The 132195-nt window shown below is 38.7% G+C and overlaps 1 protein-coding gene and 1 long non-coding RNA gene across 3 annotated transcripts; one reads left to right on the top strand and one right to left on the bottom strand.

Annotated features, from left to right (window-relative positions):
• Positions 1–29609: 29609 nt before the first annotated feature.
• Positions 29610–51347, bottom strand: LOC310919698. The gene is made up of 4 exons (XR_014591842.1): positions 51232–51347; positions 43349–43482; positions 34141–34289; positions 29610–29986 (listed from the first exon to the last, which is right to left on the bottom strand). It is a non-coding gene; the product is annotated as an uncharacterized lncRNA (long non-coding RNA).
• Positions 51348–60013: 8666 nt separating this feature from the next.
• CA8 (carbonic anhydrase 8) lies at positions 60014–109641 on the top strand. 2 transcript variants are annotated; one of them, XM_083855868.1, is made up of 9 exons: positions 60014–60113; positions 60486–60677; positions 64332–64456; positions 82604–82699; positions 85094–85156; positions 86482–86530; positions 89183–89295; positions 95803–95972; positions 107246–109640. In XM_083855868.1, exons 1-8 carry the CDS (start codon positions 60053–60055, stop codon positions 95935–95937), a joined length of 834 nt encoding a protein of 277 aa, XP_083711994.1. In that variant the 5' UTR covers positions 60014–60052; the 3' UTR covers positions 95938–95972; positions 107246–109640. The 2 variants fall into 2 exon arrangements, with proteins under 2 accessions (XP_083711994.1, XP_083711995.1); XM_083855869.1 differs by lacking the exons at positions 60014–60113; positions 60486–60677 and adding an exon at positions 60695–61040 and having other exon boundaries at positions 107246–109641.
• The last annotated feature ends 22554 nt before the right edge of the window (positions 109642–132195 follow it).

The raw sequence follows: 132195 nt of genomic DNA, 5'->3' as shown, positions 1-132195 counted from the left end.
TTCCCTTACCCGGAACGGGACCCCAACACCGCCCTGGCCACCTATCCCTATGCCTGAGCGCCCTTTCCGTGAACAAGTTCTTCCTAATCTCCAAACTAAATCTCCCCTGGCACAGCTTGGGGCTCTGTGCTGTCACACTGTCGCTGGTTGCCTGGGAGAAGCAGAGGAGCCTCGCCTGGTTATAACCTCTCTTTCAGGAGCTGTGGAGGGATAAGGCCAACCCCGAGCCCCCCTCTGTCCAGGCCGAGCCCCGGCTCCCTCAGCTCCTCCTCACGGGATTGGTACTCCAGAACCTTCTTTGGACCAGCTCCAGCACCTCAATGTCCCTCCTAAACTGAGGGGCCCAAAGCATAAGCCCTCTGAGAACAGCCAGCAATGAGCTGTTTGGTACCAGTTTATCTTCATCACACGAGTTCTGGCCTGAAAGGGGTTTTTCGCTTTCTGTTTCCGTCTTTCCTCACTGAACTGAAAGCAATGAGCCAGGAGAGTAACCTAAATTCACAGCTGGTGTTTAGGACTTGGAGTTCACATGGGAATGGTGAGCTGGAAGAGGCTTCAAGGCCTTCCATAGTCTGAGCTGCTTTGGGAAGTGTCTGGTGCACCCTGACCTTTGGACCTGGAGCACCAAAGGCAGCCTGGCTCACGTATCTCATCCACACTGAGGCCACATCAGATCCCTGGCAAGGGTAAAGGTGGCAGGACACTCCAGTCACATCATACTGATGATGCTTTGGGATTCCCTTCAGCTCAGACTGTTCAAGAGCCATTGGCACATTCTTCATAGAAACTCACATTTTACTCCCATCCTGGCTGTCTGGTAGAATGGGAGTAAAAAGGTTTCTGTCTTTTAACTTTATTATAGAGGTTTTTATTTGTCGTTAACAGCTTGGACAACATTGACCTACAAGGCTTCTAGCAGGTGTGCATCCAATTTAATTGTAAAAATAAATAAAGCTGATAAATATAAAGCTGATTGTGCCAAATTTTGTTGTCATATTTCATGACTTGAAACCCAAAATGAAGCTTTTTATATATATAAAAAAATCCTTCTACTGTGGATTGCAAAAAACCCCACACAACAACACTATAAAGTGGAAGGTGTTCCTTTTTCTATTATAAACATATCTACCTTTTCTACATAAAAAATTCACATTTTCAATGATCACTTGTCAGATGTTTGCCTCCTGTTTTTTATTTTTTCTCCTCTGTACTTCTCCTAATTTCTCAACACAAAGTGTAGAGCCCAAAACCAGTTCTCACGTGCCTCAAACCAACCTTACCACCTCAAAACTGGCAGATGAGTATCTCTGAATGTGTTTGGTTTTTTTAAATCAACAACATCTGAATTTAATTTTTGATATTAGATCCCTATTCTAGACAATTACTACTCAAATGTATCCATGCATTTGGTAATTTCTTATTTGCAGTGTTTTTCCCCTTGCTAAATTTCAATAATTTTGATCATGGCCACTCTGTTTAGCAAAAATATTTGATTTTTTCTCTTTTCATATTATCTCTGCTGTTTTGTTACCCAGGCTGTTCATGACAATACTGAATTGGTCTTGCATGGACAGGACAGAGCATTGGAAAGTGGCATGTGAACTTTTCTCCTAGTTTCAAACCCCTCTCTGCACTGAAAAGAGCCTGTATTTCTGTATTATTTTGTTTGCAAGTAGTTTCAATATACATTTTTGTTGTTAAACAATTCCTAGCCAGAATGAGTTTTCTCAGAGAACCAGGTTTTTGCCTTGCTTCCCATGAAAGTTAGGCTTCTTTTTTCACCTATCCCAGTGTGTCTCTGTTTCCTGCCCTAATAATGAACATGAAATCTGGCATCTGGATGGAGCAGGGTACCTCAGCTGAAGGAAAGGCTGCAGCTGGGGTCAGCTGTCAAACCCAATCAAGAATTTGCACTAAAACAAGTCTTCTCAAGTGCTCCCTCAGCAGCTAAGCCCTTCAGCTGGCATTCATGCTGTTGGCATGGGTTTGTGTGACCTCAACCACTGGAGACAAAGCTGTCGGAGATCAGGCTGTAAGCAGATAAGATCTCATCCAGTATAAGTAAAGGTTGCTGCTGCTAGGGATGGGGCAGCTCTCCTCCTCCTAATCTGCTTGTGGACCCTCACTTGTTCTGGCACTGTCAGAGTCATCTGCTGAATAGGACAAGTGGCTAAGCTTTCATTTTTTCATATTAGCTTTTGGGCAAAATCATCCTGGGTCCCACAGCTACACCAACAATAATATCATCAGTTCAATCCCACCTCTGTCCAGCCATCCTCACTGCTCCCAAAGGGCCCTGTGGTTGTGAAGGCTAAAGCCCACTCTATGAGGTCAGTCATGCAGACAGGTATCAACTCTCCTTTAGCTGCCTCTCCTGTGACTGGCAGGATGTAAGAGAACTGTGTGGGCTTTCATGTCCTTTACCATTCCTCCAGAGCCCTGTTGTTCATGACATGCTCCAAGTCTCCATTAGTACTGTTAGGGATTCCTGCATGATTGAGAGCTGGTCAAGTCTTGACAATCTGTCCTCGACATCTCCGGGTGATAAGTTTCAAGTGTGTTTGATGGTGACAAACTTTTTAATAGGAACTCTAGCAAAAGGATAAGGGGTATTGGTTTTAAACTAAGAGAAGAGAGATTTAGATTAGCTATGTGGAAGAACTTTTTTTTAGTGAGATTGGCGAAGCAGTGAAAAAGGTTGCCCAGAGAGGTGGTAGATGTCCCATCCCTGAAAACATTCAAGAGGATCCTTATGACTAAAAATACTATTTAGGAAGGAGGTTTCACGTGATCCAAATCTCAACATACTCTCCACAGCAAAGCATTAGACTGGACATTTTCAATGGAAATTAAAATACAAAAGCAGAACTCTGTTGTAACATTTGAATACAACCACTTTAATTTATTTTGTACAGTACTATCATCAAACTGTTAGAAGTAAATCTCTACCCACATTTCAGTCTAGCTTAAAATTTTTAAATCATTCAGTTGTATGGTTAAATTTTCTATACAGATGCTGAGTAGGAAATGTTATTTTTCTAGTGTTTGTCATTTAATTTGTCTGCATGTGCTTCTTCTGAGCATTAAGTATATGCTATAATTTTTCTTATTTGTTAATTTAAAGATTTGATTTGTATTATACTTAAGAAACAAGGCAATATACAGCATATTTTATTTATTATAAATGTTGAGAATGGGACCCCACTTCATATAGGAATAAATATAGGGAGCAGATCCTGCAAGAAGACAGCCAAATATATTGAAATGTCAATGAAAGTCTGGCTCTGTAAAGAGTATTTCTAAATATGTGTTAACCCTATAAAGGTGAACTGGAGACAACTTCTGAGTTGAGTAGGTAGAAATCAATGTCTGTGAATGATGTGTGGTTTGGGCTTTGCTTGCAGGTCCTAGACCAGGCATTTTTGGCTGAGATTTCAGCTAACAAGCTGTTTGCACAGTTGACATTGTTGTTTTTGATCTGGTGAAAAAAGAGATTTGGAAATTAGTTTCTTATTTTTGAAACATTCCTTTAGAATAATGTAGCATTTGATTAACAGCTTAAATTAAATGCCCTTGACTAAACATTAAAAATAAAACACCACATTACTCCAGTCACTGTAATTATAGAATGTTTTATTACAATTCAATTACATTGATAAGTAATTTTTGGAAGTTAAAATTTCAGTTCTAATAGCATTTTTTGTTTTCAAAATATTATTTTGAGACTACATTTCTAAGGCAGCGCAACAAAGAGTAAAGTATAGTTCTAGAGTTTCCAGCTGTATTTATATTTTAGGTTCTTGCTCCCCTGGAAATATTTGCATGACCTCTGCTTTATCCTTGTTTATTTACTAATGGCCTTTGCCACAGTTATCATTTCACTCTGTTTTTCCTTGCAAATAACCTTGTTTTTCCTTGCCTTGATGTAATAATAAACAGTTTGATAAGACAGTGTGTGATAAATTTTAATAGACTTTTCCCATAAAAACAGAGAAAACAATAGGATCCTTGAAATCATCTTGAAATGCCTAAAAAACTAACTGAAAAGATATATTGAGGGTTTGAGGTTTTTTTCATTATTCTCAGGAGCATTAGAAAATATGTGCTTGTGTAACAACATTCACAAAAGCATGGAGCAGTAGTGCTAAAAAAAGTCAGAGATCCATGCAGAAGCTTACTTAAACTGACATCAAGGTAAATTTTCAGGGTTTTTTTACTTTAGAGACAATTTTTTTCTTAAGGTTTTTAGATGTCTTTTAAAAGTTGTTTTGGCAATGTTTTCAGAAAGAGAAAGTGGAAGCTAAAGTTACCACACAGGCTCACAGAAGTGAAAATAATTGTGAAGACTTCCTGTCTTCAGTAGGAACTGAGACAACTTTAAGGAAACTGGTTTGCTTGAAAAGGAATAGGAGTAGGCAAGCTTGGTCACTTTTTTTCTAGTTGGATGTATTTTATGGTTAAAAATAACATTTTAAATTTCTTCTTCTCTTCTAGTAGTAATGACTTTTTTTCTTCTTCATACACCCGTATTGATGTTTTTTGATGGCTGTAGGAAGTATGGAACTGTCTAATACTCCAGAGGTCAGCAGAGTTGCTAAAGGATCTGAGTTGAGAATATCTTAAAGACTGTGTCACAGAAATTATCTTTTTCCATCAAGATATTAGCAGATAACCTACCCTACATTTTCATCTAAAAGCTGTAATAGCAATTTCTGGTAATTCTAACAAAACCGTTTGTATCTAAAACATGTCTAAAATTATGTTAAAGGCTTTAAGTTTCTATTGAATTTACCTAAAGTTTAACAAAACACAATAGCATGAAGGCATCTTTTAAGTACTTCTTCATTATGCATTCCACTGAATAAGTTTCATCATAAATATTTTTAATCAGAGGATGTTTTACTTTAAAAATACATGTGTAGGCTCCTTTGATATTCAGCTATTGTTGATGTAGAGGGCAACCTGTGCTTCTGCATGTATTTTTCTTCATTTGATTGAGTGCTTTTCAAAACTCCAGCCATCTTAAGGTTATTTCAGCACAATTTCCCTCACTTGTCTTCAGGCTGTGAAGGTCATACCAAGGCTGTTATTTCCCACATGAGCTGTGCCATTGTAGTCTTCCATTGTAGGCTAGGGCATCTTTAATTCCACAGATCAGAAGGTGGGCAAGTATTATTATTTTTTTTTTTTTTAAATCAGATGCCTCTATCCATTCATACACTCTTTGAGAAAGGTAAACAGTACCTCCTAGAACGGAAAAAAAACCCCAAGAGAATGAATTGCAATGGAGCATACCTCCCCACTCCCCAGCCATCAGCTTCCATTCATTTTAGATGTCAAATGGGTGTAGGTGTTCATTCCTACATGTTTATTGAGAAGACCTTGTTGGTATGGTCATGAGATGTAAAGGAGTATGAAATTTTGGGTGTCAAGTATTCTGTCATGTTTCATGGCAAAAACTGCAAGAGAAAAGCTATTTTCCTGGTTTCAAGGCCCAGTTGATTTTCATCAGATTTCTCTTTGGCAGACAGTCTCTTTTATGGTTCTATACTTTACCACGTTAAAAGGGGTTTTCCATTCTTTTTTTCCAGTGCACAGTGGATAGAAGGGTTGTAGCACATCTTTACTTAAGGAAGCTCTTGTCTGCTAAAACTTAAACTCAGATTATGTCAATAACCATTGTAATTCCATCTTTTTTAACAGTGAAGCTTGTTTAGTTATCACAACCTTCATGTCATCATAACTACTTGGCATAGAAAATGGTTGAAGTTTGTGGCAGTGCGAAGCCCTCACCATGTCATAAATCTTGTCCTGTGGTATGTTGACAGTCCTCCAAAGCCCATCCCTATTTACCTTTTCTTTCTCGATTATATTTTCTTAATTTTCTTGAGAATGACTTTAATTTATGTTCCATAGTCAAAAATTACATGAAAATTGACAAAATGGCTTTCTGAGTAACAATTTCAGTCATGGTGTTTTCTTCCCGTGTTTTCAAAAGGTAAGATGACCAGTCTTTTACAGAAGTGTTTCTGTAAAAAACACAAGTGTTTCTTTCCTAGTGCTGTAGGAAAGAAATGCACAGTATATAGTACTTTAGGAAGTTTGAGCACAGAGTAGTCTACAGATTATGAAAAGTAATCTAGTGTTTTAGAAATAAACCCCAAACATCCTCCTTTTAGGAAATCAGCCATTTAACAACTGGCTAAGGCCAAAACCAATGAACTCAGCATGCTATCTTATGTCCTGTAGGGATTGGGAGCCTCCTCCTAGTAGTCCTTGTAGTGGTTTTCTTTGACAGAGACAATAGGGGCGTACAGGCAAGAGCCTAAATTAATTTTTCCATGAGCAGAAGTTATGTGGAAATTTTCCATAGTTCTTGCCATGCACATGAACCCAGCCACGTGAAGGGGAAAAGCAGAGTTGTCCCTGACAAAAAGAACGACCATGACCATACTTGATAAATTCTTTTGGCAGTAGCAGTCAGGCCATAGCCATCCTCTCATCCTCTCTCATGTGTATACTCTGTGTAACACAGAGTTAATTGGTCTTTATCTACTCAGTAAATGGGGTGCTGCCATGTTGCATCAGACTTACTATGATGAACAGATGCAATAAAATTCTGCCATGTTTTGGGAATGCAACTTGTCTTGGCACAGGAAGAGATCAAACAGCCAACCTCCCCAGAAAGGTATGGCAGTACTAATCTAATTCATTTAACTTAGACTAAGTAGAAATCAAAATATTTGTATCCTGATGACTCAAATCAAGGTATTAAAGCTGTTGCCTCAAATGAAAGCAATGAAAATGTATAGTTCCTCTAATATAATGTCAGGTGAAGCAGAGAAAACGCATGGAAAGGCTTAAGACAATTACAATATTTATAAATGTAAACGGAGAAAGTGATGCATTGCTCAATTTATGTAGTATAATGTAATGTATAAAATAAAAACAACTGTTTTGGAAAAATATGTTGATTAGCCTAGACATTGAAAGGAAGAGGAGAAGAAAAAGGAAAGATAAATACAGATCAATTACACAAATGGGCCAGTTTCCAAAACAAAGGGGCAACACGGAGATTCACAGTCTTATTAACATTTCCCAGTAAGTTATTCCCTAATTTGTCTGAATTAAACCTGCTTCTTGTTCCACTTTTATTGGGAATGCAAATGTAATTGGGATATTTTTGAACATTAACTGGATGGCTTACTGAATATTTCATTCATTCTGTGGCTCCTTGTTTCAGGTTTCATCTTTATAAGTTAATTTTTCTGTCAGTAATTTGCATTTAAATGATGAAAAAATAATGACGATTTTATCTGCATGTACTTTCTTAGATGAAAATTTTGCTGTAATAACAATGGGAAATATTTATTTTATATAAGTCAGTTTGGAACATGGATTTGTGTCATTGTTTGGAATAGTTCAGTAGTTCAGCTTTACAAGTGCTAAGTTTGTGAGTGTCTCTTAAAACAGGCAAACATTTTATCCTACACCTCAGATAAAGATCGAATAGGTTTAAATACCAGACTTGCAGTAGGCAGATATTTGACCATATGTTCTGAGGTGAGTAAATTCCATACATTTTTGTATAAATAAGTTGGGTTCTGCCTTTTCTGCAAAAGAGAATCACATGTCTAACGTGTGCTTAGTAATGTGTATGATCTAGCTGAGTTTTAGAGAAAAATAGACTTGAAGTGACAAACTGACCGGTAAGAAAGGGTACTTTGCTGAGCCTTATTTTAAAGTAATTACCCACAACTTCTCTGGGCAACCCGTTATATATATATACATATATATATATATATATATATATATGCAGCTGTTTGCAATAAAGTATCCATGACATAACTTTTTCATGTTGATTACCCTATTTACAGGAAAACCTTTTCTTCTGTCAGAAAAAAATATATATTCCTTATCTCACTCTTTTGAAAATATCCAGTTTTCTGTATTTCCATTCATCCTGAATCTAATTTTCAAACTATTTAATAACAGCTACTTTCAGTACTTTTCACAAACTGCTGCCTCGTGGAGGAAATAGTAGGTACTGTAATAAACTTAGCATTCCAGAGAGTATGTTGGGGAGACCAAGGTGCACATTGTGAATTAAATGCCTTAAAAAGTAACCAAGGGGCATCAGCCCAAGGACTTCGGATTTCAGTTACAGGTGATGAGCACGGCTCAGAGTGTATTTACTGTGTCTTGAACTTAGGCTACTGACTAAGCATCTAAATCTGTCAAAGTAAATCAGGTAAGCCCCTGGAAAATTTCCCCAGATGCTGAAGCAAGACCAGATTTTAGACTTGAGTAGAGCTGTTTAAATTCTTCACCAAACAATAATGGTCTTTACATCTGACTTTGACTAGGAATCCATTGCTGGAAGGAAGGAAGGAAGGAAGGAAGGAAGGAGGTACAAGGGCACACATAATCCTTTATCAGAGAAGGCTAATTTGTAGAAGTGCTGGATTAAAGGGGGAGTGAGTTCTCCAGAGTGCTCCTCCAGTGGTGGAACAAGGTCAGTGAAAGCTTCTCAGTCTTTTTTCCTCAACACAGATCTGTGGAAGGGGAATAGAAGCTTGGTACAATACTTTTTGTTATGACTGAGTAATGAAAAATAGGGAAGTAAGAAGACTGTAAGAATCACTTAAATTCATAAGAAATTGCAAATCTGAGAAGAGCCTTTTTCTAGAGAGTTGCTAGTAACCACAGGAAAGAGGAGCTGCTGGAACCAGAGTGCAAAGGTCTGTTTTAGAGAATCTGCTTCTTAAGTAGCAGGCTTTGACAAGATTTGAATATGGAAAAGATACTTCACTGAATAATTTAGCTCCTTTAACCACATGGATTATGGCAGCATGCAAACGTTTCCTAGAGCAGCAGTTACTCCAGGAAGGTTAAGAACAGGCTGTGGAGTAGTTTACATATAGCAGCCTCCATTGAGAAACACAGGAAAAAAACTGCTTAAAATTTACTAATAGCTCCTTTTTTTTAAATGGACTGAACATACCCTCAAGACTTCACTGATCCTGAAGGTTTACATGTCTTCTGTAATGACAGAACCATAAATTCTAAATGTTGGAACAGTCAACTGTTCAGGGCAGCATAACACCTCCCTGAAGACGCATTTTGGCTCATGTACTTTTCCTGGCGTGTTAAGTGATCCTAGAGCTGGGAAGGAGGAATTGCTGAGAGTTTAAATGGCAATAAACCTCTCTGGGAACATCAAGGGAAAAAACAGGCTTGTCTTTGCATGTACTAAAGAGTGATGTCTGTCTCCCAACTAACAGCTTGCTCTATGTATTGTTTTTTCAATTTGCAGTATCTTCTTTTTCAGGTAAATAATTTAAAAAATTTGTGGTATAGAAGCACACATATATTCCTATACTTGTCCTGCCAGGGATTTGAATTAAAAGAGACAAGAAATAGATAGTTTAGATTTATATAACCAGCTCAGGGATAAGGACTGCAAACTCCAACACCGTTCAGGAAGCCTGAATGTTTGAGAAGATTGTATATAAAATATTTTCAGACTTTGTCTCTGTAAATAACAACTATAATAACCCCTGTCATTTAGTCTTCTGTGGAGCTTATTCCTGCTTTACTGTAATTATTTTATTGCCAGTGAAAGTGATCTGAATAACACGATGGGCTTTTAAAACCTAACTTCACTGCAGTTGTTTCCTACAAGCTACCATTTCAGTCTTTGGATGCTCTTGCTAATGGCAAAAAGAAATTCTGAGATAACCATTAACAACCTCCCCAACACCACTACAGTTAAATAACTATGGTGATTTGGTACTTCAGAACACAGATCTGCTTTCCCCAAACCATGATTTACAGTTAATATTGACAGTACCTCAGATATGAAATCTTAAAACTGAAACGATTGATGTTTCATTTAACACAGTATTGGGTTTTCATTGCTTCCATGGACCAACACTGACTGCTGACCACTGATTTTAAGTAGCTGTATGTTTGTGTCTTCCTTCCCAAATCCATAGAAATTATCAAGGTTATTTTGGTGCAGTTCCCTCTATAAATACAAGGACTGTTATGCATTTCAGAACAATGTTGTTTAATCTTTGGTGCAGGTTAATTTAATTTAGTCATACATGTTGACAGTTATTCTGAAGAACACTGTTTTGACATTGCATTTCTTCTAGATATTTGGAGAATTTGCTTTGACTTATTTAGAAGAAACGTTGAGGAATGTCAGCAGTCATGGCTGAACCATCACTTTCTTGAGTGACTGTCAAAATAAACAATTTACTCTAGCATAGGTTATTGAAGTCAGTGTTTCTTTTACAATATTCTATGCTCATTGAGAGGCCTACATTACAAAATCTACTTTTATTATACAGAAAGAACTGTCAAGATCATTCTTACCATGCCCCCAGTCACACTTTTGGTTAAATAATGTGAAAACAGTAAAGAAGCTTATAACTGCCAGCTTCTCTCTCTCCAAAACTTCACTTAAAAGTGGACTTATATTTTTAGGATAGAGAGTTTAAATTCACTTAGGCCATACCATGGAAAGTTGTTTTAAGACCTGGAACATTAGCTTGTGACTTGAATTTACTGCTCTAAGAGATTTTTTGTTTCCTTGGTAAAAATTATGGTTAGCACCTTCTTGCATACTTTCTCAAATATTGTCAAGATTATGGAAAGCTGAGATAACAGGGGCAATGCAAGCATGGTAGCAACTTTAACCTCTTGCATCAGTATATGTCAATGAACCTCAAATCCCTTACATAAAGGTGGATTTCAGGCCAGTTTCTGTTAAGCAGAGATTTCTTTGAAGAGCCACCAAGTTCCAGATGTTCTCATGATGTCTGTAACATTTTTCTGACATGTACCACATAATCATCAGTAAGGATAAGGACAACAATAAAGCTGTTCCACACTGAAATACCTGAAATTTTGCATATTTTTACCCACTGTTAGAATCTTCATGTATATTTACTCAACCAAACAGGACTTTTGTGCCTAAAGGAGATGTTCGACTATTAACCCTTAATGGTAGGCTGGGTCTAAGGATAAGAAGCAAGTATTGCTGAAATGCCCAGATTTGAGACATCTGTTGCATACCATTATGTTTTTCTGCAGCTTCTCAGATTTTGGTATACTTTGTCATTCTTTTTTGTTTTCCCTGATAATTTCATATATTAAGTAAGACATTATTAAGTCTCCCCTATAAGGCTGCTGGTCACATTTCTCACATGCAGACTAGGGATCCATTTTAAACCTTCAAAGGCATTTGAATACTCCTCTTTGACAATTTTGTAAGCTGTTTTCCTGGACGTCTCCAATAAGTCTTCATCTTCAAAGCAGCTATTCTCTGTGTTGGTAATCCAAGACATAAATTCTTACTTTTTCCAGATACATTCAACCTATATATCCTGAGTGTCCAGTACAATTTAGTATCTGAAACTTACCAGCAGTATTGCCTTTTTAGAATAACAACCATATGATATTTAATATCTTTAGGTTACTGTGTTTAATTTTCTCATCCTGAGTCATGGAGCAGTAGAATTCCTCAAAAATATTGCTGTTAAATTTTCAATAACCATGTCCAGAGTCCCCTTCCACACTAGACACTTTTTCTGGGATGATGCTTCTCTTTCCTTTTCAGTCTGTTTAAATTATCAGAATGTAATGATGTCCACAATTGCTGGACTGATGAAGAACATATTCCACACTCTAGCAAACTCAATTTTGATACCACACTAATGAACTACAGTCGTAGTACTTGCTGTTCTTTACTGTACTGTGTTTATAATTTCAGCAACATTGTAGCTATTGATCTAGTGCCAAGCCCAGTTGGGAACAATTAGTTACTAGCACAGTAGCCATGGTGCTTAATTAAAATAAGATTTCCTTTTATACTTTTTGATATATTTATGTCCACTGACAGTCTGACACACTGTTTCTTTACTCTTCAAACTTTCTAAGCATATCCATATAAAATCATCTTCCCATGGGCTCCAGTATCCCACAAACCCTCATCTTTCCTCTTTTATTTCCAACTAGATTGGTAATCCTAATTTATTCACAGTATTTTATGTGTCAATGTTTTCTATTTTGTGTCTGTTCACATGTTATTCTTCTGCTTGGCATTTGAGATTATACTATCTGTAACTCTGTGTCTCAGTCACTGGTCCCAAATCTACCTTTCACAGAATTTACACTCCCATTTTTTGGTTATCAAGGATACCCTGGTCAAATCCAACCTTTACTATGATAAATCAAACTGATTTAAACTGACTTATCTGTCCATTTACAGGGAGCTGTAAATTTTAGTGGTTTATTTTATTTGATCTGGTTTTGGTTGCTGACAGGCTTTCTTGTAACAGTATGTCAATTTTAGTTTTTCATTATACTGTTTCTGAATTCCAACTTCTCTTTTTTTACTCATATTGTAGTTAATTCCATTTTCTAGTTCTTCTTTAAGTAATTTTATATTTGATCCTGTGAAAATGGATTTTTGTTGTAATTCTATGCCATTTCCTCTCAGACTTCTCTTAATATTTCTTTCTTTAGCTAATATAAGAGATCTCCTATCCCTATGCAAAAATCTTTCAAGTATTGATTAGATTATACTTGTGAGTAACTAAGTCTTCTGTAGTAACTTCTCCTGGAGCAATTTGCATTGGCTAAATGAGACTCTTAATAGTTCAGCTTCTCCTGTCAGGCCTTTTAAATGTTACAAGTGTCAACTTTAAAAATAGAAGTATAATAATTTGAGGTGTGTAAAAACCCTCATACCATTGCTTGCATGGAAACCTGCCTTGACTGTCACATTTCCAAAAAACAAATAAACCATGACTGCTTGCTCCCCTTTATTGCTTTCTTTCAGTTCAAATCCTGAATAAAATAGAATATTTGTAAATATAATTTAGTTTCCCCTTAGAAAAGATTAGACTGGACTACTTAGACTAGACTAGAAGAGACCTACAATGATCATCTAGTCCAAATGCCTGAATAATTCAGGGCTGACCAAAAATTAAAGCATATTGTTCAAATGCCTCTTACATGCTGACAGGCTGGGGGCATTGACCACCACTCTAGGAAGCCTCTTCTGGGGCTTGACCACCCTCTCAGTAAAGAAATGTCTCCTGTTGTTCAGTCTAAACTTCTCCCAGCACAGCTTTGAACCATTCTCACATGTCTTATCACTGGATACCAAAACTGGAGGAGCTCAGCACCTCTCTCTCCACTTCCCATCCTCAGGAAGCTGGAGAGAATAATGAGGTCACCCCTCAGCCTGCTCCTCTACAGACTGGAGAAGCTCTGAGTGCTCAGCTGCTCCTTACAGGAAGTGCCTTCCAACCCTCTCACCAACTTTGCTACCCTCCTCTGGATGCATCCAAAGACCTTCCACATCCTTCTTAATCTGTGAGGCTAAGCATTGCACACAGCACTCAAGTTGTAGCCACATCAACACTGAATACAGCAGAATAAGAGCCTCTTTTGACTGGCTGGTGATGCTGCTTTTGATGAATCCCAGAAGGGCTTGGCTGCCAGGGCACACACACTGCTGGCTCCTGGTGACCACCCTGTCGACCGGCACCCCCAGACCCCTTTCTGCAGAGCTGTTTCCAGCCACTCTTCTCTCAATTTATATTTGTGCCCAGTGTTACTCTTTTTTAGATGCAGAATCCAGCATTTCAACTTGTTAAATTTCATCCCAATTTAATCAGTGCCCAATGCTCTAATCTATCTGGATTCATCTGCAAGGCCTCTTGTTCCTCAACAGAGTCAGCAGATTGGTATCATCAGCAAACTTGCTAATGCTGCATTCAACTCCTGCCTCCAGACTGTTGGTAAGTGTATTGAACAGACCTGGCCCTAAAATTGAGTCCTGAGGAACACCACTGGTGAGCAGTCACCAGCCAGATGTAGCCCCATTCACTACACCTTGAGCTCTGCCTTTCAGCCATGAGTTTAATTCTTCACCTTGAGAACCTCTCATCCAACAGTTGAACAACTTGTCCAGAGGGATGTTGTGAAGGCCTGTAGCTATCCCACTAGCCTCTTGCAACATGGAACTTTTAAAATATATTTCCATACGAGTGACTGAGGGAGTTGGGGGTGTTTAGCCTGGAGAAAAGGAGACTCAGAGGTGACCTTATCACTCTCTACAACTTCCTGAAAGGTGATAGTATTTAGGTTGGTCTCTTTCTCCAGGCAGCAATTGACAGAATGAGAGGACACAGTCTTAAACTGGGCCAAGGGAAGTATAAAATTGGATGTTAGAAAAAAGTTTTTTACTGAAAGAGTGATAAAGTACTGGAATGGTCTACCTGGGGAGGTGGTGGAGTCACCATCCCTGGATGTGTTTAAAAAAGACTGGATGTAGCACTCAATGCCATGGTTTAGTTGAGGTGTTAGGGCACGGGTTGGACTTGATGATCTTAAAGGTCTCTTCCAACCAAGTGATTCTGTGATTCTGTGATATTGGCCTTTGAAAAATGCGTTTCTAAATTGGTCAGCACTTCACACTGAGTCTACTGGCCAGGGACTTGACCCCAAAAGATCAAATTAAGCACCAGTAGTTTGCTGCAATTGTAGTTCAAACATTGAAAATATAAATTAATTAGAAATTTCTCTCCAAATGACATTCTCCTTTCCTGCTTGCTATAATTCCATGTACTATAAAGGCCGTGTTTAAAAGGGAAGGACTGAATCAGGCTTTGTGCTAGTTTCTGGAAAGATACCCAGGACTGACTGAGTTATGTGGGGCAAAGTGACAGCAACAGTGACATCTGCAGAGCTAGTGCTGTCACTATCAGCAGCACAAATGTGTTCTTGCATCTTTTATGAGTTTAATTCATCAGAGGATAGAATGGATCTTTTGACAATTTCTATGCTACAATTACAAGTCTGTTGCTCAGAGAAAAGACTTTCTCAACTGAGAAATCAGAGACTTTGGTCATCTGTAGGCTGAATTGTTACAGTAATTCAACACAGCAGCAAGAAATGTATAATCCAATTATGGGGAGTAATATCTAAATCACTCCTATTTCTTTTTTTAATGGTTTGCTTTGGAATCCATTAGGACAAAAGGGTCTTTATGTATTTAAAATATTAATACAGTGAAAAATTGAAGTGATCATACTTAGTAGTAATCGAACAAGGGAATTCATTTGTGTTCCCTCTAAGTCCTGTCATTCTGCAGAATATGTTGTCATGGTATCCAATATGGCCACGTCAATAAGTAGTAATAACAAACGATGATGGTTAGTGACACGTGGCAGATTGCTTCTCCTGTTTGGTACCTAGTGTGGGATTGAATGGGCAAAGATAAAGGTCTGTTTCAGAATCAGAGGTAACACCATTCTGAGGCTAAACTTTGAAAAAGTGGGACTTGGCAATGTTGAACATACATGATGTTGAACAGATGTTAGAGGGGACTGGGAGTATTTTTTTGATAAATACAGAGGCTTTAACTTATTATTTAGCCTCCCCTGTATCTCAGCTTCTATAAACCAGGTTGGCATCTTTGAATTAATAACAGTTATTTAGTCAGATTATACAAGGCAAGATTCTGAGTCTCTCTCAATAAAGAAGGCTTTCAGATAAGACCTTCGTTGTGTTCGAGGTCAAAAGAAACACCTTTGCAGCCTCTTAACAGAAACAGGCCGCTGTCCCAAGTTTGCCAACATGCAAAAGTACACTGATTTATTTTCAAATGTTACGTTAAATTGGGTTAGTTAAGACTGTGATAAAGGAAATGTTTATCAGAGCCTCCCAGTCTTTGCCTGGCCTGAGACTCAAGACCAAATATTCTAGCCAATACTGAGGGTGTAGAATTGCTTTCATATAAATGACATGAATGGAGAGATTAGTTGTCTCGAAAGAATTATTTTTCTGTCCCAGACCTTTAGAAATGTTTTCTAGGGTGCTGGGAAATCAGTGGCTAGTCCAAAAGCAAGACAAAGGAACAGTTATAAATATTCCTCTCCTTCCAAATCTGGCAGAAAAGATGGCAAGATTAACATATATGTGGCTGCATAATTTTTTTCTGCTGTCAGTCATCCTTAATCCCTTCCTATCTTAGGGAGGCAGGAAAACACAAGGATTTGAAGGGCCAATTCAAAGGGCAGGATGGCAATCCATTTTGCTTAACTGTAAGACTGTGAATGTGAATGGAAAGAACATTCCAAAAATCTGCATATCACAATCTTAACATCATGCCAATAGCAACCACCCCCTTGCCCAACTAACTCCCTTACTGTTTTTGTAAGAAAGATAATCTCCACCTTGTATATAAAAAATATTTAGCAGTTGTTGCCCCAATAACAAACTTAAATTTTAACATAGTTACCTTGAGGCTATCCTAATTTACATAAGATTCTTCCCCAAAACATGGAACTTTTTGTTATGTAGGTTTAGCCACCAGCCCCTCTAACTTCTCTCTCTAGTCAAACAGACATCTTCAGAAAGCAAATCAGAGCTCCTTCACATAGCAGTTTGGCCTGTCATGTTCTGTAAACTGCATAGAAAGCCACGATTTTTAATTTGGGCAGTGTGAAATCAATGTCTTTGTGTCTTGGGCTTTACTTTAGCAGGTAATAAGCAAATAATGGGTCTGTGGTACTATCCAGTAAAAGCTGAAAGTTTTATTTAGAAAATACTTCTCCCTTAAATCTTCAATTATGGATTATGTTACAGATAAGAGGAAAGGGCCCAGTCATATACACATAAATAGGCTGCATGTCTCCAACAATATCCACAATCATAACTCTGAATATAATCCTTGCCAACAAACAACGTCTGTCTGTGAAAGGCATTTTAGAATTTCTGAAATAAATGGTCAATTCATAAAAGAACAATGTGATGGATTTTGTCCATGTACCCTAGATAAAAAAGGAACAACAGCTTCTTCAAATGTTTTGCATTTATCACTTTTAGGAAGAAAGAAAAATAATTTGGAGTCACTGTCCAATCCCAAAAGATACTTATTCTGTGTCTAGTATGACCCTAATTATAATTATAATATAATGAAGAAATGTCCCTTCTCTTCCTGTAGCTGCACAGTGGCAATCTGCAGAAAATTGCCTTCAGCTGTAGATATATGAATATACGTTTTCTAAGAGCAAGCTGTGTTCTGTGTTCTTGTAACAGAACTTGATTTTTTTAAGAGATCACCTCATGAGCTTTAATTAAGAAAGGAGAACCTGTCATATTATTAAAAAAGTACCAAGTAGCCCAAAGTCAAAACTAGATGGCAGCTTAATTTAATATAGCTGAATAAAAAAAACCAAACCAAAAAAACCCCACCAAATACAAGAGGGCACCAACATGGATAATAGTGTGAATTATAGATAGTTAGGAATTTATTCCAAAGTAAAATATATAGCAAGTTGGCATATGCCAGTACAGCAGTTGCAAGTCTGACTGACAATGCTTAATTATTTCCTTTGCTAGAAATATTTCCATGTATTAATCATTTCTAGAAACTTCCATTTGGCCCAGTTGAATTTTCTGATTCATAGTTTGTTTTTTTTTTTTGCACAAATTTCACAGAAGACTTCAGGGGGTTTCTTTTTGGTTTCTTGTTGTTTTTGTTGTGGTTTTTTGTTTTGTTTTATTTTGTCTTTTTTTTTTTTTTTTTTTTTTTAGTCATGACTAGTAGGAAAAGTTTCTTCTCATAATAATATACTGTAAGATAGGTAGTAAACAAGATGAAATTTGGCAGGGTAGGAGCTCTGTGCCCCCAAATGTCATTTTGATTCCTTTTGTTTGCCTGTCTGTATATTGAAAACATCACACAATTCCATAAGGGAATTTGAAAAAAAACCCCAAACAACTCAGAGGCATGCAATTATATTAGGTCTTACTCTTGAAGAAATGCTCTGTAGCTACAAACTTATAAATGACTAACTGCTCAGTCTGATGAGATTTCTTAGCAACCCTTGTGTGAACAAGTATAAAAAACAAGGCATGCTCCTCAATTAAAGGTATTTTTTCAAATGTTTGAGAATATATTTTTCTCTTTCTGATTATTCACATTCTAACAAAGAACATCAGGTCAGTTTTCATTCAGGTAACAAGCTCATTTTTTTTGGCATACAGAAGTTTAGGACCCAATTGAATATAAGCATATAGCACATGCAGTACCTCCTTTGTGGATAGCAGTCATGGGGGCCTGTTAGCTGCACTGTTAGCCTTTGCTGCATGCTTTTATTTCTTATGACTCCAGCTGGGGAGCTGTTGGTAGATTCTGCAATTTCCCAGATCCACTGAACGAGCCAGGTAGGAAGGGTACACATCTAGTCCAACCTTCCTCTTCAAGCAGGATTGTTCTAGAGCACATGGCAGAGAATTCTGTTCAGATGGTTCTTGAATATCTGCAGGGAGGGAGATTCCACAGCCTCTCTGGACAATCTGTTCCAGTGCTTGGTCACCAGCACTGTAAAGAAGTTTTTCCTCAAATTCCCACAGAACTTTCTGTGCACCATTTTTGCCCATTGCCTCTTGTCCTATTGCTTGGCACCACCAAGAAGAACCAGGATCCATCCTCTTGGCATCTTCCCTTCAAATACTTAGAGGTATTAGGAAGGTTCCCTTTCAGGCATCTTTTCTTGAGGCTGCAGATGCCTAACTCCCTCAGCCTTTCCTCGTAAGAGAGATGCTCCTGGCTTTAAATAATCTTTGTAGCCCTCTACTTGACTCAGTCCAGGAGCTCTATGTCTCTCTTGTCCTGAGGAGCTCAGAACTGCACACAGCACTCCATATGAAGCCTCACCAGGGCTGAGGAGAGGGGCAGGATCACCTCCCTCTGCCTGCTGGCAGTGCCCTTCCTAATGCAGCCCAGGACACCATTGGTCTTCTTGGCCACCAGGGCACTGCAGGCTCATGGACAGCTGTTGTCCACCAGCACCCCCAGGCCCTTCTCTGGAGAGCTGCTTCCTGCAGGTCAGCCCCCAGCCTGTGCTGGTGCATTCAATTGTTCCTCCACAGATGCAGGACCCTGCATTTGCCTTTTCTGAACTTCACACTGTTCTTTGCCCTTCTCTCCAAACGGTCAAGGTTCTTCTGAAGGGCTGGACAGCACCATGGAGTAATTTAACCCTTTTCTTTCCAGTCAGGAGCTGCTGTACTATAAAAGCCTGTATTTTCATCTCCAGAAATGAGGAAAAATGATTTGCTGTTGGTGATGGATCATAAACTAGAATCACAGTAATAAGTGTACTAAAGTTGCTGTGAATGTTCCATGATTCTGGCTGGCCAAAGTTTGATGGGAGTTCAGGGACATCAGTAATGTAAAAAGAAAATAATAATAGCTCTACAATTCCGTAAGTTATGTAATTTGCCTGTGTTTTAGCTTTTCCGCAAGGAAGAGGAAATACAGCAAAATTCATGTGCTAAGTTTTGTGCCACGGTTGAAACTCAGGCACTTTAGAAGACAGTGTTGCATATATATATTTATATGCATATATATATGTTCCATAATCACAAGGAAATTTTCTGGTCTTTTCTTGCCTTGTCTCTTACCCTGCAGGATACTGTGTTTAGGTTGCCTAATCTAGCATTAAGAAATCTTTTGTGCTGGATTAAGTACTATCTTTCTGCTTGGAAGTATAATGCACTGCTTTTGAGGCTGTATGTTATCAGCATAGAGGAAAAGATCTCAGTTAAGTCTCTTTCCTCCACTGCTGCTTGTTTGCGATCTGTTTAAGATAAGCCTTAGCCTCCTGCTGCTGTCTCAGTTTCCCCTGTGTGCAGTAGGGACATCTCCCTGCTGCTGCTGTGCAGGCAGCGCAGTGTGCACGTGAGATGGTGTGCTGACTCAGAGATAGGGTACCCAAGGAAGTCTACCTGCACCTGCAAGGCTGGGTGCTGTGGGGCACTCAGCTGGTACAGTGAGAAAATTACAGTGGGAAAATACTGGAACTTCATCAGCAAGAGGGAAAGTGATCTCCAATACTGGCAAATTGAGTTCTGGTAAGTGCACTGAACAAGTCAAGGCACTGTTTTGATGGTAATGTTATATGAGACCAAGTTTATAATGGTGATCTGTATCGAGTCAGGACGTGTGACCTCATTTTTTTGATGTGAGCTCTCAAGTATAATCTATACCTTCATTATCTCAAGTGCAGGATAACTGTAACCCACTCTGGCTGTCAAGTCACAACTAAAAACTACTGTGAACTGAAGGTGACTTGAAATGCAGACGTGCAATTATTAAGTAATGTGTCATGCAAGGAGCAGAGTGCATTATACCAATTGCTTTGGAAATGCACTTGTCGCCAGCAAGAATAGAGGTGAAATTCATACCCTCTGCTTTGACCTTTGCCTCCTGAAGTGGCTCAGGACCAGCATACCTGAAGGGACTTTAAATTCTCTGTGCTGTGTGCTACAGTTGTGATTACAGGTACTGGAGTTGCGGGCCAGAGCTGGTCTCAATAGGTCTGAGATGTGAACAGTATATTTTGTATAAGCACTTATTTTGTGGATTTTTAAGTTTTTTTTCTTCTAGGAGCCTGTTTTTTGTAAGCACAGGGAAGAGTATTATCGTGTTCCATGCATTTAAGCAGGCTGGATGATTATACTCATCTGTTTAGACTTTCTGCATAGCAATATTCCTTCTCCTTTCCCACAGAAATATTGCATGATGTATATACATGCACAAGTACATGGCAACACCAGAATATGTATTTTATAGTTTCATCCAGCTTCAAAACAAGAACTTTAGGAGATTTTGAATTTTCTGTGCCCCATGATAAGCTGTTAAAATTGCTATTATTTCTCTGGCACCTGGATGAGGTTGTTTTGTCAATGCCATATATTTGTCAATGAGCAGTTATGTTGCCTGCTCTAAAATTTTCTTTTAAATGTGGTTGTTGCTAATATTTGTGAAGGGCATAGGATTTTCTAAAAATAGAGGTTCACTCAGCTACCAACATCTAGATGAATAAAATATCTGGGGTTGTTTTGTTCAAATCATTTTGTGGGTAGAGGTTGATTATTGTAACTGGCTTTACTTCCATAGTTCTCTTGGTCTTGTTTTCCAAAGCTATTGTAAATATTTCAGTCACAGTGTGAAATGAAGTTTTATTTTGAAAAACCCCACCTTATTAGATAGCTTAAGTATTTATAAAATCTTATGTAAGGAATTGTTTCTATTACTTCTTAAATGAATCAGAAGTAAAAATGATGACATGAAAGGAATGATGATCCTTTGGAGCATTAAAAATAAATCCACTAGGTGGAGAACTTGCATCAAGTATGCAACTAAAAATGTTGGCACTAACTGAAACCATAGTGGTGCTGCAAAAATTAAACTCCTCATAACAGAATACTGTATGTATCATACTTCCTGTCTATCATTTCTGGTGAAGAATACTTCTAAATTTGTGGTGTAGAAATTCTGTGGGGTTGTAGAACACTATATAAATTTATGTTTACAAATTAATAAAAGGGTGAACATGTATTTTTTGGTATATTTGCTGAAGAAGTCGCTGTCCATAGTTATCAACTTCTCTTTGAAATGTACTAATTTGGAACATTTTTCTTCACCATTCAGCTCATTTTTATGACTTGCTGACAATGCAAACTGTCCAGAGATAGAAAAAATGAAAAAATCTGGCCAAAACCAGATACTTAATTTTTAAAAGTCCTATTTAACTGGATCCCAGCTAAAATTAAACTACGGAAATATTATATTTTATTAGTTTCCCTGGCTCTGTCAATATGATCAAGATTAAGATACTCAGAACTAGAAAGAGGACAAATGCTGACAAAAGGGAATATTTTATTGTGTAATTTTGTGTTGGCTGTAGGCCCCAGCCAGAATTAGGACTGGGGTTGTCTTTGAAATTTTTGCAGTTTCAGAATTCTGTAGCATTGCAGTAGGTCCTACATGGCTGGAAGGAGAATTAAGGGGACAGTTTTTCTTAATCTGTTGGGACTAATCTGTGGAGACAAATCTGCTGGGAATTTGCACATTTGTCTGGGAGTCTGCACATTTGTCTACTGAAAATAATTAAAAAGTAATAAACAAAGAAAAGTGGACAAAAAGTTGGTCTGCTCTGATTGTGCTGCTAGTCAGAGATTTCTTGTTGGTGGATCCACAGTGTTGGTGCAGAGAGAGCACCAAGGCTGCTGACCAAAGGCTTCACTTTTTCTAGAAAAAACAATCAAAACTGTGTAGATCAACAGGACTGATGCAAATGTAGATCTTGATGCATGTGCTGGACAGTGGTGTGACAGCCTTTTTTTTTTGACTTGATCTGCAATTCTCACAATATAAAAGATACTGCAAAAATTAGGGAGGGTGGCATCTGTCCTTTGTTACATATAAGAACGGGTATCTCCAGCCATTTATTACTGTTTTTAGTTTGTAAAAACCTTTAGTGATTTGTATTATTTTCAGTAATTATTTTCTCTCTTTTCCTTGAACAAGTTGAAAAATATTAACAGATTTTTATGGACAGAATCTGTCTGGTTTGTTGTTACGTTGGGAAAAGGTAAAAGGCTGACCTAGAAACAACTGTTGTGATGTGTGTTTTTTTTTGTTTCTCTAAGTAGCAAGTGATAGGACAAGAGGAAATGGCCTCAAATGATGCCAGAGGAGATTTAGATAGGCTATTAGAAAAATTTCTTCACTGAAATTGTTGTTAAGCACTGGAACAGGCTGCCCAGAGAGAAGTGGCAGAGTCATCATCCCTGGAAGTATTTACAAGATGTATAGGTGTGGCACTTAGGGACATGGTCTAGTGATGGACTTAGAAGTACTGGGTTCATAGTTGGATTAAGTTATCCTAAAAGTCTTTTCCTAACTAAATCATTTTATAATTTCATGGAATTCACAGGAGACTCTGCAGTTCTTTTCAGTTCTGAAGGCCACTGAGCTGGCTGTCACAAAGGCAGGACACAAAAAGACCCCTCTTAAGGTACAGAAGGCAAATGGAATATTTTATACTTCTTAGAATTTCCTTTTTGCCTGGTTGAATCAGTTTGAGTTTCCTGGTAATAAACCCAAAGGATTCCATTTTCTAAGGGAAGCTGACATCTTTGAATATAAAAGTGTTTTTGTTCTTTTGGAGAGGGGGATGTGTGTCATCACTACAGGAAAAAGATCTAGTTCAACCCATCGCTGTATCTGGTAAGTGCAGATTGCTTCTCAGAAACGTAGATCACAGCAACTCTTCTGACTTCTGCATTGTACCAGTTTTGCACCTTCTGGTTTGGTGATAATGAAATACAGTCTTTCAGCCTTTCCTTTTTGCTTTCTGAAAAAAAAAAAAATATATATCCTGTTTGTTTTCATATGTGCTTGAAAGTGTTCAGAAGTGTTTAAATTAGGCACATGCCAGCATACCAAATTGACATGTTAGCCAAAAGGAATGCTATTGTATTTGTATCTTACAAATCATCTCCATCCCTTTATTTGCTTTTGGAAGAGTAGTCTGTCCAAAGTTATAAATTAGTGAAATAGTAGCATTGAAAAGGATTATTTGATTAGGAGAGCAAAATATGGTATAATTTCAACACTGGTAGTGAGGGCTCGATGATGTATTTGCTATGTCCATGTTTGTGGTGCCTTGTTCATGACAATGTTTTAGCCCTGTTCCATGTCATAGAATCTTAGAATGGTTTAGGTTGGAAAGGACCTTAAAAATCATCTATTTCTAACCCCTGGCCAAAGACAGGGACACCTTCCACTAGACCAAGTTGCTCAGATCCCCCTCCAACCTGGCCTTTAACACTTCCAGGTATGGTGCATCCACAACTTCTCAGGGCAGCCTGTTCCAGTGCCTCACCACGCTCACAGTAAAGAATTTCTTCCTAATGTAGAATCTAAATCTATCCTCTTTGAGTTTAAAGCTACTCCTCCCTGTCCTTCCACCACATGCCCCTGTAAAATCTCCCTCTCCTGACTATTCTTCACTGTAAATTTTGCTCTGCCAGCTCTTGTAACCACTGAAACAGCCTATGTGTGCCAGCACAGTTAGGCTACAGGAGACTGACATACTCTCAAATATTATGTGATGGACAGAGAACAGAAAATAATTTATCTGTGTTGTACTTCAAGGCAAGAGAAGTGAGAGCCAGGCAGAGAAAAAACCCTTCTGTTTCCACATCTCTGTATGGAAACATTCCAGATTCCATTTAATTAAGGTAGAAATAAGAGATCAAGAGCCAAGATGTCCAGAGTCAGAGATAAAATCATGGGACATGAAGTTCAGGTGTGCTGATGGAGCTTTTTTTAAAAAAAGTGTGACATCTTTAGAAAAATTGAAAACTCACAAGGGTGAAGATTGGGAACTCCGTCCTTCCACCAGCAATAATGTACAACATTATGAAATGTGTAAGAAAAATTAGTATCTTTTGGAAAGTGAAAATTTTATTTTGTGTTCAGAAGACAGGAGATGCAAGTAACTTTTACCATAACCTGTCAATTCAAGTGTTTTCAAGCTGACATTTTTTGCTTACTTTGCGATTTTTAGGAGAGTCTGCATGACTTATCATTTGTAAGGGAAATACTGATTTTCAATCCAGAAGTGCTTCATCGACTCCATGTTTTCATGAATTAAAGAACATTTATACAAGTTCATTTACTTGTATAAAGAACATTTATACAAGTATTACTTCCCCAGGAAAATATTTTAACAGTCCAGTTTCACACTGGCATTTTTATATCCCTATTTTTTTTAATATCCCTATATATCCCTATATTAGTAACCTAGAGCTGCTTGGTGACAGAGAGGAATGCTGATTCCTCTTATTCTCTGTGTCTGTATTCTCTATCAGTTAAAGAATTTTCAGGGAACAGCTTTTTAGGGTGGAGAAATCAACCATTAAGAATTCATAATATATGTATGGAGAATGAGGTGTGCAAGAGTGGGGTCTATGGGAGCACAAAATCACAATTAAAAATCTCAAGCGAGCATGAGCCTTACTTCCTAAAAAAGTTAAGGCTCTCTATTTCCATCCTGACAAAATTGGATGCCCTTTCTCAGAAAACCCTAAAGCAGGAGTTCAACAGATCCAATACAATTTATTCAGTTTTGTGGAACACTGACCGTCACATTCAGACTCATTCTTCTGTCTTTGTAGGTGGCAATGCAGGGAGAGTTGAGTGTGGGTTTTATAAATTCTTCTGATAAAACTTTTTCATGGTTTGTGAAGTAATTGATGGACTTAGGCATTTTAAATCTCTACAGTCTCTGTACTCCTTTAGAATTGCTGTATGTAGTGTGAGACAGTTTAACAGGACTGAGATAATTTCACTCTAGCTTATTTGAGACACAGTGAGAATATACTCCTTTGGGAAGTGGGTGAGATAGTTCAAGTCCTCCTGAGAGTCAACCTGGAGTGTCATAGACATATGAGGAAAATAAAAGCTAAGAACAAAAGACACAGCACATTTTTTCCCTTAATTTTTTAGAAGAAAAAGTTTGAGGATTATTTTTGTCTATGAACATCAATCATGTATGGCCTTGCAGAGGAGAAAAAATGGTACTTCCATCATTTGGGAATTCCTTTGAGGACATAAGTATTCAGGGTATGCTCCAGACTGAAATTTTATTTCTTTTTTTTTTAGATAGCTGTAAACTTTAGACTTTTCTGGTGCAATGACCTGCTGAAAAGCTCCAGGTAGGTGACTTTTAGATTCAGTGTGTAGATCCTGGGCTCTAATCCCTTTGTGAATCTAGCCTTACATTCCTGTCCTTGCTCTCGAGCTTCTGATGGCTGAGTGAGAAAAGCCCTAAAGTAAGAAACTACCTTTTTATAATTGCAGGGTAAAATCCAAACAAATTTCACAGCACCCATTGACTTCAGGTCATGCCAGAAATTCACATGTGGTTTTGGTTTTATTGCATGTCTTTCTCCTTTGTTCATGAGCATTGGCAGTGAACCTAACATAATGAGACTTACAGAGCTTCCCTGGACAATATTTTTAAAGAGGAAAAAGGAAGCTGTCTAATGTATCTAATAATAACTAAATGATAGCAAACTATTCACATGGTTGTCTTTGCCAGCAGGGAATGTATTTAGAGACTACATGGGAGGGAGGACTTTCAATCTTGTATTCCTATGAAATATGCAAAGCACTGAGCAACAAAGGATGGCAGAAAACACGCATGTCCAAGTCAAACAACAAAAGTGACCTTTTCTTAAAAACATTTTGAAATAGCTAACTACAATTTGAAGTTATCACTTGGTAAGCAATTGATGATTTAGCATATGGACTTCTTTTCCAGCCATTACAAATCAGTCTGTATTTGCACACAAAAACCATGTTATGATAAAAACCATAAATCGGATGTTTTTATAGACTAAGAATATTGTATTTAATCCAGCTCAGTCTAAACTTTTTTATGTCCTTCTGTCTGCAAAGAGACTTGTGTTGCTTGATCAGAAAAAAACGTTTGTGCCATTACTCAGCTTTGTTCTCCTTCAAATATTTAAAAATTAATTGTTGTGGCTACTATCATTAATAGTTTTATGTTTTCTACTTATTCTTTCTCAGACTGTGGTGCCAGGACTTCTGTTCTTACTTGTTATTATGACTTTTACATTACCTCCTTGTTTTGCAATTAAATGTCTATTACTAAATATCATTAATAAAATGTAATTGTTATGACCAAATTGTTCCTGCCAGTTAGGACACAGAGCATAGAGAAAAAAATCTACCACCTACATGCCTCATGGGGTATTTTAAACTATAGTTTTACTTCAAATTAAATGATTATTAATTGGTTGTAGATTAACTCAATGTAGTTATTAATTTTGTTCAATTGTTGTACATATGGCCTGCATTTTTGTTTGCCTACAGGCACTTCTCTGCTTTTAAACTCAAATTAGTTGTTTTGAGCAAATGTTTGTGTAATGTCCAAAGTGTTCTTCATAATGATGTTAACAAGAAAGTAATTGATTTACAAATTACCCTAAAATCTGTCTACTTTGGATAGTTCTCAGAGTTTATAATGCAGAATAGTACAAATTAGGTCCTTTATTAGGCACTGCCTTAACTATGGAGTTGGACTCTGTTTTCTATTCTTTTTCTCTTGTTTATTCCCTCATTTAATAATACACATGCAGGAAATCTTAGAAAAAAGAAATTTTTGTTGGTGCTGTCGTAATGGCCAAGATTTGGTTGCTGGATTTAGTTATGTGCACTGGTTTATCATTATGGAATAGAGACACTTGCTTATAAAATTATCTTAAAAATATTTTTGCTTTTTGTTTGTTTGTTTTCAGTGAACACAGCATCTGCTCATATCTTCAACGACACTATTAAATATCTTTCTAGTTGCATCCCTCCATTGCTTTTAGTTGAATGTTCATGCCTCTCTAGTTTTGCTAGAGTAATGTGTTTCATTGACTGACACTTAACTTTCATGCTGCTTACATTTAACATTTCCTTTTCTCTTCAATTGCACATATTTCAGTTAGATATGTAAAAATCCCAATCTATTGCAAAGCACTCCAATTTATCCATGTGCTGATATATTTGGCAGGCACCACTTTTGGAATCCCATGTATTGTCCTTCTCCAATGGCATTTCAGCCATGAGCAGGGCTTTCCTGAGGTCAGGAGAGGAAAAGGGTGTGCTTCTACAGACCTTTCTGCCTTCCTGCAGAGGTCACCTCCTGGAAGGTGATAAGAGCTTCTGGCTCTTGCTATTGTTACACAAGACAATTCTGATTCTGAGCAGAAAAGTGTCTAGGCAAGACAGAGGATGTGGTGGGCTTTGTGCTGTTTGCCCTGCTCTGAGCCACTGTGTGCCAAAGCCTCTTCTCAGTACATGCTGGCATCTTTTGCACCATACAATTATATGTGAATGTCTGGGACTCTGTTTCATAAATTGGATTCCAAATTGCTACTAAAACCTTGCATGCTGAAATGTTAGTATTTCATAATTAAGAATATTACACAGAAATTATGTTTTTGCTATGTGCAGTTTTTCCCATTCATCAAATTTTAGATTGTATTTTACTTTATTGTTTTGATACATTTAAGCTTTTTGCATTCAACTTTGTTGAATAATAACTTATCTGTTAATGTCTGCTTGATAGCTAAACAGCCAAGTCCTGGCACCACAGCTTGAGATATTTGCTAGTTTAGTGCTGTTGCTTTGATATTCATTGTTTGTTCTGTAATGGCCCTTAAACATTTCCCATGGATATTTGAGCTAGAATGATTCTTTACATAATGCCGTAGAGGAAAATAAGGTTCTTCGAATAGCAATTAAAATTAGCAATGTTATTAGGCTAAGAATTTAAAATTACATATCACTTCTGTGCCAATTCCCCTTTATCGTTAAAAAAAAAAATCAATTTTCAACAATGTTGTATACCTCATGTATTATACACAACTTCAGTGATTTACTTCTTGTTTTGGCACAGGCTCAGTTGAATGATATAAGAGCTAATTTTGTTTTTCTGCTATAATAGCTTGTACTGTCTGCATAATGAATCCTTCCTGCGTTTCATCAGGAGAGGTATGATGTTCATACACTTCCGATAGCAAAAAATTTTGTGCTTGTTCTCCAAGAAGTTTATTTTCCCTGTAATCTGAAAGAACCATTCATGCAGGTATCAGCTATCACACACCATTCACAGCCATTTACTCAGGAAGAGACAAACCTAGAGAGGGGTTTTCTTGTCAGGATGGTGGATATTTCCAAGTGAATGCAGGAAACAAAAGTGTGGAAGAAAACACTGAAACAAGTTCCCAGCTATGCTACACATTTTTATAAATGACACTGTGATGTTTCCATTGAATCATATAAGAAATGATGTCATACTTGGAGAGATGGGCAAAGAAGAGGCTTTTTATAGTCAGAGAATGGCAAAGAAATAACACCAAGGACTAGCAGATTAAGAATTTGAGATATCTGGACTTTTACAGATTTAGAAATATTCCAGAAACTGAACTCCTTTCCTTTACCTCTGTAAACAGCTGAAATCAATGAATGAGAGGGGAAACTGGGAAAGAAGCTTTTAACTTACACTCTCAATGTTCATTATAAAGTAAATCAGGCAAATCAGAGTAAAGCAAGACTTACTAATAAAGGTAAAGGAGTACCAAAGATTATAGAAGAAAGAACAAATGCTAAAAGAGTAGGTGACAGTTGAAAGGCAGTAGAGCCACTGGAAGGCAGCAGAGGTAGGGAAAAGATCCTGTTGAGGATCAGGCACTAGGCAGTGAGGAATGAAGGAAGTGTTTGTGTGTTAACTCAGGCCAACATATGCTGATTTATTTTTATATTTCTGAGAGGGAGGCTAGCATGTTTTTCTTTGCAAGTTATCTTAAGCTGTTTAAGATTTATAATAAATGCTTATGATAAATCATTATATGTTAAGTGGATAAATCTAGAAATAAGTATCTTTTAATTTAGAATGTCTTTGTAAGAATATTAAGTGGATCAAGATGTAGAAAATTTTCATTTTTTCTGGGTAGTAATAAATATGTCTCTGTTCACCTGGATTTAAACTGTTTGACTCATATATTTACTGTGAAAGACAGTTACAGAAGATAAACAATGTCAACATTGAACATGAGCTTTGCTCCACTTATTTGAAATTTGCCATCTAGGCTATATGGGTAGAAAAAAAAAGTTGTAAGTCTCATTTCAGTCTTACAGATGAGATTCCTAGAAGCCAGATTGCAGCACATATCAACTGGAAATCAGTGGATAAAATAAGAAAAAGTGTTCTCTGGGTCCTGAGTTATGACACAGACACTCAAACAGTGCTTTACAAACACTGAAGCCCATCTTTAGTGCTGAGATAAAGCAAAGCTTCTACTCTTTTTGAAATACTTCAAGAGAATTGATATGGACTGTGATGCCGTACAATGTTTAGGCATTTTCTGTAAATCCCTAACAACTGTATCTCTCTAAGCAGATTCCAGCTATGAGACTTAGGAGAACAAAACAGCATGAGGTGAAAGGAAAACTGGCTGATGATATTCTTGATTTTCATGCTCTTCTGGTTAGAGTCATTCACAGGTCTCCATCTCAAACATTCTGTGAGAATAAACATTGACAGATATGCTTTGGAGAATTTTTGTAGGCACTGACAGTGTTGATGCTGGTTTCTGCAGAGATATCTTGATGAGAGGGTAGATGAAATACAGCAGGACTAAGTTCCAGCATGAAAAATCCAATAATCTAAGCCTGGTACCTTGCTATCAGCAGGTAATTTTTTCTATCTATTGTTGCATTGAGTGGCAACAGTGATCATTGTGTCCAGGGAGGTTACAGCCGCCGGCAGGGAAACAGATGAGACAAGTCTCTATTTTGTTAAGCTTGAGAATCCATTTTTATTTCCCCCAAGGCCAGGGAGGGAGGAGAAGATGAAGAGAACTCACAGGGGCAAGGTTATGGGGTTTTATAGGGTATTGCAGGGGAGGGGTCTTAGGGTTTGGGTCAAGAAAGGAGATAACACAAGGAGAGTAAGATCAGATTTCAGCCTCCTCAAAACAGGAGGACTCCACAATCTGTAATAGTTTTTCACTAATGTTCTGAGGGTATGTAGCAAAGATGGAGCAAGTTCAGGTTCAGAGGATGAAGACAAACCTGGGTGAACCAGAGGGATTTTGCTTGCATGAATACTATTTGAAAAGTACTTTTTGCATTAGCTGAAGATACAAAAACAACAAAAAACCATAAGGGTACAAACAAATAATGCAAGTAAGTAATAGTAAGGTTATGATAATTCTTCCTTTGGAGTTTGCATATTTCTTGGCTTGGTGAGGAATAGAAATATCACAGAAACTCAATTATTCAGATGACCTGGCCAATCTAAACAAACATGCCTCCTAAAGGAACATTTGGCATGAAAAAATAGATGGGCTGTTCTTTACTCAGCACTCAGAGCATTGTATCTCAGTGCCCACTGTGGAAGACTCGAAATTGCAGATATACATCTGTGAATTTTGGGGCTGAAGGAAAAAGGATTTTTGTGTGCCCTCAACCTTAGAAGTTACTTCTGGCCTCAGTCTAGCCTCATTTTCTCCCTTGGGGTGTGCTGGAAAATGTTTGTCCTTTACTCCTTTTGAGGAGTTGAAGGAAGTGATGGAAATCGGGAATGAAATGGTACACGTGTGGTGGTTACTGAGCATGGGATGAAGAAAATGTTAAGAAATACGTTGCATTGAATATATGACGTAATTGACTGGGTTCATATTAATTTATACAAATAAGAACAAAAAGTATACACTGAAATAAATATTTTAATGGAAATTAGAACACTTTGAATATATTTCCTTTACTAAAGTTTCAGTGAAGTAGTGGCAAATGCTGCTTCCTCACACTGAACTTTAGCATGGAAATATTTCCAGTGTAGAAACTTAATGACAAAAGAATCTCTTTTCCCAGATCTTGTCAAAATTGCATAGGAACAATGCAGTTTTCTCTGCTTTAGCAAGATAGAGCTTTTTTGCTATATTGTGTGAGCCTTTGAGGTACACTGGCCAAAGACAGTTCAGCAACTAAAACATGAGTCATAGCAGCCTGTGCTAATAAAATCATGGAATCATAGAACAGTTTGGGTAGGAACCTTAAAGGTCTTCTTGTTCCAATCCCTTCGCCATGGACAGGGACACCTTCCACTAGACCAGGTTGCTCAAAGCGCCATCCAGCCTGGCCTTGAACAACTCCAGAATGGGGCATCCACAACCTCTCCAGGCAACCTGCTCTGGTGCCTCACCATGCTCTAATCTAAACTCTCCTTAAGATTAAAATCATTACCCTTTGTCTTACCACAACATGCCCTTGTAAAAAATCCCTCTCCAGGTCCCTTGTAGGTCCCCTTTTGGCAGGAAACTATATGTGACTTTATGTCATGCTACTACTGGGTGATGTGGAAGAGAAGTGCTGAAATTGTGACTTCAGTTTTCTGCCTTAGTTGGCATGCAAAAGTGGTAGATCATAAAGCAAATTGCCACTCTTTGGTAGAAATACAATTAAGTTCTAATATTATATAGTTTTTGTCTCTCCATGCTTGCAAAAAACAAGCATTCTGTATTATTACTTGAATATATATTTGGGATATGTTGTATTCCTTTTTGTGATAGAATCACTATCATAGCTCTTGGAATGACTTAAGAAGGAAGTGTTCTCTTGATGTACAATTCCCCAGTATGATCGTTTAATAAGCAGGCTCTAAAAAAGTCTGTAAATATTCCTATTCATTTCATGAAAAAAAAACAACATATGGACAGAAAAGAAGAAAAGTATGTAAAGTATTGTGTTAGAAATTAGATGTATTTTTGAAAGTTGTTTAAGGGATTGTAATAAATCTAGGACCACTTTCAAACAGCTTAAATAAACTCCATTTAAATTTTTGAGCAATAGTGCTCCCTATTAACAAGGCATCTATGAAGGTCTAGGGCTGGCCAATATGAGACAACAGGCCCAGGGATTTTGGTAAAATTTATATCTATAAAGCAAATTTCAGAAAATGTTCTAAGAAGCAAATCTAATTGCAGTGTAAGCTACAACTCAACAGATTATATGCCCTATGCTTCACAGTAAGAAAGTTGTCTGAAGAGCAAATACTTCCGGTGAGAGCAGGAGTTAAATGAATGGGACATATATATACACATACATATACACACGTATATATACATATATATATATGTATATATGCTAAGGCTTTTGGGAAGCATTTTTTGGGTCGTTTTTGTTTTTTTTTCTTTAAAGATCAAGGGCTGTTTTAAGATCTTGGGATCTTAGGACTTCTTGATCATCTTATTTTAAAAAAAATAGTAATTAAAAGTGTTGTTTTAAAAAATTATGACAAATGTTTTGTTTGAAAGGTATCATAAAAAATATTCTGTGCCTTTAAATAAGGAATTTCATTAAACAAAGAAATATGAAACTAAAGTATTATGACCTTTTTATTCTCCCTAGCTAGTCCCCATTTCTGGCTGAATTTATTAGTTGATTTGATTCAAAGATCCCTCATTCCCCCATAGTTCATTTACTTTACACGAAAGCTTATTTGCCCAGTCCTGAAGCCAGCCTTAAATCTCACCTCTTTTGTAACTACTCCTTGGAAACAGACTAAATTGCTAAAAGTTCCAAGACTCAGAGAAGGTAGTAAAAGACTGTGTTCTCGAGACCTGTATTTTTCTTTTTAGAAGAAAAAATATTAATGTTATGATGCCTAGTCAGTCTTGTATAGGCAGTGGTAGTCAGTGGATACAGTCAATATGTTGCAATAACATAATATTTCATACCCTGACCTTTGAAAATTGCTGTCATTTTTATCTTACACATAGTAAATCAGTTCCACAAAGGTTGGAAGAATTTCTGAAACATTTTGTTCAATATTAATATGTGCTTAAGCAAAATGGAGGGAGAGATTTTACCGAAAATAATGAGTTTTCTAGGAACACTTAATAATCTTTTGGCTTTGATATTAAAAATAGAATGTTTAAAGGGGCTTAAGTTTTTTTCCATTCCAAGAAGTGAAAAGCATTAAGGGACTGGAGAATCTCTCTTGTGAAGAAAGGCTGAGGGAGTTGGGCTTGTTCAGCCTCAAGAAGAGAAAGCTGAGAGAAGACATGATCAATCTCTGTCAGAATCTGAAGGGAGGGTGCCAAGAGGATGGATCCAGCCCCTTCTCTGTGGTGCCAAGCAAAAGGACAAAAAGCAATGGGCAGAAACTGATGCACAGAAAGTCCCATCTGAGTACGAGGAAGAACTTTACTGTGCTGGTGACTGGAAAAGATTGCCCAGAGTGTTTGTGGAGTCTCCCTGACTGGAAATATTCAAGAACCATCTGGACACAATCCTGTGCCATGTGCTCTACGAATGACCCTACCTGAGCAGGGAGCTTGGACCAGACAACCCACTGTGGTCCCTTCTCTGGGAGTGGAGTATTACCCATTTTGTATGTCTGTGAATCATACAATTCACAAAATCTTTGAATCTACATCTCTTTGAAGTGTTTTCACACTGAGACTCAAAAAAAACAAAGCTAGATTTTACAAGATATTACAGACCATAATAACCCTAGACATAATTTCCCCACAATGTTGCAGCATTTGGGTTTGATTTAATCAAGTGCACAACATTTGTGACTCTTACAACCATCATCCCTTTCCTGCATGGCACCAAGCGTGGGTATTGTGCTTTACACACACATCAAGGTCCCTCTCTGTGACCTGTACCTCAGCCTGGAGTGGTTCAGTCCAGAAAGCCTCCCCTTGTGATAGGTAGGTCTTGACTCAGTTTCCCCATACACACCTGGTCATTTCTTTTCAGCTGATATATGCAGGGGAAGCCAGGTAGTCTTAATGCCATTCTTTCATTGTGATTCCTAAAAAAAGAGAGTAAGCAAAGCAAAAAGTGCTGTTGAAATGAGTTTTCAGAGATATTCTATCAGTTCATCCCTGAGGTGCCTCAGTCTCCCTCTGCTCCCTGCTCTCAACAAATGTAGCTGGATTATTTTTTGTATTAATTAATGACACTATTAATATTCATTATTATTTTGGCTGTATGTGCAGAATGTGTTACATTTGATGATTAAAAAAAGTCTTTTACCATCTTTTTCAGGCTGATAAATATAATGTTTTATTCCAAAATAACTGAAAGTGAGTTAGTGGCAGAGGTGGTTTTCTACATGGAAATGTCACTGCAACAATCCTCACAGAGGAGAAGTAATAATCAAATGCCTTTCAAATACTAAGATCCAAGACTCAGAGTTGCTTAGTTGAAATGCTGCACCTCCTGAATACTTCTACACTATGAAGTATTTATAGGATAGAGACTGAAAGGTAGTCAAACTAAGCACTGACAGTCTAAAGTAAATGAAAATAATTAAAGGAACAGTATAATGTATAGTACAATTTATAGAAACTCAGTTTAAAAATAGGTGAGGATCAATATATACACTAAATTACATACATTGGTGACTATTTAACATCTTGTGTCTGTCATGTATTTGCTTTATTTACTGTGAAAGCTAGAAAGAAAAATGATCACAAAATATTTAAGAGTCAATGTAAATGGAAAAAATGCTTTTCCAAGGTAATGGACTCCTCCAGCTATTAGGCAATGAAGCAAAGTAGAAACATTTATTTTCCAGGCAGAAGGCAGTGCCTCTGAGATAAATTTCTATGATAATGAACATAAGGCAGACATTCACTATAATGAATCCAGAGGTATCTGGTTTTACCCAGAGAGCTCTGAATGAGCAGGGATGGCTGTTGTGCACAGCCTGGCTGTGGTGGCCAAGCCCCATTTCCCACACCAGTCCTGCCAGGGCTCCATGTGCTCAGTGTCCATCTCCAGCAGTGTGCTGGCTCCTGGAGACTGGTGCTGGCTGAGAACATATGTTTCCTTTCTGACAGAAGTGATGTTTGTAGCATGAGGGACAGGCTCTGGCAGACTGCTTTTTACTGCACAAATGTCCTTTATTTGCTTCCTGTGAATGAAAACCTTTGCAATGGAAGAAACTCTAACCCTCTTTCTCAAGGATTTTTGTAGGTGACATTGCTTTTCTCTCAGTTATTTTTTTTTATGCAACTGCTGCCCACCTGCCCATTTGCTCCAGAACAGTGTTTCTCCTCAACCTTCCAAATATCCCTTCAGATAGGCTTTTAATTCCCTTCCTTGTGCTTTACTCTGGGCACAATCAGCACTTTGTCTTCCTGCTGACTCCTCAAAGTTTAATTCTCAGTATCTTGCAGTCTCAAATTTATTATATATTTGATGGTACGGAGCATTTGAAAAATTCCCTGACTTCCCTACCTTTTTTAGCACTTCCTCTTTTTTTGTAATGTTTGTTCAACATTTTAACATTTTTTTTTATGAATTATCTTATTTAAATATCATCTTTGGCTAGGTTTTAATTTTTTAAAACCTCTGAACATGTATTTCTTTATTACATTAAAAATATTTGCTTTTGCCTTAGTAGTAATTCCTTTCTAATCCTTCAGGCAAACAGTCACTAGCCTGAAAATGTAAATTGATATATGTGTTTTTGATTTTTTAAATAAATATTTCATTGGGATATTGTCACTAGAATGCATTAGAAGCCAAATAAATAAGGAAATGCAACCTGGTGATACTTTTAAAAATATGCAGGATAAACCTCAGAAAGTCAGAATTAGACAAAAGTCACTCTGAGCATTAGCTCAGATCAGGCTAGGCAGATCAGGCTCAACTTGTCAAAACTTCTCCTTGCAATCTGAAGTATGTGTACCTGATGATTAGACTGTTTGATCTTAGAATGTCACTGAGGCTATTTGTGCCAGGTCGTATCACTTCAAAGAAAGTATTTACACTCTTCTCCCTCCTTTCCTCCTATCTGATAGGTGGATAGCTCTACTAGTGCCTAATGTAAAACCATTAAATACCATTTTTTCTTTTATCTTAAATCACTAATTTCCTAAATTGGCACTACTATCTACTTTAAAAAATGGATATTGTGGATACATATATAATAATAGTAGTTATAAACACTGCTAGACTTCCTGAAAGTGCTGTTAACCTTAACATTTTCATTACCATTGCTCTATTTTATGGGCATGGTTAATAAATACAAAAATATCTGGGGACTCTCCCTAAGTCTGTGTTCCACTTCTGTGTTTGATAACTACCACTCAAATTATGTTAAAACATTTTGTGACAATAATAGGACTCGGGCATCAGCTTAGGCAACTTCAGGAGTCAACTTTTCAGTAGTGAGATTTGTTTGATTCAATCTTTTTGGCAATGTGAAGACTTATGAGTATTGACATGGAAGATAGAGGTACCTGACCTGGCTCTGCCTGCCCCAGGGTCAGATGTTGGAGCACTGGGCAGCAGGGATGCAGAAAGAGCTGCATACAAGCCAGGCAGTGACTTGGAGAAGTGTGTGGTAGCTGCAGCGAGGTGAGGTGAGTCTATGCTATTTGCAGGTACTGGATGAGAAACCTGTTCAGCACTGCTGGTCATGGCATGGGTTTACCACCTCAGATCTCAGTGAAGTTGGGGAGATAGTGCTGTTTGGTGATCTGCATTTGGTGCAGGCACTGAAACATGCAGAGGGGTTAAACCAAGACAACAATATCCCCATCCAGCTGAGGGCAATAAAAACAGTGCAGAAAGGTGAATGTTCTGGAAAACTAATGCAGTCTGTTATAAGGCATGTTACAATGGTAAAGTGCATGTTATGCTTTCCTTAAAAAGTGGGAATTTACATGTGATTGTCTAATTTGGACTTTTACTTTAAATTTCAACCTGTGTTTTTTGTACTTTTCCTCTCCCATCATTTATGACTCATCCCTTAAAAACACAGTAATGTGTCCTTAGCCCTTAAAGAAACCAACTTTCTTGACTTGCTGAAAATCAGAAGTATAATAAACCAAATAATTTCTTAGATTATTATTAATAGCTGTACAACAGAGAACTCAGTGAATTGAAGATCATCACACAAATAAGTAGAAAGAGAAGGTCTCCATATACATGCTATCTTCATTTAAGAAAAGGAAATCTAAACTACACTAGAGGTCACTGCAAGTGAACTTTAGAAATTCTGAACTTCTGAATTCATTTACAGGAAGTTCAGGAAAACAAATGTAGACTGCTGTAGTCACCATTACCTGTTATTTCAAATTTCCTCCAATTTAGGTAAGGGAAAAAAAAGGAAAAATCAGTTCAGCTCTTGTAGACATATGTCTGACAATATTTCAAAAGCTGTACAGGCTGCTAATATCTATATGAGGGAGACCAAAATTTAAAACCAGTCCTAGTCCCAGGCTAGAACTTCCTTCCCTAAGGGACACAAAGGATAGACAGCAAAGGGCCCCCCAGATGACTGAATAAACACTGCTCTGCAGCTCCTCACGACTGTAGGTCTTTTGTTTTTTATTACTGTGATCATGCTCATTATTTCCACGGTGCCCAGGAGGCCTAAACAAGGGTGAAAATCCTATTTTATACCTCTAAACAGCTACTTGGAAAGTCAACTCCAGTTCAGAGAACTTACTGAGAAGAGTTTGTGTTTATGAGTAAGGTTTAATAGTGATGGGTAAGCATACTCAAATATACCCACACAAATACACTACTATTCAACTCAGAAAGATGTTTTCCAGGTAAACAAACATGTATATTCATATCAATATTGGGAGCCATAAGTGTCTATCTCCTACTTCTGAAAATTCAACTCTATGTACATGGAAATGGAAATGGAAAACAACAGCTGGGAGGGAGGGAATTAGGAGTACAAATGAACACCAGACCCAGCTGTAGATTTGCATTCTTTGACATCTGGTGCTGAGTAGACACTGGGGAATTCTGTGACAACATGAGATTTTTTGCATCTGTCAGCTAAATCTAGCAATTCTCTTTGGGACAATTGCATGGATGAAGTTGATCTCAGAGAGCTGTTTTAAGCCAGAACAAAACAAAAGAAGAGGACTATATCTGATTCGGACCCTCAATTCACAGAGCTGGCAGGTTGCATGAATTGGAATCACACATCTGTTCTGCAAGAATTTGCAAGATAGCTTCCATAAAATACCAACATGTTTGATTTCAGGAGTGCTGGAACTTGGGGCCACTAAAGCCTTTTGGTGAATAATGAAAGGGGTTAAGAGTGTGTGCATGTGTGTGTGTGTGCACATGTATGTGGGTGATTCGATTAAAGGACAAAGACCTGTACAGTTTAAAAAACGGACTTTCAACACTTCTCTGAAGATTATTGGAAAATCATACTAAATCCAGATACTCAAGGAAAAGAAGGGTTGTGACCAAATGAAGTAATCCCCTGATCTGAAGTAATCCCGCCCTTACCTTAGTACTTTTACCTCATTCCAGTACAGTTGACTTTTTTTTTTTTTTTTTTTTTTTTTTTTTTTTTGAGATGAGAAAAAAATCTTGTGCCTTATGCCAAACCAGTTTGTGGTTTACATGCAAACAAAGGAGTGAGAGTTTGAGCACCAATGACATTTCACGTCATTATACATCGTAAATCCTCATGTGCTCTCTTTATCATTGACATTATATAGTGTTTGACACTACACATTGTAAAACATCACTGCCAAATGAAATCAGATCACTAAGTCATGGAATCTTACTTTGTGCTTCACGGTAATTGCCATTTTTAAGAAGGGAGCTACTTAATTTAATGGGATGCTTCTTTGTATGCCACCAGGATAAACACACACCTCATATGAAAGCATTTAACCTCTCTTCCTCATAACCCTGGATAACCAGGGGTGGGTGTAGACAGGCCAGGTGCTGTGAAGTCTGTGGCTGTGACCTTTCCACCTCAGACGTCTGAGAGCACACACGGCAGCAGGGCTAATGAAAGTGCCCTTTCTGGATGAACTCATGCTTCACAGTTCCTGCCATGGTATATTGCATAATCTGGGAAGATGTAAAAACGATACGCAGTGCAGAAGATGAAATAAGTCTCCTTCCTTCCTCATCTTCCTCTGAGATAGGCTGCTTGAATTGCTTTTGTTTTGGGATGACCCTTGTTCCAAGTGACTTCTGCACCAAAAGGGAAGCAAAGAGCTTTTTACAGCTGCTGCTTGTAGCTCATGTGTGTGGACTCTTCAGATCCAAATCAACAGGACCATTTCTATGCTGTTGTCTAATCCCCATTGTCTGCACACACTAATCAAATTTAAGCCATTTTCAGATGCAGTGATTGAACAAGTTATTGTGTTAGAATGTTGTTCTTTTAATGACAAGTGTCATTGTGCTATTGCCATGAATATATGAACAAATACTCTGAACTGCTTTGGCTCCCACTTGTCTCTTTGCAAAGTAATCTTTGTGCGACACATGCGGTGGAAAATGTTTCCATAATACAGCCCCTGACTCCTTTAATTACAGCTTATTACCCTGTGAAGGAAAAAAAGAGCAACGAAAGCACTTAAATACCATATTAATGACAGCTATAAATGTAGATATTACCTTAGCAATGCTGTAATGGAGTCTGGTATGCTGAATAAGAGTCCACAATTTTCTAAAAATATACTGCTGCAACTATGAAAGAGACACAGGTGGGAGCTTACCAGGAGAAAATAGGCTTGGATGACAACTTGTGGCTGACAAATTTTAAAACCCAATTCTGAGTAATTCTCAGTTGGTTATAAATCAGGCATGAGAGAAACTTTGCTCCCCTGAGACAACAGCCAAGTTTTTGCTCTAGATATAGATGCAGTTCCCTAAAAACAGAATGTATTTACAGCCTGTAAGATACCTGCTAATTTTAATAATGATTCTCAACAAGCTAACAAATATTTTTTGCTTACATTAGGAAGTGTTGGTATGCTTGTGTGGTTTTTTGTGTGTCACTGTATGTGAATGTAACCCTTGTACATTCTATGCAACCTGTGGGGACCTCAATAGGTGGTATTCAAGTCATGTAATTAATTAAGTCCAGGCCACCCAAAGTCCCAGGGTGTGTACACATCAACTTTTCTAAAACTGGATCACTAGTTTACAACACTGACACGCCCAAGCAAGGGACTGACATTAACCTCGTGATAGATTTAAATCATTCCAGGCAGTCTGTTTTGAATTTCCAAATGTGCCGTACTGTTCTAATGAGTTAATTCATTTGGTATCCATTTCCTCCTGTCAGCTGCTTTTGGAAAATAAATTGTGCATTGTTATCTTAGCCTTGTCTATCCTATTAATGGTTTAGGAAATGCAGCTGAAGATTATCTGGAGTTTTCTATGGCAGAGGTTGACCTGTGACAATGTAATGATCAATCACATCTTGAAGGAGTCAGAAACTGTGAAATCGTTATTCATTTTGTTTTCTGTCTGCTGTATACTTTTTTAAAAAAAAATGTTTTCCACCATTTGTGCACAGAGGTAAAAACAAAAGTGTTGTCCGGAATTTCTGAAAAACATCAATTTCAATGTTTAAATGTCATCCCCTAAATGAGGGTGGATATAGCAATATACTACGAATTCCACATTTCCCAGCAGTACATTAGAAGTATTCTCTGTTGCCTTCTTGTTTGGTGTTAGTGATTATATTGGCAATACCCAGATGGTTTCTGGGTATTTTTGGTTTCTGGGTTTCTGGTGTTTTGTGGTGCTGTGTTCAGCTGGGTGTGAGTGGGGATGGATGTACTGCTCCCACCCCACAGTATCTGACAGCACCAGACTCACAAAAGAGCATTGTCCAGAAGGACCCTAGTGCTCCCCAAATGCTCATCTCCTTCACCTCCATTGCTCAGCCTTCACCTGCTGAATCCTGTCCCCTGCTTCCCAACACACATTAAAGATGGCAGTATTTGTATCCTCTAATTCACTCTGGTGAGAAGCACTGCTTTAACTGGTCCTGCCTGAGTTTAGAAGACAAAGCTACCCAATTGATTCCTGTTGAAGAGCTGGAAAAACTTTCACAAGAGGCAATTCCTGTCTATTAATCTATTAGCTGGCAACAGCACCCTTCCCTGCTTTTTCCAATCCTGCCATGACTTCCAAAACCAGATTTTCTTTACACATCTTCCTCAGTTTCCTAGCAAGCATTTGGAACAGCATTTCTGCTATTCTATGATTATTCCAGCAACTAATTTGTAGAGATGCCTAGATATCTTTGCTCCCTGGTGCTCTGGCTGTGTTGCCCATGTCAGCTTTTTGCACTGCACTGTGTGCCAACCCCACTGTGGCACACAGAACACTGCTACTCGTGCCCACACTCTCCCTTTCTCCAACTACAATTAGATCATCTCAAAATATCTGTACTGCTCAGAGGCTCTAGATCTGATGTGAGGGTTCATAGATTAATTTAGCACAACTAGTTTACCTTGGGATTTAAACAAGCTCCTATTTTAACAGCCCTGAATCTTTTTGGCTGTCCCTGTGCTGAAGTCCTATGCTTCCCACAGGATCTGTGGGAATAAAAAGTGTATAAAAAGAAAAAAGAAGCACAAAATTCTTAGCCTTTCAGCCCTTCATTTCCCTGTGACTTTCAGACAGTTCTGACTTGCACACTGGAGAGACTCAAGAGTTATTTTTTATGAGAAACAGATTGAATGTACAGGTTTTCATTGATCTCAGTGCAAGTGAAGTTCACCTCTCTGAAGAATCCCCGAAGAGTCTAACACATGGTGCCAGGAATAGTCAGGACCTTGTACTTGAGTCTGTTTTCTCCTGCACTTCCCCTCTCCTCAGCAGGTGGTGGAAAGACCTCTTTATTTTCCCTCATTACGCTTTTCATTGTTGCAAATGGCTTTGACCATTTTAGCCTTACTTTAACTTCAGCCGCCAAAGCAGAGCCCTGAGTTGCCCTTTAATCCTGAACTGAGGGCTGAGTGGGAGCAGAAGCTGCTTACACAGTAGTGAGAAAATCCATTCTCTGAGAAGGAATTCTCTACAGCCTCACATGGCATTGCCTGAGCACAATCCTCACCAGCACTGATGTGATCTACAAATCTGAGCTGGGCCAAACAACTTGCACTCTGTGCTGATCTGAATTTCCATTTTCTCAGTGTTCCACAGTGAGCATAAAAAACCCCTCCCCTGGAGGTGCTGGTGACTCTTGGATGGCTCTGAGTACTTTGTGTGGCCTGCATGTGCCTGGTTTTTTACTGGTGTCTGTGGAAAGCTCATATTCCCCTGGTGTTTAAGAGCTGCAGCTGTGCAGCTGCACATCTGCATGATACTCCAGGGAGAAATGGACCACAGTTTTATGTTCATAAATAGCCTCTCAAATCCAGGATCTGTGAAAGAAAATGCTGCCAATGCTTCTATTTCAATTTTATCCTTATTTTTACAAAATTACAATGATAATAAAAAATGTCCAGTGTTCTCTGTAACAAAAATTGGTGAAGTCCCAGCAGAGTCTGTGCAATTGCATTGAATATGCCAGCAGAGAATTTGGCTCGTGAAGGGAAAAGAAGCCTCAATAATATTATACTGTCAACATGAATATTTATTATTCTTTTTCCTAGTACCAAAAGAGCATTTCATCTGTTCAGAACTCTGACTGTGATTTTTGTTATCAAGAATATAGGTTTTAAATAGAAAAATAAAGAGTAAACTATGATAATTTACAATAACGGTATTACTTTAGCCTTAATTTTCAAGTGAAAATATTACCAAACTAAATTTCAGATAGCGTTTTATTATGTGCAAACCACTGTTGATATAATAACTTCTATTTTAGGTTGCTAGCAAAGGAAAGAACAATGTGACCCATTTAAAAACTGGCTCACAGAAAAATATTAGCAAGCCGTTTATCATTTCTATTTAATTTTGGTGATAAGCACCTTTGAATGAAACATTTCTTTGTTACAAAACTAACAGTAGCATAGGATATATTTGACCATAACACATGCGCTTTGCAATGGTACTGAGAAATGGACTTTCTGTTTGTTGCCAATTGTTTGGAAAAGAAATTCAAAAAGGGAAAATTCTCACCTTTGAATTCTTCAGCAGAGGGAGCAGGATTTTTAAAATCTCTGATTAAAAGGTGAACCACACTCACACAGCTGGAGTGCTGCAATGGCGGGATATAGCCAGACAAAAGCAATCCAAGAGGTCTCCAGAGTACACTGAAGGACAATAATGCAAAAATAATTTTACAAAATGATAGTAATAATAATAATAATAATTCTGATACAGGTGACTAAGAAGGTGAAGAGAGGAGATGCTCTACAGGATCTGATTTTCACAAATGAAGACGAACTGATTGGGAATCACAGAATCACTTGGTTGGAAGAGACCTTCAATATCATTGAGTCCAACCCATGCCCTAACAGCTCAACTAAATCATGGCACCGAGTGCCACATCCAGTCCTTTTTTAAACACATCCAGGGATGGTGACTCCACCACCTCTCCAGGCAGGCCATTCCAGTACTTTATCATCCTTTCTGTAAAAAAGTTTTTCCCAATATCCACCTATATTTCCCTTGGTGCAGCTTAAGACTGTGTCCTCTTGTTGTGTCAGTTGCTGCCAGGAGAAAGAGACCAGCCCCCACCCGGCTACAGCCACCTTTCAGAGAATTGTAGAGAGTGATAAGGTCATCCCCGAGTCTCCATTTCTCCAGGCTGAACAACCCCAGCTCCCTCAGTCATTCCTCACAGGGTTTGTGTTCCACGCCCCTCACCAGCTTCATTGCCCTCCTCCTTCCTAAACTGAGGGCTCAGAACTGGACAGGTGTGCCCTCACCAGTGCTGAGTACAGAGGAAGAATGACCGCCCTGCTCCTGCTGGCCACACCATTCCTGATCCAGGCCAGGATACCACTGGCCCTCTTGGCCACCAGGGCACACTGCTGGCTCCTGTTCAGCTGCTGTCACCAGCACCCCCAGGTCCCTTTCTGCCTGGGCACTGTCCAGCCACACCAGCCCCAGCCTAAAACGTTACAGGGGGTTATTGTGGGTAAAATGCAGGACTCGGCACTTGGACTTGTTAAACTTCATCTTATTTGACTCTGCCCATCCATCCAACAGTTCCAGGTCTCTTTGCAGAGCCCTCCTACTCTCCAGCAGATTGACACACGCTCCCAGTTCAGTGTCATCTGCAAATTTACTAATGAAAGATTCAATACATCATCCATGTTGTCAATAAAAATATTGAACAGAACTGGCCTCAGCACAGACTCCTGAATGTGAATGCCAGGAGCAGATGGAATTCAGGATCCTGGGAGAAGACAGCAATTTAACAATACTGGACATCAGGAAAGCAAACAATGGGACATACTGGAAAAATCCCATGTGACATCCTCTTGCAGAAGAGAGGAGGAGTTCAGGAGGATTTTCAAGGATCACCTCTTTCAGACTCAAGAGTTGTCAATCCCCACCTGCAGGAAGTAAAACAAAGGTGGGAGGAGGCCTGCACAGATGACCAGTAAGCTGGTTACCATACTGGATTACCAGTAAGGTAAAAAAAGAAACATTCAAGAGGTGGAAGTAGAATTAGGTGATATGGGAGGAATATAGAGACCAAGCATGCAGGGATCAGGTTAGTAAAGTCATAGCCCACTTGGAGTTGGATTTAGCTAGAGATGTGAAGGGCAAAAGGGGAGGTTTCTACAGGTACATCAGAAGCAAAAGGCAGACTGGGCAAAATGTTGGCCAACTGCTGATCAGAGCAGGCAACCTGGTGACAGAGGTCACAGAAAAGTTCAGTTTACTCAGTGCTCTTTTCTCATTAGTCTCTTAGGGACACATGGTAAAATCAACCTTCAGGGATCTTAGGGATCCCTACGTGTCCCTAAGAGACAAGAAAACATCTGGAATAAGCAAGAATTGCCATTGTTGGAGAAAGACCAGATTAGGGGACACTTACACAGCTAGAATGAATACAAGTCAATCTGCTGGGATGCAACCATAAGTGCTGAGGGAGTTAATGTCACTGCAAGACCTTTCTTGAAATGCCATTCAAGAAAGGAATTTCTTCCATGCCTTCCTTGAATGGCATTTCAAGAAAGGCCATTCTTTATTGAATAAAAGAAGTGAAGGGTCCTGAGGACTGGAAGAAAGCCAATGTCACTCCTTTCTTCAAGAAGAAATTACAGATTGATTGGAGCAGTGTATGTTGTTACCTTGAGTTTAGCAAGGTTTTTGACACTGGAGGCTGTAACGTCCTTCCTGATGTACAGACTAGATAACAGGACTGAGTTGGACTGAAAATTGCCTGTACTGGTTGGCTGAAAGGACTGTGATTAGCCACACAAGTTCACCTGGAGGCCACTCACCAGAGGTGTACACTGGAGATTGATATTGGGGCCAAAAGTGTTTAACATCTTTATAAGATAGCTGGACAGTGGGACTAATGCTTCCTCAGCAAATTTACAGATTATAGGAAACTGGAATGAGTGACTGCTATACCAAGTGTTTGTCATTGGAGAAGCATGCTGACAAAACTCTTGAAGGTGAAAAAAGGGAAATGCCAAGTCAAAGGAACCCACAGAACTGCAGGTACCCCTAAAAGCTGTGGGGTCAACCACCTGAAAAGCAGTTTTAATACAAAGGACCTTCTGGGCTTCATTAGGAAGAGAGTTGCCAGCAGGTCAAGGAAGTCCTGTCCCTCTACTCAGTGCTGTGGAGTCCATACCTGGAGCTCTGGGTCCTGTTCTGGGCTGCTCAAGACAAGAGACATGTTGAGCTACTGGAGAGAGTCCAGTGCAGGGCCAAGAAAATGGTTAAGGAACTGGAGTGTCTCCCCTAACAGGAAAGGCTGATATAGTCAGATAATTGGGGTGATTGAGCCATGAGATAAGAAAGCTTAGGGGGATCTCTTCAATGTGAATAAATACCTGGAGGAGGTGATTGAAAAGGATGGAGTCAGGATCTTTTCAGGGATGCCTAATGACAGGACAAGAGTCAATGGGGCAAATGAAATACAGGAAATTCACTTAAACATAAGAAAAGCAGTAATTTCTGTTAGAGTGGTTAAACACTGGCACAGGTTTCCCAGAGAGGTGGTGGATTTTCCATCCTTGGAGATATTCAAAGACCAATGAGACGTGACCTTGAAAATCTGCTTTAAATTGGACTGCTTTGAGCAGGGGCTTTGGACTAGTTGGTTTCTAGAGGTACATTCCAACCTCAGCTATTCTGTGAAATTATTGGTATATAATAAACCAAAAAGTGTAGGCTCTGTAGGAAGCCCCATGTCACAGTCTGGATGCAATCATGCTCTTCTGCCGCTAATAAGTCCTGTTAGAAAGAATTCATGTATAAACCTGCAGGGTGTAAGTGCATGTAGGATCCTGATATCCAGGGACACAGCAGGGACCCTTTGGCACCTGATTCTGGGGTAAATGGGGGATACTTTGCTGCTCCTCACCAGCTGCATTCCTTAGAGGCTGGGCTTTCCCATCCCCAGGCAGGGATCACAGTCAGCATGATGACCTTGGTCCCTCAGTCTTCTGGAGAGCAGGAGTGTGCTGCTGGTGGGGAACAGCTGGCTCTGCTGGCATTGAGGCACCTGGGGAGCCCTTCTCTCAAGGAGAAGCTGCAGCTGATTTTGCCAGCCTACTTTCTAGACCTTTTGTGCTGATCTCACAAAGCACAAAGGGAATAGAGCAGGCCTGGGAATATGTGTGAAAAAATATCTCCCCCAGCCTTTTACATACTGAAGAGAAGGAGTATGTAACAGCATTACTTTTGTACCAGTCCTGTACAGATAAAACCACTTTGGAAAGCAGCTTTTTCATTGTATAGGAAAATAAATTTTCTCCCCAGGTTTGAATTAGACAAAGTCATTTTATTTTCTCTCCAAGTTCCTATTATTGTTATGACTATTATCAGCAATGAATTGTTTTGAACACCAACCATAAGAATATGGATTTTTTTTTTCACATCATCATTTTACTAGTAAATTTTGGTCTGGACCACTTACTCTGTTTAGGATTAGTACATTCATGAGTCTTATTTTCAGTAGCTATGAAGAAAAAACATTTTAAAACAAATTGAGGTAGGTGATATCTTCTCTAATGCATTTTTAATGTATGAGACATTGTAAGGACCAGAAAAGCATTCTTTGCTCTGCAATACAATTTGACAACTAAAAAAAAAAAAAAACAAACACCAAAAACCAACCCTATAAAAAGAAAAATAAAACCAAGAAAACAGAACATATGGGAGAGTGAAAGATAAAGCCATGATATTAGTGTCCAGTTAGCTAATTTTATTGGGATTTCCAGCACATGAAAGATGATCACTGGTGGGGGTATGAAGATGTAATTCCATAAGAAATTGTCTTGTGATTTATATCTAATAATATTACTGAAATGAGGCTAATGAAGGCAATCAATCCTATATAATACATTTTTGTAAATCTGATTCTCAAAGCATTTCTGATAGAAAGAGGATAGATTTGTCTTCTCCCAGCAGCCCCTGCTGACATGAGAACTCCCACTGAAATCAATTGACAAGCAGACAGGGGAGTAAATAAACCTCTGTGGATGCACTTGTGCTCTGCCTTGTTTCTGTAGTTCCTCTCTCATGACGATGTCCTTAGAGTCACATTTTCTGTAAGAAAACTACTTCAGTGCATCTGGAGAGCAGTCTCAGACCTTACTGCTCTACTAATGAACTCTGCCTGCTATGAAAGTTGCTTTTGCTCTTGCTGACTTGGGTATAGATCACAAAGTCCTTTGCTGTTCTTTACCAGTCTCTCCAAACCTTTGGGTATTAATGCAATTAGTTGGTCTACACTGCACCCCACTCTGCTTGGTTTCACTGGTATTACACTAAAGGAAGGCAAGCTTCATTCTATTTATCCATTCTGTATGAACATTGCAGACTGCAGTGCATGTTTTCCCACCTCAGCCTCCCTTTCTCTAAGTAACTGAAAATCAGCTTCATTTAGATTTAGAAGATTCCTGAAAACATAAAGACAGACACTAATTAATTTCCCTCTTTGTCCCCTTCCTTGTTCATTACCCATTTTCTTTGGAAAGGACAATGTGATTTATAATATGTATCTTTATAGCCTTTGGAAGAACACCTATTTCTTCAGAGAAATGTCATGGGATATATTTAAAAACAGAAATTTTAGAAATCTGGCACTAGTTTGCTTTGCTGGAAGTACAGAGTCACAGTTCTCCTTACGAGGGGATATCTATAATGAAATTACTAATCTTGTGAATAATTTTGTAGATGTTAAAGTATGACCTCTATTCTGGGTAGACTGTGAAGAGAAATTCCCACATGCACTTATCTACTCATATCCAACACCTTCTTCTTCAGGATCCTGGAAATGGATATTCTAGCAGAGGTTTCTTTCTCTGTAACCACATTTATTTAAGTCAATGGCAATAATTTTTTTGATGTCTATGAGGCAGGATAAAATCTTGTGTAAACAGCCAGCACTCACATCTTTCCTCATCTCAAGAACCTTGCTGACATCTAACTTAACACCTTACATATCTACCTCACTCAAACTCTTAAGTAAGCACAGATATGTGACAGCAAGGAGGTATAATGGTGAAGAAAATGATGTGAATATAAGGTTGGATTAAAGGTCTAGTGCTATAGACAAGATCGGACCATCTATTTTTCTGTGCAAGTCTTTTCTATATCTCAGTCCAAGCAGCTGTTGAGGCAAGCAGAGTGAAGCACAGGAGATTAGGGGCAAAAATATATTTGAACCATCAGATGCTTGGAAAAACTGCAGTCTTCTCTGAGCTTGTTGAGAAAAACCTGAGAAATCACACAGACTGGAGAAACACCAGTGACACAGCAAACAAGGGAATGGCTACTGGTTTCAAAAGAAAAATAGTTGATTATATTTTGTGAGAAAAGGAAAGATTTTAGTCCTGACTGTTTTTCTGTGTTTGAGGTTACTAATGAAAACCACTTAGCACAGAGCAGATTAGATCCTGGCACTGTTGTGCTGTCATCACTGTAAATTCATTAATGTTTCACTGAACTGTTCTAATGCCATTAGACTGCCCCATGTCACAGGTATTGTGTCTATGAATGCTCTCTTTGTCTCCCTGTGTAGCAAGGAAGGTGAAAGGCACTGGAATTGAACTGATTCTTCAAGCTGAGAATCTTTGCAATCATAAATAAAGTAAGTTGTTCCAGCTTAACATTCATTGCCTCTTTTTTCATTTAAAAACAGATGTCAGCACAAGGAGAAGGCAGGTGCAGAGTGCCTCTTTCAGCTGCTTTTGAAGGAAAGTAGGAAGTGAATAAGCCACAGGGAGCTGTGCTGTTTGGATTTTTAGAAAGCATTTTTCATTTCTGGATACATTCCTGCTAATGAGGGTGTGAGATGCCAGCTCTTTGGAAGTTAGAGCATGCACTGTTGCACTCTCATCAGTTCTGATGGATGCAGTTGTATGGGAATATAATTTAAACATGAGAATATGAGGAATGATTTATTAAGTTACCACAGAAAGTATTTAAGAAAAAAAAGTCCAATACTAGAAAAAATGTCTGGCATAGTTAAATGCTATATAAACTACAAAATCTGTTATAAATTGAAAACCCTCCAGTGGATGCTCTCTATACACTGCAGCACTGTCTGAAACTGCATATAAATACCCTGAATAGTAGCTGTAAAATATTACAATTCACAACAGCCAAACTCCTGAACCTAATAAAGGCCACAAACTGATTGTTGCCAATCGAATTATTGCTGTTAAAGCCAGCAGCAATGTTATCTGAGAGCATACTACGTTTGGGTGTGTGGTGAGAATCTGACTACTGCCATTTTCCCCCTTAGGCAATCCAATTTCCACACAAAATAGTGTCCTTTTTTAATGAGGGCGAGATCAGATACAATACAATCCACGGTCTCTACAAGATGCCAGGCTGAGGTGAGCAGAAAAGAATAAACAGCACTATAGCCTCTCTCTCCTCTCTTTCCACATCTATTGAGTTTGATGTGGGTGGAAATACACCATTCTTTGTCAAGAGCTGGCACAATTTGCCCTCATTAGCAAAGCATGCCCACTTCTTTTTGCCACTCTTGCTGTACCTCATTTGAAACACCACACTGCAGGGATTTTGCAGTCTCTGGGTTTTTAACTATGAAAGGACAAGTTTACAAGGAAAACGCCTGCAGCTTCCTGGGCTTGATGCACTGCATTGTCTGGCATGGATTTCACTTTCCCCGTGGCACTGAAAAAGCGCTGCACAAAACAACTTGCTTTGATGCCCCGTGCTAGCAAAGAAGTTCTGTGACAAACAAGCTTTTAATCCTGTATTTCCACACTTTTACTAAGCAAATTGCGACTTGACAAAGCTGTGTGTCAATGACTGTGCCAAAAGTTCAGCCCTGAACAGAGGTGGTAAAAGAGGGTAGAAGAGAAAGTGCTCACAGGAAGCACACAGAAGAATTGTACTTTAGAAGCTTTGTCAGTGCTTTGATTTAGTGCCATCAGTCCTACTGCAGCAGCCCTTCTACTGAGTGCTAGTGTAGACAGTCCAGGAAAACTCCCAAGAAGCTATAAATGATGCTTGCGACCTGAAAAGTATCTTCTGCCTCCCTGAATTCTAAGGAGGAATCTGCCAAAGCAAAAAACGTGCCTGGACTCATGAGGAGCCTGCCCTTTCATGTGATAAGGTCTCTGTGAAAAGAACTGTAGTGTAATCAAAGTACACAAGTAGCCAAATCTCAGCACTGGATTTTCAGGAAAAAGCCCTTCCGGCCCCTTCCATGTGACACCAGCCCACATGTGTCACAGGGAAGAGCTGGTGAAGAGCCATCTTCTGCATGAAGGGAATACCCAGCACTGAAATGTATGCTAACATACCAAAGACAGAGCTCTTCAGTGCCAAAATTAGCAGTTTGGGAAGCAGCACAGGAATGTAAGTAGCCGAGGACTTTTTCTGCTTACCTGAAAGTCGTCTTGTTGCCTGAAATCTTCACAATATCCTGAAGTACTGCACTGTCTCCTGGTGCTACTCCTCGGTTCCTTTTTCAGATGAAGAGAGGCTGAGCTTATCTGCTTTGCTGATGCAGATACAACAAAGCACAGTATGCTATGAACTAACTCCCTTCCTGTGGAACAAACATTAGGAAGCAGCTGAGGAGACATTCAAGACTCCCGTGTTTCAATGTAAACCAGAAAATGCCTGTTTTCAGATTATTAAACAGGAAGGTGCAGACTGTGTAATACAAAATCTAATCACAATAATAAAATGTCTGATATCAAACTCTTCTTTTTAGTGAAGAAATCTTTTCTGATGCTTTCCCCTCTGCCCTTTTTATACAAAACTGAAGTACACAGATGCATTGTAGGACATTGATAAAGTATTAGAGCCACTGCATGGCTCTAAATTATTGCACAGAAATTTGGAGGATTTTTGGAACATATTTCTTATTGAGTGTGGGAAAGTATTTTTTATTAAAAATAAAAAGCTGTTTGAAGTTGTTCAGTGACTTGGAAAGTTACCACTTCCTTTTCATTTCTGAATATGAACATTTCTGTGTTTGTGCAAGTTCTCAATTTTTTGAGGCTGTGGTTCTTTTTACCACTCATCTATTCTGACCCAAGTACTACATTGTTTTTTATGATATTATTGCACTGTAAGAATACTAATTCAGGAAATCAGTGCTCAATGTTCCTATACAAAACATTTAAATTAGAACAAAATCAGTTGCTTTTTCCCAGTTAGCTACATGACACATAATTAATGATTGGCAAAATACAAATCTGAATGGAAATACCTCCTCTTCCAAGGTTCCAGTTGATCAGTTTTGAATTGCCAGACGGAGGATGTGAGCTAAGAACCTCTCTAGCAGCATTACAGTGACACACTGCCTGTCATTTACTGCCTGTCCCCCTTTTAAGTACTTGTTCCTTCATAATTATTATCTGCAGTTGGCCACTGGACTTTGAAACTGCAAACTGCTTTCCATATCTTTTGTTTCCTGCTGTATATACATTGAAATCACACAGTTTGTTATCTGTCACTAAGATTACAAGCAGCATGACTTAAAAGGAAAAAGGTAGAAAAAGGTCAGTGAAAATAGGGAGCTCTTTAGTGACTATAAAATGTGACACATCTCTGCAACCAAAACTAGAGCAATAGTACTTGGAATCTGCTGCTGATTCAGTGGTGAAGAGAAAAAAAAAGAGTGGAAATAAGTAGAAAAAGATTAAACAGATATTGATATGTAGTAGAAATTTCAGGCTATAAAAATATTGATGTAGACTTCAGGAAAAATCAATAACCAGGTTTCATAAAAATTTGTAACAATTTTTAAACTACATTAATTAGAGAAGGAAATCAAAGTCATTACTGGCTGAGACTGCATTTTTTGATGGTGATAAAGAGATAAAATATTCATAAATATTTTAGGGATTTTATTTTTGGGGAGGAGTCTGATCTGCTTACATCACGAGTGGTTAAAGATTTTTTCATTTTATTAATAACTAAGTGGTATTGTGCAATAACATAAAGTTAAAATCTGATTTAAATGTATATACCTAGATAGGAACTTACCAGGTTCTCGCAGAACCCTGGAGTTTTACAAGAATTGACTCAACAGATCCTCAGTCTGTTCTGTAAATTTCTAACAAATACAGGAAAATCTTATAAGACATAAATGATGTTAGCATTATGTAAATATTAAAGAAAAAAGAGAGAAATCAGATAATTTAGGTAATTTGACAAAAGTAGCAGAAAAACTACAAAAAATATGGGACTACAGTCCCATTACAAAAACTTGATGTAGAGGACTAATGCTAGTGACAATAGTTTTACTAGAAGTGTGTCTTGTCAAAGAAACCTATAATGAGATTACAGATTTGTTGAGGCATACGATTTACTAGTGTAAAAAAAACTGATTAAAAAGGAACACTAGGAGTCATTCAAATGAATGGCATTTTAGGTCAACATAACACAAAATTACAATGCAGTCTGTCCACATTCTGTAGACTGGCTCCTGGATACCCTGACTCACAAGAGGATTTAATGTTTGTACTAAATTGCAGCAAACAAGAGAGCCAATATTTGATTCAACAGCAGAAAAAAGTCTAATGTGAATCCTGAATATGCAGATTAAAAAAAAAAAAATAAATGTGTACCTAGAGGTGAAACAAGAGCTAAAGAGAATTCCAGTGTCTCTATTTTAAATATGAGAAATGGGAAAATGTGCAGAAAAAATCTAAACCCAAGATATCTTGGTCTTAACCTTCTAGTAAGTGTTAATGAACTCTTTTGTTTAGCCCTCACAGAGCTGGCCAGACTAACATAGGTGAGTACATTAGAGAGAAAACACAAAGCAATAAAGGCTCTCCTGTCAAGGCAGACAAGCGTAACATGAACTGAAAGTTAAAACCAGAAAAATTCAAATTAGAATTGAATACCCATTAGTTAACACTGAAAGAGATTAACCATTGGAACAAGCTCTCAAAGTAATGAATTCTTCATATCTTGATGTCTTCAGGTCAGGCATTTCTGAAAAATGTGCTGTGGCTAAACACAAGTTATTATTTATTGATAGCCAAATAATTAACTTATTACATGAGCAATTGCATGAAATGTAGCAACTTGTGATATAGGAAGACAGATTGTGCTCTGAATGTACAATTTCATAGCTTTTCCAGAACAGGGCAGATGAGCACTTTGCCAGCTATGGATGTTGGCACATTGGTAAGTGAAACTTAGTAGAATGAATGATGAACTAACACCCCTTTCACCATCATTTTACAGACTCAAATAGGTTGTTATCTCCTTGCCACTTCATGCTGATCAGTGCTTCCTCTTTCTCTCAAGCTTCCCAGCTGAAAAGCCAACACCTGTAAGCCAACACCTGCTTGTGCTCTTCTGGTGAAAAAATGATCAGGCCCATTATTTAGCTCATCCTCTCCTTTTATTTTAAACTGTAGAAGGTATTCTATCTTTCCCTGATTCAGTGCTTCCCTTTGAAACGTTTAATTTGCAAGTGGTGGATTTAACATCTATCAGTTTCACTGACAAAAAGCCACTCCTTTTCAATAGCTATTAGATGAAATTCATAATCCTTCAAGAATCTCATCTAATGTTAAAGATCTGAAATTATTACAGCTAGGTAACTACATATTTATCATCTCCTTATTGCAGATTTCCTCCTTGAGCTTCCCATCTTCTTCCTTTAATTTGCATCTGGGTGTATCTTTAGTTTTGTCTCCCTCCTCAAGAAATAAAGAAATAGGAGTTTTGCCATGTCAGGGTCCTTGATTATCATTTGCATTCTGTGTTTCAGAGACATCTTATTTCATCCTGTAACTGCCTTTTCCTTTCAGCCTGGTAGCAAAAAAAAAAAAAAAACAAACCCTCACTTCCCTTCTAGTCTTTTGTTGTCTTCAGGAATTCGCTTTACTTTTGTGCTTATTTTACTTCATCAGCAATTCCTGTTGTCTCTACCATTTTTTGTAATCCTTTAAACATTTATTTTCCCAGGGCTAGGTCCTTTTAGGGAAAGGAAAAGTTTCAGGAGACTACATAGATTACTCCCTAAATGTTTTAGAGTGCCCTTAAATACACGGCACCTTAATATTATTTCTTCTGTTCCCTTTTTATGGTAGTTTTTTCAGTCTTTAAAAGTGACTTCCTATTACTTGTGTTTTCTTTAAAAAGCTTGACACTATCCTCCTATAGTTTTAGTGTCCTCAAGCTTTGTGTCTAAATTCTCAGCCATAATTGTCCTGTTTTACACATTTGAACACTGGGAGAATACACACCAATTATGCCCATAGGTTTGTGGCTTGTTCCCATTTTCCCCTTGTCTCTTGTGCATGTAAAATGTTAATAAAAACACTGTAGGAAAACATCTGTACACACTTGCAGATCAATATATTGATCTTTAAATTCCCCACCCAGACCGTGCATATTGTAAAATGAAACATGTGAAGTATGTTTAGGGCCAGGCTGCTGTCCAGCTGGCAAAACCAGGAAGCAGAAATTTACACTTACAGACCATAAAAACACTCAAGGCCATGGAAACCACTCTTTGGTGTAGATGTAAGGAGAAATTTGGATTCAACTGACAATTTTTGCAATGTTTGCAGGATGGTATTTGCCAATGTAAACCTGACTTGCAAAGATACAGTGTCTTTCACTGTGAATGGTTTATTTTTGCTGTAAATGGCCCCTTTATTGGAAATGGTCTTCCTTTACCTTTTCATCTTGGACTGTTTGAACTACTTAACCAAATTTTCCATTCTGTAATGCGTTACTACAGATGAAAAAAATAAAAATAGGCAAATATTATTATTCCAGGAATACTGAAATATTATTCCTTCTAACGAACTAGTTCCTTTTCAAACATGTGGAGAGATTTTCAATATTGGTACATGTAAGCTTGTGCTTTCAAGTTCCAATGCAGAAACTCTGTGCTTACACTTCTAAACCTGGAAAAAAATCAAACTTATTTGAGATCGTACTCTGGCAAGAAATAAAGATAGAAACAAGACCACGTGGGAGATGTTTGCTGGTCAACCTCATAGTCAACACAGGAAGAAAAATAGGAAGCCCTACGCACTGGAAAAACTAGATGCTCCAGGTCCCTTCAGTTGCCTGGCTTTCTGTATGAACATTGCCTTTTCTTTCAGGACAGCTTGGCAGGAACGGAGATCTGGCTTGCAGAAGCATAAATAGACTCTAAATTACCCCAAATGGAATGCTCTAATACTCCATCAAACAATTCCCTCCTTATCAAAATATTAAATCCTGCATGCCCTCCACTACTCTATGTTAGCAGCAAAGTAATAAAGAAAAAAGGTGGATAATACAGGAAATATGATCATCTCAGAGTCTGGATTTCTCATCTCTTGCACCAAGGAAAAAACTGTCAGTTCTGTGGCTGCAAAGAATTGTGCAGGTAGGAATGTATAGTCTAAAATAACTTGTATGTAATTCTGCTTTTCTTTTTTCCTACAGATTTCTTAGTAACCTGTACAGTTCTCTGCACTGGACTCTCCCTTTTCAGAGTGGTGAAAGCAGTAAGTGAAGTTGTGGATATGTAACCTCTTAAAAAAATATTGCTAGTCATTAATGACAATTGTCACATACAGATTTTTCAGTGTTCAGATGAAGAATATTGGTCCAGGCCCAGTTTTCCTAGTATATACTTTTTAAGGGGTTTGGGGAAGATATATTATCTTCTGGAAAAAAAAGGCCATGTAGGACAAAAAAGTATATCTAGACATAGAAAACAGAACAATAGTTGCTTGGGATCTCACTAGGATTAAGCATTATACTAATCATGTTCCAAAATGCCATTTCTTGTTTGACGAAGGGACCGTCAGAGACTACACTGCTTCTGAACCACTGTTGTGTGAGTTCAAAGAGGAACTATTAAGCCCTGGATCTGTGCCTGAGCTTTTTATTCCTGGTACTATCAAAGGGTGTGATCATTAATCCCAGTTAAACAAGAAGTCAGCATGTTCCACAGAATCAAAGGATTCAGGAGAGAGATGTCCTGCTCCTGCTTCTGTTGATGAGGTGTTATGTCACTTATGAAGGTTGTGTTGGCTGAGCTTCTCCTACTTTTTGCTCAATGATTTAATATTAGGTTGGGGACCACAACTTTACCTATCTATTGATTTTTCACTGTGTGGAGCCACTGTAGCAAACATCATGGGAAATGCATTTTTACAGAATAAAAAGTGCATTTACAAATATTATAGTTTTGTATTTAACATCTTTTCACTGTAAATTCAACACTTGGGAGCTTCTACACAAACTTAAACAATTTTATGTTTCCCTGCATCATTAAAGGAGATTAAATCCCACTGATCTTGAACAAATCTTAGATCATACCACTGTCTCCATCTGTTTGTCTCTGCCCTTTTACTTGAAGCTGGGTCCATAAATCAATGATTTGGTTTGTGCAGAGATAGGTAAGGTCAATATCTGCATTTGTGATTGGAGTTTAATGTGAGGGCTCAGTCCCATAGTCCATTTCCTTGTGGAGAAGTGAACTCCTTTGTTACTTACATACCTTACCATTAAAGAAGTCCCAGGAATCTTCAGTGGAATCTGATCTGTTGATTAGATCATGCTATGCCTGACAGATACTAAGGAAGAAACAGGATATTTGCACAAAAAATACTCAGCAGACATATGGGAATAAAGAAATGTCAATTATTCATTAAGGATTTACCTGCTATGCCTAATTTTGCAGAGGGATGTGGAAAGAATTGAAAGGTTAAAAGGAAGGGCAACAAATATATGGCAAAGCCATGAAAAGTACTTATTGCAAGACAGGAACTCACAGGTCTGATAAAGTTGCCCCTCATAAGCATGAAATTCTAGAACTGACATCCCACAGGAAGGTTACTGCAGGAAAGGACTTAATAGAGAGCATGAATGAATGAAATACTGTATTTCAAGACTAAAGGAATGAACCTCCTAGGAATGTTTGGCTCATTTCCAAAATATGAGACTCCTTTTGAAGAAGAAAATTAATTTCCAGTCAGATGGACCAGAACCGATGATGTTAGGGTAATGTTTGGTTTTTCCCTATGTGGTTGAACGATGATTCAAAGAAATCTACACTAATAGAAGCAGCTGGTGTGTGTTTTAGAAGTGAGTAGATGATAAAACTTAACAACTTAATAAAGCCAGTTAACTATGGGAGATAGGTATGCATATATATGCATATATATATGCATATACAACATGATATCTCATGGTGGCTAAAATGCATGTTAAAAATATCTGAGTTTTCTGTTTGTGCTGATGTCAGGTGCTCAATATATGAAAAATGGCTGCTTGGCTTTTTTTCCTCAATAAACTGCACCATCTTGTAATTTGGGTACTATGATACTGCAGAAGGAAATCTGTGTTTCTTCTCTACTCTTGAAAATCCCAACCCAGTAAACTCTACTTCTTTTGCCCTATTTTCTTTTCACCTTGCATGCAGCTCATGAACCAGTACTCTCTTGCTTCATTAATGAAGTTTCATCTCAGTCCTTTTTTATTTTACACTCACACAGATGATAATTTTTGCTGCCCTGCCAGTGCTGCACAGGAATCACAGGTACTGCTGCTGAGCTGGGCATCACTGAAGCACAACGAGCTCCACACTGAGATCAAACTTGGGGATCAACAGCACAGGATCATGAGGTTATCATCTTGGGATACCAGAATTCAGGGAGGTCTGGTCACTGCCTTTAAGTGGCCCAGGATGGTAAGCATAGGGCACTTCTTACCACTATAGCAATGCTATTTGACTGCCTCTTGTTACCCTTTCTTATTGCTGTCAGGGACTGCAGACTGTCAGTACTATATTCCCATTTCCTTTCCTGTCACCGATGCAAGTTTTTGGGCCACTGCCTAGAAGAGATCTCTCAAACAGAGGTCCCTTCTGTCCTTTTTTCCCCTGACAGAATGAATATTCTCTAGTTCCATACACAGCTGTTTTCAAAGGAGACTGAAGAGTCCTTTCATAACCTTGAACTGAGGCATCTTCATCTTGGGGAGAGAATTTCCTCAAACCCTCCATTTTTGTACAATTTGCAGTGGGAATTGATGCCACACTTCTTCCTTTAGGACAGAAAGGACAGAAGTGGGCTCCCTTCCTTATTCAGTGGCTTCCTTATCCTCACTGCTGGTCTCCATTCCTCCACAGAAGGGACACAGTGCTCAGTACTGAGGAGTAAACACAGAGTCACAGAATGGCTGATGTTGGAAGGAACTTCTGGGCATCATCTTGTCCAAGTCACCTGCTCAAGGAGGGCTGCCCACAACAAGGACCATGTTCAGGCTCATGGATGGGAACTCTCCAACTTCCTGCAGCAACTTGTGCCAGGGCTTTGTCATTCTCACAGTAAAAATTGTTTCCTGATGTTGAAAAAAAACCCTCCCATGTTTCAATTTGTGCCCATCACCACTGGTCTTGTTACTGGGCCTCACTGAAAAGAGTCTGTCTCCACCCTCTTTGCATCTTCCCTTTGGGTATCTACACATCTGTAAGATCTCATTGAGCCTGCTCTTAGGAGAGGTGGTCCAGCACCTTAACCATGGCCATGACCATTTGTCAGGCTCTCCCCAGTACGTTGATGTCTCTGTGTACTGGAGCAGCCCCTCAGGTGTGCCCTCACCAGTGCTGAGCAGAGGGGCAAGATCACCTCCCTGGATTGTTGGAATTGCTTTGCCTAACGCAGCCCAAGGTACCGTCCACCTTCTTTGGGCAAGGGCACACTGCCGGCTCATGTCTGACCTGATGCCCACGGGGACTCATCCACATTCCAGTGGTATCCCCGTACCTGTCCCGGCCCCTGGGTTGTTCCTGCCCACTGGGGGGGCTTTGCCCTTCGCCTCGCTGCAGTTTCTCTCCCTGAGTGTCCTCGGGTGCACGGAGCGCCCGTGCCCGGCTGGAGGGAGACACCCACCCCCCGGGCTGGGGGCGCAGCCTGCGGAGGGGGGCGAGGGAGAGGCGGAGGGGGGCGAGGGAGAGGCGGGGGGGACCAGGGGAGCGGCGTCCCGCCCGCTGCCGCCTCGCCTCACCTCACCTCTGTCTCTGGGCGCCGGCGGTTCGGCGAGGGGCTCCCGGCGCTGGGGCGGCCCCGGCGCGGTGACACCGCGGGCGGGGGCGGAGGGCGGAGGGCGGGGTCGGTCCGGGCGCGGAGCCGAGCGCCGCCAGCCCCGGGAGCCCCGCAGTGGCTGGCGCTCCGCACACCTCTCCCCGCCGTTCCCGGGCCCGCCCGAGGCTGGCAGAGCCCGATGGAGGGCGCCGAGCCCCCGCCGCGCCGGGAGGAGCCGCCGGAGTGGGGATACGAGGAGGGTGAGCAGCGGGCGGCCATCCCGCCGGGGAGAAACTTTGTCCGCGGCCGGGGAGGAGGAGGAGGTGTGGGGATTTCAGTGGCGGGGCGCAGCGGGGTTCGCTCCACGGCCGTGCCGAGGTGCCGGGAGCGGCGGGGACAGCCCGGGAGGGCAGAGCGGGGACAGCGCTGGCCGGGAGAGCCCCTTCCCTGCCGGGCAGCCCCTTCCCTGGGGGGACAGCCCCTTCCCTGGCCGGACAGCCCCTTCCCTGGCCGGGAGAGCCCCTTCCCTGGCGGGGACAGCCCCTTCCCTGCCGGGCAGCCCCTTCCCCGCCGGGGACAGCGCCGGTCTGACCCGCAGGGTGACCCCCTGACCGCTTTTCCCTTTGCCTCAGGGGTGGAGTGGGGGCTGATCTTCCCCGATGCGAACGGGGAGTACCAGTCGCCCATCAATTTGAACTCCAGAGAAGCGAAATACGACCCCTCGCTCCTGGAAGTGCGATTGTCGCCCAACTACGTGGTGTGCCGTGACTGCGAGGTGATCAACGACGGGCACTCCATTCAGATCGCCCTGAAGTCAAAATCAGGTATGCTGAAACATGGCCTGGATTTTCCCGGCGAAAGCTTGTGTTGCCTGAAGAGTCACTGTACTTGTGTCCTGGAGCTTAGGAAGAGCCTTTCCCAGCAGTGCTGCCCATGGACTGTGCCCGGTGAGAGGTTTGCTGTTGACTTTGGTAGGAAGAGGAGCAAATGTTGCAATGGGAGTTGCAGATTTCGGTGCCAGACTGGATGGTCAGTGAGATTGCTTCGAAGCATGTCCAGAGTTTCCTCTTGTGGTGGTGGTGGTACCCAGTTCAGGGGCATTAACAGCAGTACAGACTATGCTGAGACAGGGGAGTGCCAAACTGGTCTGTACAGCTGGAGAGATTTAATCATGGTTCAAAGACCATGTAAGTTAAAAGTACTTTTCCCCATTAATTTGAGCAGGTTCTGAATGCTAAGTACAGAATTGGACTACTTAATATAGTTATACATGCTTGCAACATCGATGAGGACCAAGTAGAAGGCAGTCCTCATTTCTTAAAGGATGACATTTGTGGTGTCACTCATCAAATATGGTTTAGAAGCAAATAATAAACAATTCCAACATAAGTGAACTTGCAACATCTTATCCAGACCTTCCATCTGGGTAAACTATTCTGTATGAAGGAGGCAAGAAAGTAGGGAGGAGAAAAATCCATTTTTCTTTCCATCACTAGAGTAGTTCTTGCTGTGTGTTTGGAAGAGCCACCATGTTATTCCAACCAGTCTTAGCTAGTAACAGCCCTTTGGGGGCATTTAAACAGCTGAGCATTGAAAAGTCATGAGACATTCCAACTTCTGTTTCTTTCTGAGAACTCAGTAGTACTGGGAAGTGCAGCTGTGCTAAGTGAGGGAGTCAGTTCAGTTTTACACAGTTTTTAAAAAAGGAAGGGTTTGTTATTTTAATAATGATGCTTTCCTTTATAATTTCCTTTCTATGATAATTTCCATGTATTTTTGGAGTACAGAACGTTTCTTTCCATGAGATTTTGCAGATTTGCAATAAAGGAGAAATGTTGTACTTCCCGCCAGTTTTTCTGCCTTCATCAGAAATAAAGATCTTTTCCCAAGGGAAAAGGTTCTCCCTGCAGGATCAGGAATTCTTGAATACTCTTGTGGAGGAAGTGAGAGTGACCACAAGTGACCTCATCATTTGCATGCCAAAATGCAACTCCTTCCATCCTACCTTTCTCAAGGGCAGTTTGTAACTTAGTAGTGATAATTAATAAGATGAGACCAAGACACCTAAATGTCTTTGCAAAACCATAAAGAAAATTAGAAAAAAGGAAGGACTTCTTTTATACTTGAATGCAATGTGATGCCAGATGGATGAGTCATGAATTATAAGAAAACGTGAAATAGAGAAAAAGTTCTTGACTGAAGTATGGAATTCTGATTTAGGAAATCTTGGTTTAGTTTCAGCTTTTCCTTAGATTTAATATGTAATGGGTATGTAATTTCCCATTTTCCATTTGTAAACTGGGAATAATTTGGGAGGGAGAAGACCACATTTATTAAACCTACCAAGAGGACAAAAGAGTTAATAAGCTGTGTTTGAACCTGGCCTAGTATTCTGGCCATTCTTCAGGGATTGCAGAAACTCCTGCAGTTTCTTTTCCTCACAGGAGATCTCTGATGACAAATCCATTTAGCCAGATTATTTTGTTGGGAAGTATTGAGCACTGAGTGCTTTTGAAGCTCTGTCCAATTAATGTGCAAGAGATCCTCATCTACTGTAATGTTAACAGTCAAAGAAAAAGTTCTTTATGGGAAAAAGTAAACTGATTAATATACATATTAAAAATAAATTTGTCATTACTGGTGAGTGTTTTTATCCTTTAATTCAAGACACACAGTCCATGTGGAATTCCCAAATCCTTCTCATTATTTAATTGCAAACATTTTCACAGCTGCTTTCATTTTGATGGTGGAATATGTGTTGTGCATTAGGGTGAAGAACCATGACCAACAATGATGTAGTTTTATCATGAGATCATTGTCCTAACTGAAGCCTTGGAATTAAATTCTTTGAAACTCCTGAAGATTCAGAACTATGTCATATAGAGAATATTTGTTCGAGTTACAGTTTTTCGCAGAGCAATGTTTTAAAACAGAGAAAAGGCTTGATTTTCCTAATTGAGATAATGATGATGGTGATTATTATTATTGTTGTTATTTTGTCCTAATTGAGCACTAATTGAGTATCATGATTCTTCTTATTTGTCCAGATTTCTTAAATACTTCAATTGGTTGTTTCCCTGCGTGTTCACCAGATTTGTAGATTTTCCCTCTAGAGTATATAGGCATAGACAGAATATAGATAAAACAAGGTTAAGAAGCAAATCAGAATCTATAACTACATTTAGAACATTTCATTTTAGAAACTCTAATGGCTGTTAGATTAGTTGTTAAGAATTATTAAAAGAAGAGTAATTGGAATATTTCACTTCTTTTCCTCCAATGTAATTGCTTGTGAAAACCATAATTTCTCTGTTTTCTTTCAGTTTTTTTACATACCTTTGGTTTTGTGTTTGTACAGTTGTACTATGATTCAATTGCTAACTTAGGTTTTAGTATTACACTACCTCTTGTGCTCCAAACTCAGTTTCTCTGTCAAAAAACTATATATTAGGGAACTAATTCCCTAAGGCTGTATTTCATGCAGTTAAATAATCCTTGTCAATTATCAGAGATTGTAAAAGATTAATTCCAAGTCTATGAAATGTAAGCTAGAATTTAATGGATTCTGGGGAAGACTGAATGCCCTTAAATAAAACTCAGCCCTGCTTAGAAGCCAATATTCAATGATTTTAGTGGGAAATTACCTCCAGCTTGTGGTGTAATATTTGATCTAAAGCAGGTTCTGAAATTCCTGGGTGAAATGTTTCTGTTGATTAATTCCATAGCAGATTGGGCCTCACATTTGGTTGCTTTTACTATTTCTGGTGGAAGTCTCTATTAATGCAAAAGTACTAAGCAACTATATACATTTTTGTGCATGTGCTGCGATTGTGGACAGATGCTTTTAAGAAATTCCAGATGTTTAAAAAACTGAAGTAAGGAAAACCCATGGGTGCCTAGAAGCTGTTTTTAAGTAAATGAGGTGTGCTGTTTGTGCTCCAGTGTGTAGGTTCGATTATATTTCAGTATGGAGGCGTTCAATATCTCAGAAGCCTGACAGGTGGTATATTACTGAACACCTTTACCTAGCAAAATACTTGCAATCGAAAGTTTTTTATCTATTTCTGTGACTCACAGTAAATATAGGTGATGGAGATTAAACATTTGGGCAACTTGGAGGTAACTTCCCAGTTCAATTCAGAACCTCTGCCATCTGTTTAGGGCACGCAGTTAATGTCTTGATAAGACAAATGAACATTCCCTTTTCTGACTGGTAAAGGTACAATGCTTTTGTTTGGTGTTCTGCATCATAAAACAAAGAGTTCAATATGACAGCAGTTTTACTGTTTTTTATAACTGCCTCAATTCTTGTTCAGTACCTACAAGGTCGTTCAGAAGTAAAGGTGACAAGTCTGTCAACTTAACTCTACTCCTCTCTAGTACCAGTAATAATATAGAAGATTGCTGCATTTGGAGAATTCATTCAGTGGCTGTCTGCTTTGAAAGGCAAGTTCTTTACCACTTTTCTTTTTTCCCAGTGTTAATAGGGGGGCCATTACCTCGGGGACACGAGTTTGAACTGCATGATGTTCGATTTCACTGGGGAAGAGAAAACCAGCGTGGTTCTGAACACACAGTTAATTTTAAGGCCTTTCCCATGGAGGTAAGAGTGCGCTGCATTGTATAACACCCGTGAAACCAGAAGATTTTATTTCCCAGCCTCAATTCTTGGTAGCCCAAAAGTGACTTCCTTTTAGCTCTGCATGTTTTATATTTCAACCACAAAGCTATCATCCTGAGGTGTGCTTTAGTTCAGGTAAATTAGGATATGCATCTGGAATAGAATGCCTCCAGCACTCATCACACTGTGTGATTAATTGGTCGTAAAGTTAACTTGCAGAATTATTAACTTCTTTCTTATTAGTGTTCTAACAAGATCTGCCATTTCAACACTTCCTATGTCACCTTGACTAATAGTTACAGATGGGGAGAACTAGCCACTGGAAATATTTCCATGGTGAGTAATAACAATTTAGGTCAATTTGGAGTAAGTGTAGAGCAATTTGTTCATGAAACAGCTTTACATACTTGAAAATTGAAGATTATGTGATAGTCCTCTATATGTTCTGCAAGATCTGAAAGAAGTACATGATTTTGAAATAAAGGCAAAGAGATAATGCAGTCTTAAAAAATTCAGCTCCTCCTGGGGTTTGTTTCATAGGCAACGCAAAATGCTTGGTCCTATTTCTCTTGCCCTCAAGCAGTAGTTTGTTGGACTACTTCAATTCCCACTGTCCCATTGCTTACAGCTGTAAAGGAATGGCTTGGAGTATTTCTTAGCCCCTGGGCTGCAAGACTTCTTTTAACAGATACCAACCCTGATGTTTGGTGACTTCAGATTTGGATCTTTTATTTCATTTGTTGTGCACTATTTGTTTTAAAGAAACTCAATATTTTTCAGAGTTCTTTAAGTTATTTTGACCTTATTTATCTATCATAATCCCTCATGAGTCTGAAACTGTTTCTTTTTTTCACTGTGCTCAGTGCTAGGAAATTTATTATTGTGGTGTTTGTGAGTGTCTGACTACTAGAATAGAACTGTCTTATGGGGAAGAATATAAAAATATTAAAGAATATTAAAGCAACTACTGCAGAAATAAGTGTAAAAATATCGTGGACTTACATCATCCATCTCATTCCTAGGGTTGTTCAAATACTTTCTTTAAGAGTTGTGGGTCAGCTTTTGGTCTCTGCTATTTGCTATTTTGCACTGGTCTATCACAACTCCTCATATGTAAACTTACTCATATGAAGTTTTCAGGTTGAATTGAGTCAGATCACCAAATCATTTAAGTTGGAGAAAACCTTTATGATCAACAATTGCCATCATAAACATAATACTGCCAAAGTCCTCCCCTAATCCATGTCCCTAAGCGCCTCATCTCTGTGTTGATTCCTTCTGCAGGTTGATTCCAGGCAGGTCCTGGAAATGCAGAATTGGCTGGATTGATAAGACTCATCAACCAAAGGGAAAACAAGGGAATGACTTCTGCATCCTGGTTACCTGGCACAATATGATTTATATGGGCAGTAAGACCTTCAGGATACTGCCATTCCCCTGAGGCAGGAAATAGCCAGTTCATTATAAAATAGCTCTGCTTAGTGCTTTTCTTCAAGGCTGATCCAATATGTGGTGATCAAGAAATATTCATATGAATTTTGCTGAGAACTGTACTTGGGAATCTATGAGGGTTTCCTGACTCTTTGTTTATTAAAGATCACTTGCAAACAGTCTTGGTGGCATGTGGGAACAGTCTATTGATAATCTACAGAAAACCTAGAATTATCTACTGCAGATCAGTGCAGAGAAAAATATGCTTGACCCACAGATACAAAACAACAAACTTAATAAGTCATGAAGGGATTTCATTCTTCACCTACTTTAAAAACAGTACAGCAGCTGCACAAACAGAATTCTGGCACAGTTGAAGAACATCACCTGGAGGTGAGCAAGCCAGTGTTTTTCTGTTTCCTGCATCTGAGCAGCTTTCAACTAAACTCTTAAGTTCCAAGAAATAATTACTGATGCTAAAATTCTCTAGCAGAAAAATCTGACCCATAATACACTTTAAGTACAGTGTGACTATTTCATTTTGTAAACAGATAAATTCTTGTGGCAGAAAATGACCAGTTCATCATCTTCTACCCCAAGCTGCAAGAAAGTGCAGAGCATTTTTTTTTTGACAGATGAATTGCACTTCCTTCTGCTATGTGTACAAAGACCTGCTGTATTAATTCCCTCTCAAATTGTCCAAATCAAATATTACACTTGAGCAATAATAAAACTGGTGCTTGTGGTCACTGTAAATGTTTATGTAGCACACCTGAGACTCCAGAATTGAAGATTTGCTGTTTCCATTCCACTCATAACCTTGTATTTTTTTTTTTAACAGTAGCTTTGATCAACAGACCAGAAAATCTTATTTTCTTAGCTTTTGATGTTGGCATTGGTTTATACAGTTGTTGGAAATCATCATATTCTGAATGTATATTTTGCCTTGATTTCTACTGAGTTTCACAGTTTGACAGAATATGCTGACTTGGATGGGGCCCACATGGATCCAGTCCAACTTTTAAATAAATGGCTCATATGGGGATTGATCCCACAATTTTGGTGTTATAAGTACCATGCTCTAATCAGCTGAACTAAGTTTGTTTGTTACTGAACATAAACAGCAATTGATGCCTATTTTGGCTACAGCCAAGCAATCTGATGTAGTTTTTGCTTTCATACAAAATTAGTTGGCATTTTTTTGTGCATCAGTACATGCCTAGAAATATGATGAGCACCAAGTGTGTAAGTTTGGGTCTTTTTCAAGTCTAACAAATCTAGTTGGCCATCTTCTTAAGGAAGTAAAAATTATTTCCATGGCAAATGATAGGAATATCCTCTCTTTGTGAGAGGAAAGCAAGGACATAAGCAGTAATATGAAAATGGAAGTGCATGGTTTAAGTGGGTACATTACCAACACAACAGGTTGGCCTAGATTACACACTCTACTACTCTATTTTGAAACCTGAGCAGTTCTACAAAAATCAGCTTTTAGTTTGATGAGTGCTGAGATGACTATCTGAGACTAGTTATTGACTGGAGCAGCAGTCTGGTTTTCTTAGGGCTGAAGACTATGCAGCTTTATTTTATTACACTGGACAAAATAGTTGTGAAACAGCTTCAGATTATCATGTAATGACCTTTGTAAAAGATTTTGAAAAAGAGCGTAATTTTTCAAAGTTTGGAAGACCAATCTTCTATTACTTCTTTAGTCTCTTCATCTTTGGTACCATAATTTCTATAAAAGAAGTTAGGCAATATCGTGTGTTTCTTAGTGCAAAAATCTGTTACTTCTTACTGCACAGCCGGGGCTTTTGCATGTGGTTAGGATATGTAGGTTCATGGTGAAATTGGTTAGATTACAAAGCTTGTGTAACCTCTGGAAAAGCTTCTTGAGCTAATACATATTGTCCAAAAATGTTCATGTGGCTTGGAGGCTGTTCTTCGTTTTTTTATTCTTATATGAGATTCAGCAAAGATGTGTTTTCCACTTTCCTTGACTGAAGAAACCAGAATGTAGACAGTGATATGCCAGTGTTTTCATTTTCATTGAAGAATCTGTGTTTGCAATAAGTCAGGAAAGCAGGGCAAAACAAAAATATTTGTCAAAAGTAAATACAGTAACACCTCTTCTTAAACCAAGGAAAAGCAGAGGACTGTAGAGTACATACCAGTACTTCTCTCCTTTTTTTTTCATGAAATCAAGAGCATGAAGACAGCTCCTGCCCTTTGGCCAGGAATTAGAAAGAAACATTTTTGCAACTTTTTCTAGAAATCCTTCTCACCAACATCATCTACTGTGTGTCAAAGAGTACAGCTTTGCCTTTTGGCCAAAGACACATTGGCCATGACATATGCTAAATGTTTAGTAAGGTCTTAACATTGAGACTGTTCCTTGCCAGCAAATGGAACAGGATACCAAATGTCTGTGCCTTACAGTACAAATTTCCACAAAGCAGTGAAATACACATTTACCTGAAGCTGATTTAGGTGTAGGAAAGAGAGGAACTATTTGGCATCTTTATACCTCTCCTTGGTGCCAAGAGTATGGGTTGGAGAAGGACGAACAGCAAATGAAGAACTAATGAAACTGACTCTTTCCCTTACCTCTGATGTATAACAGGGAGATAGAGGAGGACAGGATTTACAAATTGCTGCTATTTATGTTTTGTTAAGAAAGTGAAATGGGAGCAGCTAAAAATGAGTTGTCATTGTATCTGATCTCTGTATAAACACAGCACATTATAGTGCCAGGCTGAATGAACTTATAGTCAAAAAGGAAATGAAATCAAACAGGAGAAAGTAAATCACATGATAACGTCAATACAGGTTTATGGAAAGAAAAAAAAAATCACTACTTCTGAAATGAAGGGAAAAAGGGAAAAATATAAGGGGGCCTTAAAGTTGTCTCTTCCTCTTAGTTGGTCAAATGATGGTGTGACCAAAGGCACTAACTGACCATAAAGGCACAGTTGTTTCCAGGCCATTGCTCTGAAATAAAACTGTATCAAGGAAAATAAAAAGGTTCCTTTCACCACTTGCAATATAACCAGGAGGTTAATTCTCTGTAATCCATCCTCTTTAAAATGTAGGATTACATTAGCTGCAAACCATGTGAAAGCTCTCAGTAGAAGTGGGTTGGCAGAAAATAATTTAAAAAATGTTTCCAAGATGTGCAGGAAGATTAGAAACTATTATTGTCCGTCCTACATTTTTTGAGTAGAACAGAAGAAAATGCAGTTGCCGGAAGGATCAAAATCAGTTCTGGATGGGAATAAAAACTGTTCCTTTCTGTTGCATAGCAAAGAGCGGATGAATTAATTCTGTAGACTCTTTCGGAGTAACTGAAATACCTGCTGCAATGAAGGTAACATAATGCAAAACACATATCCTACCCTCAGTTTGATTTAAATCATGACATTTTCCTTTGTTAACAACAAATGGTGCCTAAAGTACTCATCCAACAGAGTTAAAGCTTTAGGGCTTCAGGTTAGGCTGTTAATATTACACTGACTTACTGAAACCTCAACAGTCTTCAGTGTCGGGTTTTCTCTGTGCCTGACTCTGAGATCAGCTATCTGCACACAGTGCATCCTCTTTCTGGCATTTCTGGAGAGAAAGAATCATGCCTTCAACACAGAAATTTTTTTTTTGCCAACTTTTAATATTTTTTGCCAAGGCTATTCAATCTTGCTGTCTCTTTTAATAATTTTCCTATTACCTTATCTGGACTAAAAAATAAACCAGAGTATTTGTAATTGTAATAGAAGGCCTGTGAAACAGTGGGTTTGCCAGCGTGTCTCTCCCTCTTTATTCAGAGACTTACAAGCTGCAGAAGGACTGGGTAGGTGTGAATGGCAAGCAGAATTCAAACCACGATGACAGTAGTTTCTGTATTAGGACTATAGTCCAAGTAATAAACACTAAAAGATAATCCAATGAGTAAATTCTGTTGCCTTAGTTGATTGCATTGATTGCCTGCTTGTGAAAAAATAAGTAATTCCACTCATATTGGCATCCTGTTGAATGAAGGATATCTATGAATTTTACAGGAGGCAAAAAGAACAAATTCCAGAAGAGTTTATGTAGCATCGTGCTGAGGTCTGGAAATCTGCTCAGACACTGTCTAAGTTTTCTGGTGGAATACTAACTTGTTACTAATAGTCTTGGACAATCTTCTAAATTTTGGAATCATTGCAGGTGAACACAGCTGTGATTAAACACAGTGTGCCTTACTAGGAAATGATGACGTTTGTGTAATAGCCATATTCTTGTCAGGTTATGAATAAGAGTAGTAATTGTTTAAAGTAGATATTTTCATTGGACAGTGTTAATTTCTGAGGACAGAATTGTGGAAAAATACAGGAAAATTGTGCCAATATTTAAACAGATGTTTTCAGTTTTGTTCTTTAAATCTCAGTGATTTCTACAAAAGCAATTTTTTGTGTTGTGCAAATGACATTTAGGAACGTAACAATAATACTTAGATTTACACTGCACCCCATGGACAAAATTTGTCTTAGCACCAATTCCAGGGCTGTCAGTGAATCATGTTATGTGGGATCCTAGTCCCAAATGTGCAGGTGTTTAAGTATTTTTCTGCATTTTTCTATGTATCATATACTCTGCAATCCCCTAACTGATGTGAAATCTATTTGGATTTTTTGTCGTGAGACAAAGCTTTGTCTCCTCCCAATATACAAGGAAACATGAAACCAGCAACAAGATAAAGAAAAAATTACCATCATTGTAAAAGCACACATGATCAGCTTATGACTCCTGATTGCTAGTGCTTTAAGTTCTTTCAATGTTTTTATTGTTGTTGAGGGTTAATTTGACCTAAGTAGGCACATGCAGTCTCTGGGATATACTTTGTTTTGGGTAATTTGCCAATATGAGCTTCGATTGACCTTTGTTTTGCTCACTCACATATAGTTTTAATTTTTCAGGAATGCATCTGTGTGTTTTCTATTGTGAATTCCTGAAAGCAGGTGCAAAAATGGGCTGATGTACTTGTACAAACCTGCTCTTATCTTGTCTAAGACCTGAAAAAAATTAAGTTAATCCCATTGGAAAAAGGGCTAATGAAACTGGCCACCATCTTTAGAATTAGCAAATGTGATTTCCCTTCTGTGCAAAATCTACGATACATTTATTGGATTGTGGAAAATGTATGAGCTGCTGAACACCAGGTCAAAGAGTAGTAGTGTTAATAGTGTGTACTGTAGCCTCTTTATCTTTTTGTCATTATATTTTTGTCTTTTTTTGAGTCATTTGAGTTTTGTGTGGAGAATCTTTGTGGCCCATATACACCTAAACCACTTTTGAAGTGGTGGTTGCAATCTTCTGTGATTAGTAGCTTCTACCGGGATGGAGAATTTCAGTATTCATTGAAGAAATAAATAGTTCAAACTAAAAATGACTGAGCAGAATAGGACAAACTAACAGGAAGAAATTTGCAAGAGGAGAAAATTTGGGTGAAGGAAAAGAGAATGAGAAGAAAACGAGGAGGAGCAACTGAAGAGAGGAGCTCTTCTCTGGGCTCCCTGTTCCACCTAACCTTAGTCTATTGGTTTAATTCTGCCAGAAGCTGCAGGCAGGCTTTGTGATTTGCTTGTAATAGAGGTTTTACATCAATTTTTCTTGCAGGCCTACTGGGCTAAGGTAAGATGTTCACTTGCAGACTGTTTGGTGGCACTGCATCCTTGTGGAGACAGGTGTAACCTTAGACAGAAGAGCTTTTAGCATACCCTGTCTGTGGTAGCAACAGTATATAGCTTTTGACGCTTTTTAAAAATACGAGATTCTTTTCCATTCCTTGAGCAGATTTGAAGCTTTGCCTCCTTCTTACTCTGCTTTCTTACACAAATGTCTTGCTGACAGTGCTTGTATTCATGGATATAGAGGTTGCTATCAGACAACCCTTACAGAAAACTCTATTCCCAACTCTAACAGAATGGCTACTTACGTAGCTGCTGTGGGAGAAGACCTTCTGTAGTCTCTTAGCAGATGAGACTTCTGAAGAGGATTGAAACCTAGTTTGGAGCTCAACAAGATTGCTGCTTAAGTCTTTGCCATTTTTCTTGGCTGGGTGCTCTTGCTGTGATTTGTTTCAGTTGTACATAATTTTCTAATTTCTGCCATGATCCCTGCTGGCACTCTGCAGATATTTTACTTCAGTTTCCGGCTGCTTTGGTTTTCCTATTGGGTTTTCCTTGGCATTTTGCCCTAACCATTAGGCCTAACTATTTTGCTATCTAAAACTTATCACTTGTTGAAGAAGGGGAAAGGAGATTCCTTAATTCGTTGTTTTCCATGCTGCATGCTTGAGTCAGGACCAGTTCCAAGACTGGCCCCAATACATAAGTAAATACTGTAAAAACTAGAAGTAATAGCTTTCTGATGCTAGCCCCAAATTTTGTGTTATTTGTGCTAATGGTGCACTCATGGCCCACAAGAGGTAAAGGATAAAACTTGTAGATTATCTAAGATCTGAAAACCTTAGGAGGCTTCCACAAGTATTTGCTGTTATGCCTGAGTGCGTCAGAAGCACAAACAGTATAATCCTTAAAACATCAGTGCAAGAGAGATGAGTTCTGCTAATGCCAAGGAACTGGTAGAAAACAAGTTCAAAGGGATTAAATTGTTTGGCCATGGTCACACATGATGCCTTTTGTAGAAGTGGGGGAGAACTGACTCATGATTCGTAGATGTTTGAATTCTAGTAAGAGTTTCAGACAATGTAGTGTTGGAATACCTAACTTAGGTTAGGTATTAAAAATCCTGTTTCAGTAATTTAATCACAGGGCTATCTGATGCCCTAGTCCACAGGCCACACTGTTGTCAATGAGATACTGGTCATTCCTGACTTTTTACTGTCCCAGCATTAAGCCATATAATGAACTGAACTGGGAGACAGCTGAAACTTAGCAAAATTTGTGGAGCTCATGGAACTATGGAAGAGGAGAAAAGTATAACACACTATTAAGCAATTTGCAAACTTGAAATTCAAGAGAAAACTGTTGGAGAAGCATAAAAACGTTTATTATTTAAAAGAAAGCTTAGCCAACATTACAGGAAAACAAGAACCTGACTGAGTTTCCTAGAGGAGTGTATTATGGAAGAACAACTGCTTGCTGGATTACAGTCAAGATTATGATTTAAGAAGATAGTATGCAGCTGCAGATTCTCATCTCTTAAGACAGACCATTATGTTTGAAACACAGAGAACTGCAGGATACAAATCAGTTATTAACAAAACTTGGCTAATTAACAGGGAAGGAGCATTTTCTATTCTGCCTTCTGTAGATGAGAGAATCTACTGCTGAAAATTAAATTGGTGCTTTAAAACCTTCCACATACAAACAGTCTGGTTTTAAATCCAAGACAGGGGATTGCAGGCAACACTTTGGAACTGGACATGCTTTTATTAAATGCTTTGTCATATAAATAACACTTCCAGAATTAAATGCTTAACCTATGTGTTTTCTGTCTTCTTGATGATATTGCTCGTTTTTCATATCATCAACTATCCATCAAGGTCTAGTCTTTTTTCCCAGCTTCACCCTGTCTAACTGTGGAGCTATAAAAGCACATGCAGACACACACATGCACCCTCTTGGGCTGGCAAGAACCCAGAGTGAAGGTAGGCTGGAGAATCTTGCAGTAAAACCCTTCTTTTTTCCTTCCTGGCTTTCATATTTCAAAGGAAGGAAAAAGAAAGGCTTGAAAGTATATTTGTTTCTGTTAGCATAGGTAAAGGCAGATCTAGGGCACTTTAGCCTCCATGTTTGCTGGGGCCGAACATGGTAGGGAACAATAAGCTGCTCTGTGGTGTGCCTTGCTTTGCACACTGAGCAGAAACTTGGCACAGTGAAGAGCCTGACCTATGAATCTGACAGTAATAACTGTGTAGCTGTTTAGTTTCTTACCATTAGGTTTATATTGAAAGTTGGCAGCATAGAGACAGGGACACTGTGCCTTTTCCAGTTCTTTTCTTAGCCCTTATGCTCACATTACAGTTAAAAAATGTTAATTTTGATTAATTCCTATTTTTTTTAATCTCCTGTGTGTGCCAGTAGACATAAGTTGTGCTTGTGATTTCAAATGTGAAGAAAAAATAAATACACACAGATGACAAATTACGTATCCTCAGTTTACCCTATACCCACTTTTGCCAGTGATTTTCCCAAGAAACATGCAAGCTAATGTTACATGTCAGCAGCTTCTGTGGGCAAACAAGGAGATAGGTAAAAACATCTATGTTGCAGTTGCATTAACCATGAAGATTCCTTTTTAGAATTTTAGATGTTTTGGCTTCTTTTCCCAGAACAGAAAGAAGAGTACTTGTTGGATTTTTATAGTTCCCATTACTTTTCTTTTTAGCTTACTGTTTGTAGCTGTCGTGTTTTGAGTTTTTCCATGTACCTCAGTACTTCCTGCTGTTAATTTCATTTTTTAAATGGACCAATAGTTCTTTGTGTAAAATGAAATAAGGATGCTGCATGTGATTAGACTTTTCAAAGAGAACAGAGATTCCTGTTTAATATTAGATGTTGCAATGTTTTTATTATTCTGTTATGTAGATACTTCTTTAGTGACTTTGCCAGAAGAAACTGCAATACTGTTCCCTGAGATGCTGCAAATAATTCAGTAGTCCCACAGTTCATTACCTTTTGAGTGGCACATCTGAAGGTATGCCACACAATTGCTTAGACTACTTCTGCTTTCACTAGGTTGGCTTGTTTAGAAAGAGAATAGATTTTGAAAGGTGTCTTTGCAGTCCTTCCTTTTACAATTCAACAAAAATAACTTTTTTTACAGCTGCTCTTCTTTTTTTCAAAGATGTTCATGGAGAGGAGAGGAGCAGTCAGAAAGGTTCTGCACTACCCTGGTGTCCCAGTCAAGCATATGTTCAGCATGTTTTAGCGGTCAATTTGGCTTTTGACCTGAAACATGCAGTATCTCACCCTGTGCTTGTGAAGTTGTTTGAACAGTATCTCCAGGATACCTTGTGCTCTGCTCCATCTTGATTTAAATGCACCTAATTTCTCTGATCTTAGATTACAGACTTCTTTGTTCAGGGAATGTCATCTTGTTCTGAACATAGTTGGAGCCTGACAATTAATGCACAGACTAGAAGATCTGCTCGATCTTTAACACTTTCAATAAAGTATGACAACAGAAGTTTAGCAGGAACTGTGCTTTCTTTTCTCCTACATGATATTAATCAGGAGATTTTTAATACTGTGATGTCATCTGTGTTCATTGGCACTGCTTTCAGTTGTGTCTTAATGATGAACTTAGTGTTGCTTTCAAAGGTAGGCAAAGAGTTCCCTTTATGTAATTTCATTACAATGATCTATGTATGGAATTTTAAAGAGGATTTAAATTACACTGAAATTCAGTGGCCTTTTGGCACCTATCCACTATAGAAGCCTTGAAAAATGCAAGTCTGGAAGTGCACTAATTTATAACGTAATGACATTGTCATCATCTTCATTTTGCCCAGAGTTCATGATCTAGTAATTTGCTTCTGTTTGCATTTGCATTTTCAAAGGAAGTATGTTTACGTTGACTGAACTATAATGTTTAACCATGAAGACGTTGTTACTTTATGGGTATTTGTTTCTTTGTTTTGTGGCATGAAGTATGCACACGTACTCTTGCTTTTCCTAAGATATTTTCAAACAGTCTCTGTATCAATTCCATTAACTTTATTTTCCTAAACCTCTCCTTCAGGCTGTTAATAACTAACTTTCTGTTTTTTAATCACTTTTCTGGAAGCTGTGTGCCCTGGTCATATCCTTGGTTCGGTCCCCTTGTGAGGATTTGGAACTTAATTACTGTATATTATGGTCACTGCCAACAGCTTAGTCAATTGCTTCCTGAAACAATTCAGTGCCAAGTCAAGTATCAACTCATAAATTCTTCTGCACATGTAAAATAGCAAGACACAATTTTTCCACATTTTGTTCTCTTGAGATGTTGCTTACGCAATATTTGTGCTGTTGAAATTACACATCATTGTTGTACAACTAGACTGTGTTGCCTTCCATTATTAATCTCTGAAATCCTCAGCTTCATTTCATCCCTCTCAATCCAGGAAAAAGCCTTCCTGCTGGTCCTAGTTAGGTAGCCAGAGTTTGCCATTTTTACTGTTTCCTGCTCCACTTTTATGGCTTGTTGTGGATGAAACTGGAGTATACTGGTCCCTGGCAAACTTGGGTGAGTCCAAGAGAACATTTGTTATCTCTACAGTCTTTAGCAGAGGAATTCTAAAGCTGCTTTAGAATTTACCTTAGAGATACAGATTTATCCCTGAGATGGTCTTTATAGAATCAAGAGTGTTTCAGCTACACTCTTTCTCAGCAATGACGGAAGTATCACGAAACCCAGTTTGCTCAAAATTTCCAGACTGACATGTTTTAGGTGCCCCTCTGATCAAGATATCATGATGCCGTATTCTCCCGTTAGTATTTTGATGTACAGCCTGTATGCATTGAAAGAAGAGATGGGAAGATACAAGAGAAAACCCAAATCTCTCATTCTTGAGGCATTTGTTGGGAGGTGCCTTCTATCCTGTAATATTATTAAATTAAGCAGACTTTTCTGGAGCTTGTAACAGCTGGTTGCACAGCTAACAAGGAATAGCTGTATATCCTAGTTCTGAGCAAGGAACAAAGGTTACTAGAAGATTAATTTACACATGATGCAGCATGCACTGAAGAAAGAAGCTTTTGTAATAATTAGCTTCTCAATCAAGAGTGTAAAGGGGAAAAAAATGCAGCAGTTGATTATGCCAGCTGCACAGTTTCAAGCAGGCACACCAACGGTTGTGTCCCAATCAGATATTCCAATTGATCTAAAGAGGAATTATTTAAAAAATATAGTCTTCTACTGTGCACAGAGCACAATCAGTAGCCTTTTTAAACAGAAGCATCCCCCATGTCACAAGCTCTTGCAATATGGGTTATGGTTGCCAATTAAGTTGAGGCAGGACTACACCCAGGCTGGGCAGGTGTTTCTTGTTGCCTCTTGCTGCCTGAGCTGCCAGTGGTTTTATTAGGCCCTGTAGAGCCTAGTTTTGGTGCTAGGGGGTTGGGAGGATTTTTGCTGTTGGCGTATTTCCCTTTGACTCCTATGGAGCGTGAGCTTGGTGCTCTGTTCCAAACTGCCTGACTTAGCCAGTGGAAACACAGCACACTGAACAGCAAATTAGGGTTTCAGTACTTACTTAGCAGTAAGTATTCATAAAGAAAGGAGTTATGAGCAGCCTAAGAGCTGCTTTTTATGGTAGCAGGACATTCCAGACTCTGCAGGTTCATAACAAATTTGCAACATTAGGATGATACAAGAGTGCAGAAATGTTGGAGCAGAGTCCTTCTTCTCCCTTTACCATTAATCAGACACACCATAACAGATGATGAGCCATGATTTATTTCAGGATGTATTTTCCTGTAAGGAATTAGCCTGTGTCATGTTTGGTCTGACATTTGGGTGACACATGAACACCAGCAGGTCACAGTAAGGGACAGAGCTAACAGCAGCTTTCCTGATATTTTAAGAGTTGGGCAGGCTTAGTTGAAAGTAAGCTTAGGTTAAACGTGGTCATTCAAACAAGTGGGTGACTGAGAAGGTTTGAGAAGGAGGCATCATTCAGGAGTCAGTCACGAGACGCTGATTTGGCGGTCACAGGCAATTCACGCCTGAGCTCCCAAACAGAGAATCCTGAGGAGTGCAAAAGAACAAGAGGCAAGGGACACAAGCTGCAACAGGAGAGATTCTGATTAGGTAGAAGGAGAAATAAATTATGGGGGAGATCAAGCACAGAACAGGTTATCTAGAGAGGTTGTGAGACCTCCATCATTGGAGATATGCAAAACTTAGTTGGACTAGGACCTGAACAACCTGATCTGACTTTGAATTAGTAGCTAACTTTGAACTTGGTGCTGCTGTGAAAGAGTTGAACTTCAGAGGTGACTTCCAACATAAATTATCCTGTCATTATATATCTTATGTGTGAGCTGGGAATAAAGTAAGGTCATCAACAGAGCTTAAAAGATCATTTTTGCTCTCAGTGCGCTTTAGACCCTGCAGATTTCCAGAGAGCAGTCAGTGCCCCAGACAGGGGAAAAATGTACATTTTTGTAACTGTGTTTTTTATTGAGAGACACTGGCTTCCAGAAGTGGTGAATGTGATAGGTCATCCATAGTGACTCTGATTCCTGCCAGAATCTGTCATCCCAGGACTCCAATTTTGTGTAAAAATCTACTATCAGGCCTTTTCATATTGACATAGAAAGTATTTCTGTGGTGGACAAAGGAATGGATTTAAGAGGAAGGGTTTTCATTCGATACATGTTTATTGATTTTAAAGCCAGAATCTAAGGTCCTTACTCAGTATAATAGAAAGTCTTGTTTTGAGACAGACCCCCTGTCTGTCAGCTCTTACTGAATAAGGATTGGGTTCAGTAGCCTTTGGTTGAATGGGGCCTGGATGAAAATTGAGAGGTTTCTCAGAATTTGTTCCATACAGAATAATCCTTCCAGGGGGTTTGCTCTGCTACCTGGAATGATTTTTTAATCTTCACTGTGTAGGAGAGTCTCTCCAGTTTTTCACAGACCAAATCAACTTTATCAGCACTTTATTGTCATTTGCCTTCATGAGTTTATCTGATTTTAAAGAAGTCGCTGCTACAATTCTTTGATTTACAGCTGTGTTGTTAAAAGGCCTAAAAGTATATTTCTTTTAAGAGAAAAGTGGATTTTTTGAGTGCTAAGGATTTTCTGATAGCTTTCTGATGATTTTGTAAAAATACACTGTCTGGCACATCAAGCCAGCCACCGATAATCAGTAACAGCATTGCTGACTCATTTTGGCTGTGTAGAACCATCATATGTGATACTACCAAGTATCAAAACATTACCTAACAAGGTGAGCACGGCCTTTCCTGCCACACTTACATGTGTGGTTGCTTTGTACTCTGAATGAAAACCACACAATGGGAAGCTGCCAATGCGCTGCAGCTGATTGTTTAAAAAGCCCAGCATGGTTATGTTCATATCAAGGACTGGCACCCCTTGTGAGTGAGCACTTTTCAAACAGCTGTCTCAAATAAATGTAAAAATGAAGATGACTATTGAACATTAATAGCCTGTGTGATTATTCCCAGTTGTGAGATACAGAGGCATGGATATGATGTTGTTCATGTGCACGGGCATTATATCATATTGACAGTTTCAAGATTTATGAAAGCGCTGCAGTCTTTTCTCTGTGGACATCTGATTCCCATAAATATTAACAAGAGTTATAGGCCATGTTTTTTGTGGTCTGTACTCTCAAGAGTTCAGATTTTGTAATGTTTGTAGACTTGGTGCCATATTTTTTTGAAAACTGTTCTTGGATGTTTATATCTGATGTTACACTACAAATAAAAAGGAACACACAAAAGTCAGAAGAGCTCCAGAGATCAACAAATATGCAGGATAAAACATGATTTAAAAAATGCACACACTTTACTACAAACACATATTACTTCCTTGCTACTTCACTTTCTGAATGACTTTTTCATGTCATTTTTCACTTACCCAGCCGCTTTGAGCTACATTCTTACTGTTTTGTGGAATAAATAATTTGACTTCCATTTATTTAGGTGCATAACCAAATGTGTTTAATTATTTGAATGTGCAGGCATGGTCTTATAGAGTTAAACGATATGTTGGCCTGCTGCTGTTAGGAAGTATCATGGTATTAATTATTATTTTCCATTAGGTTGCCTTTCTAATTTCAGTTTGTAAATCGCTAATGATAGAACATTTTCTGTGAACAGCTAATTCCGAATATCACCTTGAGTCAGGACATGGGAACATTATAAATGCACTGCACTGCATCATCCAGTGTGCTGTTGTTAGCAGTACCAATAAGGGATGCTGTGTAGAAAAAGCGTATGACCCTGACCACTTTTTGGTGTACTCCCCAGTCATCTACTGTCATGGGGCTAGGAATGTTTTCTTTACCTGTTTCCTTTAGTGTTCATGACATCAAGTTTGAAACCTTCTGTGTAAAAAATATATCACTAATCCAGTGTAATTATGGCTGTCTTTAACAGCAGCATCTTAAACACAGATCAGAAGTTCATTCTACTTTGGGCATTAGCAACCCAGCACAAAATGGTGGATATTGTTCCGAGGACCCTCCTGTGAAATTTAAACATCCTTGAGCAGACTCTCAAAGTTACAGAAATCTTTAGACTGTGCTGAAAGTGCTGATTTCCTGTTTTTCGGTATCTTTAGTGATGTTGTTTACTAAATCTGAACCTAGTCTGGGGGTGTTAACATTACATATATATGTACTATGCACAGACTAATTCTAGAGCTCTTAGCATTTTATAGCACTACATAGAGGTTTTGGTGTCATTTTTCTAGGTGATGCAGCTTTATCATAGGGAAATCTGTGCCCTGATGAACCTGCTGCCTAAGACAGGACAATCTGTTTCTGGATAAACCGGGGTCATTGCTTGGATGATTTGAAGAGCTTGTTCGTTTTCCTCGTTCTGTGGTTCAGCATTTTCCTTTTGGATCTTTTTGGAGAAAACGTGCTGTTGTCAGAACGCAAACAGATGTCAGATTAGGCTTCACCTCCAAGGTGATGTGAGAGGCTCAGTGCCACAGCAGCTTTAGCCCAGACCTGCCTGCTGACACGGGCAAGGTCACGGTCCCGGGGTATCTGGGGATTGTCCTCGGTTCTGGAGCTCCAGCACTAAGGGACAAGCCTGCTTTGACATGTCCAGAGAGAATTGTGGTGCCACACAGCACTGTCCTCATAGCACTGAGGACAGTGCCATCCCCACCGCTGTCACCACAACCTTTTTCTTTCATGTTTCCCTCCTCAGGGCGGGATTTTGGTGCTCCGTGGAGCTCCGTGATCCCTCTCTAGCAGGGAGCTGGTGTGAGCGCTGGGCTCGTCCATGGGAAAGCACCTGCTTTGCCTTTATCCTCGCCTGTGGTTTTGGTTCTGTGTCTGCTACTGGGAGCCCCGGAGACTGGAATCTCATTATTTGATCCTCTGGCTTTAAAATCCAAAGGCAAATCATATGTGTAACAAAGCTTTGTACACGTGATAAAATGCACACAAACCAAGTAAATCCATGGGCTTAGTTCTAACAGGGAGCATTTGTATTCTAGAAGTTTTGTAGCTGTGGGCAAGTAGATTATTTATATTAGTGTTCTCATGCAAAAATGATTTATTGTATTTTCTAAGAAAAAGGTATCTTTTTTTTTTTTTTTGCCATAGCAGTGCCTTTGATCAAAATGAATATGATTATTTGTGTGATAATCTGGAATTTAATTCAATTTACAATATGTTCATTTAAAAGTTTGTATTTACTTTTGGAATAACAGTCATTAAGAGGAGTGCCTAAAATTCGTATTGGAAATAAATAAGTGGAGAATGATTGCTTGAAGAACTGGTAATCTGAAATGCTGAGATGCCTTAATGAACTCCTCTTGTGTAAGGGACAATAAGCTATTCACAGAGGCAGTTTCTGTGCAGAAATAAAAAACAAAATAGGAAGATGTGCTGTTTTAAAAACTAATTTTGCTGAAGGTGGAAATAATGTTACCTATAAAAATGATGTTTTAACATCTTTAAACACATGACTGACCAAAACATTGATCATGATTTTACAATGGAAATTAAGTCTAAGAGTTGGCAGATGAACTTCAAAGCAGCTGTGCTTAGGATAATCCATCCTTCCTCCCTTCCTTCCTTCCTTCCTTCCTTCCTTCCTTCCTTCCTTCCTTCCTTCCTTCCTTCCTTCCTTCCTTCCTTCCTTCCTTCCTTCCTTCCTTCCTTCCTTCCTTCCTTCCTTCCTTCCTTCCTTCCTTCCTTCCTTCCTTCCTTCCTCCCCTCTTTTCCACCACTTTTCCCCATCAACTTCCTTCATCTCCCTCCCCTTCCTTCTTTTCTCCCTTTTCAACTTTCTGCTAGTCTGTCTTCCAGCACTTTTCTCAAACGCCACTTCCTAGATTATGCTGTGACTCTTTACCACAACAGACTTTGTATTTACCATTCAGTGTCTACTGCCTCCCATGTATCCCTGCATTAGCTCCTTTGCTCTTTACCATCCCTCTCTTTCAGCATTATCCCTAAGGTGCTCCTCAGGCCACTTTTCTCTGCTTGACTTTCTCTGTGTTTAACCTTTTCTGAAATCACTTCTACTCTTACTACTGACATTTGAATGATTCATCTTGGGAGGTAGTGTGTGAGACGAGTGGCGTTATGATAGTACAGTCAGTCAGTCTAATGTGTGTTTGGACAGCCTATGTCCATAATAATTCACCTACCTTGGGAGAGAGCTGGCTGGCTGAGAGGCAATGTTGGTGGATTTCATTAGCTGACATTATTTCAGTATTCAGATCGAGGGAGTTGTTAAATCATCATTACTAGAGTCATTCACACCTTTGATGCAGATTTTTGGTAACTGGCTGTACGTCACTTTATCTGCAACTTCATGGTTTTTTCTTGGTGTTCCTGATATTTACAATAGTAAATCCACTTATCCCTGCATGCACATATGTGTAGTCATGCATGCACACACACAACGTGCTGAGACTTTGTTAATTGATGTTAATTGATGGTAGTTTTAATGACAAAACTTATTTCTCTATGGCTCTATTTGCACTGCTTTGTTTTAGCTTCATCTAATGCACTGGAACTCCACACTGTACAGCAGCATTGATGAGGCTGTAGGGAAGAAGCACGGCATAGCTATTATTGCTTTGTTTGTGCAGGTAAGTTTCCTGTGTTACACTTGTTACAATGCACTGTCATTTGTCTGGGGATAATGAGGTCCTTTCCATGTTATTTAATTTTTAATGATTTTATAAAAGAAAGCAATGTATGACTGCTGGTATTCTGTTTGAAAAATATCTTTCAGTCCTGTCTTCTATGTGTGTGCTAAGCAATCAATTCTTCTTTAAACAGGATATTGGAAGTATGTTAGTTAAAGAAGGGATAATACATAGTTATCCAATCTTCATTCCTCTGAGAGCAGAATGAGGGCTGTCAGGTGGGAATGCTTCACCATCTCTGTGAGGTACTTCTCTTAATTCTGGCTGGGTCTGCTATTTGGGAGTTGAGGAAATGGACAGAGGAGAGGAGGAAATAGAGGAGAAAAGATTAAAAAAAAGCCTACAAGAAAACCTCCATTGGCACTGCTGAAAACTGGTAGTAGAATTGTACTTTCCTGAACACAGGGACAAGAGTGTTTCTTCACACAGGACAAATGCAAGGTAGAATCATATTACTTCTTCAGAGACTGAGACTGTTAACAAGACTTGCCAGAGACCCTCAGAAAAGCCTGCAATGAGGAGGCTTAAAGCTTCCTGGGGACAAGGTGTAATGAAATCTGGGGAGTTAACACTATAATCTAATTGCTGTTGAAGGTTTTTCAAGGTCTGCACCTTATAAAGATTTTCAGTTTCAGTCCTCAAACACCAGATTCTCATCTTCCTCATGAGAAATGGCAAACTGTTTTATTTAAATGGGTTTGGAGGAGGAGGTTTAGAGTTCATGCTTAGATCAAATGGATTTTCTTTCACAGTGATATTATTAATTTTTTGTATTTCATTACGAGTTTATGAGTGCCTTTGAGCTTTACCTCTGAATTTAAAGGTACATTGGTTACTGCTTCAACACTCAGATAGGACTGCTAAAAATGGAAGTTAGAAAGTCTTCAGCTTTGTGTCCTAGAGGGCTATGTGATAATTGCTTATGTAAGTCACCTTCTCATTTCAGCAGAGGTAACCTTCAAGTCATTTAGAAAGTTATATATAAGTTCTTAAATAAATTTGAAACTTCAATTATATATTTTCCATTTCTGGTCTCTCACCCACATCAGTGTTCTTAAGCATTCCAAAAAGTCTTTTTCATCAGACAAGAAAGGCATCATATAATTACAATTGACCAAAGAAAAATAATATTTAAGCTGTTTATTGAAGGAACAGGGAGAGGAAATTTACTGACCATTTTTTTCTCGGTAAAGCCATGGAAAAATAATTTTGTACCGCAGTTCTCAAAATACATTATTTTAAGGTCTGTGAAAATATTTTCACTGATTTAAGTGACAGCCCATGGGGATTATTAATTTAGCAGCAGCATCTTTGAAGTAACTTCAATATCTTTTATGCACTTTGAAGGTTTGAATTTGAAATTCCATTCTGAAACAAAAGAAAACGCTCTTAAATTCCTAGAAATAACAAACTACCTTTTGTTGACATTCATTTGTTTCCTTCCAGTGGCTACTGTGTCATTCTATTCCAAGAGAAAAGTAAACAAAATTTTCAGGCTTTAGCTCTCCCATTCTCACTCATGCTGGCTTATTTCTTCACCTCGTATTTGTACATGTTGGTAAAGAAATCAAGTGCAAAGCCATTCTGCCTCTTCTGATTTTGTTCTGGAGGTAAAACTGGGATCCTGGAATGAGTGATTTGAGTCAGAAGCAGCTGAGTTTAGTGTGCAGAGTGAGCAATGTCCATATAAAACTAGAATATCTTGTCTCAGTGTGTTTTTAGAGCCCCATTTTCCGTGCCCTACAGGCGTTTAGTAGAGGCAGTGCTGCAGCCTGCCGGGAGCCCGGCTTTCCCTGGCATGATCCCAGAGATGCTGTGAGAGAGGGAATCTGCTCTTCTGCACTCTGCAGGCAGGAAGAAACTCCCCCGAGCTTCAGAGATACCTTGGGCCAGATTTGCAAAGCTATGGGAACAAATTCAAAAAGTGTCTGTTCTGCTTGTTCCCTCTGTTCCTTTCTGTGTACTTTTCTGACGAAAACCGGTGAGGACAAACTGTATCCTTGGCTACAGTTCTGCACCATTTTGACTCCACATAGAGTAGGTGCTGCAAAACAGGGTTAATCAAAACCTACTAGACTTAATTATGACTCATTCTCTTGTCCTGTGAGTTTCTGTGTCTGCTTTAAAGTTATTTAAGCCCTGTTTACTTTTGGCTGGTGGTTTTATAATGATTTAATTTTTTGGAGTTGTCATGTATCAGTGTATTTGATTAACACAAGGTTGTGTAGCTAAACTAAAAGCAGCTATAGTACTTACTGTTCTGGTTGACCTGTGTTTTGCCTCACAGTTTCTGAAATACCAAGATACTGAGGGTCACCTTTGCTTGTATTTCAGATAGGAAAAGAGCATGTGGGCCTAAAGGCTGTAACTGAAATTCTTCAGGATATCCAGTACAAGGTAAGGCATTGTCTGAAGCAATGCTTCCTTTAATGACCAGAGAGAGAGAGAGCAAAGGATCTTTATGGAGCCAAGAGAAAGATTTCAGATGTGTCTATAGTAAAACCATATGTAAAAGCCATCATTTGGTGGCTAGCATGAAAACCTCAGCATATTGTTCAGCTAATATATATTTTTTGTACTTCTTTCTTTTTCTGGTGGCCAGAAAGTTTGATCTATGCCAATAACTGCTGGCAAGTTCTACCTTTTCAGTGATTTTCATGGAGTCAGTGTGAGTGCAAGCACTGCAACATACTTAGTGAACACCAGCAGCTATATCTCCAAACTTACTTGGTTTTAATTTGTAAGGGAAAAGAACAGATGAACACCCATATTAACTTGCAGGGAAATTAGCAAAAACACAATGCTGACTTGTGAAGAGGATCCTGAAGGACAGACAATAATCTTAGCAGGACTGAGGAGCTTTGAGTGCTCTCCAAGATGTTGACACTATCTTAAATGACCTTGAGCAGGTTACTTCCATCTCTTTGCTTCATGATCTGTAACATAGAAATAATCATACATACGTTTGATTTTAAAAGAATTTAGAGATGTATTGACATGATTTTTATTAGTCTGGAGAGATTACCATTCACTTCAGCAGATGCTGAAGTGCAGAAAAATTAGAAAGAATTTGAAATCTTTTAGTCAAATAATATATGGTAAAATTCAGTCATGATGTTTGATTTTATAAACTATTTATGAAAGTGTAAGAGAAAACAATAGTGTATGGAGCTCTAATTTCATTGCTGAGACAAGAGCCCAGCAGAGGAAGGTCATGAAAGGCCTCACCATTTTGTGACTGTGTTTTAATGGTGACTTTCAAAGGGTCAGCATCAAACACACTTTGACATACATAACATCTTTGTGTATTAAATATGTGAACCAGCATTATTTTATTGAGTGTTATCCATGTCAGTTAAGTAAAGTTAAATAAAGCTCACTTTGTGGCTCTTGTTTTTTTAACTCTTTTTGTATGAAACCCCTGAATTTCATGTAGAGAATTTCAGGGCTGGGACCTGAAAGAAGTCCAAGTCCTAAAGGCAGAAAGTTAACAAATATCTGGGATAAGCTTAAAAATGAAATAAAAAATAGCATAAAAATATGTGATTGTGTAGCTGCAAGGACATATGCAATGATGATTAAGTGGGGGCTCTTAATGAGGTTGCTTTCTACAGGAATTCAAGGCTTAATGTTATATGAACACAGAATGTGTTTTACCTCAGCATTCACCAGCATTTTAATTAGAAGCTAGAGATGAGATTGATTTGTATTCATTTTTTCAGGGAAAGTCCAAAACAATACCCTGTTTTAATCCCAACTCTTTATTGCCAGGTAGGTGCCTTTGGTTACTTTTGTGTGTGTGGATTAGTAGCTCATTGCAGAGGCTGAGACAGTCCTAATCTAAAGCCTAGCCTAAACTGCAAGCCTGGGTATGTTCTATAAGGTGGTGATGCATTTTGGTAATGCACATCCTAACAGGGATAGTGGTGAAGTCCCACTGGAATTTACTGTAAATCTGCACCTTTGTCATGTGAGTGGGAAGTGTTATTGTGGTCTGTGCACTGCTGAAAACACGGTGGCCAACTTTGTTGAGGATTTACCAGCCCATCTAGAGAGACAGCTGTGTGTATTCCTTTCTCTACTAGGGCATAGAATAGGAAGTGTAAGGCTACCCATTTAACAAGGTAGTTTTATTGGCAGAATCAAAAGACAATGCCATTAGGCAATGACAGTTGTATAGCCTAAAAGGAGAAGTGACAAAGTGAAGAAAATTCAAAAAAACCCACTTACATAGCTAAAAGTTAAAGAGTTTAACTTAACTTTTAACTTACTTATATAAATAAGTAAGAAATATGATTTCTTTATGAAAAAAAATCTAAAAAGAAATGCTTCTGCAAGAACTCCATTTGAGCTAAACTCTGTCATAGTGGCAAGATATTTAATTTTTCAAAGCAGCCCAGGTCTACATTAAGCTATATTAATTATACCAAAAGAATATAGTCTAGTTGCTAAGTCAAGTGCTCAGCAATTAGGAATTGCAGGAATTAAGGCAGCCTGTGCCTCTCATGCATGTCCATTATGAAACATCACTTGATTGCATGACCATAAGTTATTTTTTACAGGACCCCTGCCTCACAGTTCCTGTTTGATGCTGATCAAGTCACATAAACAAAATTTTTCACAAGTCATCTCTAACTCCGTGTTCCTCATTTTCTAGGTGCCCGACTTGAGATCATGGGGTCTGATTTGCAGAAGTGCTGAGTGCTTACACCTCCAAGAGAAGTCAATGGGAGCAGTGCTCTGACTGTGTTATGTGCTATAGAAAGTTAAATACTCTGAGAAATCAGGTTCTAAGCATGCCATATTGAACACCTCAAATGAATAGATGCATTTAACCTCATCTTCTCTGCCTCAGTTCCCCAGCTTTAAAGTGAGGGGATAATCTATCCTTCCTCACCACTCAGGGGTATGGGAGGATAAATTAATTCACTTAAGCTCTCAGGCACTGGAGAAATGAACGTATTAGAAATGTGAAAAATGAGAAAATATTCTAACAAGCAGGATTTCAATAGCATGGGAAAAAGAAGACCAAGTGCCTCATATTGTACTGAGAATTCTAAATAATATTATGTACTTTTCAAAACAGAGTCATCTGTCTTTGCACGTAAATGATGAAAGGTTCTCCAGAAAAGGCACACATGACCATGTAACAACACTGTATCACTATGCATGCACAGGATGGGCTGAATTAATTCTTACAGTTCTTTTGAGTTTTTGATAATGCAACTTGCTGTCAATGGATTTGCTACATAATTTCCTAGCTGAGAAAGAAATTTACACCAACAAAACAAAATCCATTTACTGACAATCCCAGGCTTCATTAGCAAGATTTGATTCTACTGATATTCCTTTGAGCTAGTAGTGAAATGACAGTAACAAGTTAGTTCAACCAAGCAGGTTTATTTGTTTCCAGTCTCCCATTCTGTCTTTGTAAAGCTAGTCACAACCTTCCCCTGGCTCTCAATGCCACAATTAACCACCCTTTGTCTCCAGTTTCCCTCTAGGTTTGTTTCTTGTCCCCTCCTTTACAATCAGGCAGTTTCCTCTGTGTACTTTTTAGGCTGTATGGCCTACAGCAGCAAAGAAAAGCCCTATTTTATCTCACTTACCAAGTGTAGTGTGACTGGAATCTATGAGAAATTAAAATTAAAATAATTAAAACAATTAAAATAATTAAATTAATTAAAATAACTAAAACCAAACATGTTGTATGTAGAGTTAAAATTCTGCATGGATAAAATATTGTGCATTTTCTTCTGGTACAACTGTTTATTCTAACAGTTGTTTATAGACCTATTAATAAATATATGAACTTAAAAAAATTATGTAGTTATAAGGTAAACCTTGATGTTTTTCCCCCTCTGAAATGCAACTCACTTTTCCAAAGGTAGGAAGCAACAGTGCATCTTAAAAAACATGTCACCAGAATTGCAGAGTAAAAAGTTTTTCTTCAGCTGAATTTTCATTGATTTTTTTTTCTGAAAAGTGAAATAAAATTAGTTCTTGAGACATATCCTAAATGTAGAAGTCAGTTAAAATTCGATCACCACAGACCCTCTGCCTTCAAAATTCAATGTCTCTTCTAGCTTTTGGCATTAACAGGAATTCTTTTACTCCCATAACGTTGCTTTTTTCCCATTTTAATTTAGAGCACTTGTTATTTTTCACATCTACAAAGTGACATTTTCACATCTAAAATGCTCATATGCAGGGTAACTTACTGTAATGTAATGACCACAAGCTCATGCACATTCATATGAGGAAGCAGTGGGCAGTGCTTGGCAGGTTATAAATTCACACCTTAGCTTCTGCTGACTAACTCTGTCATGCGAGCGAGCCCACAGCTGTCATAGGCTGTCATAACTGAAAGACACCATTAACTTCCTTAATGTCATTAAAACTCCTTGTTTCTTTTGATTTCAGATCCTCTTCTGCGTGACTACTGGGTGTATGAGGGCTCTCTCACCATTCCACCCTGCAGTGAAGGTGTCACCTGGATATTATTTCGCTATCCTTTGACTGTGTCCCAAGTGCAGGTAACAGCTGTGCTTAAAGTGACCCTGGGATATGGTTATGAGCTAAAGGTTATAGCGTGCAAATGTATATATCAGAACGTTATGTCTGTTCTCCTTAAAGATCCCATTAGATCAGTACATGGCTTTTCAAGTAAAGGTTAAACCTTTTGAGTCACTGGAAGCAACGCAAAGGTCAGAGATGAAAAACCTTGTTATCATTTATCATCTGCATTTAAAAGAATTCTTATATTTAAGTGAAGGAAAAAGAAAAAAGGAACTCAATGGGGAAAAGAAATTCAATTCTTTGTAATTGTAAGCTTTCAAATATCACTGCTTTTTAATGTTAAAGGAACAAAAAAGCACAGGGGGGCACTACATCCTGGAGAATGAAAAACATTAATGTAGTACAGACTGGCTAGATTGCATTGAACTATATTTAATTTATCTGGCTCTTTTTAAATTCAGTTTTATAATAAATGTCAAATGGAAACGACCTATTTAAATTTGATTTTATGCATGCATATTTTAAAATGTTTGGGTTTGTTTTTCTTAAATTAAATCTAACGGTTGTGAGCCTTTCTATGTAAAACTTTTCAAATTTGTCTACAAATAATCCCAGTAAAAACAAAAAAAACCCTCCTGATGGATATTCTCCCACAGTCTGTGAATCCCAGCTGGAGGAATGTGTGTTTAATTTAAGTGGAACTACCTAGAATCTCTGAAGCTGAATGCATTCATTTTCATTGCCAGCTCTGAAGCATGTGAAAAAAGTATAAAAGGTGATAAATTCAGATTTAAATTATTTCAGCTGTAATAATTAAAAGTTTTGCTAGTGATGCCAGCACAATATTTTAACATCTTTAACAATTTAAAATTGACAGTATTTCTGATCTAATGGAACTGAATTCTAGGTCCAATCATATCATAAAAGCAATTGCTCCCAAAAAGTTATTTTTCTGGTAGCTCCAACTTAGATGCATCCCATCATGAATCTCTTATTTGTTAATAAAAATGTAAGACTTGTGGCTGCTGACTACTGACTAAATGCATTACTTACTACTGAGTAAACAGCATTCTGTTAGCATTATTGGATTCAGAGTAGCTTTTAAAGACAGAGTGCATTTTGTAACCTGTCAGCTAATTGTCCAGATATGATATTGATAAATAAGGGGACTTAAGCAGATGTACAAAGTCCACAGCTATTACAGTGAGACATAGTATGATATTGCTAGTTGCAGATTTTGTAGTCTCTATTCCCTTTTAATCCAGTCAGTGCACAGAGGAGAGCCGAGTTTAAACCATCCACATGTAGTGGGAGAGGGTGAAGAAAAGAGGAATTAAGAAGAGAAATGCACCTTTAGTTAGTATTACTATGTACTAATTTACCGTCAGAAAGCAGGATGTTGGAATGTTGTGTGAAGGGGATAAGACTCCCAAAAAGAAAAGAGTGACCCATAGTTCCTGTGGCAAAGACTGTGATTCACAGCCTTGGCCTTTGTTGAAATATTTCCCCCCGCAGCCTCCCGGGGCTCTTTGGCTAGCTCAGTTCCTTGAGAGGCTTTGGAGGAATATCTCAGGGACAAGACAAAAGATCCCAAAAGAGGCTCTTCCCCTGGGATTAGTCCAAGGCATTTATTCTTGAAGGTTTCCAGGGGGGGGAAAGAGAATGAACAAGGAAGAACAGGGCCTTAACTAGTCTCCTGCTCAGGAAAAGATAGCTGGACCTCAGCCAGTTAGGTCAAGAAAGGAAGGAAGGGTCAAACTACATGGTTACAGGCTTCAGGGGTCTTGGGGAAAAAACAATCCCCAGAGAAATACAACACTTTGTTAGGTGAGGGGTGGCTGGTTTGTGTTGCTGCATTAGTTTTGTAGGTGTAAACCAATCCAAAACATTGCAGTGGTGAAGGGCATGCAAGTCATGGAGGAGCTTTTCCCTACCACTGGCACTGTATGTGGGTGAGAGGTGGAACTGGAGTCGAGTGATGAATTGGAGCCAGACTTATGGCAGGAGGATCCACTATACTTGTCATAGATAAGCATCAATTAGAAAAAAATTCCTCAGTGATATTTATGATTGCAGCATTAAAGTTAAGGTTGTGCAGGAAAGAGAATTATTAAGAACTTGAAAGGTTTTTGCCAAAGTGGGATAAAAAAATTATATTTTATCAGATATTGCTTTCAGGTGTCAATGAAAAATAAATATTTCAATAAAATAAATATGTCAATAGAAAATAAATATGGGGTGAGAGGAGATGATTCTGGGATTTCTTAATTGATAGGTATTGTGAGATCTCTATTATGCCCAAATTAAGATTTTGTCGGTTGTAGAATATTTTGCTATAGCCTAAAATTCCAAGATTTTAAATTATAATTAGTATTTTGGCTGCAATGAAATATCTGGCCTCTTCTGTGCATGTGGGCATGAGTGCCTATGAGAGATTTCATGTAATCACAGAACTGCAGAATGATTGGGGTTGGAAGGGACCTCTGGAGATCATCTATTCCAAATGCCCTGCTAAAGCAGGTTCGTCTAGAGCAGGTTGCCCAGGAGAGATTAAGGAGAGATTAGAAATGCAAGGGCTTTTGTCTATGGGAAATAAGAGGATATAGCATAGGATATACCATTTGAATCTTCCATGGAAAGCTGGTAGAGGCATTTAATTTTATTAAACTAGCTTGCAGTATTAAATCATAGATTTCAGTGCAAATGCTTTTCTAATGGGTTCTAATACATTATTTTTACATGTGTCATTACCTTGTAGGACTTCCTTCTTTGGGGTGCTAATGAAATGTCAAGTGCTTTGTATAAATACTAGTAGCATCTGTGGTTGTAGCGGGTGAGAGAGAAATTCAAGGCTATTTTAATTTTTCAGATTGTGAAATAATCAAGTTCTAAGTGTCAATAACAAGTAAATAAAGAATTACATAATATAATATGGAAGAGGTTTTATTTCTTTCCTCTGATCTAAGTAGTTCATATATTGGAGACAAGATGCTAATTTTCTGCAATTAATACAGCAATATTGATCACCTTAACAAACTGCAGGTCAAAAGGGCAAAAAAAAAAGAATAAAATTGCCATTTTATTTCAAGGTCACACTCATAAAATATTTTCACACTTTGTTCTTTTGAAACAACGAAGTAACTATTTTGACGTGGGCACAGCAGGCTGACCATTACAAAGTAGAGAACCTTTTTTTATCCCGAAGACATTTTCAGCTGATGAGTTGATATGCTACTGATCTAAGTCAATGTTAAGTGAAAGAAGATCTGAGTGTGCTGGTCATATGAATAGCAAAATAGCAATTCAGGACTGCAGCATCAGGATGTGCTTTCCTGGAATCCTGAGGAATGGTGTTTCCTCACTGGAAGTAATTTTCTTTGTCATGAGACTCCACTTCCATCAAAAAGTCCTTCATGGGTCATTCTGTAAATGTTCTTGTCTTCCTATTGTGATTTTTGTCATCCTCACTTGACTTATGTTGAAATGCACAGCCCAGGAAGAACTGTGTTGATTCTTTTTGTGAGATACCTCACACATGCAAGTACACTGCTGAAATGCAGTGGGAGAAAACTCCTATTAGGCCAGTAAAAAGCAGGAAATAATTGAAAAAGTCTTGGTCATGCATCTCTTCCCTATGTTTTAAATAAATGGGACATTTGTGAATAATGTGCTTTGTGGTTCACTGAAGCCCAGAACAAGTGCATTGTCTAAGCCACTCAGAGCAGGCATTTTAAATAATGATGCAGAAGGAGCTGTCATTCTGCTGTATTCATTGTCAGAGTTAACTGGTCTTTTATTGAATGGCATGGTCTCTAGTGCTTTTGTCTGCCTCATTCAGAATCAAAAACTACCAAAGGACAGAAATAATAACTAGCATATGGAGTTGTAGTGGAAATTGAGCAAAATTTATGTAAACTGTAAAATAAAGCACTCAGAGCTTCATGGTATTCTGGGTGCTGGGAAATAGATCTGTGTTCTTGGAAGGTGTCATGGAGATGTGAAATTTTCAAACAGAAGAATAATGCTTCCATATCAAAGAAATGTTTATAGAAAACATGCAACTTCTTAGTTTTATGTGCTCTATTCTTCAGCAAATATGTGAGTGAAACAGAAGAACACAGTGTTCAGGATCTGAATACAATGAATTGTAAATAAATTCTACATAACGTGAACATGAATTTACTCAGTAAAAGTGCAACTGTTCACATGGTAGATTCTCCTCTATACCAGTTAGAACTTAAACCCAAATTGCAGTGTGAACAGACTTAGGTCATCCTTAATGTCTTCTGGGCAGGAGAAGAACTGTTTTAAGTGGCTGTTCCTGGTAAACGTATGTGAATATCCGAGGGTGCTTAGCCATATTTCTCTAAAACATCTGTTTCATTGTCAGTCCTGCAGGGTGTACTTCACAGCATTGACTTATGAGGGGTTGGGAGGAGATGGTAAGTGGTGAAACAGGATGAGCAGGACACATTACCTTGCACATCACCTTCCCAGATGGAAATTTAATTGGGAGAGTAGTGTTGGCACAGCTAGTGTCCTTTTCTGACAGAAGTACTTCTCACGAGTAGAGCAAAGCACCATGTTGTGGAGAGGGTCTCTGTCATGGCAGTCTGAACCAGGAGCAACTAAACAAGGAGGCTGTTGATCTCTGAAGAAATTCCCCCTTGGAGCAGAGTGTGACTTCCCTAAAGACTAAAGAGCAGGCACAGAGATCAGGTCAGTTCTACTCTCCTGACTGAAGAAACTGGAAGATGCTTTGTGAGGAGTATCTCCTGGAGAAAGATTTCACTGTGGGAACTGGGACAGAGCATTTGTAGTTACAGTGGGAGACAGCTCACAAATGCCAACTTTGCAGAGAGTCTGCACTTCCCTTTCCTTCATCTGTGTTTGTTTGAAGTATCTCATTCTCACAAGATCAAACAAAAGCCACATTTTTGTAAAGTGCTCCTTCCTAAACTACAATTATCTCAGACTTTCCAGAGTTGATTCAGATGGTGAAAGAGGATGCTTTTACAAAACTACTTCAGTGGTTTACCAGCCTTTGAGTTCTGACAACTTTTTTCAATTCCAAGCTGGTAGTGGGTTTGTTTTCAGTTTGCTTTAAGTAAACAACAACAACAACAACAAAAATCTTCCATAAGAGAATTCTGCCTCTAAAAGCACCTTCAAGGAGCTTTTTTTCATTTTGGCAGTCTAAGCTGTTGCCTTATATCTCACCTGCCAGAAGCTGTGTGTTGATTTCCAAGTACACTGGGGTTTTTTGAGGAAAATGAAGCAGAGAAGAGCTAGTCTCTAAATCAGGTAAATAGGTCTGTATCAGTGCTGCTGTAGAGTGCGGTTGTGTTCCAGGTTATGGTAAGAAACTATTTTCTGTAGGCAGGATAAGAATAAAAATGCCATTATCTGCTGTTTAGTACCTCATTTAATTTAATTCTGGAATCATGCTTACATTCTCCCTGTAATATTTCCTAGGGTGTTTTTCATGGAGAAATTAACTCTGTAATGTCTTAGATGTTAGTGATTGTGTATTCCAGGCTCCATTTTACTTTCTGTGTATCTTCAGTTTCAAGTTAGAGATGAACTACATAGTGAAGCATCACAGGTCAGTACAAATACAAAGGCTGAGGGTAGGGGAGTCAGCCATCAAGTACTTTTGCTGTATGCAGCTAACACAGCTTGTGAATATGTCAAATAAAAAACATTTTTTTTAGTAGTTGTAACTGTTTAAAATAACAGACTCCTAAAAACAGCACTGGTGAACAGTAAGGTAGTGTTTTATCATGCATCACTTGATGCTAATACCAGGGATGAGATGGAAACTGCTCATATTCTTCCCTACACCGAATTAGATTTAGGAAAATCTGAAAAGAGTCTATAAGCAATAAACATATTTGTTTTGGCTCAGTTGAAATATTTTATATTTATTTTTACTGTATTTGACTTTCTGACTATCTACACCTACAGATCTTTTGAAGTGGTATTTTGTTTTGATCAGAGAAATAGTATTTTTCCATATAAAATGTCAACAGACATCCTCTAAAGCTAAGAATCTGTTCAGTATTCTTCTGGTTTAGAAGATAACTACAGTTTCAAGCAGTAAATAAATAACTAGGAGAATTCCAAAACAATTTATAGTCAAGCAAGTTATTCCTGAAATGCATTTCATTGAAGAAGACCAGAATTACTACTCTAAACACACAACAGTAAGGCTGATTCATGGGATGTAATCTGCAATTGCCAAGATGATAATAGATGCTAAAAGAAGTTGTGAAAAGTCAAAGGATAAGTTTGCCATACTATGTGCATGAGAGTTCTCATTTTTCTCTGTGTTTTTTCAAATGTTTTGACAGTGCTGATAACTATTTTAAAATGTTATTAATGTATATTGACCTTACTATATGGTAACTGAACACTCCAATTTTCAAAGCCACAGAATTGTCTGGACAAGGCTGGTTTTGATCATTAGTCCCATGGTTAAGAATGTGTCTCAGCTTCTCCATTTATATTTTTCTGTCTTTCAGATAGAGGAATTTCGAAGACTGAGGACTCATGTTAAAGGTGCTGAACTTTTAGAGGGCTCTGATGGAATCCTGGGAGATAACTTCAGACCGACTCAGCCACTTAGTGATAGAGTCATCAGGGCTGCATTTCAGTAACAGAGGAGGAAGAACAATGATGAATCTTCAGTCAGGTAAGTAAAAGCTTAGCAGAAAAATCAAAACTTTGAAATAATTTAGCTAAAGTAGAAAATGCACCTTATTTTAGTTAATGTTATGATACATTGCCACAATTGTAAATTTTGACACTGTAATTTCTATTTTATCCTGTGTATAATAGTTTGGGTTTGTCACGGTTAAACTCCAGTTGGCAGCCAAGCCCCACAAGCTGCTCAGTCATTTTCACGTGGTGAGATGGGGGAGAGAATCAGAAGTGTAGAAGTGAGAAAATTTGTGAGTTGAGGCAAAGACAGTTTGATAGGTAAAGCAAAAGCCATACATGCAAACAAAGCAATGGAAAGCAAGGAAGGCATTCACCATCATCCAGGCAGTGAATTATGATGCCCACTTACATCACAATTACTTCTTGTAGCATTAAATTTCTCCTGCTGCAATGAGGAAGAGCACAGTATGCCTTGCTTTTGTGGTGAATTTCCCCAGTTACTGAGTTTTACTGGTTGGTTTCTTACCATGTTTCTAGAAGACCAGCCATTGGTGGATATTCTCACCCTGGTAAAAAAGCAGGGTAGTAGTTCTGGATGGAGGCCTTTAATTCTAAAATAAGGCTCTTTAATTTTATGATACTGTTCTTTCCCAACAAGACTGAATTTTGAACAACTGCAGTGCAGATACAAGATGAAACAAATTAAATTCTGTCATGGCTAATTTTTCATATTTCATTCATCAAGGTAGTTGCTGCTTCTTTTTCACCTTCCTTGACTCACAGAGCAAGAATTTGAGGATGACATTAGAGAAATACACATGTGAACCTGCATTAAACCTGCCTCAGTTAATGAAACTTCTCATGTCATGCTCCCCCAGCCTCTGTCAGTCACAAAATAAACCCCCTCAATGCTCAACAGTTACCCCTAATCCTTGTTCTACTTTGTTAATGGATGTTTTGCTATAATGAAAAACCTGGTAACAAGATTCAAAGAGAGTTAAAGTCCAGGGAAGTGGTTGAGTCACCATCCCCAAAGGCATTTAAGATGTGTAGTGATTTTAGGGACATGGTTTAGTGGTGGACCTGACAATGCTGGATTAATAGTTGGACATGATGATCTTGAAGGTCTTTTCTAACTTAAAAAATTCTATTATTCTAGGACAAATTGTTCCCTTGAAAGTAATGAGTTGAGGCACCAGCTTTATGGTTGATTTTGAAATGAAGTGATCCTGCCTTTAATGCAAATAATAGGTGAACAAATCTGGGAAATCTTCAAGAAAAGAATCTCTTTGATTGCTTTCTTCAATAAGTACTACTGCTTTTTAACATAGTAAATTTTTTCCTCTAGTTTCCCACAAAAAAAAATTATTTAAATAATAGAAACATTGGGTATTCCCCATTAGCCTATATACTGTTGAAATACATCATATAAAAGCCTCAGATTTTCTATGTTCACATTTCTTCAAAGCTACAAAATAACAGATTCATCTAGGATTTCATCTGAAAAATTTGTCTGCATGTAGCTGAAAGGGTTTTGATAAACTTTTTTAGGTGAGGACATTTATTTGTACTTTAAATTCTTGCCCTCTCTGGTTCATGTCAGGCTCTGTTGTGGAGTTAAGCCCATTTAGAGCATGCTCTGAGTGCAGTCCCCAGTTTCTTGTGAAGTAACAAACGATCAGGCAGCAGATAACCCATTAAAAAGATTGATAATTCAGTGCTTCCATAAAATAGATCCATTAAAACGAAGTGAGAAGATTATCCTCCCACCTGCATATAATAGAAATTATTGAATTGGCTAGGACAGTGACCAACAATTTCATGGTCTTTCCATATAGCTTAAGCATTCAATATAGTATATGCATCTAAACATTTTTTAAGTAAAGGTTTGTATTTTATAACCCTATTTAATATCTGAAGTTAAACAAAAAAAAACCCAAAACATTGATCCCTTTTTTAAAATATTATTTTCTTATTCCCATATTTAATTTTGGGCATATCCCTAAGACCAATTCTCAATTACATGGTTCTCTGCGGTAACCAAGTGTTGTCACTTTAATCTTGAAATGGATGCTTCAAATTCATCCCAGCTTCTGCATAAAAATTACTTGGGAAAATCATAGCAATATTAAAATACAATTTTTCTCAGAGAGTGAATAATGCCCTTAGGCCAGTGCAGGTAATTCAAGTCTGTAACAGTGAAATTACTCGACACACTGAGTTTGAATTTTAAGCATGAAAGAGTTTCCTTTACAATGATGGAATTGAAATGTAAAAATTTCCCTTTTGCTTTCATGTTTGAAATTTTATTACATTTGTCAATACTTATAAAGATTTGTTCTATATAATAAGATTTATCTTGGCTTTGCTTCACAAAATAATCTGTAGTTTTAATTCTCAAATGATAGAATTTTTAATGCAAAATGATAGTCTTCACTGTAGGGCCATGCTAATTATGGACACTCAAGAACTGAAGAAGAACTGTGACTCGTGGCACAGTGTAGCTCACAGAAGAAATGACACTTGTTTCACTACACCTGATTGAATTATTTATCATAAATCCATTTGGTCAGGTCTTTTCGGTTTTGTGTGTGTCAGTCCAAGTAGCACTGAGCTAATCAAAGTTTCATTATAAATCTTTGCTATTGAGTTCAGGGAGCTGAAAAAAATGAAATATAAAAAGAAATCACATGGCTTTGTTCACATTTCTTCTATGCAAAGAGGTAAAGGGAAGGAAATAATCCTACTCTACTTCGTAGTGGTTTTCTCACACCTCTCCAGGAAGAAGGTGCTGACGAACAGTAGCTCCTCACACAGACCTTAGAAATCCTCAAAAAGATTCCTTCCTTCACAGGAATGAAGGAAGTTCCTTAAGCTGGGACTGCTGGCATCAGCTGAATATTACTATGAAGATTCAGTGGTAGATGGGAAGGTAATAGTTTTCAGGCCAGCATCATCCTAGTGATTCAAGAGGAGCATTTCTTGTTTTCAAAGAGCATATTAACTTTTAATTTAAAGCTCTGGTATGTCTTTAATATTACAGTTAAAAACACACTCGTTGATTTATTTTCTTTCACAGTGCCCCTCTGCCAAGTGTGTCGGAACTCCTGTCAGTAAAGTTTTCAATATTTTTTTTATTCCAAGCCAGTGTGGCACAGCCACTCAAAGAACCTTGAGGAATATTAGTTTGCCATGACCTTGTTACTCTGTTGGGGAAAGGAGACAAATGTTTCTGTAAGTGTATCCACAGGAGTAGAAAGAGGTTGTTTGAAAGGTCTAATTAATTTTGACTGAATCAGAATACAGGCTTTATGCTCACCATGCTCCCAAAGCTTCAGAACATCTGCTCCTCAGCCTTGATTTAAACCTTGACAAAACTGAACCCTTTGTGGCTTGTGATCAAATGGCATATGTTAATCTTTGATGTAATTTGTTCTAATTTGTTGAGTAAGAAACAGAGTTGACATGAACATGGAATATCATGATGTGTAACACCAGGGAAAGTACTATTTTTTTTTAGTGTTTCTCCATCATGGAAAAGCCCAGATCTCAAAATAACTCCTCTCCAGTTCTAAGACAAAGTTTGGCCAGGCTCTAAAGGAGGGCTTCAGGATGACAAAACAGATAGAACTTTGCAGCTTCTCCGCTCTCTTTAACCCAGTAGGTTTTAGAATAAGTTTGCTGCTATCTAGTTGGCCTCTCCGGGCTCTGCTTCTTTTCCGCTGAAAACATCTCTCTCATATAGCTTGGGGTTTTGGATTCTGTTTTGGTAGAGTTTTTCATATGCATCCAAATTACAACCCATTGAATGACCTTTTCATCCTTCTTCTCCTGCAGTTGCTGAAGTTTTTAAATACATTTCTTTTGAAAAAGCCATTAAAAATTTTTCTAACCTCTTTAAATCATATCCAAAAGTGAAAGAACCAGTCAGCTGTTAAGGAGTTTGGAGGGAAAACTCAGTACAGATTTGCTTTCAGATATGGAAGGTTAAAAAAATGAGTTCAAATTTAGAGAGTGAAGAACAATGGAATAACAGAGTAGTTGTAATTGAAACGTGCCTCTGGAGATCTATTAGTTTGATCCTCTGCTCAAAGCAGTGTTAAGTACAGTGGGTTGCTCAGAGCTATGTCCAGCTGGGTTTTGAGTATCATAAGGATGAAGACTCCTTAACGTCTCTAAGCAAATTGTACCTGTGTACTCCTGCAGGGAAAAAGGTTTTTCTTAATTTTAAATGAAATTTCCTGTATTTCAGTTTGTCCCCATTGCTTCTTCTCCTTTCACTGGATGCAGCTGAAGATGCAGTCTGGTGCCATCTTCTCTACTTGTTCTCATAAAGTATTTATACACATTGATTAAATCTCTGTTGAAACATCTTTTCTGGAGGCTGGGCAGTTTCAGCTCTCTCAGACATCCTTTTATGACAGGTGCTCCAACCCCTCACCATGCTTGCAGCTTCTTGCTGATCTGCAGTATGTCTGTGTTTCTTCTGAACTGGGGAACCCAGGACTGGACAGTGCTCCAGATTTTCTGTCAGTGCTGAGTAGAAGCATTTCCCTCCACCTGGTGGCAGTGCTTTTCCTGATGCAGCCCAGAAAGCTGTAGAACTTCATTGTTGTTTTGGGTGCATTACTGACTTAGCTTGAACCTGATGTTTGCCAGGACTCCCAAGTCCTTTTCTGAAAGAAAAGTAAAGGGATAACATTGTGACTTCCTCAGTGTTAATGCCAGTTTCTTTTTTACTTCCTGCTTGACTCAGAACCCTTGCTATGGGCATTGATCTATTTCTTGATAATTTCAGATGATCTTGGGATAATATTTATAGTTATTATTGTTATACAGCAAAGCCTAACAGTGAGGAAGACAAATGCTACCACTTTTACAAATCAAAAACCAAAAATCTCAAATTTTCAATTTCATTAAACGCAGTTGTAGGCCTGATACACTATTTCTCAATATGTGAATTGTGACTATTCCAGAAGGCTTGCTGGAATTTTGAGGCTTGCCACCTTTTCTTTTGGATAAGTACTTTTCCAGTACTGCATTCTTCACTGAAGTCAGCATTATTTGTGGTTTCCAATGGATTTATCACCCCCTCTTTAATTCTTGTTGCATTACGTGTAACTGATTTGATAGACGTGCCTTTTCCCTCTTCTATGTCAGTGGAACATCTTTATCTGTGAATGAGCAAGAATTCTGATTTCAAACAGTTGAATATCAACTTGAATTTGTAATGATAGTGAACTCAGTGTGGCATGCCAATGTGTCTTCATCCCTTTATACACCAGGGTGTATACACATGATTTCATGCATAGAGTAGGTAAATGGCATTCCTCCTATTTACTAAGATGAGGTCAAATAGGTGCTCGTTACAGAAATCATTGAAATCCACAAGACTCTTGTAAATAGAAAACAGTAAGAGCTTGTTCTAAAAAACAATTTGCTAAAAGAATATTTTCTTTTTAAAGTGATAAACTTTATTTTGCTTTTCCCTGAGAATAATTAATAAACTAAAGAATTTGTTCTCCATTGTGTTGTCTCAAAACTCACCATCTCAGACACAATTTATTTTGTATCCATTAATAATTATCCTCCAAGTGTGATGATGTCTTATACCTACTCCATCTACATACCTACATTACTTAAGTTCTCCTGAATATTTTTTCATTTGTGACTGTTTCAGAAATTCCTGAGAAAGCATCAATTGTTATATAACATAAGTGCGTATACACACTCAGGCATACGTCTGTGGTCGACCTCAGATTGCAAGTAGCTGCAGGTTTATCCAATGTCCAGTAAATTACGAGTAAATTATGATGGCAGAAATCAATTCAGATTAAAAACATGCTTAATATAGTTACTACTTTCCTAGTTGTAAATTAAAGATGAGACAAAAAAAAATGACATCATTAAAATAGCAAGGTTTTGCTAGGCCTGGGGAACAGGAAGGTGTAATTCAGGGTGGGAGGAACAGAGACTACATTTCTGATGCTGCAGAGACTCTCTGCATGGTACTGAGAGGTCTGAGCAGACAAGGAGAAACTGGCACAACACTAGTTTCACAGCAATGTATCTGGTGCATTTTGTGAATGGATAGTGCTTTTGAAGCAAGCAGAACTATGTTGCACTTTCCCCAGGATATTGAACAGAGGACCTGATCTTGCCAGTGGGAATGAACTAGTAATAAACAGGCGGTGGTGCACTTTCCTCTCTATGGAATTGTGAATTGTATGATAACAGACTGTAGAATAAGAAAGAACATTCAAATCCAGAGTGAGCCGTGGAGCTGCAGCTTGCCTTCAAGAAATGGGAAGGGTGATGCAATGCTATGGACTGTATTTCTACGTTTAAACGGATCTCAGTGAAATTTATATTTTAATAGACATTTACAGTAGCAATCCACATCTTTAGTCTCAGTCTTTACTCTCAGTTTACTTCTAGCATTTGCAATTTGTGAAGTTCACAAACAAGTTGCTCTGCAGAAGTTCTAACACTTGGGGATTTTATTCTTTCCTGTTGTGTAGCTCCAGAGCTGGAATGAGCTGTCAGCAGCCATGCATCATTAGGCTACCAAAACTGTTCTTATCATTTTCCTGTTTGAAAAACCCCAGATCAACTCAATACAAAGATTGTCAACAGTAGTTCTTTAGAAATGCAAACACTGGTTTCCCAGATTTGTTGAAATATGAGTATTTATGCTGCTTCTAAGTGAGTGATATTTTTATTGGTCATTGTTTGTCTCCATGAATTTAGAGTTTGTGCTTAAAAGATGATTGGTTTATTTGTTAAGTTTCAGTCTTTTAAAGAAACTGAACTTCGTGTTATCACCAAAAATGACTATTGCTCTTCTGTGTTTAAGGTCTTATGTCCAGTGCTGCCATTTCAGAGTTCTCGAGAATGTGCTTACACTTGAGTGCATGACTGTAGGACAGAGGGCCACACACCATAATCAGAGGCCTCCTGGAAACAAAACAAAACTTTTGGAGCTTTCAGGCAACCAAAAACTCCAGGAGTGGCTGAAAAAGGGTGCCTTTTAAGGTCGTTTTCCACTGCTTCATTGTAATAGCAGGGAGTAGAGTGTGCACTGAGATTGCAAGTGAATCCTGTAATATCAGCATAATTTTTTTCCCACTGCTGATGATTCAGATTAGTGACTAGAAAAACACTTTTGTTGCTCATGTGACATACCTCTGACACAGAGGCCAGAATGTAGGGACTTGGTAGCCAGAGGCAGCCAGGAGTCATAGACTGGTCCTTGCTGTGGTACGTATTTATGTGTCCAGGCCAGTATATCAGTATAGCAGATGGCCAAGCCTAAATGAAAAAGAAAATTTTGAGTTTTCAGAGTTAGTATAATATTGGAATTGTCCTTGTTCAAATCCTTACTGAGCTCTTGTTAGAAATACACGAATTGTGGAGGAATGGAAAATGGTCAAAATCCCTTAGCATGTAAAGAAGCCAGGAGGAAAGATTACTGTGTTTCTTTTTCAAAGCTAAGAAAGTCATAAGGTAGTCTAGAAATCAGATCCCTGCTTATGCTTCAAATAAGATACTTCATGCTGACAAGTGCTCCTAAATTTTGTGACCTGTGAGTTTCTACTACATCACACAGTCTTTCCTATTCATAATTCACTGTTATCATCAGCTTTTCATAAAAAGAGTTTTGAGAGTATAATTCCCAGCAGCTTACCATAAATCATGTATGGTTTGTAGACTGCTGCTTGGGAACTGATAATGTAGCCAGGAGCCCAGAGTGCTTGTCATACAAAACATTAGTAGTGTGTTTATTAGTAATCACAACACCCAAGTAAGAGTCTGAGCATGCACTGAAACTCTGCCGTGGTATTTTCACTTATGGGGAAAATGCTGCAAATTAATGGTGAGTCAAAATAGTAGGAAGCTAAAATCACCCATTTTTAGAAAAAGCAAGTAGTGCATATAACATAAAATGTAATCGGCTCTCAAATATCAAAGATACTACAAGGACATACATGTACATATGTCTGTGCAATACAGAGAAGAGAGCCTGCAATATGCTTTCCTCCTTCGCCTCCTTCAATGTTACAAGTTAGGCACTGGAAGTGCACTCTGTTTTATCTGGATGAAATCACACAGATTTAAGCAGAACATTATTACTCCATTAAAACTGAAGATCCAGGTAGGCCCAGATCCTTACTCTTATTGGAATTTTTAATCCTGATTATTTCGTATGGATAAAGACAATGCAATGAAAAATATGCAAACTCTTGCTGAGCAAACAGACATGTTTTGTAAATAAATGGCAAATGAAAACTACCAAGTTATTTGGATTACTGAAAATTATTTTGCAACTGATACTTGCCACTCAGGAAACAGAATGTCGGCACTAACTATTGTTAGCAATGTTTTATGGATAAGCCCAGAGTTTATGACACAGCAGTGCTACCCAACAAAACCTTATTTAAAAACATTTATGCGTCCCCATAGCTCAAGACAAACAAAGGTGTATTTTAGTTAGCTAGATGCAGCTAAATGCCCGCAGAACTTGATGTTGATTCAATAAATTGTAACCTTTTCATGGAAGGAATGCAAAGTATTTTAAGAAAGGTAAGGTTTGATAAGGTACTCTGTTTTCTTTTCTGAGACACTCTGAATGTCTCAGAAAGAAGCCACGCCTGGCTGTTCTTTCAGGTGCTGTTTTTAGGAAGATATAGGATAAAGGTAATGTTTCGTTGGTATTATACTGATTTTGCTACCCATATCTTTTGCTTTTTTAAAAACTCTCAATCTTTTTGATTTACCGTGGTGTTAAGGAGGAGAAGGCAAGATCCTTCTATAAAGAAAAAGATAGGACATTGTGTGAGACAATGGGGGAAGGAATATGGTAAGACAAAAGAGGTGGAAAAGCTCCCCAGAAAGAAGATTGACTACTTTTAAGCAGCAGAATAAAGGCTTTGTCTTGTGTATTGATCTTGACCTAAAACTACTGCAGTGGGACATCTTACTTCCTCCCTATATGATGGAAAGACATATTCTCGTGGCCATCCTATTTAATTTCTCCACAGTCTCTTCATTTGCACTTTCTCAACACTTTTGGAAGACTTTGAAAAATAATCCTTTTCACTGAAGTTTTCTCATATCTTCTCTTTTAAATATGTTCTCTCTATTGCTATAGGAACATTGGAACCTTAGGTTCTTAAAAATATACCAGCTTTGCTCCTTATCTTTGCTTCTGCTCGTTTCTGAGATAAAATTTATAGTGTTCCATTTGTCCCAGTTTTCTACAAGAAAATTTTGTCTGTGGAGAATATAGGTGCATCAAGTTTTTATATGAAAGAATTAGATATAAATATTCTTGGAAAAATAATGATGTTTTTACGTTCTGAGGTTGATTAACCTTGTTAATATATATTTTTTTCAGACCATGGGTATTGTGAAGAACTCTCAGATTTTGCAGGTGTTTACATTTTATGGCACTGATCCTGGAAGGTTTTCTTTGGAAACAGTTATTTTATCTGTAGAGGACTTCACCAGAAATAAGGAAAGTTATTGTTAAACAAGACTAAACAAGGGTAAACATGGATAACAACACTACTAATATATGCAATTAGTCTTTTGTCGGACAATACATTAAGTATTTCTATAACAAACACACCTGAAATCTTCAGACTGGCTCATAATTAGGCTTCTTTCAAAAAGTAATTCATTAATACGATAGGTACCAAATCCCAGTTCAACTTAATTTCTCTGACTTTGACTTTTGGACTAAAAGCATTAAGCCTGAACTAGCTAAAAATGTACAAAATGTGCATTCGATTAAAGAGTAATTAGATACTCAATCACCCTTACATCACACTAGGGATTATCCAAGAAAGAAGAGAGGTACTACTCACTGCAGTGTGTAAAACAATTTTCTTAATTAGTTTAGCTCTAATTGAGATTGAGGAAGTGTCATTGTGTCACAGCATTACTTTACCTAAATGGAAGCTTAAAAACACAAAGGTTTTGGCTTCTTTTTCACTTTCTCACTCTGATTGCTCAATCTTATTCACTGATCCAGTACCTTCTGGCATGAAAATGGAAATTTTCTGTTCACTTCACGGAGGAGGGGTTTGGTCCCTGCAGCCTCGTATCAGTAGCCCATTGAAAAATATGCCAAGGGTTTTTTCCAGAGATGGAGAATAACTTGCTATTATTACTTGGTTGTTGTTTTTGGTTTTTTATGTTGCACCTTTATACCAAGCCCCAGGAAGAACTGGGAATCCTCTGTGCTGTTACTTGAAGTGTAAAACTGCTTTCAGCCTGCCTTAGGAGGCAGCTGGTAGAAAGCTCTTCAAGTGGACCATCAAATGGTGCTGCTGCCAGACAAGGCAGTGGCTTTCGGAGAGAGGTATTGAGTTATAACCAGGGTGTATGTATAAATCACAACTTGTGGGATTGTCCTGTGGGTAGGCACTGACTTCTTAGCAGCACTGCTGGTTACTGACAACCTCTGCAATCCCTTCCCCTGTCAGGACCAGAGCAGGAACTCTCTGCAATGTGCTGACTCCTCCTGCACAATCTTGTAGCTCCAGGTGACCATTTGCACATGAGCACTTTCAGATTGTTTGTGTGTGCACGCTGAGCTGTTGTTAGCATTGTAATAACCTCAGGGAAAAAAAAAAGAAAATTTTTAGTACAACAGAATGAAGCAGTCAGACACTGTCATACCCACTGCTTCTGAACTGAGAGCACTGGGGCTACCTGAGCACCTGGATTCTTAAGGTTATGCCAAAGTGCATGAAAATGTGTTTGCGTGAAATCAAGTATTGATTAATGCTGCTAATGAATAAGAATATTCCTGCTCTTAGAATAAATTGTGTGATTGCTTTCTATCACTTCAGCCTACCTGACTCCCATGAGAGCTGGTATCCAGCACTTCACTTAGTAAGGCCCCTAAAATAGTAAATGGTAAAAAGTTTCCTGTGGCCAGTATATTTTTCTTTCTAGCTTACTACCATGAGCACCAGGTTAGAATCAATTACCAGACTGATTCAGAAAGCCAATTGTAAAACTTTGTTTCGAATTAATAATTTTACCACTGCATTAAACTTTGCATTTTTACTGCCATTTCCTCCACTGCTAGTAAATCTTGCAGCACTGGCTTTACCCTAAAAGAGAAGAATCAGTACCATTATGTCACTGAAGTATATACTCTGAAACTGCTCCCACCTGCTATCATGAAATCCCAGCTTTTAGTTTTCCCTGTCTCCCTGGCTCGACATAAACAGTCTTTCAGACCCACTGCGGAGGAATTTCAGTAACATAATTGTTCCATTCTCTTTTCAGAGAGGGGGAAGACAATGCTCCCACAGTGCCCACAGATGAGAAATGGAAACTTTTGAGACTGCTGCTTCAGTTGAACCACAAAGCCTGTATTGTTTGTTTTCATCTAATTCAGCCTTGATAGACAGCTGTGACAGTTGGGCTGTCCACATGGTCCAGTAAAATTCTGGGAATGGGCTGTAACATTAAAAAAAGAAAATATATTAAATCTTCCAATTCACACTGTTAACTATTTTTAAATTGTTAATATCATTGCTTTTCTAGCTACTTTGCCATAGCATTCAATAGTCATCTGTGATCCAAATAGAACTGATTTTAAGCTTGGTATGAATGCTAATATGTAGAAATACTCATTATTGTTTTGAATGTTAGATTTACTTTTATTCCTATCATCTCTTGTGCTGCCAGTAACCATATTTTCTGTAGAGGGGAGATGCATTCTGCAAAGATAATAAAAACATTGTTTGTTCACAAAGAGTATTATATAAATTCAGAATTAATTTTTTGGCAGAAAGGCGCACTTCTCTTCTAAACATATGCACTTGACATGGTTTATCTGAATAAAGCTGAATGACTTTTGCATTACTAGGAACCGTACTGAAAAAAAGGACAGTCTGGAACTAAGTAAAATTAACCAATATAACAGTAAACAGAATTGTCTGGATTATTTTATACTTGATAAGCCGTGGAACTCTGTGGTATAATGTTCAGTTGAGGCAGAAAATGTTCAGTCTTTGTTCTCCTGTGAATTTTTACGGTTCTATTTGTTCTGTACATTACTGAGGATGGTGGTCTGGGGATGTACTCTGCGTGTCCTGAGCTTGCTGCACAGCATGGGGATTGCCATGCTGGACCACACATGACTTACCTGACAGAGAAGATTAGGCAAGGGTAGTCTGAAACAGCTAGTCAACCTCATAGCTTCTAATTCCTGAGAAAACACCAAGACCTGAAGGACAGAATCACTAATGTGGGAGGCAGTAGCTTTGATCACCGTAGCTATTAGTGAGGTCCTCTGTCCTAGCATGAGGGACATGTGAGATTTGGTCAGTAGAAGAACCCCAGAGGCACAGATGGCAACTTCCAGTCTGGGGCACAATGAAGATGCAAACTGAGGGCTCACAAAGAAGAGGCCACTCCCTTGGAGCAGATCTATCATCAATCACAAAGTCATTCCCAGGCAATGGTAAATGCAGAATCAGAAGAATCATCCTTAATCCACCTTGTTAAGGGTTATGGGGAGAGCTACTGCTGAATAACGAGTTACGAGCTCTCTGAGTAATTTATGTGTATATTGGGGCAGCAGAAACAACAGGAGAAACCCACACAGTGCATATGAGCTGGGTGAGGAGGACCAGATACTGCTGACCACTTGATGTGTCTGTAACTGGGTGTACTGCAGAAACATGTGCTTCCTTTGGAGATAAGCTTTGGTAGCATGCATTGCAATAAATGCACAGAAAATGTAAAGCAAGCAGCCCACCATGAGGCCATCTGTTCATTTGGGCTTAGCAGAGCAACAATCAGCATGTTATTTGGGCTTAGAGAAACTTGCACTTCTTAGGGTTATCTCCATCTCCTGCCCACATTTCATTAAGTATAATCCCGTTATCTATACAATGGGTTCAAGATTTCAATGCTGGCCAAAACCACACTTTCCACCTGCAATGTCTGTAACATGTGCATGTAGCAGCTTCACTGGCTACTGCCTCTCTTCCTTCAGCGGTTACTTCCCAGGCAGCTGCAGCCAGAGCCCAACCGCAACACCTGATTATCAGACCCCGGCTTCCCACTGGCATCATACCACAGGGCAGGAGAAGTCTCTGCTGCAATGGCCTGGCTGGACTATCTGTAGTTTTTGACAGGAGCCTGATAGTTTGTCTTAGTTGTCAAGTTTGATACTAAAACCTTGGGAAAATAATAATAAAAAAACCAACTCTGTGAGATGTAAGTCTGTTTTCTGTCAGGTGAAGGTCTGTTCTTGTCTCCTTGCACCCAGCAATGAATGAACCCTCCAAAAGTGGAGTGTCTGGTTCCAAACTACACAATCCTCAGGTTGCATGCACAGCTCATTCAGATCTTCTTCCTTTGCATACAAGATATTATTAACTACTGAGTGTTAACTGACAGGAACTGTAGTAGTAATATGGCAAATATTGACATTATGATGAAATCTGAAGCAGATTTATTCTCTGAATAAACATGTTCCTTATCTTGGAGCTGGCTTATATTCTTGTGGCTGTGAAATACAGATACATTGCAAAGCAAATGATGTAATGTCTCCACCAAAGAGTTCATTATTTCCCTTTCCTGTGCTCCCTTCCTGTGTTTGCTGTTCTTTCAAGCATTGCCGTGTGCAGTGAAATTCTAGTCATATAAATACTACTACTGAGGAATTGAAGTTAGTAAATTTGTCTCAACACTTGTCAGACTTTTTTTTTCCCCCTAGGCTTGGCTTTGAAAGAAAAATAAAACCCACTGGTAAAAATACTTATAGCAGTTTTGTGTGTTAAGAATTGGATCTGATTATAACAACAAATTCATTCACAAAACACACCCATTCTAATTACAGATTGGTCAACCCACATTCGTTGTGTGTTGGGAAAAGTTAAATTAGTCTTTCTGGTTTTGGTAGGAATCCACAGGGACAAATTTTCAGGAAGGGGTCTCGGTGTATTATTTCAGTTACACTGTGCCCATGAGAGGTTTTATTGAGTGTGGCAAGGCTCTGTTGCTCTCCAATTGGAGTTCCACATGCCTGCCTTGGTATTAATATTTTTCAGAAATCATGAAAACTGATAAGGGGGTTTTGAGGGTAGTGTAAGTCTGTAAATTAATAATTTCCTCTTCAAGCCTACAGCTACTAAAATTTTGAATAAGTTTGCTCTCTGGAAGTATTTTTAAAGGTAAATGTTAATGGGCATAATGCTTCACATAATTTTAAAGATTTATTAGAAATGTGAATTGTAAGTTTCCAAGAGATGTTGAGCAGTTACAGAATCACAGAATCACAGAATTACTAGGTTGGAAGAAACCTTCAAGATCATCCAGTTGCATACTTGTTGGTCACAAAATCATAATGACATAATAATTAAATGACATAATAATTAAAAGCAGCTTTGTGCTTCATCAGGCAAAAGCTGGCTCCACAATCTTCTGATAAACTGTAGCAAGATAATGGGAACAAGAAGAAATCCAGCTCTTGAGAGAAGGAAGGTGAATTGGGGCAGATGCCTGCTGTCAGTGATCATCCCTCTGCAGGTGATGTGTTCTTCAGTTTCTTTAGTTTTCTGGAGCGCTCAGAAAAATTTAGGGCCTTTAAACTCTTAGTTTGACTTCAGACCATGGTATGATGCTTTGCACATTGGGCTGTGATCCTGGGCTCCCACTTATCCAAATCAGAGGAGCTTCTTAGCACTGTCCCTCTCTAAAGCTGCCTTTTACCCTGGCTCCCACCTCTCCTTTGTGTGAAAATTAAGTCATAGGTAGGTGGACCAATAATAAATTCTAGGCCTGATCCCAAATTATACCTGGGAGGTAAACAGGAATAAATTGGTGTGGATTAAAGGAAAGGCTTGATCCTGGACATTACACTGGCAAGTGTGGGGCAGTGGCTGTGTATGGAAACAGATGTGAGGTAGGACATGAGTCTAAGAGGAAATAAGAGTGGTCCCTGGCCAGCATCCTGGTCTGCATCCTAAAGTGACTCATCTGTGTTCCTGACTCTCAGAGGAGGACTCCTGTTACTGAGGAGATAAAAGTGCTTAACAGCAGGGCAACATAAAGAAAAAAATAATTTTACTGAGAAATTTCAGCTGAATTTTGCTGAGACTGCAGAAGGAACAAGGAGAGGAGATCCATGCACATGCAGCTTCACAAGAAGTCACATCAATCAGCATTTCCAGACCCTGCCAGGGTGCAGCTGCCACAAGCACAGACTCACCTTCATGGAGTTTGACTGGTGGGCACAGCCCTGGTTCAGTAATGGCCTTGGACAAACTATTCCTTTCATGGTTGTCACATCCATTCCAGTGAGAATGAAGGGAAAGTTCCTTTCTTGTAGAAATGGGGGGAGTCTAAGGGGGAATGATAGCTGTAGAGAAAAGGGAAAACCCTCTAGGGGTTAAGAACTGTGGAAGGAGCACAGATTTTGGCCTGCTTTTTCTTTCTTGGCAGGGTTTCATGGTGGCATCATCAGCAATGGGGTTTGCTTTGAGATGTGTTCTTGCTTTATCCATCAGTGCTGCCTGCTGAAATGTCAGGTAGCTGGAGAACCACCCACTACACCTCCTGAGGCTGGGCCATGCAGGATGTGTTTGGAAGTGTTCATGTACACATTTATTTATGAAACTGTAGCTGCCATTGTAAGTACACCTGTGTTTGTGTATTATCTCTTTAGAATGCTGCACATTAAAAAAAACTATTTTAAAAACAAAAGAAATTTAAAATGAATTGTAGAACTTCTAATCAAACTTAATATATTTCAGTATAAAGACTATATGCCTAGCATCAGCTCACCAGCCCTGTTGGTATTTGTATGATTTGGTTTCTCCCTTTGCTTAATGAATGTGTTGAAGTCCTGTTGCTTTTCCTTTTTCCCCATTATTCATTTTACAGCCCCAGGTCTTTTATGTTGAGTGCTGTTTGAGACTTGCTCTGAAGACATTAATCACAATACTCGTTTGAATGCTTCAGATGTATTAAAGAACTTATCTTTACAATCACTTTGCATATGATTTCTCCCCTCAGTCCTGTAGAGGTTCCTCTCTGATCACAGATTATCTGTATGATGCCAGGTATAAGAAAAAGATGCAGCAATCAGCCATGTCAGAGTGAGATTCTTCATATGGACCTGCAATGCATGTGGTCCTTGTGCAGGAGGACTTGTTGTACCTTAACTTAGCCTTATTTGCAAATTATAAACCCAGCATTGAGTCAGTAGTCAGATCACCTCTTAAGTCTTCTCCCTGATTTGCTGGGATAATTACTTCTAATGCAAGGTTTGCCTTTCAGTGCTGGGTAATTTTTTTGTGATTCTTCCATTCAGTATCTTCAAATGCTTCTCACCAGTGCTCTTCCCATGCTGTTTACAGAGACAGTGGCAGCTTTTTACTTCTGCTTGGCCTTCCCCAGAGTCTGACCTCATCTTGATCCAGAGACCCTTCCCTCCCCCAAATATCAGAGAAGCAAGAAGATGGGGTAAAAGAAGGGAAATATTAGATAAACTTGGAAAGAACTTGCCCTATAAAGTACACGATGAGCTGTTTAAGCCTTGAATAACAAAGAGAAAGAAAATATAAGGATAACAAGGCAAAACTATATAAAGAAACTTCCTTAAGAAGGGATTTGGTTGGAAATATTCCTTTTCTATTTCCATCTCAATTTGCTTGTGTTGGAAGTGATCCATTCTGGGTTGTGTAACACCAGCTGATTAACCCGCAGTGTACTCCCAAATCAGTGATCAGAAACCACATCCAGCCAGCCTTATTCCCTGGACTGCTTCTCTCCTGCACCTTTCCCACCAGTGACAGGGAATTGGCTGTTTGCCCTTGGACAGCAAGCCTTATCCAAAACCCTGGATGTTCATCACATTCCCTGTGTTGGGTTACCTTCCCACCCCCACCAGATCTCCTGAGATGGAAGACAGTAAAGAAATAAAGTCAAAACACAAACTCCATTATTTTATAAAGTAAAGCACTCAAGAAAGCTGGAGCTTCAAGTGCATAAACAACTCCAGTGCTTATTATTAAAGGTGATGTTTGTGTCTGAGATGGAGACAAAACCAACATGATCTTACATAGACATAAACTCCTTTCCTCCCTTAGGCTTTAGTATAAATATACACTACAAACAGTGTTTTCTGAAGTGCCTCCCATGTAAACATCTGACAATGGTGAGCATGAAACAGATGAAAGCTATGATAAGTCACTGAACACATACAGCTGAATTTGATACGCCATGTCAGCAATATTTAAAATAGCAGGTATAAAGCAGTTCTAAAAAATGTATGTTTAGCCTCATGTTGTGAAGATGCCAGGGTTTTTCTTTTTGGTACATTATAGGTCCATACAAAGTGAGTTTCATTATCTTGGATCATAAGTTGACAATGGCTTGGTCTCTTTAGCTGGGTAATCACATGGGCAGCCAAGCAAAAAGAAAAAAGTTTCAAACCAAAGGTAGCCGAAAGATTTATTAATGGATTAAAAATATGTAGTAGTTCATATAGATAAGGAGTTGTTTACTCAAGAGAAAAATAAAAAACAAATTAAAAACAAAACAAAAGAGTCTGAGAGCTGTGTGCTCTTGGCAGGGAAGCCTCTAATGATTACCAAATGCACGAGCCTCAGTGTGAAATTATAGGCTGTTATTAAGTGGATGTGCTGCAACATTTTGAATCTTTCTGATTTTGCATTTTGACCACCCCAGTTCCACACAATTTAAAATGGAATCCTAGAAACACATGAGGCCAGAACATCTCAACATATCTGTGACTAGGGCTGTAATGAATGAAAAGAAATTCTTACAGAACCAAAGAATCTGTTTTAGACAGGACCCATGGTATCAGGGCTTCAGATGATGATATAGTGGCACAAAATTTTTACATGTGTCCTGTAAAGATATGTTAATTGCATTATATTATCCAACCACTAGATGTCTGCATGCTATAGAGCTTCAGGCAGGGTTTGTTCCCCAGCATAAAAGGCAAACAAAGAAAATGTGTATCTGCAGATGGCTCTCTCTGTATCATAATTTGGCATCTGATTTTTCTGACCTATGCCCCTTGTCCAAGGAGGGACCCGTGGGCAAAGAGATACTCTGTAACAAAAGTTATGTGTATGAAAATGACTGGTTTCTGTTAAAACTGAAAAGTAAACAATAGATTAGGCCACATGACAAGATCACATCTATTCAGATAAAATTCACAAATACCAGAAATTAAATACAGCAGGGCCACAAGTGATTTTAGGAGCACCCTAAGTCCAGTGCTGGTTTGACTCCAGTTCCTGAGGAAGTCCCACTGGGTGTTTTTTGTTGGTTATTATTTGCAAAATGGAACATCATCTGTTTGCTTGCAGTGGAATCAGAGCTGTTAGGAAGTGTAAGGTGAGCTGTGAGCACTGTGAACCCACAGATATTTCTCCAAGTGCTTGCTTTATAGTAACAGTATTAAAACAAGGACACATCTTTCCTGAACTGTAGGACAGCCCAGACTAAGCATGCTCTGCATGGGCAGCTGTTTACAGACTTTTTTGGCATAAACACTTTTCTCACAGAGTTTCCCCAAGGCACGGTGATCAGCAGCCCTTCCTAGGTGCCCGCTGTGCTGAAATGCCAAGAATAGGATGGGGAGGAAAAAACCAAAACATTCCTGTGCTTTCAGGGCCTTTGCTGCTGCCTGAAAAGCACATACTGCTTGAGTTTAGATACCCAGCTTCAGAGGTCCCTCTTTTCTGAATTCCTGGGAATAAGTGAAAGCTGTGAAGTTTTGTGAAAATTATTGGTTTACACAAGGCAGTACCTGCAGTGTCTCAAGTGAGAACAACTACAGAGGCAGATAAACTGTGTCCTATAACCCTTGAATTAGAACTCTTCCTCCTCTCTCCAAAGGCCACTTCACACCTTTAGCATGTTGCTTTTATTTGTTTCGCCAAAATATAACTTCCTCTTGCTTCTCCTGATCTGCCACCTTTCCTTGTTGTTGTGAATTCTTTCCCAAACACATTTAGTAATTGGTGGCTGCAGAGCACAGATTTTTTTTTGTGTGCTACTTGAAAGTCCAGTGTTCACCCTTTCCCAAAAAGTTTTAAGTGGTGTTGAAGACTTTTTATTCTTCTTTACATCTCTTGGTTAGTTAATAAAGGAACAGTTCCTAAATTCAGATTCTCATTAACAAAATTGAATCTAATATTAAGGATTCATTCTCATTTTATAGCAGATTACCATAATTAGTTAGTGTTACATCACAATTAACTTTGTTTAATCATTAAAAGGCTAACAAGCTCATTTCACACTGCTTTTATTCGGGTTCATAAAAGCAAAAAAGGAAGATCCAATAGGTGTCCTGTATTTACAAACTACTTTCTTTCACTGTCCTTAATAGTGACTGTCAAATTTGTGAAGCTTAGGGACAGATTGATGAGGAAATTTTTCTCTTTTTAATTAGTGGAGGAGTAGATAAAATGTCATTGCTACTTCTTTTTGAATTACAGCAGAATCCTGTTGTTGTTTATGAGAATGATAAACTGTGAAGTTCTTCACTGTATTTTTTTAATTATTATTCACAAAGCCCCTAAAATTATTTTGTGAAGATTATTTGCCTTGAGAAAAGTGTGTGCTCAATCTTAGGGTCTCAAAAGTAAGGATTCAATGAAGCCCTTGGAAAATGGGTCCTCATTCCATCTGCAAGAAAACTGAGTGCCCTTCTTGACATTTTTAGAACTTTTCTGAATTGCAATTAAGTTTTAATTAAGACAGAATACGCTAGGTTACTAAGATTTTAAATTTCAGTCAGTTTTAGTAATGTCTTTTAGGGGTTCTGTTATATTAGCTAAATTTCTCTTTTCATTGAGCCTCCAGCTCCTATATAGAGCAACATGCTTTCTACTTTTTTTTTTTTTTTTTGTGGTGTAATTGTTTTTATTTCACAAAGGGTGAGAAAATATAAATTAATGCTTTTTGAGAAAGTATCTGTCAGCCGTCCTGTAAATGAAGAGAGTGATAATATCTGGTTACATTACCAGCTCTTAATAGGAGAGACTTTGTGATCTTGAGTACACAGCTCCTCTTGCTGATAAGTCAGTTAAAAAAGACAATCTGATATTATTTTGGGAATATTTTCATATAGAAAGAAATTTAGCTGGGCATAGATATTATGTTTTTTAAATAATGCTTCTTCCTACCGATTTCTAAGAAGGAAGAATCAAAATATATTCAGTTTTAGGCAACAAGAGACCCAATAAAGAATGTCCCTCTTCCCTCACTTTCCTTATTCCTGTCCATTTCCGGGCAGCCAGAAAAATGAGAGAAAACAATCAAACCATGGTGTTCTTTCCAGCAAAAAATTCCAACTGACATTTTAGCTGTAGTGGACATCTACATCTAGGAATAGGACTGTTGTCACCCAAATCAAGGCAGTTGCACCTGTAAAAGGAGAACATTTGGCTAGAGCAAGGAAAGAATTAGAGTCAAGTCTAAATCTGTTCTCAAGGGCTTTTCAATTGCTAATTTAATGAGATCATGTGGAGTTTTATATCTTGTTGTCTTTCATTAGATTTTAATTAGAATTTTTTCTTCTTCTCCAGACTGACTCCTCCATTTTTCTGTTATATTCTTCGTGTTTGTACCCAGCAGCCCAGCCTTGCCATCAGAGCTGCAGTAAAAACACACTCAAATCTGTGTGTGCAATCCAGACTGCACCACCACAGTGATTGGCAATTACTTATGATCAACCAACATTAAAGTGGAAAGGTTCACTCTATTAGGCTTGATCTTTATAAAAGAGAACACAGAAATTCACCCGGTAATTCCTTAATCAAGTTCAGAAGCTGGCATCGACCTTCAGCCTCATCTTGAGTTGTTTTTCATCTGTATTCTCAATTCTTTACATCTGGCACTATGTGCAACCATATTTGCACTACCTGCAGTGTTTGCATGGTTTTAAAATATTTTGTTTCATGTGCTATGGTTTGTTTATTTATTTATTTATTTCCCTTTTAAGCCACATCTTTTTTTTTTTTTTTTTTTTTTTTTTTTTTTTTTTTTTCTCATCAGCTTTCCTCCAGCTTTTATAGTTTTTACTTTCCTCCTAGATTCTTTCTGTCACATACCATTTCTGTCAACAAGCATCACATGGGCTGTGCTTCCACTGTATAAGATCTGTGCACTCCTGGATCAGCCTGTGGTACAAATCCAATCTGAATGAGGCACGGGCATATTTCTGATGAATTAGCCAGAGTACAGTATATGGATATATGCCAGGCTTTATCCCAACTATGGGTAAACAGATGATGTGTATTCGGCATAAAATTAGAGTGGGCAGGATGAGCTAAAAACTGATCTGTCAAGACAGATTGAAGTTGTACTAAGAATTCAAAATATTTGGAACAAATTTGAACTGACAGACTGAAGTTGTTTTAGTGCTTTGTGTCATATGGCCACAGGGTTTTTGATCTTGTAATAGGCATCTTAAAACAGGTTTACCATCTTGTCTATTTACAGCCTCAGTAACACTAATGTCAGCAAAGTAATGAACTTCCTGCTATTAAGACCAGAAAGAGTCCTTTGGGTAATTTCACCTGATCCTTGAGTGACCCAGACAATAAAATTTCCCTCATTAATCCACAATGTGTTCAATATCCTTCTGTCATCCTGTAATATCAAGGCCCCATGGCAGAAAATATGTGAAGCATCCAGTAATACAGTGTTGTTTGGACAATACAGTCAACGCATCATCTGGGAAGCACTTGTTTGGGATTTGTACATAGAGTCACACTTTCACACAGAACCTTGGCAAACCTCTTCACTTGGAAACAGCCATCCTCAGCTGGGTCTTGGCTTAGCTCCCTGAGCAGTAAGGCACCAGCCATGGATAAGAGACAGCTGTGGCTGGTGGTTGCCACACTGGCTAACTCCATTGCCTGCTGCTTGCCAGCTGAAATCAGCATTTGGCCACTGGAGTCAAAGCATGCTTCAGAAGGGTTTACAAGGCTTGGCACATCCAGGGCTTGTGCCTCAGACAGACACAGGATGGAGATGCAGTCTAAGAGAGTACCACTGGCCCCTACAGCTGCAAAAGAGAGCAACCTAAGGAAAAGCTCCTCCATTCCTATCTGTCATGTTTTTGATCTAGTAAACAACCTACCTTTATTCACCTTCAAACATCATCTCCCAGAAATAAATTTCCTGGTTTTTTTCACTCCTCTTAGTCCTTCAGGTCTAGCTGCAGGACAAATGTGCCTGTTCTCTTTTCCTGACTCACAGATCTCCAGACTGTGTGGTTTTTATACAAAAAAACACCCTTTGATGTTTTTTAGGTACTGGACAATTAGTAGGGATGGTCCAAATACTTATGTCTTCAAAGCTCTCTTAAGGACCTATCTCCTACATACCACTTCAGCCAAGTAATCTCTGAGAGGTAGGAGATGGCCTTGAAACTATTTATTGCCTGCTTATCATGATTGTTGTGTACTTGCACGAGTTTCCCTCTAGCCAGGGCTATAGTAAGATATTCTAGTACTCAGAGTACCTAGTAGTTTATCCTTTCTAATAATGCAGTTTGAATAAGTATAGAATCATAGAATGGCTTGAGTTGGAAGGGATCTTAAAGGTCATCTTGTTCCAACTCCCCTGCCATGAGCAGCAACACCTTTCACTAGGCCAGGTGGCTCAGGGGCCCATGCAGCCTGGCTTTGAACATTTACAAGGATGGGACATCCACAACTTCCCTGGACAACCTGTTCCAGTGCCTCACCACCCTTACAGTAAAGAATTTCTGCCTAATACCTATTCTCAATTTACTCTCATTTTAAAGCCACTGAGCCTTGTTCTATCGTTACATGCTCCTGTAAATACTCTCCCTCTATCTTTCTTATAGGCATGGAAGGTGCAATTAGGTCATCCTGAAGTCTTTTCTTCAGGCTAAATAATTCCAACTCTCTCAGTCCTTCCACACAGGAGAGGTGTTCCATCCCTCTGCTCATTTGGATGGCCTCTTCTGGACTTGCTCCAACAGATCATTGTCCTTCCTGTGCTGGGGACCCCAGACCTAGAAGCACTACTCAAGCTGGAGTCTCAAAAAGATGGAGTATAAAGACAGAATCACCTTAGTTGACCTGCTGGCCATGCTGATTTTGATTCAGCCCAGCATACAACTGGCTTTGATATCTTTTCCAATACTTAAATTCTCAAATAAATAATTCAGTATTAGAGTTGCAGGCACTAAATATTGATTATTCACAGAAAGTTATTACAAAATGGAATTGCTTCTGCTTAACTGTGTTGTCAGTCTCTTAAAAAAAGGACTGATGCTATATGGCTAGAAATGGATGGGACATAAGGGTACCTGCAGTGAGATCACATTTGCTTTGGTAGACAAAGGCAGGGCCAACCCAGTGGATTTCACTGCTGGATCCAGGTGCTCTGGTCTTGAGCTGGAAGGACCTAATGAAACTGCTTGGTCCTTCCTGATTCACTGAAGGAAAGATGTAAAGGGGTAGCCAAAATAAAGCTTTATCCACCCTGCTCTGTGCCCTACTTGGGTGAAGTTCAACCAGACATCTTGAGGCAGGCTTGGCAGGAGCATACACTGCCAGAGGAGGTCTCCCCTTGCTGGACGAGTCTCTTGCTGCTGTAAAAACACAGGGATGTTGAGCTGCCATGTCTAGTCCTATCCCAGCACTGAGGCAAGAGTGGCTGATGGGTATGTGTATAGCCTGCTTTAGAGACCTTCCCATGTGAGCCTTCCCCATCTCTTTAGAAAGCCTTTCCTCCGGGCTAACTGCACTCAGCTGCAGTGACTTTGTCCCCTTGCCTTGTCCCCCCCATCCCTCATGGGTTCTTCAGGGTATGATTGTGCAGTAGGGAACCTTGAGGGCTGGGGGCTCCCAGGGTGGCAGGGCTGGGCCTGTCAGGGGTTCCTCTCCCACCACCTCATCCAGGAGCAGTCCGGGGCACCAGGGCACATAGTCCCATATCAGGCACCTCTCTGGGGAGGGACAGGCCTGGCAGTGCCCTCAGGCAGTGCCACAGAAATTTGTTCTTTGCCTAACACCCTTTTACCTGCCTTAAAGATGTGCGTTGCATCTGTCAACAGTCCTGTCCTCTGAAAAAAGACTAGTGCCCATCTCTACTGTTTTCTGCACCAGAATTTTTTCTTAGTTTTGTTGTGTCTGTCATGTCTGAAGTGCAGAGAATCCACCATCCCACCTGAGCATTGTGATGCCACTGATCCCAGCTGGTATCCCCTCCTGGTGGTTCCTGATGTCTCCCTTTCCTGACCTCTATGCCTCCCTCACAGGGCTTACCTCTGCAGACAGAAATTTGACATTGGCACTGTGAACTCTGCCGAATCGCAAAATCTGCACAACTTAATTTCAGGGGCCTCAGCAACAAGTCTTGGTACTAAAGCAGCTGATTAAACAGTAACTAATCCCCCTTTGTTGTTGGAGGGAAAACTAGAACAGTAAAACCTCTTGCATGTTGCCCATGTCCTGAAGTTAACAGGGTAAAAAGGAAGAAAAGAAAATAATTATGTTTTGGATAAAACAGAAAACTTCCTGGTCATAAAAAGAGCTATTTACACATACTCCTCAAATGATCATGTGCTAGCCAATTTTAAATTAATATAATTTCACACCTGTTTCATAGCTCTTTCTTCATTCCTTGTGTACGTTATTATTCCACAAGTGACATCAAGCAGCTCACTGGATTCTAGTGGTGAGGAGGAGTTTTGCCTGACCGGTCTGGGAAGAAGCAGCAGAGAGAGAGGTGAGAGGGGACCTCATGGTGCTGGTTTTCAAAAGCCAGGTGCTCCTTTTCCACTAAGTCAGGCTCCTCCATTCTAGCGGAAACTACTTCAACAGTCCTGTATTAAATACAGAGAGTTACCTGGACCTTCCCCCTTGGCATGGGGTTTTACCATCCAGTCTGAGTGCCAGTGCTTCAAAAAGGTTGCTGCTCTTTTCTTGGGCATGAGGAAAAAACCCCACAACCAACCTCTTCCACAATTTTGCTTCTGCTCCACAAAAACAACAGTTTGAGGTGGCAGGATGGCTTGGAGGGGTGAAAAGGAAGATGATCATGCCATGGGTCCTCTGAACTCTTGTGGTGAACAGCTCTGTGACCCTGTCCCGGGGCAGTCCAACCTGGGATGAAGGTGTTCTGCTCTCCAGCAGCTCCTCTTGAACACTCTTGCCCACTATGTTTCCTCTGCCTAAACAGGGAAAAAGCAGCTCTAATACACAAAGGCAGAAACTGGAGTCAATTTTTTTGCACACCCGACTGATGTTTCCAAGTGTTGCCACCAGAGGATGTACCAAGCACATTTTTTGCTGTATCAACACATAAACACACAAACAGATTAAAGTAGCCAGATTTACCAGCAGAGGTAGCATAACTTCTGTATCAACACAGGAGGTATCAGTATAAACAACAGTTCTTGAAAAAGAGAACAGAGAGAGAGAGAGAGAGATAAGGAAGTTACACACTGTTGTTTCTGATGCATTTCTCCCAGCTCTGTAGTATTTAACATATTAAATGGCAAATGCATTTCTGATTTCTCTAATGCATTGCTGATACTGGGAATGTCTAGCCTAGGCCACTTCCAGTATTTAGCGGAGTTTCTATCAAAGACAGCAGCCATTTTGATGTTTGAATATTTTTCATTGCAGTAATTCATCTTCTAGATCTGAAGTAGTCAGCAATTTAGACACCAGGCAGAATAGAGTGTTCGAAGAGACAATGGCTACTGGAGTGAGGCACTGTCTCAAAAGCCAGTTGAAAAATGGTTGCTATAAAAAGGAATGGTGAGAGCATCAACTGTAGATAATGAGACAGCATTTAAAACTGGTGCTTTAGGGAAAGATCTGTAATCTTCTCAAAGACAATTGTCAAAGATTTCTTAGTAGTTACACTCTATGTCAACAAGAAAGGATACACTTTTAACTGAAAAAACCAAGTTGATCTCATCCTGGCATTTCTCCCCTTATTACAGGCATTGAATACTTCTAGGAAGCCACAGGTATACCTCAAAATGTACATTCTAAAAGTATATAATGTTATTAAACATTCAGGAATACTGACCCTGCTTAATTGACTGTTTTTAGACTTAAATAATGCTCTGACTCTGATCATTCAGTGCCTGGTTCAGTGAAAAAACATCCCATTTAGTGGAAGAGAATCAAGCCTTGAAAAATAGACATAAAAATTATTTGCTATCATACTCTGAAATAAAGATAATGATTTACAGGGGTTTTATCTTTCATGGATAAACTGAGTTATACAGTCATGGTTCCATCCTGAAACCAACTCATTTATGTCTCTGTGTTTGTTTAGGCATTAAGTCTCAACAAATAACTCAGGAGTTATTAACCTTCTAAAACAACTTGTTTACTAAGCACATGACCCCTCTGTATTATGATAAACAAATATGAAAACAGATGGATTAAAGAAAGATTCACTGCTCTCTGTTGAAGCTTTCTAAGAAGAATTATTCTGGATACATGGTAAATTGCAGTTATTGTTTATTTGAATGGGTTTGTCAGTATAAAAATTAGCAGAATATTTTCCCTTCAGTTACAGTGTTTGCAACATCTGCAATTGCTTTAGTAGAGAGCAATGAATGAACATATTCATGGTCCATATTGTAAATATGATCATGTTCTTTCAGCTGTCAGTGTATTTGTGTTCATTTTTTAACCAATCATACACTTTTTCAGTTATTGTTACTATCACTAGTCACTTGATCCTGCCCATTTGAACTCCACTTGCAAGTGCTGGGAAGCTTGAATGTTGCAGTAAATTTGTTTATTGATCATCTAATTATAAGACAAGTACTTTTTATTGGCAAACAAGCAAATTCTGAGGATTTTTTTTCACACTCTTGTATTCTCATGACCAGTCCATGACTGCTAGAGGCCCTGGCAGACCTGTAACACATCAGGTGCCTGATTACATCTTCTGAAAGTGGGAACTCATTCCTCCTCCACCTCTGTAAAAGCAAACATGAAATTTGTAGCCCTCGGCTACCCAAGTCGCTGCTCACACTTTGGCCCATGCAGTACACAAGCCATCATCTAAAGCTTCTCACAACACTTTCTTCAAAATCCCCTAGCTCTAAGAAGTTAGGATATAACATTCCTACTTTTGACTGCCTTTGAATTTTCTGTTTCCTTTATTTCAATAGCCCAAAATGAAATCAAACGCACCATAGAAATCTTACACACAACTGAACAAACAAAACCCAATCAACATCTAAGGCACAGAGGAAGAGAACAGTTCAAATATTAGTGCATTTTTTGTTAGAGCCTGACTGACTGACTCCTCAGAGCCCATTCACTCACCATCTCCAGCATGCTGGTGCAGGGAGGAAGGCATCCTCTGGATACAGGACCCTCTGGACCCAGCTGTACCCCAAACAAGTCATTACAGCTAGAAACACTAGATAAACACACACCAGGGTAGTCTGGGGAAGAAGTTACTTCTGAGGGCCCTTTTTATGAAGGACTGGAGAGCCAGGCATGCCTGGTCTAGTCAAGCTACTCTTTGTGATGAAGTCATTGCTGCTTGCTGGTACCATGGACCCAGCTGTGCAGTCCCACCTCTGGAGTCTGCACATGAGCCTCAAAGGAGCACAACCTCCAGAGGAGCCTCCAAGCATGGGTCAGGATTCTTGCAGCCCCCTCCTCTCTCCTGCTGGACTGTTCCAACACTCGAAACAGGATCCAATTCCCTGTCCTCAGAACCACCTGGCACATGCACATTTTGCCTTTTTGTTTTTAGCACAGGGTCTGCCATGAGGTGTTGCCACTTGTGTGACTGAAGAGTAGGAACCCCCCCCGCCAAGATGCCACAGGTAGGACAATGCCTGAGAAACTCCATCCTGCAGTGAACAGTGCCAGATAGAGATGGTTAGAACAGCCTTTAATCCTGGCAACATTCTTAGTTCTGGTATTTGCACACATGCACATAAATCTGAAATTTTTTCACAGCTGTAATGTCAGAAATCTCAAAAGCATTTTTGACTAGCTTTTTGTGGGAGATTTCAGCTGTACCTCACATGGTCTTCTCTGTAGTGGACAAATCTGGAGCCAATTTCTGGTGTGTAACTTCATCCAAAACCTCACTGTAGTTACTAGAGCTTCTGAGATTTCTCAGATGGGTGGCTGACAGGAAACTGCCTGGTTACATGAGTTTTAACACATCTTTCAGTTAACTCTGAGACTCAAATGCAACATCTGCTAGAACACACAAGGACGTCATGCGGATTTATGATATTTGCTTGAGGATTCTGGAGCCATAAACCAATGAATGGACTACAATGAGATAAATACAGTATTTCTTGTCTGTCAAAGGCAATTCTGTCCCGATACTTTTCAATGCATTATTTAATCGAAAGCAGTCTCCATTTTGCTCAACCTAGCAATTTGAAAGTTTAAAAGATAAGCTACATTTCTTTGTTTGACTATACTGTCAAATGCATTTGAAAATAAAATTCTCAATCACGATAATGTTAAGACTGCTCTTTATGTTTGTGGGTTTAAAATGTTAAACCTAATAATACTCCTTTTTTGAAACTGGGCCAATGCTGCTTCACTTGAAGTCAATGGGAATTTTGCCAATGACTTAAATGAAAGCAAAGTTGGGGCCTATATATTAGCTTCAGGCTTTAGGACTCTACAGGAGCCCAGTACTTCCACTTTGTGAAAATTAAATATTTCCAATTGCACTGATCTCTCTGACTTTAATTTGCTGCCACATCTCCAAAAATGCATTAAAATGAATACTGACAAAGAGGGAAATATTTTGTTGTATTGCTGCCGGATTCTAAAGTTTTAAAGCAACAATATACTCTTGATTTTTTTTAAAAAAATTATTCATTCCCCCTCCCCTCTCCCCCAAATATTTGCATTTCTCAAAGACATGAGACACAATGCCAATCCTCCAGGCAACTACACATAAGGAGAATGGTGAAGCACAGGTAACGTCTGCGTGTCTTCAACAAGCCTGTGCACAGCCTGGGAGCCCACCTACACACAGTGACTGAATAGCTATAACTGCTCTATACACTCCAAAGGTTTTTTGAAGACTGTTGTCTTTTAAAAGATTTTAATAAAAACATTGATTTATTTTTCTAGTACTCATCTGTCTTGTTTTGCCACAATGGCTCAAAAGGAAGGGTAAGAAAAGTTTAAACATTTTGTGGCTAATTCTGACCAAATTGATTAAATAAGCTCCTTTTCAGTTATTATGAAATCCTAGTAAACTCAGTAGGCAAATGAAAAGTGAGCCAGATAAGTTTAACCTGATGTAGAGAATGAATAGTCCTTTCAGCATTCAGTCTTTAGATGTATCTCACAGAAAATAGTTTCTGCATTTGGATCAGTACCCTATGAACCCCCAGGCTGAGGGTTTATCTGCAAAGGAATTCAGAAAAAGTGTGAATACACTTCTGAAATCATAGAATCATGGAATGAGTTTGTTGAAAGGGACCTGTGAAATTCAACTAGGTCAATAGAAAAATACCATAAAAATATCATATTTTACCCAAAATTTCTTTTTTGTGCACCATTTCAGCACAGAGGAATATCAAGAGTCATGTTCTGATTGTTGTGACATATCAGAAGTCATGGTTTGTCTCCCTCTGCCCAGCAATTCTTAGTTTATTCTCCCCTTGAAAAAAAATCCCAATATTTTACAAGTAACTGAATAGGTCTGTATGCTTTGCAGAGAAACACACAGAATTCATCCTCTCCTTCCCTCTACTGATATCATACACAAGTCCTGATTTAGAGACTCAGAATATCTACAAGATCCTAGAGACTCTGAGCACTTTTGAACAGCAATGCTGCCTGAAAACAAAATGTCTGCATGAGTTTTTTTCCACAGCAAGATGTTAATTTGCAAGTCCCACATGAAGCATATTAAAAGTATGTTATTATGTCTTTCTATGAATTATATGTATGCAGTGATCATTCCTTCCTACTCTGGATGGGTAATGACAGATTTGTTTTATTTATCTGAGAAAGATGGAGTTTGGGGTACAAGGTACAATGTAGTGGTTAAATAATTGCCAAGTCACCATAAAGGCATTACTCCATCTAATGTGCACAATCTCACATTCAGTCAACTGATGATACAAGCCAAACGGAACTAATCAAAACACTGAAGGTGGATGCTTGCTGCCAGCATCTCTCCCTCATTTACCAGACAAGCTATTTACAAACCTAGAATGTGAGCTACTTAACTGTGAGTGAATTGAGTTTTGAAAGTAAAATGTAGCTAAAATTAAATAAAAATGTTCACTTAGAAGAGCTGGAGAGTTGCAGGCTGGCTGCAGATTAGATTTTCAGTAGTCATATGATTCACCAGTGATGATATCTTCACTTTTAGGCTTCCACTGACCTTCTGTAGCCATTGTTTCATAGAAATGGATGTTATCACTAGATTTCCCAAAATCTTAGGAAATGCAACTGAAAATAAGCTTCAGAGATGATCTTTTAACCTCTTCAGAGGGAACAGCTATCCTAAACCTTTCCTAAGGGAAGTTTATGCAGCCTGTTATCATTTTTCTAATATGACCCTGTGAGCTGACGCAGATCTCTTTTGCTGATTCCTCCAAGCTGGAACTAGGGCTCATCCTGTTAGGTGATCTAGTATTTCAAGTGTACGAACATAAATGTTTTTTACTATGTGTTATATCATGACCAAAAAAACCACAATAGTTAAAGGAAATCAATTAGTGAAACTCACCAAATCAGATGAAGGATTATAAGGCTTAGTTAGATCTGTTGACCTATTTTGCTTTTGATGCCAACCTGTTGCCCTTTCATTTTGAGTGGCAATCTACTGATCCCTTTGGTTGTTGCCACCAGGTGCCAGCTAGGCTGCTTGATCTCTTCTTCCTCTTCAGCAGGGCAGAAAAATCCATAGAATAAGATAAGGAGAGGGAGATCACCCCCCATTTGCTGTCTTGGGAAAAACATACTCTGCAAAATAATATGGTTTATCAACAATTAATAACAACAGGATAAAACCAAAATTAAGCCCCCTTTTCACCTGTGTCCCCCGTCTTCATCTACCATCTTCCCAGTCCCAACTTCACACACAATTTTTCTGCCTCTTTCTGTCCCCTGAGTGGCACTGGAGGATTGAAAATGTGGGTTGCCATCAGTTCAAAAATCATCTTCTTTTTTGGTGTTCCTTCTTGCACTCTTCCCCTCCACCATGGAGCCCTTCCATGGGATAGGGTCTAATCATCAGTGGGATACAGTCTTCCACCAGCTTCTCCAGTACAGGTCCATTCTGTGTGCTGCTGTCCTTCAGGACCTGCTCCAGAATGAATCCTTTCCACTGGGTAAGACCTTTCAGTCATGGACTGTTCTAGTGTGTCATGTCATAAAAATGGGGTATGAATAAACCGTGTTACATCATGCAAGACATAACATGATTACTAGAAGAATTGAATTCTGAAATATCCATGAAAATATCAAAGTTGTAGTATTCATGAAAACATGGACATTCTCTATACTAAACTCATTTGATATCTTAAAATATGAATAGCAAAAAAGACTATTAAAAAGTCATGCATAATAAAATCACTGTTTTAAAATTGAATATTATGTGATTAATTGTAATGAATGGATCCAGGACCACTACTTAGTAGACTTAATTTCAGATTTTTTAATTTCTGAGTATTTGAAATGGAATTTAATATTCTGTTGTCTTATTTTTTATTCAGAAATATCTATTTCTAGTAACAGCCAATATCTAAATATGCCTTTAATGCTAAGAGTTAGAAAAAGAGCATTATATAGTTGAAAAAAATGTCAAGAAAAATGGCTCTGGAATGGATATACAGCAATATTCCAATATCACCACATAAGCAGGCTTCATAAAGCTGCTAAAAATTTGTGTATAAATCTTGACATTTGGTTTCATTATTTGTTTGCTTTTTATTTATATTCCTCAGTGAGCTTATAGATGTTCTCTAGTGTGTACTTTCATCAGCTTTCTTCCTAACCTGTAAAAGCTCATTTTGATTCTCCTAGACAAAGCATCTTCATCTGATATCAGCCTTCTCATATCAGTAATTCTATTTCGTTCTGTGAAAGGTCTGATGATCTGACTGCCTGGTAGCTACCACGATTATCTGACACACACTATATCTGCACTGCTACTTCATTGTTTCCCACCATTAAACTGGAGGGGAAAGTGATGTCAGGAGACAAGAGGATGAGAGACTTATTTTGCATTAATAAAGCCCACAGCCATGAGTGACTGATAAGGAACTAAGTGGTGATCCTGGAAGTAAAGCTTCACTCTCTTGATGGATGGAAAAGCCAAGGTATGTCTAAAAGTCATCACAGGGACTGCAATGGGTCTTAATCAGGCATATCAGTACCTGATAAGTGAATGGTTTAGTGAAATGCTGAGAGAGGAATCTAAATTGTCAACATGTACCTTGTTAATTTCACTGCATGGTGACAAGCAGTTCAGAAACACCAGCACTGAAGACCCTATTTATCTCTCCAGTTAGGATGTTGCTGTCTCCTTAGACAGAAGCTAAGCTGAAAATAATAAGAAGAACTACATTTTTAACAAAAATGAATAAGCCAAACACTGGCCACATGAGAGGAAAAAGTGCGTGATCCTACAGGTTTCTGAGAGGCAAGAGAAGACTTCTTGGATAACTGCTGCAAGGACAGATATGTACCCTTTTTGCTTCACATCACCTATAGCAAGATTAACTTTATATAAGAACAGGAAGCTGCTTGATAATAAAATATTAATGTCTGGATTTTTTTCCTCTTCATATTACAACAATAAATAAGCTTCACAAAATAAAAATTTTGACCACTGACTTGTGATCATGACTAGAGGTTTGACATTCACATATTCTGTACCTGAATTGGGAACAGCAGCACTGTTTTCAGGCCCACGGGCAAGTGTGTGAGTCTAGACTGTGTCTTAAATTCAATTAATTCAGCAAAGATGGGGACAAGAACACCCAGACTGCCAACAACCAATGGTCTGGTTAGGTTCCCAACCTAGAGACCCACATGCATGTGTGCCTTCTGACTTTTGCCATATACAGCCACTGATGTGAATCCGCCAATACCTATGCTTTTATTCAGATTTAAAAGTTAAGTAACTTTGGTGCATGACTGAGCCAAAAAATTCTTCTAATGGTATGTCACCTCTCTGTATCTTAAATTTGTAACAAGAGATTAAAGCAATAAACACAATACTTGCTGATCTATTCCCCTGCAGACATACCTTTATATTTATCATCTACTCAATTATTTATGTTTCTTTAGAGATTGTACTAGGTATTTCATTACTCAAAGGATGTCTTATAATGAATACTAAACTGGTAATTTGGGCAGTCTTTTAATTTGAGTAATTCGAAAATCTTGGTGAGAGCAAACCAATTTTCACCAGGAAAGTACAGGAAGTAATGAGTAAGTATTTACCTAAGAAGAATATCTAGAATGTAGAAAATTTTAGGTGAGAAAAGAGAAGAAGGAATCCAAAATACATTGTCACAATAAATCTAGTGTTCTCATCTGTTCCTGCTTTAGCATTTTCACTTGACAGATTAACAGAGATGTGTAGCATATGGATTGCTGTGCTATGAATTATTGCATTTGGTATTCAGGCCTAAACTATATAACTCTTTTAAAATTATCTACAATGGAAAATTGTAAGTAAATTTTTCCTACTTGGATCAATGCTAGTATTAGTGACAGGAAAATCAATTTAAGAATCAGCTGAACCCCAAAGTTCCTTGAAATTCATAACTATATGGCTAATTTTATTAAATATTCTGTTTTCTCATTTCTGGTGTTCCTGGTTACAGCTCACACCAAAACAAACAAAAAACCAAAACTCCCACCCCTCCTCCAAAGAAACCATACCCCAACCCTCCCTGAAGAATCCCCCCAAAAAACCCCAAAAGCTACAGAAACCATCCCTCAGTCCCTCTAGTCCTTCAAGAAAGACTTTTCACATACTGTTTATGGCTAAAACTGCAATGAAATGAAATTCAATTAGACACAGATGCATACTGACAACACTATGATGACAGTTCAATTACCATAATACATTCAAAACAGAATGCACTTGTGAATTTGTGACATGTTTTTTCTTAAATGACCCTACTGAGAGGTTCCATAATTTTTAGCAATGCTTAACCAAGGCTCTGAATAGCTTTTACTAGTGGTTTTAGACACAGTGAGTAAAATCCAGGCCTTGTGAAGTAAATGAAACTTTTGCTGTGTAGCTAGTGGGTCCAATCTCTCTGCATGCTCAGTTTACTGGATGTTTGCTGAAAATACTATATAGAAGACAGGAAATAGTCCAGGAGGTTCCTGGAGTGCATGGGAGAAAACTTCCTGACACAGCTGTTGAGGCACCCAGCCAGGAAAGGTGCTCACTGGACCCTCTTTTTGTGACCAGAGAAGGATTGTTGGATGATGTGGTTGTTGGAGGCCATTGGTGCACAGTGGTTGTGAAATTATGGTTTTTGCTTCTTGGAAAAGAAGAGGGGCCGACATAACTGTCACCTCGGACTTTCAGAGTTTGGACTGTTTCGGAGACTGATTAAGAGAGTTCCTTGGGAGGCAGTCAAGGGCCATCCCACAACACATGGAGAACAACCAGGGGATCAGGCCCAGAAACATTGGTTTAGGAAAGTTAGGTCCAGTTTGACCAACATTCTATGATAGTGTAATCCATCTAGTAGATGAGAGAAAGACTGGAAGTTGGACTGGACATTTGTCTACCTGGACTCTTGCAAAGCCTTTTGCACTGACTCCCACAGAATTTTCCTGGAGAAACCAGCTGCCCATGGCTTGGATGGGCATTATCTCCTCTGGGTAAAAATCTGGCTGGATCTTAAAACTCAGTCCTAGAGAGTGGTGGTGAATGGAATTGAATCCAGCTGGGAGCTGGTCACAAGTGGAGCTCTCCAGGACTCACTGCTGGGGCCAGTCATGTTTAATATCTTTGCTAGTGATCTGGACAAGGGGATTTGGTGTACCCTCAGTCAGTTTGTAGGCAACACCAGCTGGGGTGGGAGTGTTGATCTTCTGGAATACAGGAAGGGTCTGCAGAGAGATCTGGACAGGCTGCACAGATGGGCCAAGGCCAACTGTATGAGGTTCAGCAAGGCCAAGTGCTACAGGCTGGCACAGAGTGGTTGGAAAGCTGTCGAGTGGAAAAGGACCTGGAGGTTCTGATCAACATCACCCAGCTGAACCTGACCCAGTGCATGCCCAGAGGACCAAGAAGTCCATTGGCTTCCTGGCCTGTATCAGAAATAGGGCAGTGATTGAGGTGCTAAAGCCATGTTCAGGTTTGGTCTCCTCAAGAAAGACATTGTGGTGCTGGAGCATGTCTACTTGATGATCTTGAAAGACTTTTACAACCTGTATAATTCAATTATTCTGTATTCAGATTCTCTTTCCCCAACAGGCTATAAAGTGAGGTGTAAGAGTTCATGCATCTATCAAGGAATGTTCCTGGCACAATCCAGAGAGTCCTTCACACTGGATTACCAGTCCTGTGGTCTTGTGTGTTATATCATACTCTCTTTAATAACTATGAAAAAAGAGTAGGTTAAATCTTTATTTAAACTCTCAGGGGAGTCTTGTCTTTCAGCATTACCCTTTCATTTTACTAATTCCTGAATTTCATTTGACTATGTTTATTTTAAGCCCAAAACTAATAAAAACTATTGAGTGGGTAGTCAGAGCTGTGTTACAAGAATTTTCCAAGTAAAGTCTATATTTAAAATGACGTATCTGTAATTCAGCTAAATAGAATGAATTTCACAGTTTTGAAAAATATTCATTTTTGATATGACTCATGACCATGAAGGCAATTACTGTCATCAGATGTACTTGGAACAGATATGGTTTTACATCTAAAATCACTGCCATTTTTATCTAGTGAATAAAAGAGTTTAGTAGTAGTAATAATAATAATAACAATAATAATAATAGCTGCGAAAAAATAAAAGCCCTCCCTTGTATATCTGGGGTTTTTTAACCCCAAAAAATGAGAATGAAAATGCTATTATATTGATACATACTGTGTTTTAAAACCTGTTTAAATATCAGGGCAGATCTAAGGGTGTATGTTGCTGGACCACATAATTTTTTACATATTAAGTCCACGTTGGCCTACTATAAAACATGGAGTCTATAAAACTTCATTCATGTGCAGCATCTGTG

The sequence above is a fragment of the Zosterops lateralis genome (genome assembly GCF_965231275.1).
Source record: "Zosterops lateralis genome assembly, chromosome: 1".
In the NCBI taxonomy this organism is placed as follows: domain Eukaryota; kingdom Metazoa; phylum Chordata; class Aves; order Passeriformes; family Zosteropidae; genus Zosterops; species Zosterops lateralis.
This window is presented reverse-complemented; position numbering and strand designations above follow the sequence as displayed.

Bases quoted from the DNA above. Each gene is read 5' to 3' on its own strand.
- CA8 (XM_083855868.1), top strand. From the start codon at position 60,053: ATGGAGGGCGCCGAGCCCCCGCCGCGCCGGGAGGAGCCGCCGGAGTGG. The intron at 64,457-82,603 runs GTAAGAGTGCGC...GCTTTGTTTTAG, and splicing joins TTAAGGCCTTTCCCATGGAG to CTTCATCTAATGCACTGGAA. The intron at 85,157-86,481 runs GTAAGGCATTGT...TCATTTTTTCAG, and splicing joins TTCAGGATATCCAGTACAAG to GGAAAGTCCAAAACAATACC.